This window comes from Cyclopterus lumpus, chromosome 16 (assembly GCF_009769545.1).
Source record: "Cyclopterus lumpus isolate fCycLum1 chromosome 16, fCycLum1.pri, whole genome shotgun sequence".
Lineage (NCBI taxonomy): Eukaryota > Metazoa > Chordata > Actinopteri > Perciformes > Cyclopteridae > Cyclopterus > Cyclopterus lumpus.
Genome location: NC_046981.1, coordinates 3189867 through 3332366, shown reverse-complemented (window position 1 = coordinate 3332366; position 142500 = coordinate 3189867). Strand labels below are relative to the sequence as shown.

Genomic DNA, 142500 nt, shown 5'->3' with positions numbered 1-142500 from the left:
TCCTGACCACCAGGGGGCGACTCCTCTGGTTGTATAGAAGTATATGCTTCATGTGTTAAAGCTGCATTCTCTCTCCTGACCACCAGGGGGGCGACTCCTCTGGTTGTATAGAAGTATATGCTTCATGTGTTAAAGCTGCATTCTCTCTCCTGACCACCAGGGGGGCGACTCCTCTGGTTGTATAGAAGTCTATGCTTCATGTGTTAAAGCTGCATTCTCTCTCCTGGCCACCAGGGGGGCGACTCCTCTGGTTGTATAGAAGTCTATGCTTCATGTGTTAAAGCTGCATTCTCTCTCCTGACCACCAGGGGGGCGACTCCTCTGGTTGTATAGAAGTCTATGCTTCATGTGTTAAAGCTGCATTCTCTCTCCTGACCACCAGGGGGCGACTCCTCTGGTTGTATAGAAGTCTATGCTTCATGTGTTAAAGCTGCATTCTCTCTCCTGACCACCAGGGGGCGACTCCTCTGGTTGTATAGAAGTATATGCTTCATGTGTTAAAGCTGTATTCTCTCTCCTGACCACCAGGGGGGCGACTCCTCTGGTTGTATAGAAGTATATGCTTCATGTGTTAAAGCTGCATTCTCTCTCCTGACCACCAGGGGGGCGACTCCTCTGGTTGTATAGAAGTCTATGCTTCATGTGTTAAAGCTGCATTCTCTCTCCTGACCACCAGGGGGCGACTCCTCTGGTTGTATAGAAGTATATGCTTCATGTGTTAAAGCTGCATTCTCTCTCCTGACCACCAGGGGGCGACTCCTCTGGTTGTATAGAAGTATATGCTTCATGTGTTAAAGCTGCATTCTCTCTCCTGACCACCAGGGGGGCGACTCCTCTGGTTGTATAGAAGTATATGCTTCATGTGTTAAAGCTGCATTCTCTCTCCTGACCACCAGGGGGGCGACTCCTCTGGTTGTATAGAAGTCTATGCTTCATGTGTTAAAGCTGCATTCTCTCTCCTGGCCACCAGGGGGGCGACTCCTCTGGTTGTATAGAAGTCTATGCTTCATGTGTTAAAGCTGCATTCTCTCTCCTGGCCACCAGGGGGGCGACTCCTCTGGTTGTATAGAAGTCTATGCTTCATGCACGAACACACGTCAGGACTGTACCTCTGATCCATGATGAAGCCCAGGGAGGTGAGAGTGAGCAGAACGTAGCCGGTCATCCCCAGAACGGTGAGCTGGGACAACATCTACAGGGATCCAGAAAATACATTAGAATGTAAACCGTGAATTAACATCACCCGGCTGGTTAAGGTTACGATCGCAGGAGACCTCACTGGCGAAGATGCAACGTGTCCTTTGTGTTCGTCCAAGAACCCGTAATCCATAAGAACCGTATCACCTGAGGACCTTTTTTATTCCGTGAATCGCAGCGGGTTTTCTGGCCTCCGTCCACCCCGTCGGGAGGGAAGGAACGCGGCTGTCGGAGAGCATTAGAGCCGAGGGATCATTCGCATGAAGGTTCAAGGGGCTACAGACACAGTTATTTTTAGTAAGAGGCTCAACGAGCGGAGAATCATTTGGGTATCTAAAAAAAAAAAAAAAAAAAGGTTACGTGAACTTATCCGCGTGTCAGGAAACGTCATGATCTATCATTTTTTTTCGGGATTATTTCATGGTCCAATCAAAAGTAAAAAAAGTCCACATAATACCTCAATGTAACGGTCTTTGATGTAAATATAAATATACTTAAAGGTCGACCCCATCTGCATTCGTTATAAAGGTTATAAATACTGGGAATGCTAGCTCCCATCAAAGCCACTAGACTCCATTGACAAATTATGTAATTTTACACAAGAGTTGCTGGTTTAACGCTGCGTCTATCGGCTAGTTAGTTTGTGGTATTGTCTGACTTTATATATATATTTATATTTATATATATATAAAATATATATATATATATATATATATATATATATATATATATATATATATATATATATACACTACTGGGAAGCTATAGAATTATTTATAAAATCCTAAACAAATGAACTCACCCAACAAACCAAAAGTAAAAGTGTTACAGTTTCAGAATAACTGTGTATGATATTACTGGATTATAAAAAGTGTTATAGTGTAAGCTTCACTTCAATGTTCAATGCAAAGTACTTATAGTTATTAAATGAATGTAGTAGGAGTTGAAGCAGCACAGCACATTCCTTTATGGTGAATGCTGACCCACTTGTTACAATACAAACTGCACATAATTAGCCCCTGATTGCACATCATTCAGCTAATCTAAGTATGTCGTGTCGTTGCAGGTTCTGAAGTCCAAATGGGGAGTTGTTTGGAGATAAGGAGCCCGGCGACGTCCACGCTCGGCCTCTCATAATAACCGTTTAGCAAACCCTATAATAAAAACGGACACGTTAGAATTAACGCAAAGCCCATGACCTCTTGCGTTCGGCGTGTCATCAATTGTGGGGCTAAATAAGCGCCTGGCGGACATGTGGGTATAAATACATAACAGTGGCATGATTTATCGTCGGGGGGCCGCGGCCGCTCACTTTGTTATTTTCCTGATTGCTGCATCCTGAAGGCTTTTGGGGGTTTTTTGGGGGGAAGAAACGGTTGACTCGACAATTTAAGGCGTTTTGTTTCGTTCGCTGCCCGGGGACCACCAGCTGGTGTTTCATTCGCCGAGAGGGAGAGGGGAGGTGTGTGTGTGTGTGTGTGTGTGTGTGTGTGTGGGTGTGTGTGAAAGGGGACCACAACTGAAGGAGCACCATGGGGGTAGCGATCAGAAGAAAAAGACAGGCCATTTTATTTGGGAGTTTGAAGGCGCATGGGCGTGACGGCACTTTTTTTTTTTCTTCTTCTTTTTTTTTGGGGGGGGGGCTTAACTAAAACTATGCCCGGGGGGAAAAGAGGCTTCCAAAGATAACTGCTGAGGAGACCTGTTTCTTTCTGACGGAGGAGGAAGGGGGTCTTCTTGGCTTCGTCGAGTGGAAAATAATAGACAAAGGTTGTGCTGGCGGGGAATGCCGATCAGTCATCCTGTCACGGTGTTAGACGGAGCCGGTCTTTTTCCTCCTGCACGGCTAAGTAGAGGACTCGGCTCCGCCACAACAAACTGCGTAATTGGGTGAAATAATGTTGTTGCGAAACACAAACACGCAGCCTTAAATTAAGAACCCTCCCCCCCCCCCCGGACCACCTCGTCATACTTTAAAAAGAGGGATTACGGTAGCGCGCGACCGGTGGAGGTCAACCGCTTTTAAAAAATGTTCTCCAGCGCCTCCTTCTGAAGGATCGACCGCGTGCTTTCGAGCAAGGCAGCGAATCAAGTTTGAAAGCATTTACAGTTTTCTCCATCTGTGACACACACACACACACACACACACACACACACACGCACCATCTTGTTTTCAAACAGATCGTGGTAAGTCCCCAGCGCCAGCAGGAAGTGGATGACCACATACGCTCGGAGAGGCAGCGGCCAGCTGGGCCCGTGAGGCACTTCCTGTCCGGTAACCTGCACATGGAAAATATATATATATTTTTTTTAAAACATGTTCAATTCCCCAATCCCTCATATTTTTGTTGAGATTTTTCTGGACGGACTCTCACACACCGGAACGAGCACTGCTTATATAACGAGATCGCTTCGAGTTCAACTGGAGTGTTTATGGCGACGCGTTCAGAGGTTTTACGGCGCGGTCGTAGCGTTCAACGCTCGGTACCCCCGACCGCTTATTAATAACCACCGTGAATACGTATCAAATAGGACGCGTTGTCAGAATTATTCCATTTACGGGCCGGACGGACCAATAAAAACATGTGTAACGTTACGTTGTTTCAACGTTAACTAGTTCTCACACACTTTCATTAGCGGCACGAGACCTGCAGGTCTTACAACTGACCCCGGTTTGGCAGGCTTTTGTTTTATTTGTATGCTTTCCTATTTTTTTTTATTTTCTCAAATTAGCCGTTTCCACGAACCCCCGGTAGGATCCCTCTGGTGCCATAAACAATGATTTCCCCTATCAAAGACATTTAAGTTGCACTCCTTAAAAAGGATCATTTGGGTCTGTTGAGGGGCTCTATGGGGTTCTCATGCATAGGACAGTAGATGGCGGTCTGCACCCCCCCCCCCGTTTGTAGAAGCATGCATTAGTACCAGGATGTACTGATGGGACGTCGGCTCAGTTTAGACAACAACAACAAATCAAGTGTCCTTTTGTTCTTCTAGGTGTCTAAAATACGTGTTATTGCTGCAGTACATGACTTTACACATACATCTTTATTGCTATTGCAAGACAAACATCAAAAATGGACTTTGCATTATAACTTAAGAGACACTGAAAACAAGAAAAAAATAGAGCGTTAGGGAAATGACAAAAACAACAGAAAACCAAAGTGAGTGAGAATGTTGTGTGTCTTTAAAAAAGGGGAAATACCAGAAATGGACTCATAAAAACTTCTCTCATGACCTTTTCTCTCTTTCTACTTCTTTATTTTCATTATAACATTTTTAAAAAAAGGAGCAGTGTGAATTTCCCCCCAAAAAATGTTGTTACAAAGTCGTCCAGTATTTATTGGACACAAAATAAAACAATTTAAAAAAACGTTCAATCACAGAGGCCTGTCTTCTAATTCAGGGGTTTTTCCCAAGATCCCGAGGACCCAAACCCACCACATGCATCCCCATCCCGGTCCTGTAGGTATTCCAGGTGCTCTGCTTATTCTCAAAGGGCCACGTTCCAACCCTCTTTTCCTCTCTCCTCCCTCCCTAAGCCCTTTCCTTTCTTTCCCTAGATATCGACGAGCAGCGTCAAGACATTCGGGTTCGATTCCAGCTCGGGGTCCGGGTTCTAGAATCGCCCCGCCGGGTCTGAGGGGCCAATTTAAGTTTATTTGTACTTTTTTTTTTAAAGTGTGAAAGCATGAGGGAAGTATATATATGTGACACCGTCAGCGTTATTTCAAAGCTAACCGCCGGGGCCTGTATTTCTTTCTGCACGCACACACACACGCACGCACGCACGCACGCACGCACACACACACACACACACACGCACGCACGCACGCACGCACGCACACACACACACACGCACGCACACGCACACGCACACACTGCATGCGGTTTTAATCCGCCCAGACGGCCTTTTTAAAAAAGAGGGTGAAAATGAACTTATTGTGGTTCCCCCGCTCTACAAAAGGCGGCGCAGCTTTTTATTTGATGTGGCAGTTCCTCGTAAAAAAACGCGGTAGAAGATGCGAATCCTTCGACGGAGGAAAAGCTCTCGAGTCGCGTACGTGTCGTGCGTCGTCGTGAAGCGACACCTCCTGCAGGAACGGTGCAAACAAGTGATTTTATAAACCCACCTCGGGGTTGTCGGCGTGGTCGCCGAGCCGCGTTTTACCAGGACTCCAACTCGGGCCTTTGAGGAAAGTCGACAGCTTGTCGCCGACGGTCTTGTAGGTCTTGGACCTTCTCCACAAGTTCAAATAGTAGTGCAACTATATATATGTATAAAAAGAAAAGAAAAAAGAGAAGAAACAACATGCAATAATTGATGATGATTGATTGACGGAGCCACGACTAATCCCAAGGATCATTGGGCTGGTCGTTGCCCAACATCCCACCTGCTGGCGTTCCACTCCATTGGCCTCCTTCACCTCCAGCTTGTTTGGAGTGGAGTTATAATGTTATGGTTTCCAAAATGGTCACTCAGCCGAGCAAATTGGGGGGAAACCGGAGCTCACGCCCCCCCCCCCCCCCCCCCCCCCCCCCCCCCACCCCCCCCCCCCAACCCCCTCGGCTAAAAAAGGACCTACCTGGACGTAGAGGATTTCAAAGGTGTTGATGGGGAACACCAGGCCGAACACCACTTTGTCTTTCTCTTCAGCGAAGGTACCTGAGAAGAACATGTGCAACAACATGAATGAATACCTGTATTGAATACATGGATACATATAACACGACTCACTTTTTTAGCTACGTTTTTTTGGTCTCCACCAACTAAAAAAAGCCCAAAGTTTGGTTTCATTTTCTTGTTATAACGAGGATAATGGTTCCATTATCCTCCATACCACCTCTAACATATGTTTAGGAGTTATTAATGTTACTGAACACTAATAACAATCAGCAGTTGGGTTTTTTTTTTTTTTTTGCATTTCTCCTAAAAATAATTAAATATTGCAGCTGCGAGTGCATTTTAGCATTTATTTTTATAGGTAAAAAATAATAATGATTTTATTAATTTTATATGTGAATAATCTCGGAGACTCTGGATCTTGAGGCCCAATAAAAAACAAAATACATTGCATATCTCTAAATTGAAAGAGTAAAAATACAAGAATGTAAAAATAAACACATTCAGTGTTATTTTACAAGTTAATGATGATGTATACAGCTCGTGAATACAATCCAATTACTATTGTTTCTGTATGTATTTATCATATACTCTTTATTAACAACTTATTCTGAAGAATGGGAACGTAAAAAGAAAAGCGAGGCAGCATTCTTTGCACTTATTGATCCTAGAATAATGGTGTTGCTCACCAAATAATCGGTCCCATATGATGAGTATTCCTCCGTAATTCTTGTCGATGCAGTATTCGTTCCTCCCTGGTGGGAAAATATGTTACGAGATGAAATTATGTTCAAACTGTTGTGGAAAAAAGGTAAATAAAATAAATAAAATAGAGCTGATCTCACCGTGATGAACTCTGTGGTGTTTCGGGGTGTTGAAGACCCACTCCAGAGGTCCGAGGTCTCTGATCAGCTGGAATGGAGTAATAACAATAAATATGTCATGCAATGTGTTCAGTGGGTTCATCTCAACATCGATATATATATATATATATATATATATGGTGTGAGTAATTGATTTAGTCCTTGTGGTGGTGCAGGATGAAAGGAAAAGGTTCATCCTCTGGGGATTCTGGGGAGAATGTATAACTAGCTATTTGAGTTATATATATTACACGTAATTGGAGATACATTTTTTTTTGGAGGGGGGGGGGGGGGATGCCTTTAGATGGACCCCTGATGTACAAAAAATAACCAAAGTCATAAAGATTCTTCTTCTGAGAATACTGAATGTTGACCCATCTTTAAAAGGAATCAATAGATAGTCTGAAGATAGTGATCGATGGATAGTCTGTTGATCCGACTAATCCTTAAGGATCCATTACGGAGACACTTTGTTCTGTGGGTCGAGTCATATAGTTAACTCATTACTTTCATATATATTCTGGGTTATTTCTCCCGATCGCAAGTCGTATTTATGGACTGGGGGAATGAGAAAAAAAGCCCCCAAAAAAAGCGAAACGTTAAACCCCGTTAACACTCAAAGAAAACAAGTCAAAAAGCATGAAAACCCATCAAACGTGAACCCCTCTTCTCTTCTTGGATATCAAATGCACTAAAGAGTCATTAAAGATGGCCGAAAGGGTTCGAGACTCAGCGTTATATATATATATATACACACGTGTATTTCTCACATTTCCGTGTTTCTGGATTATCGTGTGTGATGTTTTTTCGATATGTGGAGAAAACGTGCGCGGCTGGACCGAATTCCTCGGTGATTCATTATTTTACATGTAACGGCCGCGTCTGGCAGTCGAGCGTGAGAGTTTTTTTTTTTTTTATCTTGAATGGAAAAAAAGGGAGGGGGGGCTCTGAGGCTTGACATCAAAAAAAAAAAAAAAAAATATATATATATATATAAAAAAAGACCATAAAGGAGGCATAAATTACAACCCCTTCAGAAAATTGTGACTATTATGACTAATAGTGCACTAAAAGATGGAAGGAGTCCCAAATCCATTCATTCCCTCTCCAGATTGTGGGGATTGTAGAAGTGATACTCCTGGTCGCTTTAAAAAAAAATAAAAAATAAAAGAGAGAGAGAAGCGGTCGTGCTTCTGTTTGGAATATTTCATGAAATCTCATTATATTTTTTTACTGCAACTCTCTTTTGGAGTCTACAAAGGGTTTTGGGAAGGTAACTTTAGCCCCGCGGTCACAATGTGCTACATCTTGGCTGATTACGCAATCACGACGACGTTACAATGTGCACATGACAGAGTGGTCCTGAGTAAGCTCAACGTTTTAAAGTTTCTTTTATTCTAATCGATTGCTTTATTTTTTTTAATAAAGTTTAAAAAATTGCCTGTAAAAATAAAAAAATTAAGTGAATGTATTACATTTAAAAAGTATGAGAAATTGAGAGTAAACTGGGCGGTTTAATTCCCCGACAAGCTGCAGCACGTTCATGTCTGTCCTCAATGTCACCACTTCATCATTTTATCCTATATTTGAATTTTTGAAGGTAAAAACATATGTAAAAAAAGAGTCTCCAGAGGTCAAAGCGAACCTTTTGACCTCTGGACGGGTCTGGAAAAACCCCGAAAACATAATTAACTTTTGCAAAAAGCCAATTGATCATCTAATTCCCAGTTGCAGTAACACGCAGCGGCTATGACACATTTTATTTATTATCTTTTATCTTTTGGTGAAAGACATAAAACAGGAACTGTGCACCCTCAAGCCCCGCCCCCTTTTCATTGGCCAAATGGGTTAATTGATGACAGAATGAGACGTTTACCTCGGTGTGGATCCAGAACTGGTAGAGGAGGTTCAACTGGATGTGGACCGCGAAGACCGTGGGGGGTGCAACCAGAGCCACGGGCAGGTAGAAGATCTGCGGAGGAAGAATATAATAATACAAAATAATAAAAAAAATAGAATGATCTTCGAGTGAATATGATCTTACCCACGATGTGAACTGCTGGGTGAGGGACTGTCTGAGGGCGGTGGAGAGGTTGTAGTACTCTGAACTGTGGTGAACCTGGTGAGAAGCCCAGATGATGGCCACCTCTGGGGGGGGGGGGGGGGGGGGATTACACACACACACACACACACATAAATATGCAGCATTAAAAAAAACGCACACATTCAGCTGCTTTTGCATCCCCACCACCGAGGGATTCATCTCCACTAGCCGCCTCCCCAGATGAGGAACGAGACACTTTTCATCCCCAGAAGGAGCCACTTGGGTCTCGCTCCGGGCCGAGGCTCGAGTGGAGCCGGCCATTGGAGGAGAAAGAGGAGGAGGAGGAGGAGGGTTCTGCAGCTGGTTAGCGTCCAGCCTGATGTCCCAGTGCTCCAGTTGACATTCCTCTGCCGTGTTGTGATACGTGCTACATTAATATCTGTGTTACACTTCATTTTAACATCCAAAGGGAACGCGCTTGTTAAGTTTTCACTGGATCTCCGGGCCGGTTTCCGGACCACCCCGTCTAGCCCCCCCCCCCCTACAAGAGAGAACCGTAACCTTCACATATTTGCAGAACCACAAAGCCCCGTATGGACTATGTATGGCGGTGCATTTGTTATTAAAGTTATTAAATGAGGTTTTTTTAAGTTTTATGAAGCGGCTTCGATGTCGATGGGATTTGTCGTTTGTGCTAAGCTAAGCTAACTGTCGCCTGTATGTAGCTTCAAATGTACCGTCAGTTCTATCTCAGTAGATCTGGGGAATTAAGCCTCGACCTGCTTGGAATAAACAACGTTAACAATTGCAGATTCAATAAATGAAGGGAAATTAATTGAGTCGCGACACAGAAGTCAAAACTCAAGTTTTTTTTTGTTTTTTCGTCAAGTCGGGTTTAAGTCATCACCTCTGGTGTCCACAGGGTGGCAGTGTTCAAGCACAAACACACAAATAGCTCCGCTAAAAAAAATACAAAAGTTTGAGAATATCTTTCAAAAGCCACAAACTCAAACTCGTTCCTCTCTCAGCGTTTTAAAAAAAAACTTGTGAATCGCATCGGGGGGGGGGGGGGGGGGGGGGAGTCGAATATCCCAACGACGGCCTCGCAGCACCTGAACAAACACGCCGCCGAAGGTGTGCGGAGGAGCTCCTCGACCTGCCCGACACCTTTCCAATCAGCAGAAGCCCCCCGAGGAGCTAGACTACCGCTCCCGAGCAACGCTCCACACCTCCGGTATTCAACAGGGTTATTGCTGGGCTTTTAGCAGGTGTGAGAGAACGAGTGTCACGGGGGAATGTGTATGGACACACACACACACACACACACACACACAGTGTTTAAACGCTGTATTTTGCATTGAGTCTAAACTTTCTCCCCCCCCCCCCCACCCCCTCAACGTAACCGACGTAAAGCCTTCAGACGAGTCTGAAGGGGTTAGAAGGAATTAATAAGAGGAGAAGTCTGACTGCGTCTAAGACGATGACGTTCCTTCCGCTGCGCACCGCGGGGGATTCAGAGATGAACGGCCCCGCCATGAGAGGATAATCCAGCCTTTGTTTAATTTCCAGCAGCCCGAGTCTCTTTTTTTGTTTCTCTCTTGGCAGGGTCCAGGTCTAAGGGCGGGCTAAGATTGATGCTTCTTGTCATTGATAGGAAGTAGGAACCGCTCGGCTTCACTGCGAGCCCATGTCCTCATCTCTGGACTCGGCGGGACGCTGCATAGTTTGGCAGGGGCTATTCAGGAGGGGAAACCCCGTTAATGGTGAGAACCAATGCCACGGAGCCCGCATTTCCCAGGAAGAAGCAGAAAAATACTGCTGAGGAGGGCACTTCCATCTGGCCTCCGGCGAGCCTCGACTCGCCCTCTCTCAGGAATAGCAAGCATGAGTGCACGCTAATCAGGTGACGGACAGTTTGGACCCATTGCATGAGACTCTGCTCAAACTAATACAGCATAACGTTGTGTTTATGTTTACATCTGTGTGGCTGTGGGAATCATGACCGCCGTCTGTTTGGAAGAAACGAGTGGAAGTAGTGCAACGTTAAGCCTTTAGAGGAGGAGGTCAAAGGGCAAAGCCGATGACAGTCCAATCAACTGGAAAAGAAAAACAACTGTTGTTGGAATCGTTTCTTATATCAGTGTTTCTCAAAGTAGGGATGGGGGACCCTCAGGGGTCTGTGGCACTCTGCCAGAGGGTGCGTGAAATAATTTGCAATAAATTATAAGATTGTGCTGCATCATGAAAAAGTCAACTTTATAAAAAAGTCATATATATATATATATAAATGCATATTTATATATTTAAATGCATAATATATAAATATGCATTTAAATATATAAATAGGCATTTAAATATGCATTTATGAGCAGTGGGCTGCTGTAAAGCGCTCAACAACCCAACATTCTAGTCTTGAATCGGTCTTTTCAGGGTACAACAAACCTACTGCAGCTTAGCTTAGCTTAGCTTAGCTTATTAGCCATCTGACCATCTAACAAATGAGGTCTTGGAAAATGTTCCTTCGCGTCTAAATGTTTAGAATTCGTAGCGTCATCCATTACTGAGTTCGTGGTCTCCTGCAACCAAAACAAGCCTGAAAGAGCTCCGACAGCGCGTTGATGCGATTCTACGACAGTTCAGTTCTCACTGTTGAATTACACGGTGACGCATAGTCAAGGCCCAAAAGTCATCATCAGTCACGTTACGCCACCCGGTCTGTTTACGTCCACGTCGGCGCTTACATGACCGGAGGCCGCATGGACGCAAAATATATATATATATATATATATATATATATATATATATATATATAGGACAGCTTCAATCGAGGCCCCGCAGTCCTCATGATAATGATCAATGTGTTCCTCCGTGAAAAGAAAGTGTGACTCGTCAATAAGAAAACAAATCAGGAGGAGGAGGAGGAGGAGGAGGAAGAGGGCGAAATCCACTCTCTGTAACGAAACCTCATGTTGACGCTTGTTTACATGAATCAGCTGCCAGGTCATCAGCCTGTGGCGGAAAACAAAAAAACAGCTGGCACCGACAAAAAAAACCCGTCGTCCTCCATGTGCAGCCCTTCTCCTGAGTGGTGGGGCCGACCTGTCAATCACAGGGGTAATGGCCTGTGAACGGCCCTCCGGTGTTTTGGATCGGAGGGGCTCTCGGACGGGGGGGGGGGGGTGCCAACTCAAACAGCGGGACGGTCGGCCAACTCCACCCCCCCCACCCCCCCCCCCCCACCACCACCCTGCGTACTTCATGCTGTCCACACACTCAGTCACACACACTCAGCTGAACACTCAGCGGGGTCAGGCCCACTTACAGCTCCCACAAACAGGGTGAAAGGACTGAGTATACAAGTGAAGGGCCACGTAAAGCCAGTTTTATTCTTACTCTCTCTGTTGCAAGAACAACCAATCAAAATAAAAAGTTTAAAAGTGAAATATAACTCCAATTGTTATATGCTTTTCCCCTTTTTAAGTTTGCATTTATGTATGCATGTCATAATGAAACGATTAACAATTATATAGCTTTTTTTTGTATTTAACAACTGAGTTGCATGGAAACTTATTGAATCCTGTCTCACTGAAACATGGATGGGAGACCAGGCGAGTGATACATAGACATTTATTTAAATAATAAACACAAACAAGCTTAAACAAACAATAACAAATAAGCTGCAGTGTCAGCCAGCCGTTAAAGGGAGAGACCCCTCCATCTTCAGGTGTTGTGTCTTCATACTGGCCTCTGGAGGGGTCCAAAATGTTATTAGTATCCAAAATGTTATATATATATATATATATAAAAACATATGAATGCGTATGAAGCAGAGCTTTCAGTCGACCAATCGGTCGGTGTCTTTAGTCAATTAGTGATTTTCTCCCTGTTCTTCCACAGCATTCGGATGTCTTTCTCGATAATGAAAATAACTGAGAGTTACAGCATCAACGCGTTGCGTTTACCCTCCATCAGTAGGAATATCTCGGTTCTTTAAAAAATAAACATATATATACATATATATAAATATATATATATATATATATATATATATATATATATATATATATAAAATGGTGAATCAATTCAGAATCTTAGAAGATGAGAATCTTGAATCTTACTTCAATCTGAATATTACCTCTCATCGTCTTCGTCCTTCACGTTCACACTTCATCCCTCCAAACAGTCTCTCCGTGCGACGAGGGGAGCGCACGAGGGGGGCGCACGAGGGGGGCGCACGAGGGGGGCGCACGAGGGGGGGGGGAAAGAGGGGGGCGCACGAGGGGGGGGGGAAAGAGGGGGGCGCACGAGGGGGGCAGTCAGCCTCAACCGTCACAACACGCTCCTCTTTTCCACACTTTGTTTGAAAGCTCTCTCTCTCTGGTTGTTATCTCGGCCTCCCATGAGGCCTTTCACTTGGTCTCCCCTGCTGCCGAGAGCCAGACCCCCACATCCTGACCGCTCTGCACCGACAGAACCAGCAAACCAAGCGGGGAGGGGGCCCGGATACTTTTGTCTGACCCCCCCCCCCCCCCACCCCTCTGCAACCTGCACCCGGGCCAGGAACCCGCCGTCACCGTGAAGATTTATGGAGCCCTGGGCAGGTTATTCCCCCCCCCCCCCCCCCCCCCCCCCCAGTCCCCCTCCACCACCACCACCTCCGCCCTGCCACACCGCCCAGACGAAGCTCCTCTTTAAACAATAACATCCACATCGTCCGGGTCCCCCTCGGGGACGGAGGACAGCCGAGGAGTGCTGGGCACATCTGTTTGTCTTGACGACTGCTGCTGTCTGCAAGGCCAACGCAGTGTGTGTGTGTGTGTGTGTGTGTGTGGACACAGCAGCACACAGACACGGAGGATGTCGTAAGGGTGCACATCTTCCTGTCGGCGCACGTGTTGGTCTACGTGGCCTGAAACAACACGCTTCACCTCCGCCACAGTTAACTTTAACCTCATATCGATACGTCTCTGACGGGGGCGCCGGAGGACGTGGCTCGAGTCCATCCTGACTCGTTTTGTTGCATTTCAAACTGAACGTTCCCGACAACATCAAGTCGGGAGACGTCGCAGGCAACACAGGAAACAAATCAGGGATTCGAAAAGGCAAAAAAAAACAAAAAAAAAAACGGGCGTCACGGGAGACGATATCCGGAGTACAGGAACTTAAAGGAGCAAGAAATAATCAGCCAGACAAAAGACTTAGAAACTAACGAACGGCAGAGACGCACAGGAGGGCGGAGTATTTTTGTGGCTTCCGGCTGGGTTTTTTTTTTTTTTCACACCGACCGACAAAATGCAAACAATATGCTGCTGGAAGGGATTCACAGACTGTGGAACAACAAGTTAATTGCACGTCACTGTGAAAAGATATACGTCTAACAAGACCGTAGACCGTGTCCTCAACTAGCACCATGCGCTGCTCTCACAACACAGGTTGTGTTTCACTTCATTTCATAGAGTCAATATTTGCAGCGTTGACTCTCCTCTGCATGCCGTCAATTCACTTCTGGGCCACATTGACTGACGGCAGCCCGTTCTCGCATAATAAGGATTAAGGTCAGGGGAGTTTTCCTGGCCGTGGACCCCAAAATGTCAATGTGTCGTTCCCCCGAGCCACTTGGTTATCTTCTTCTTCTTCTTCTTCTTCTTCTTTCAACCATTTCAAGGTCTTTCAAGTTGCAAGGGTTGGGTAGCAGACAAGGCAACAACAGGGCTGAAAGGTTATTAAAAGTCAGTAAGTTCCCAATAAAAATGTTTTGACAAAAACAATAATAGAACATCTGCATCGACTCGTGTTTTAACAGCTATACGTATCTCAAATGTATTAAAAGAGGCCTCAAATACACCACGATTATCAATTTAAGGGCCTCCAATTTAACTTAGTTGTAGCGCATTAATCTGAGATTTAAGAAACGTCAATTGAACGCGTCGAGAGTCCGACTCTTTAAAGGAAACATCCGACTCTTTGGCCCAAACCCAACGTCCACGCTCACCTGCTCACTTTGAGGCACGCTGTTGCAACGTTGTCGAGGTAAAAGTGTTGTCCCGTTAGCATTTACACAATTTCTAGCCCATTTACCAGGTGACATCATGTAAGACCTTTCAGGGTTCAGGGATCCAAGCTCGGGTTCAGATATCAAGCATTTTAAAAAGTTGTTTGTTTTAATGTATGAATTCAGACTTTTTTACAAACCGCCATCAATATGTAGTTATGTCGACATTCTTTGTCATCCATTAAATCACAAATGGTTTACTTTGGGTTCATAGAGCTGTAGTCTACCAGCCAACGTGGGATGAGGCCAGATAGACAGTTCAAAACTCCATTTGGCTTGTATTTGGTACACTTCCCATGGGTGTAACAGAACAAAATGCATCACAAATGTATTTCTGCCTCGTCGAGTCGGATCAAAAGCTGGCTGGTTTACACTCGAGATCGCCATCACATTGCATTCCCTCACCGTCCATATAGAAGACATTAAACGTTGCACTTTTCAAGCGTTTCTCTGACGTTTTCGGAGCTATAAGCGTAAGAGCGGTGTGGCGAGACGCCGGCAGCGTAACTCCATTACCCTCACATATAATCAAGGGGCACGGACAGCTGACTGGCTGATTAATGGCCTCCGCCCCGCGCCTGCATATATAGACGCCGCCCCCCCGGGGAGCAGAGCTGCTATTAGTGGCGCTCAGATGCGAGGTTAGAATAAACAGAATCGACGGGGCCTGTCAACATCGTGGCCGCGTCCGCCCCCCCCCCCCCCCCCCCCCCCACCCCCCCACCCCCCCCGCCCCCCCGCCCGCTCACCCAGAAATCATCTGGTTCAGGATAGGAAAGTTTTGATCATATATAGTCCCGCCTGCAGACAAAAATGTGGGCGAAATCGGAATTTGTTTTTCTATTCTCGTCCGTCCCCGGGTTATTAACCCGATGTGTTTAGAGGGTCGTATTATTTCAGCGGTTACGGGGGTGAATATACTTTCTAGCAATCTGTCAGCAAACTGAACACTTCCAGCTTTTTTAAATTTTTTTTATTCCCAAAAACAAAAAAAAATGGATCATTTACGAAAGAAGGGCTCACTAAAAGCTGCAGCGTATTGATTCTGGGACGTGCGCCGATGAGTTTCGAGAGTTTAGATTACATTACATGTCATGTTAGATAAAACAACCTCTTCATTGGAGGTAGTGTGTGTGTGTGTGTGTGTGTGTGTGTGTGTGTGTGTGTGTGTGTGTGTGTGTGTGTGTGTGTGCGCACAAAAGGTCATTCAAGAGTTTGAGGATTGCCTCAACTTGAACCTGGACTCGTGTTAGTCAGGGGGGGGAGGGGGGGGGTATTATTTATTTATTTATTGACTTTATTTGATCTATTTTGGTATGTTTTCCTTTCTTAACTTATTATTATTTTTTTGTCATTTTAATGTACTGTGCATGCTCTGCACGTTCTCTTGCATTGGTAAAATATTTGTAAAAATACATATATATATATTCCACCAAAATAAAAGCAGGATCCTGTCACAAGTTTCTTTTCTTTTTTCTTTTTTATCTACGCTATAGGAGGATCATGCGACGTGTGTGAGTGAGTGAGTGTCTGTCTGTCTGTCTGTCTGTCTGTCTGTCTGCCTGCCTGTCTGCCTGTCTGTCTGTCTGCCTGCCTGTCTGTCTGCCTGTCTGTCTGTCCGGGGCTAAACTCTCCAGGGCCTCCCGTGGTTGCGGCTACTCACACTTTACTTGACACACCTTTCATCGGCTGGTTAAGAGGAGCAAGTCAGCGGGCAGTCAAAAGAATGGGGAGGAAGTGGTGACACATCCGAGTGGACGCTCTTATTGTCAGACACACACACACACACACACACACCTTTCCTAGTTGCTACATATTTCCGTCTGCAGAATCCTGAATTTCCTCAAGCCGGCGGCAGACAGAGGCAGCCTGTTGTTCTTCCAATCCGTCGTTATCTCCAAGATCGCGGCGTCTGGCAAGAGAGAGAGTGAAGCCGAGTGGGAACGTCTGCTCGGCAGAGATGGCATCAGCACCGGCCCGAAGGCCGTTCAGCAGGACTTTCCACTTAATTATCTTTGAGCCGTCCTTTCATGTGGAAGTCATGAGGGGGGAAAGTACGAAGGGGGAGGGGGGGGGGGGGACGGGAGAAGAAGAAAATAAGGGCCATAAAACTGAAAAATGATATTCTAGACGGAGGCTAATAAGGGCTTGTGTTTCCCAGCAGAGGATGTCACTTTCGCCTCATTTTGCAGTTTTTCTTCTGTAACCGCCAACTTATTACGCAACACCCAGATTGACAGCGTCCTCGACACAAATGGGAATAAAGATGCGGCGTTCCTGCTGTTGTTTGCCACGAGCGGCGATGAAATGAGACCCGGCGTTACGCGACAAGTTAAAACTGCTGAGAAAAAAAAAAATACTTTCTACCCCGCATTCCTGCAGCCATTCCTCGGCGCTCCGTTATAGGAAAACCATCCATCCCACAACGCCCGGAGGATTTGTTGTTGAAGCTCGCGGCTAGAGATGACCTCGGCCGACCGGGGTGACGAGTGAGGGCCGCGCTGAGCCCCGTAACCCGCGGTCGGCGGAGAGAGCCGGGCACGAGGATGAAAAGCTCAGATCCCGAAGCAGAGCGCTGCGGGCGCTCGGCACCAGACAAATTATCCGCGACCCCGCAATGTTCCACAATAACAACGCTATGGCAGAAGAGGAAATGAAAGTAGACCTTTCTTCTTCTTCTTCTTCTTCTTCTTCTTCTTCTTTTTTTAGATGTGCAAAATGATTCTGCAGTTCAAAAATAAAAACAATTCCGACCAAATAAAACGGAGCAGATATGTGATACTGTGAGCGTCATCCCTCTGCATTGTCAGACAATGAGGGCAACGACGGGAACACACACATTACAGCAGCAACCCTAGGAATATGGTCACACACACACACACACACACACATTAGCCTGGTTTCCTGAATCGGGAAAACATGTGCGCGGAGCTTTGTTTACATGATCAACGCTGACATTTAACAAACAAAATCTGATCCTCCCCAGTTTCCTTCATGAATCAAGTTAAATGATAAATGTTTATTATTATTTATATTATGCGTTAACGTCGGCCTTGACACAAACTGGGAACTGTCCGCTACCTCGTAAAACAATTGCGCGGGATCAAGTTTTCTGTTCGTATCCCGGCGACTACCGTTGCCGGGGTAACCAGCAAAAGTCACAACAATATGAAAAAGTCCTCCAAAACAAAACAAAAAAAGCGAGGCGCACGCGAGATGAAGAAAAGAAAAAAAGGATTCTGGTTTCGGGTTAAATAAACTCCGCAAGTGGCGTTGCTTAAATTACTTAAAGTTGTGTGACAAATAAGACACGAACCACGGCCTCCTGGGTGAAAGTCCGGTATTTTTAGACATACTATCTACGCCAAATTTGTCGGTTCGTTATACACGGATTGACCAATTGGTACATCAAATGTACTGGACTCAAGGGGGGTCCATGTGTACTCGGATCCAGGTCTGGGTCCCTGATGTGTTTCAAAAAAACCTCACACCTCTGCTGAAATGACCTCCAGTGCAACGGAGACCGACTCCACCGATGTTCTCGGTCATCACGTCGGGCGGTTCTTGGCGAGAAAAACATTTTTTTTTTTTTTTAAACGCAGCTTCTGTTGAGCCACATTCTGGACGTTAAGCCCAAACCACGTGGACGAGGCGGCCCCCGGGGGCAGCTCGAACGCGCCACCGACGCAAATAAACGTCGGTGCAGGCCGCGAATAAATACCTCTCTTCCGGTTGTGTGGCGGCCCGAGCATCTGGCACGCGCATCTGGCACGTCAATCTCCCGCTGCATGAACGCCGTATTTAGTATTTCTGCTCGCCGGTCGCCGCTTTAGCGCCTCGGACGCGTCCAGCTTGTTGCTGCGAGAGCTCCGGGGTTTAAGACCACAGCCCTCTGGAGGCTACGGCCTCTCACATCTGCACAGCTCTAAAAACCAGCTGCATGTAACTCAAAAATAATTGCTTCCTCCACAACGTCCAGGACAGCATGATGTGTGTACTATCTAGTGTGCTCCTCCCTGCAGGGATGGCAACTAAATCAATATTTTGCGAAACCATTTATCATCAGCTGGCTTTTTTTTTTTTTTTTTTTTTGGCATTATCTGAGTGACACAAAAAGGATGTGAAAACTCACAGAAGCTGTTTTTTGAAACATATTTTGAAGGAAATTAAGAGTATTCGTACGATCCGTGCAGGCATGGTTTCTACTAGCATTTGAATACTTTTCCACCAAGAAAAGTGGTCACTCTTCAAATCCATTGTAAACACCGTTAATTGACCTCAGCCGCAGGGATCCGAGAAGGAGTGTTTCTTAAGCTGTGATGAGTTTAAAACTAAAAGAAATGGATGCAAACCTGTTTCTGTGTAATGTGCAGTGCAGAAACCCCCAAAACCACAACCGGAATAATTTAAAAAGGGTCCTAATGAACTACACTCGTAAGCTGTGCGTTGCGAGTCGTGTGCATCGGTGTACCGTGAGCGCAGCGGTGGACCCAGTAGTAGCAGAAGTCCACGCCCACGAAGGTGAGCCACCAGGTCCAGGCAGAGTCCCACGGCAGCTCCAGCAGGCGGTACCGGTCCCACACGAGCACGTAGGCGGTCAGCTCGCAGCTCCTCATGAACAGCCTTGAGGGGAAAGGGGACGGTCAGTCCACGGCGTGCACGTGTTCAGGGACAATATCGCGTTACGGTTGCACCCGGGACACCGTTCAAGTCCCGGGTGCTCCCGCTTCACCAGACACCCTCTCAGGAAGGGTGTAGATATATAGGTCGGCCATTTCCTGCACGCCCGGCGTCGAAAATCAATCTAGCGAGTAACAAATTACGACGACATTGGTTGAAACGACATAATTTGAAATGCTTCGTTGGTTACACAGCACGAGGAGTGAGATATCAGGGGAAGCCAGTACAAAGACTTTATGAAACATGGACGTAGACTCTGTGATATCATGTGTAACTTCATCCCTAATTTTTATAGATAAAGTGGATAAAGATTCGCCCTCATGCAGTTGACATCAATGGGGGAAATTAGCGCCTAAATTTAAAAAAAAACGCTGTGTAATGCTATAAAGTGGCCATCTTGAATAATTGCTGTTTGCTGCATGAGCCAATCAGAGAGTAGAGGCGGGGTCAAGGCATAGAGGCGGGGCCAAGGCATAGAGGCGGGGCCAAGGCTTCGCTGTAGTCTGGTTTGTAATATTGCCGCCAGGAAAAACACCCAAAACAAAAACCTCTTCCACCTCTGCTGACCTTTGACCCTCGGCTCGGCGCTGTATTGCGCAACGTCCGTCAGGAAACATTAGGTTGTTTATACATACACGCAAACATAATATTATGTTAATTACTTCATATTTCACTCAAAACTAATGGACCACAAGTTGGATTAAGTGCCGTGCAGGCTACTTTTTGAATTTGCCAGACTTTGCTGGACATCGTCATGGTGACAGATGCCGGTTCAGTCAAGTTTAGACCAGTTTAACCCCCGACGTGCAGCACAACCACCCGATCACTTCCCACAGCTCAACACTCACAGGGGGATTCTGGAGATCATGCCACAAGATACGGAGGTGAGTCCGTCCTTGATGGTGGGCACTGTTGATCTCGTCTTCAGCAGGCCCACCACCAGCTCCAGCACCATCAGCCCTACAAAGAAAGGAGTGGCCTGCACACACACACACACACACACACACACACACACGGATAATCATGAGTCAGCACTGTTACAAACTGTGAAAACAAGACAGTTTCATGTCCACTGTTGCTTTTAGTGGGGTTGTGTTGAGCCTGAATATTTGTCTTGGCACGCGAGCTTAAAGGCCTGCAGCACTTTCATGATCCGTGACGCTTGTTTCACTCGACCGGTCTGCTGCAACCGGACGGAAAGCCGCAAACATTTCAGCCGCCGCTGGATTGGTTGCTTTTGAGTGCTGAATAAATCACACTGTGAAACTGGATTGTCACTGAAATTCAGATAACCTGTGGTAACTGACAGCTGCGGAAGCCATTATTTGTCTTCACTTTGTTGCTATAAGTACCTTAAATGTAAAAGGCATTCAGAACATTAATATAGAAAACAAACCCCCATCACAGTTATAGTTCGGTGAAGTCATCTTCCCTCTGTGTGTGAGTTGGAATCAGAGCTTCTACTTGCTTTGTTGACATAGCCGGACGCCCCTTTTAGTGCATGTCGGCGTTCAACACTGTTAACTCTGTCAGCACTGTTGCCCTTGTTTGCACTTTGAGCACTGTTAGCAACGTTAGCTGCGTTAGCAACGTTGGCACTGTTACCACTGTTAGCAACGGTAGTACTGTTAGGAACGTTAACTGCGTTAGCAACGTTAGCACTGTTGCCCTTGTTTGCACTTTGAGCACTGTTAGCAACGTTAGCTGCGTTAGCAACGTTGGCACTGTTACCACTGTTAGCAACGGTAGTACTGTTAGGAACGTTAACTGCGTTAGGAACGTTAACTGCGTTAGCAACGTTAGCACTGTTGCCTTTGTTTGCACTTTGAGCACTATTAGCAACGTTAGCTGCGTTAGCCGCCGTCTCAGCGGTCGCCATGTTAAGTGCGATGAGGAGGAAATTCCCCCCCCCCCCCCCACTCGTAGACGAGCTACGAATATTGAATTTAGAACCTTTTAAGTGACCCTTTATCAAAAATAAATCAAGTTTTTTTTTACTTTGAACACATTTAAAAAAAATTTAAACGAGCAACTTGTTACGTGCTTTTCTTTATTTTTTTTGAGGGTGGCAAAAACAAAAATGTAAAGAATATATTTTGTTTTTAAAGTTTTAAAAGGATGGACTACATTTAGTAACTAGTTGTGACGAATGACAGGCCAGTGACTGTGCTGGAAACATGTAATAACCCCTCGATGGGTCCGTCGAACATGGAACAAATTAGTGAGGGACGGGGTGACCAAACGGGTCACGGGTGCGGCTTCGGCGGCGTGTCGGACCTGCTGGTTAGCTTTCGCCTTGAAGGCGCTCATTGACCAAGTGACTCCGGTCGTAACCCGGGACACACATGGCCCCCGCCGAGAGCGAGCAATGAGGGACGTGACGGGACTGCGGAGGAGCACATCTGCAGGTGGGGAGGGAGGAAGTGTGTGTGTGTGTGTGTGTGTGTGAATGGAAGTGAGAGGGAGTGTACATGCATGTGTGTGCATAAGCCCCATGTGAATGCCTCCACTTTAACATGCAGGTGTGTGATGTGAGTGTGTGTGTGTGCGTGTGTGTATGTTAGGCGAGAGCACCACCGGGGACCTGCGATCACACGCAACGCTCCCAACATCTGGCAGCAGACTGCAGAGCCGCAGCCAACAAATGGGCTCGCGGCGCAGGCAGACCTCCTCCAGACCTCCTCCAGACCTCCTCCAGGCCTCGTCCAGACCCACTAAGAGACAGATTATCATTCTGGACGGCGGTCAGGAAAAAAAAAAAAGAAGAAACCCTTCGCCTCCTTTTATTTCTCCTCTCGCCTGTCTAGCGGATAGTTTTTACCTCTGCAGCGTTTCTCGACAGCTCGGGGCAGAATTAAGGCGAGGGGGAAAAAAGGCTCCTCTTTGTTTTCAACACCGTCTCCATTTTCTCTTCCATTTATTTTACATAATTTGTTCTCCATGTTTGTTTTTCCACTGTTTCGGGGGTGATATAGCTGCATCATATGTCAGGAAAACCCCAGAAAATGTACACTTGTGTCTCCTTTCTCTCCAAAGTTAATGGGTAAAGGTCATTTTTTATTGTTCTACAGCATAAAATGCATCAGTAAATACCCCTGCAATGTATTTTTAAGCTTTTCTGCGTCTTAAAAAAAAAAGTTAACTAGCATGTGGCTAAAAGAGACACCGAAACGTCATCACTGGAACACGAGTCCTCCTTTTAGCTGAGAAAAGAAATAAAAAATAAAAAGTGGTTTTCATCATAAACATTTGTTCGCCACATAATTTAAAAGCAACAATCCCATTGGCCGTTTGTCGTGGGAACCAGTGGGACGCCGACTTCCTGGTCGGCCTACACAATGACATCACCCCCTGCAGCGCTCCAGTTTACCCTCACAAGGCGCGTGTTTTTGGATGGTGCGTGCACTGAAAACGTCTCTTCTTGTGTTTTTTTTATCCTTTTGCAAATAAACCAGCGTGTTTTATACTGCAGCATACTTGCGTGCTGCCCCCCCGCCTTTGTTGTGGCATCTAATAATTGTATTTTTATTTTCTTCTTGAGTTCGAGAGACATTTGTGGACCAGATGTCTGCATTTTTTACAAGGCCACGGATGACTGACAGCATGCAGGCCGACGATACACTTTCATCACCGCCGGCCGCGTGACATTTGAAATCTACAAGACCCCACGGAGCAATCGTTCCAAAAACACAATAATTAATGACACAAAACAAACTGTAAACAGTGCCGAGTCACACACACACACACACACACACACATGCAGACTTTTATCGCCATCGAAGGGCCCGGCAGCAATAACAAATTTGTTTAATCAGGTTTTGGTAGTGGGTTATAAGGCCCTCCTGCTGTGGGGGTAATTGTTCGCCTCCCCCTGATGTGCCTCGTAAAAAAAATTTAAAAAAAACTCACAGCAAAACACGTGCTGCTAAACCTGCACCAGACGCTCGCCACAATAAACGGCAACTGAGACACTGTAAACTGTGACAGTGAGGAGCAGACTTTATTTTTTTTAATTGTGCATTAAGTAGACGTGGGAAATTATTCAGTGGCAGTTTACATATGAAGTCTGACTGTTGCATTACATCACTCAGACGCAGTAAAAGTCTCTAAATCACAGGAATATATATATATATATATATATATATATATATATATATATATATGATTTATATACCGATTTATGCAACCTTTATAGTTTAATCTACAGCAATGCGTCCCGTTCTATAATACCTTCATATGAAAAATAAATACTTTATTTAGCTTAGCTTAGCTTAGCTTTAGCTTCTCGTCACATACCGGTAACACATTTGGAGATGTGTGGTCAGGAAGGGGGAACGACATTTTAAATCTGATAAGTAACTTAAGTTGCGGGACAAATATAGTTCAGGAGGTAAATATTGTACTTTGTACTTAACATGCATGTGGAGCAGAGGTATAAAGAGCTCAAGTTCCCTAACACTGCAGCACAGTGGCCGCTTCAGGAAACGCACTTTCCACATTCCACGTGTGCAAAAGGTGACAAACAATCGCAGCTGGAACCGCTGGATGCTTTTGAACTTTGCTCGAAAAAGTCACTTAAAAACCATAAATCGATGACAAATCTCTGCAGCTGGAGTTGATAATTGAAAAGAAAACACACACAAAAAAAACGTATTTTTCTGTGACCCATTGAATGCAACACTTCTTTTGTTTTTCTTATGTGGGGTTTTAAACTTGTTGGGATACGTTCAGGCTTTGGGTTCGTCCTCGGCCCTTAAGCCCTTGAGTGACAGGAAAGGTCACCCTCTCACACACACACGCACACACACATGCACGCGCCGGACTCTCATTTGACTGTTACACAAAACAACATAACCCCGCATACGCGCGCGCCTCGAGACCTGAACCCACCTGCTGCACATACTGCGGCACGTCCTCCAGGTCCCGATAGGAGGACTCGTTCGGCGTGAGCATGAAAAACAGGGACCGGAATCCCGCGGACGCCGAGCCGGGATCCACAGCTTCAGCCATCTGTGCGTGTGCGCGTGCGCGCGCGCCGCTCCTGCAGGTGAGTTCCTGTTACCTGCGCAGATATTGAACTGCTCTCTAACGGGTGGGAGGTGAGGGGGGGTTGTTGTTTCCCCTCTGCGCTGCGAGTAAAGTAGGTCAGCGGGACAGCGGGTCAACCTCCTCGCATGCAGGAAACGGAGTCCCGGGACGGAGGGGGGAGGAGGGGGGGGGGGTGGCGACCGTTCACCGGAAGGTGCCGGCTTCTTTATACCACGGGAGGTCTTCTTCAGTCAGCCTGGCACTTCAACCGCTCCTTGTTGTTTTTTTTACGGTGATAAAAGTGTAATAAATCATTTCTCACATGGGTGCGTGACCCATTTTTTTTTGTTATTTCTACACTCACGATTCCATAAAAATGTGCCACTTTCTTTTTGTGTGCACTTTTTTTCAGGTTGTCTCTAAATGACTTTACTTATTTAGCTATTTATATCTATGATGGCCTTAATAGTGTTAGCTGTGACGCACACGAGTCACAAGACGCTTCCAGCTGCGTTATCCAAAAGTACCCAAATGTAGAGAACAACAAACACCAGGACATCGACTCACAGCTAGCGGCACGCACAAACACGAGCGTCCGAGTTGAACACACAAACATCACGTCCTCGCAGATCGATTTCAAACACACCCTCCGTCTGTGTTTGTTATCTACGCCCACGAGTTGAGAGTCACCAGTACGGAGACAAATCCAGGCCAATAGTTTTGGTGTGTTTTTATATTAAAAAAAATGTTAACCTGAAAATTTTACATTTTTGGTCTTGTGTATTCAAAATAAAAATATGTTTATGAAAAGTTTTGTTGGTAATTTTGATTCAGTTCAGTTCAGATTTTTTTAAACATTTTTTTAAATAAAATATATTTAATTTTTCAGTAGCAGATTTTATATTTTCAACTTTGAGATCGTTTTTTTTTTCAGTTTCAGACTTTTGGCCGGGATCTGGCGTGGTGTGGGGGGGCGTGGCTTCAACTACAGGGGCGTGGCATCATGAGTGACAGCGTAACAGAGAAGGCTGAGGACTACGTTGCCTTCAGGAAGCGTAGGTTTACCGCGATAACTATGACTCAATACTTTATATTCGCCAGACTCACGGGATTGGCAGTAGTGACTAAGTTATGTTTAGCGAGCTGTTTTAGACCATATATATATATATATATATATATATATATATATATATATATATATAAACATAACTGAATCAAAATTATATTTAACCAAACTAAACTTTTCATACACTTATTTTTATTACGAATACATTGTTGAATTAATTAGGTTTAGGAAATGAACGTGAAATAACTTAATTAGGTTTAGGAAAAGATCGTAAACTTCTTAGTTTGGTTTAGGAAATGATCGTAAACTTCTTAGTTTGGTTTAGGAAATGATCGTAAACTTCTTAGTTTGGTTTAGGAAATGATCGTAAACTTCTTATTTAGGTTTAGGAAATGATCGTGAAATAACTTAATTAGGTTTAGGAAATGATCATAAACTTCTTAGTTTGGTTTAGGAAATGATCGTAAACTTCTTAGTTAGGTTTAGGAAAAGATCGTAAACTTCTTATAGGTTTAAGAAAAGATCGTAAACTTCTTATTTAGGTTTAGGAAATGATCGTAAACTTCTTATAGGTTTAGGAAAAGATCGTAAACTTCTTAGTTTGGTTTAGGAAATGATCGTACACTTCTTAGTTAGGTTTAGGAAAAGATCGTAAACTTCTTATAGGTTTAGGAAATGATTGTGAAATAACCTAATGAGGTTAAGGGAAATATTTTAAAATACTTAGTCAGGTTTAGGAAAGTATCATGTTTTTTGGTATAAATAACTAATGGCCCAAAAAAAGAAAAAGTGTCTTTACTCTTTACGGACGTTACGTGACGAATAAATTAAAAAAAAGTTGTCCTTCCACCCAGGGAACAAACAACAGGTTTTTATACTTCCTGGTTAATGATTACATCTACTTCTTAAGGTCTTTACAATGCATTAATGACTGTGGTTATCAGAGAGATCATAAAGATAGAGACCCAGAGTTGTATTGCACACGTGGACCTGCAGGTCAACAGCTAAAAACAGCCGACTCTTAAAAATTAAATGCACATATTGAAGGTCGTGGGTTAAATTTGTGTACTTTTGTGTTTGTTGTTTGGCAGTCGGTGGTTGCAGGTGAAGTGAGAAGACCACATTTGGAGGTGACTCGTTCTTGTTTATGGTTCAGTTTATAGGCAGACGTGTCAGATTATTAAAGTTTATTTTAATAAAAAAGGTGAGTTGTCCTCCACATTTGGGAGAATTTTTACACAGAATTAAAGGAGGACTTTAACAAAAGATCACTTTCTTCCAGGGGTTTGCTTCGGGGAGGTGTGTGTGTGTGTGGGGGGGGGGGGTAAGAAAAGGAACAGGAGGTTGGCTCCTCCAAGAAGAAATTAGAATGCACAATCACAAGGTGGTGAAAGATGAGATCGAGTCCAGAAATTATTTTCAACTTAGATTTAGTAACAGAATCCGATCCTTCGCGGGTTTCCCTCTCTCTCTCTCTCTCTCTCTCTCTCTCTCTCTCTCCGTGCCTTGGCAGGAGTCCTAAACCATGCCCCGAGGCTAAGGTGAATTTCACATGCACCCCCTGCAACCCCCCCCACCCCCCCCATCATCACCGGCTTTCCACACTCTCTGCAATGTTTAATTCATTTCAGCTTCACTTCATGCAACACACACGTGGACGAGGAAAAGAAGAAGCTATTGAACCATGTTGCGTTCCATCTACCACTTGTTCAATTTTATTCGATCTGCAACTGTCCCTGAAGGGATTTTTAATAAAATGCATATTATTTTTTTTTTTCAGGTTTCAGATCCTGTTTTACAAAAAAAAAAAACGTCATCTCCAGGCAGAAAAGTGTTGACTAAAAAGAACCGTCAGTGTTTTTATTACTGACGGGAGCTGAAATAGCGTGGGTATAAAATTACTCGTTAAAAGGTAAGGCAATACAGAGAATTATTTACAGATCATTTATATTAGCGAGGCACATTTTGATTTCCTTTGGCACTTGATTTTTCGATCAATAACTCAATCACATTGCAATTTACATTTTGTACAGTGGGAAAACCGACCCGAGGTGCAGGCGATGGGGGGGGGGGGGGGGGGGGGGCTCGACAGTGCAACTCAAGGCCTGCTGCTCTCAAGGCACACGACGTGGAATGTTTACAACAGTTTGACTGAGTTACGCAATATTCAGTGTTTTGGGTGAACCACAAAAAAAATCACATTTCAATTTATTTATTTTTTGGGGGGGGGGGGGGGCTTTTTAAAAAAAAAAACAATGGCTGTTTTTAAAAAAAAAAAGTTAAATATGTCCACATCCCTACTTCATGTGCTCGGTTCTTGAAATCGTACATGTTGCCCGCATGCTGGCTGCATTACCTCACCACGCGTCACTCCTCTGTATATCTGTACACTTGTTTAGCATCGCTGTATGACGATGGGGGCGAATCAGCAAACAGCAGTCCTTCTAAGGACGGGTCCTGAGACGGGGCCCGTCCTCTGAGGGGGGGTGGGTGGGGGGTGTTGGGGGTCGTGCATCATAAGTGAGCGTGCTCGGAGCTCTGGTCGCTGTCGCTGTCCTCGTTGGCCAAAGAGTCCGTCGAGTGGTGGAGCGCCGCGATGCCGGAGAACTCCGAGGGCAGCAACGTCCCCTTTTTCACATTCACCAGTTCTTTCTCTCGAGCCGCCGCCCCCTGCTGGCCGCCCTTCACCCTCTTCCACTTCATCCTCCTGTTCTGGAACCACACCTTCACCTGCGAGGGAGAACGAGCAAACACACACACACACACACACAGAAAAAACCATCAAAGAAGCAATTAGAGAAGTGGTATTCTAGTTGAATGCAACTTGGCAGCTATTTCCACTGCGCTCCATCTGCCGCTCGCCGTCGACCCGCTCTCCGGATTGATGATTAAGCTGTTGCTTAAAACGGTTTGCACGTCAAGTAGCAGCAGAGCCCCCCCCCCCCCCCCCCCCCCCCGGAGTGTCGACCTGGGAGGGGCAGGGGGCTATTTTTAGGGGCGTGTCATTCTGCGGGGGGACGGATGGCGGTCACGTGGTCAGGAAGTTACAGTTGACAGCTCAAACGTTTTGCGTTTGACGTCAGGGGCGTACGCCGAGTATCACCTCGGATTCTTTACAAGCCTTTTCTGAGAGCGGGGCGGGGGGTGTAGGGGGGGGGGGGGGGGGGGGGGTCATTTATATATGCCAGGCTCTAATGTCGAAACTAAACATGTGATCCTCCTTCTGGCTTACGCACACACACACACACACACACTATTCAGACTCTACCTGCACTGCTTGACACCGATAGCGACACTCAATCCCAAAACATCACAAAGACTCAACGTCCATTTTATCCTCCGACCGGTTAGTCATAGCCATTAAAACAATAGTTAGATACATATTTTAGGTTAAAAACCACACACTTTGTATGCACGATTGCTGATCGGTTAATTCCCATTTTTTGGGGGGGATTGTAAACTCCAACCTTCCATCAAATTTCTCCATACAGCTTACGCAGCGAGTTGCCACGGTTAAATGCTTGTGTCGCCCACGTTCGCCTCGCCGTCTCCCTTTTCACACAACTAACGAGCTGAAGTCACTCGATGCGCATTTTCTTTTTACGCCTCGCGGCACAAAAAAGATTATTGCGCAACAGTCGAAGGCTGAAGTGGAATTACAAACTCTGAAGTCGGTTTGGCTAAATGTGTGTTTTCCCTGACGCGGCAGTATCCAGTAGCATTCCTCTAAGATTACTTTCACGAATTCTAACACTTCGCATGTCACAGTTTCCAGTGGAGTGAGAAACCGTAATGCGACGGGTGCAGGTTGACGACTCACGTTACCATCGAGGGGCCCCGAAAACACACTCGCGACATGTATACCCACTGGGAAGGAATCGTTAGAAGGACCCTTTTATCCACGGGACAGTCGGGCCCGAGTGGGAATTAAAAACAAAAGTCAGTTCCTGCGATATGACCGACATTCAAGGCCTGCAGACCGTCCTCATGCTCGACAATTTAATACGTGATATAGGCAGTGAAAAGCAGGTGCGACTAATAACATTATTGATTATAAGAACCAGCCTTTGCACGATACCAAACGCTGGGTGCTAAATGGAGCCATCGTTTACTTAGTTCCACGTGTTTTGTTGTGTCTTTTATACAAATTTAGTATTTTTGTTGCATTTTTGCTCATGCAACCTTTTAAGTTCAGCATGGTTCTTCACACACACGCGATCTATTGAGGCTCGGTTATGCTCCAGCGGAGAGACCGAAGTCTTCGTCGTCACAACAATGTCCGCCTCGTGGCCCATATAGGTGTCCAAACCCGAGTAGTAGCCTTCTTTATTCAAGGTGATGCACAGACTTTGAGTTCTCTCACTCGGTCACAGCTGAAAATCACATTCTCACATGCGGACAGTGGGTCCATCATTCTTCATATTTACTTTACACGAAGAACTTCGTGACATGCGGGGGTCGAAACCCGAGGATCATTTGCAAATAACTGTCTGCACCTCTGGTCGGGTCGGGTGTCCAGACTCCCGAACGTGGACCCTGGTGGACTTTCACGCTCTAGCGGGGAAAGTATAACTTCTGGCTCCGACGCTCTATCTTTGGCATCTGAAGTTGTGATTTGCATCCGAGACATCGGCTGAAACGCTCGGGTTTCCGTCTCCAGACTGGTTTTTTTATTTAATTTTTTGTACACTCAATCTGTACTGTATCACGCCGCGGAATATCACTGGCGAGGTGTCAACTAAGTGTGACCTACAGCTCCCACATGGGTGTCAGAGAGCCCCCTCTACCCCCCTTCAAACCATTTGTTTCACAGCAGCCGGCCCACGCTCGGAGACCAATTTGTGCATGCAGGGGTGGTGGGAGAGAGGAAGTGACTTTTCTAGACAGCATTTCCTTCAACCAGTCTCTCTCCCCCGCCTTCGACTCCGGCCCCGCTTGAAAAAGAATGGACCTGGAACATCTGGAATATGATAGTCGTCCGCCCTCCCCCACCCCCACCCACCCCCGTCTCACGGCCACATCTGGAGCACAATAGCCCCCTCGAAAACCCGAAAGTTAGGAAAACAACAGTAGCGAGCTGAGAAAGCGGCTCCTCGTCGTCCTGAGGCCGCCTCTGTTTTCACAACATGGCACTAATGTGCTAATGGGGGGCGTTGGATAATGTCTGAACCGGGGGGGGGGGGGGGGGGGGGGGGGGACGAGCTGCGGTGGGTGGGAACATACTTGTCTTTCGGTGAGGTCGAGGTTGACGGCGATCTCGTAGCGCCTTAGCCGGGTTAGGTAGTTGTGGTGGGCGAACTCGGCCTCCAGCTCTCGGATCTGCTCCTTGGTGAAGGCCGTCCTCTCCTTCCTGGGTTTGCTGCTCAGGTCGGACTTGTAATTCCCGTCCTGGGACTCTGAAAGCAAACACCACACGGGTTTCTGTTTCCACTCGAGATTTATATGCCGCAAAAAATATATATATATAAATAAATAAAGCGAAGGTCGTGTGGCAGGTGCAAGTCAGCAGAGGAGGGGGGGAGGGGGAGGGGGGGGGGGAACAATGGGAGCTGTCAATCACGCTTTATTGTTCAGGCATTGTTTATGAACACTTTAAGCGTCTGGAAGGACCCACGGGCGCAACACATGTGCGTCTGACTCTGGCTGGCCGCCAACGTGGGTTTAATTTGTCTTAGTTTGAAAGGAATCTTTTTTTTAAAATATGGAATACAGCAGCTCCGCGTGATACGTGAGATATATATGTTCCTTTTTTTCTTTCTTTTTGACGTAAGAACTGACAGCCTGCTCCTTGTTAAACGGGAAAAAATCTGCCAAATGTTACCTGATATATGGAATGCTAGAAGGGGAGGAGGGGGGGGGGGGGGGGGGGGGGGTTTAATGAATAAATCGTGTTTTACCCTTTTGATAAAGATAAAATATATATACGTGTGTGTGAGCGGCAAATGCAAGGCCACTCACAACATATTCTGTATTTCATTAAGCAAAATGTGGAAAATGACATAAATTGCCCAGCATGTGTCATCCTCCCCACAGTCGGGGTTGCCCTATTGTTACAGCCCTTGGTGGTTTCTCCAGATGGACCAGCTTCACTTGCACGTTGCCTTTTCGTGATTGCACGCTAATTCATCTGCGGTGCCGTTAATCCGGCGGGTGGGTGGGGGGGGGGCAGACTAGTCAGACTGTAAATAGTCCCGCAGCCCTCGTGAGCCAGACTCACAAATGTTTACGAAGCCTCGTGGCCTCGTGGCCTCGAAGCCTCGGAGCCACGGGGCCTCGGAGCTTCGAAGCCTCGGAGCTTCGAAGCCTCGGAGCCACGGGGCCTCGAAGCCTCGTGGCCTCGAAGCCTCGTGCCCTCGAAGCCTCGGAGCTTCGGAGCCTCGGAGCCACGGGGCCTCGAAGCCTCGGGGCCTCGAAGCCTCGTGGCCTCGAAGCCTCGGAGCTTCGGAGCCTCGAAGCCTCGGAGCCTCGGAGCCACGGGGCCTCGAAGCCTCGAAGCTTCGAAGCCTCGGAGCCACGGGGCCTCGGAGCCTCGGAGCTTCGAAGCCTCGGGGCCTCGAAGCCTTGAAGCTTCGAAGCCTCTGAGCCACGGGGCTTCGAAGCCTCGGAGCCACGGGGCCTCGGAGCTTCGAAGCCTCGGGGCCTCGGAGCCATGGAGCCATGACGTAGGACCGACTCCCTCTCCACCTCATATTTCCAGCCCGAGGGGACCCTCCCGGCGGTCCTGTGTGTTTTCTTCTATCAGAAAGAGGATCTTCCTTCTAATTAAGTGCGGCTTGTTGTCGTCGTGGTTTCTTCTGGGACAAAATAACTCCTGAGAGAGAAGACGAGGGGTTAAACTGCGACGGCTCCTTCAAAAGTTATATATTCGTGTGGGCGCGCTCGTCGTCGTCTCTGAGTTTTTTTGTATGAAATTAAACGGATCGTCGCTTGACCCGCAGCCTGTCCGGCTAACCCCCCCCCACCCCCCCGTGACCTTGCCTTTCCCTCTCTGTAATTTCAAACCGAGCGCTCCATACAGTGTGTGGCTGATTGAAGCGTCCCTTCAGACATAGTTATGCTCTCTCTCTCTCTCTCTCTCTCTCTCTCTGGTAAACACAGACATTGTGTAAAAGAGAAAATAAAAAGCACAACACAGCCAGCTGGTTTTCTCGGACCCGGCGAGGCCTGGGAGTTAAAACCAGCGGCGGGTTTTTTATGAGACAGCCACTACACCACAGCAATTAGGTCCCCGCTGTAACTTTCATCTCTCCACAAAAAAAAAGATGGGGGGGGAACTATAATAATATGAGAAAAAACGCGCCACCAGACAAGGGCACACGTCATCTATATAGGGACTCGAGACCGATGTCTTAAGAAATTAAGTTATTTCTTTCTCTGGAACTTTGCGTGAGTTAGTTGTCAAGTTGTTGTTTTTTTTCTTCTTTCCCTTTTGGTAAAATAATATTACGGCAGCGACGCGCACGAGAATAAAAGTCGTAACCGTGACACATCCGCAGTGTTTTTCTAAAGCTTCTTTTAGGAAAAAAGCGTCTGCCAGCGAGAGGCCTCCAGCACCTCACTCCTCCTTTCCTTTTTTTTTTTAACAACAACTGCCTCCACAAAATAAGACTTCAAGCACCTCTTTATTGTCCCACGCAGAAAATCCAGTAACTTCTTTTTTTTTTTTTCTAAAAAAAGGACGACCGCTCCCTCGACAGCACCAAACTCTGCAGCTGGACCACAAAGCGAGCAGGTTCCTGCAGAAACCAGAGACCCCCAAAAAATACCAGGGAGCTGGCTCATCTCATTAGCCCACCCTGAGGAGACACGGAGAGTGGAGACGCCTGACATCGGGGGGCTAAACCTAACATGGAAATGAGCTCTCTGGGTTTTGTTATCATTTCTTTATCTGAAATTGAGGTTTTTGTTTTCGCTGGTCCAGATGGTGAAACCGAAACCGCGGCTCTATCTCGTGCAAACTTGGGATATTTAGACAGCTGATTGAGTCTGCGAACCTAGTTAGCCCACGATAATCAGCGTGATTAGTGTTGAGGGGGAGGGAGGGGGGGGGGTGCAGGGCTAGTGTAATGAGTACGCAGTAACTATTGTTACAGGGGAAGAGAGATTTGGAGGAAGCGGCATCGGTTTCCAAAGGATTTGGAAAAAAAGGAGGAGAGGAAATAGGAGGTGGTGCGCCTGGATTTGCGGATTAAATATACTATTGCAATATTTTCGCATGTGAATAATGTCGTTATATTAGACATGTAGCACAGACTGAACTATTAAAAACTCAAAATGAGGCCGCCCGGGCCCTCGATGAGCCTCATGTGTTGCATGAATCTTTTCATTTAACTCAACATCTGGAGTTCACGCTGAATCAGAGAGTAACTGCTCCGTCTAGCATTCGGTGTTATATAACCTGAATTATCACAAATGCATATTTCCAAGTGCAGTCCCAAAGTCCGTTACCATATTTAGCTTCCCATGGCTGCGACCTGCAGCGGCGGAGGGAACCTCCAGCATCCGAGTCACATGCAGGAGCTCCGGGCTGGCGGTCCAGTGCAGGTGACACGCTGCCGTGGCCGCGGAGAGGCCTATAAAAAGGGTGCTGAGGGCCCCGCGATGCCTCAAATGGTCAGAGGGAGCGGCGAGCGCACTTTCCCTGGAAAACTAAGAACTCTCGCTAATATCACGTTCCCTCTGCGAGGACTCCGGCGACCCGACCCCGACAGTTTGTCACGCCGTGATTGATTATCGCGGGTTTGGAAACGTCCACCAGCGCGTCACCGTGGGAGGTGTCACCTATTTGAGTGCAGCCCTTAAAAAGAGGGATTTCTTTCATGAATGTGCAAAAGAGATGTTGTTGTTGTTTTTGGGTTTTTTTATGTTACATTATTATTAATACACAGGTTTAAGTAAATTCGAGGACAATGTGAAGCCTTAAATGTAGCTTCATAATTCGCGGTTGATCTTGAAAGAGACTTCGCACGGCCCTCAAATGACTAGTAAGTGATCAAGGTCAGAAGTCAAGTCACACTTTTTTTTCAAAGTCATAAATTTCCCCAAAACAATAAAAAGGAAAGTGGTCTTTGAGCTCACAGCGCCGGTTCACTTTACTGTTGAGTCAACAGTATATATATATATATATATATATATATATATATATATATATATATATATATATATATATATATATATATATATATATATATATATATATATACATATATATATATATATATATATATATATATATATACATATATATATATATATATATATATATATATATTTCTTTTATATATATGTATATAAATATAAATAATATATTTATTTATTTTTTCTTTTATATATATATATGTATATAAATAAACATATATTTATATACATATATATTTATTTTTTATATATATATATATGAATAAATCACTTTCATAAATCTGACTTCTGAATAAGGGTTTACTTCATAATCCTTCTTAAAAATGCATTTATTTGCAATCAGAAATAAATAAATAAACATCACATCCTACACAGATACTAGATTAATAGATTTCAGTAAAAGCCGCCTGCTATTAATTTATTCAACATTTAGAGAAGAAAAGGCTGAAAAGCCTCCGTGCGTGTGTGTGTGTGTGTGTGTGTGTGTGTGGGGGGGGGCAGTGGGTGCAGTGTGGCCGCGAGGCGCCGGTGAAGTCTTTTACAATCCGTGACATTAATTCTTTACTGTACGCCTCACTCTCTGCCCTCTTGAGGAGCTTCGCAACACACCAGATGTGATTTTTTCTTCTTTTTCTTTAAACAAAAAAAGCTGTCGTCAGATGTGCCCACGCTGGCTCCGAAGTGGCCTCTTTCCTCCGCGCCGCGCTCCGCATCGGCCGACACCTACAAACTGCTTCTCACGCCGCTTTTCTTTTTTTTGGGGGGGTTTTGTTTTTTCCTCTCGGAGCTGCAGAAGTCTCGACGTTAATGTGCTGCTGAGAGATCGAGCGTGTTATTCCCGAGCTCGGCCTCGGGGCTTTTCTCCAAATGACGATGTTTATGCGACGGTGTTTAGTCAACAATAAGACTGAACTAATGAGACGTGTAATGCGTCACGAGCTGCTTATTTAATGGGGAAATGTCTGGGAAACATATCTGAGGAACAAAACATCTCTGAGAAGTGGCGTAATAAAAGTAGAAAGTCTCGTCTCCTCTTACCTGAGCTGTCACTTTTCCTCTTGCCGTTCCTCTTCTCGGCCTCGGCAGGTGACAGAGTCTGTCTGCCAAAGTCCGCCGGCGCACAGGAGGCCCCCGTCGGGGTGCTGCCGATGCCCAGACTCGGGGTGCTGGCGCACATGCTGGGCCCCCCCGGGTGGCCCAGGTCCGGGGCGGCGGGCCCGCTGTCGTGGGTCGAGTGGGAGTGCGGGTGGCAGAGGTTGTGGCGCGTGTTCCCGGCGCCGGGTGACGGCATCTGCGGGATGTGCCATGACGCGTGGTGCTGAGGCGGGTGGTGATGCTGCTGCTGCTGCTGCTGCTGCTGCGAGGGCAGGTGGCCGCGGTGAGGGTGGTGGTGGTGGTGGTGGTGGTGGTGCTGCTGCCCGGGGAACAGGCCGTCGTCCACCGGGTAGCTGGAGATGATGCAGGGAGACGGCGAGGAGGTGGAGGAGGAGGAGGAGGAAGACGCCAGGTCCGGGTAGGAGACGTGGTCCGAGCGTCCGTGCAGGGTCAGGGGGGACTGGGTGAAGGCGGGGTGCAGGGCCTGCGCCGGGGCGTGGGGGCTCCGCAGGCACCCGAACAGCGTGTGATCCATGGCGCGCAAACACAAACACACACAAACACACACACGCGCTCGCGGGTGGCCCTCCAGGAAAGGTGAAGAAGGGGGTTAAAGATACTAAAAAAAAAAAAACAACCCCCCAGAAAAAAAAATGAAATCACAAGCACATATCCACGATCCTCTCACCTTCCCTCCCCCCCCCCCCAAAAAAAAAGATGAAAATGAGTCAAGAGCAGAAAAGTAAAAGTGCGTTTTTTGTTGTAATATGGTGTCCTGTGGTAATCCGGAGCGTGCAGGCCAGCTGCCCGGGGCCGTGCAGGGTAAACAGTTAGCCCGGGGGCAAGCTGCAGCCGAGCCTCTCGGATGTCAGGAGGAGCGGAGGGGGACTGGAGCTCGAGGCTGGGAGCAGGAGGCGCTTCCCACTAGGAACTGCAGAACGAGGGGAGCCGTGCGGAGGGGACGTTTATAAATAGGGTGTAACGTGAGAGGGAGGCTGGGTCACAGGCTGCATACGCGCTACTGACCACATGCATATGATCGCCCTCCAAAAAAAAAAAAAAAAAAAGCACAGCACAATAAATCTGTACTGTTAAAATGGCTGAGCCTCAGGAAAGAGGGGCAATTTATTTTGGACTTGGATCTGACCTCCGGTGGCCATTTTTTTTCTTTTTTCTTTTGTTTTTCCATAAAAAGAAAAACAGCCCTCGTTGGGTGAGGGTTGTGGGGGGGCAAGGTGTCAGGGGTTAACTCGGCGTGTCGCCCCGTCTTTGTCAGCTCTTGACCCTTTAAAATACTGTTGGTCTTGTGGAAGAAGGCTTCAAACGGCTTCCTGTGCACGTTGTTTCGTCTGCCTCGTCGTCTCTGTGTGTTTTACACCCCGCTAGTTTTATTTTATTCCAAAATAATAACCATTAAAAGTGTCCAGTCTGAAATGAAAGTTAACATTTTTATACCTACTACTCTTAAAATTTTTTTTTTTTTAAAAACCACAGTTCATTTTTAATTTAGTGCAGCCAATCATTTTATAGGAGCGGGTTCTTTTTTTTTTTTTTTTTCTTTTCTTTCGACGTATACTTTTTTAATCTTTGTTTTTTTAAATGAAACACCTCACATCGTCAAATGCAACCGGCAACACTGACCTTCGAAATAACAAGTTGTTGTTGGCTTTAAAAATGATTGTTGATCACTGCAGAATGTTTATTATTTATTTTATTTTTTTAAATAAAGTGCACGCGGACAGAAAAATAACATCGAGAGTGACCGGTTTATGATTTTGCATTAAGATGAAATATTTCAGCCGCCTACGCCTATTGTCAGCTCCTCACGTTCATCATTTTGACCATAAAAGTGTCATTTTTCCAGAAGTGAAGTAGGAATAAAAATTGAAAAAAGATGGTAAACACCCGGGAGTGAAAGAAGAAAGTCCTCTTATCCTCTCTTACTTTTATTATTATTATTATAATAAAGAGTTTGAATAAAACTACAGCAGATTTTCTCACTCTCATTTATATAACGTCTGATACAAAGACAGATTTAAAATATGAGATGTAATGCTGGTCTCTAATGGATTCGATTGGGCAGTCTGGTTCTAATCTTTGCAATTAAAAATATTTTGGTTGTAAGATGTATACAGATAACGCGATTAGAGCCTTGTAAATAAATATTAGTAATATTTTATTGAACATTACCTCACACCCTTCGCCTCCCCATCCTTCAAATCTCTGTAAATCCAAAGCAACATGTGTGACTTCTGCTGTTCATAAGGGACGAGATTTAAAGTGCACGCGGTTCAGATTTAAAGAAAAATAAAATAATACTTCAAACTAATTATAATTCTGTAGCCGTTTTTACAGATGGACCTGGCGGACGACACACGGGCTCTGTGGGCCGTCGGAGAAAGGAAATTAATTCCTCTCTGAGAGAAAATGACTTTAACAGATAGCACAGCGGAGGAAGGCTGTAACGTTGCTGCTGTTCCCCCCCCCCAACACACACACACACACACACACACACACAGTCCCTCCGAAGGCAGCAGAGGCAGCGCAGCAGAGGAAAGGCACCTTAGGTGAGTGAGTGTCAAACTCTTCTACTGTTTACCTTACAAATTAAGGCTATTAGCAGGTTAGCCCAGGCTGTATATTTAGGGCCCTGAGCAGGTATTAATATTACACACGTGTTTCCAATCGCTGGTCCTGCAGCAGCGATGGCCCCGTGGGGGTGTTTTCAGTCAATAGCCTTCACCCCTCGTGGGCTATTTGAGGCAAAATACCCCCACTGTGTGAATAAGCGTGGCTTACAGTCATACACGCCGGGCCAACGTGGGGCTTTTATTGTGAAAATGTTTTGCAGTCATTTTGAGGTTCCACTTAACGTCCCATCAATTAAAATGTATTTTCTCTACACATTTTATTCATTAAATTAGTGATTTCTAAATATATATATATATTATATATATATTTATATATTAAATATATATATATATATTTATATGTATATTAATATATAAATATATATATATATATATATATATAGGGCTTAAAAATATAATATATTTTTTTTTTAAAAGGGCTTAAATCAGATTTTCCAGTATTTTGTGGCCAAAAGAAGTGCCGATAATAATATTATCGCGATATTGATAGAGAATTTTAAAAAATGGGTTTCTTTTCTTCTTCGTGGAAATAAAAGCGACGTGCACGACTTCGAAATCCCCCGAAAGAGCAGCGACGCGCTTCAGCAGAGCTTCACCAAAAGATAGTCTGTAAAACCGACAGGAACACTTTAATGTGCACTAATATATGTAATAAATGGTTTATAACATGCTAGGATGTTCGTGAGCAGATGGGTTTTTAAATATATATATATAAAATAAGAATAGAATAATTGCTGACCAAATATAAAAACACAGTTGTAATTATAAACCTTGACAAAGACTGTTATTACACACTTATATTACAACTGTAGTGCATAATAAGCAATAAAATAATGCAAAATAGAAGGTGTTCAAATAATACGTTACTTAAACAAGACCATGAAGATTGTACGTTAAAAACCTGCACTTTTGATAATAAAAGAGAAGCATTAATGACGATAAGAATTAAAAGGAAATATATAACGGCACAAGTCCCGGATGAACTTCAGGAAACCCGTGTGATAACGTGTGTGTGTGTGTGTGTGTGTGCGTGTGTGTGATAACACTCAGTGAGCCTCTCTCGTGATGTATAAAGCAGAGTACAGTAAGATTGAATTTATGAACCCAATATATATATCCTAAATTAAACGATCAGCATGATAAAAAAATAAAACCTTTAAGAGGAGAGGTTTCTTTTCTCTCTCCACAGTTTGACTTTAATGGATTTTTTTTGGGGGGGGTGGGTGGGAGTCGGGGGGGGATTTCACTTCAGAAATATTTCCACCTTCTGAAAAAAAAATGTCTGCTCTCATGAAACGATTGTTCGCATTAAATTAAGCAGAACATCATCTAAAGATCACTGCCGACGAGTATATAGCGCTTCACTGACCGGAAATATATTTGGACTCTTTTAGATACATTTTATTGTGACGATACCGGAATATCTGAACTTCAGAACTACCGAATCCAACGACAACGTTTTTCTTCTAATGGAGAGGCGCATGGTGAACATCTGCAGGCCGCCGGCGTGGAAACTGCCGTCGCCGCTGGTTTCCTTTTCAGACTTCGGGCCGCAGATTTACAGACAGACAGTTGTTCAGGAACGTGGACGACACGCCGGGAGAGAGAGAGAGAGAGAGAGAGAGACAGGTGACGGAGGGGAGAGAGAGACGGGTGACGGAGGGGAGAGAGAGACGGGTGACGGTAAACGGCGTCTCCGTTTACAGCTCCATTACAGGAGGAGGACGGGAGGCCTTCCCCGGGAGTGACGCCGCGGAAGCACCGAGGAAGATGGGGACGGCTGCGAAGGCCATTTGTTATTTTTAAACTCACTTGAGATGGACAAAACCTTGTGTGTGTGTGTGTGTGTGTGTGTGTTTACTCTGCAAGTTGGACACATTTGAGAGGAGACTTTCAAATAAACACTCAAAAATGTCTTTTAATATGAGAATTCAAGTTCATCTTAATCACACTTTGTTCCATTTAGTTATTTGAGAGCTGACTTTTTGTCTGTGTATATTATGGACGGAGAAATATAGAGATGTTCATCGACATCCCGGCGAAAAATAAAAGCAGAGTTTCCCCTCTTAAAAAGTCGACATTTGAGAGCTTTAACGGCTCTCGTCGGACACGGATGAGATCTTCGTAAAAGTCGGTCTCTTCACAGTCCGATTTCTCGCTCTAATCGAGACACAGTGCAGCTCTTAGGTGGCCATTCTCTGTGTCTGTAATGGCCGCGGACGGCCAGGGTGAGATCATCGTCTATAATGGGGGGGTTGGGATGGGGGTTGGGGGGGGTGGGGCGGTTGGAGCTGCCTGGTGTGATGGTTCCCCTCCGCCTCCAGCTTGAAGGCATTGGAGCCCGAGCAGACGTGTGTTGATGCTTTGCAGGGCCTCCAACGAGTCAGACCACACCTCAAACAGCCCGGGGTCGCCACTTAAAAAAAATGAAGAAAAAAAAAAGAAAAGAAAGAAAACCAATTTAGAACTGGTCCCGGTGCAACCGCCAAAAATAAAATATAAAAAAAAACCAAAAGCAGCACCGGCTCCAGCTCCAGCCAGCCACAGTGCTAAGCCCGTTTCCTCCCAGACTAAATTTGTAAACGCCCTCCTTCACTTCGCCCCCTCGCCTTCACACTCCTCGCCATCTTTCAAGCGAGAGGGAATGGGTGCCAGGCGGGGGGGGGGGAACAACTCCAGACTTCTCAATTTGTTGAACGGGGGCCATTAGTGATTTTTATTTGTTCGATTGGAGTGGCCCGCCCGCCCGCAAGCCCGCCGCCCGTCCAACCAAACCCGCCCTGCACGCTAAACTTCCTGCTCCACAACGCCAAGCGCCGCAGACTCCGACCAATGGCTGCGCAGGAGAGCTCCGACCATATTGCATCACTCTGATGGTCCGGCCTCAACATGCTGTTCCAATAAGCCGAATCATTCAAAAGAGTGAAGTCAACCTTTTATGATTTTATGGCTTCCTTCGCTCTTTAGGTTCCTGGGAGTTTCTGGACGATTCCCAGAGCATTTATTCCACTGGGTTACTGTACAGAGGGACCAGCCTGCTTTCTGACTAATGTTAAGTCAATGTGTCTGGGCTGAATCTCATTAACACTTAATACAGACTCTGCGCCATCAGTTTGATTTCTGCCAAGCCTTGCCATTCAATAATATCACAGTGGGTCCCTGATAAGTGTTTGAATTTGCAGCCTCGTCTCCAAGAAATGATGTTTACCCACACAGAAGAACGGTCTCAGTCCAAAGGCGTCAACTACTGGCGGTTGGGCAGTGGCGTCTCGACGCTGACGCATAAGGCGCCCTTTATGGTCTGTACGAGGGGCACCGGGCTTTCAACTAGCTTCCCCGTGAGCCCATTCACGATATTATTAAACAGTCTGACGTAGTATAGACAGAGATAAAGTGTGTGAGGGAGGTGGTTATATCACTCGAAGGTACGTCTGTAGCTTAAACCAAACCGTGTTTTTGTTAACCCGAACTAAGGGTTTAGTGGCTCAGACCTAAAGTCCACCGTTTCACAACTGTAACCACATATTCCAAAGTTAAAATCCAACGTTTCTCAACGTAAACCACATAGTCCAACATTAAAGTCTACGTTTCACAACATTAGCCACATGTTCCTACGATAACCGTTACGTTTCACAACGTTAGCCACATGTTCCTACGATAACCGTTACGTTTCACAACGTTAGCCACATTTTCCTACGTTAACGTCCACCGTTTCACAACGTTAGCCACATGTTCCTACGATAACCGTTACATTTCACAACGTTAGCTACATGTTCCTACGTTAACGTCCACCATTTCACAACGTTAGCCACATGTTCCTACGATAACCGTTACATTTCACAACGTTAGCCACATGTTCCTACGTTAACGTCCACCATTTCACAACGTTAGCCACATGTTCCTACGATAACCGTTACGTTTCACAACGTTAGCCACATGTTTCTACGTTAACGTCCATAGTTTCTCAACGTTAGCCACATATTCCTACGTTAACCGTTACGTTTCACAACGTTAGCCACATGTTCCTACGTTAACGTCCATAGTTTCTCAACGTTAGCCACATGTTCCTACGTTAACGTCCATAGTTTCTCAATGTTAGACACATATTCCTACGTTAACCGTTACGCTTCACAACGTTAGCCACATGTTCCTACGTTAACGTCCATAGTTTCACAACGTTAGCCACATGTTCCTACGTTAACGTCCATAGTTTCTCAATGTTAGCCACATATTCCTACGTTAACCGTTACGCTTCACAACGTTAGCCACATGTTCCTACGTTAACGTCCATAGTTTCACAACGTTAGCCACATGTTCCTACATTAACGTCCATAGTTTCTCAACGTTAGCCACATGTTCCTACGTTAACGTCCATAGTTTCTCAATGTTAGACACATATTCCTACGTTAACATTACGTTTCACAACGTTAGCCACATGTTCCTACGTTAACGTCCATAGTTTCTCAACGTTAGCCACATGTTCCTACGTTAACGTCCATAGTTTCTCAACGTTAGCCACATGTTCCTACGTTAACGTCCATAGTTTCTCAATGTTAGACACATATTCCTACGTTAACCGTTACGCTTCACAACGTTAGCCACATGTTCCTACGTTAACGTCCATAGTTTCTCAACGTTAGCCACATGTTCCTACGTTAACGTCCATAGTTTCTAAACATTAGCCACATATTCCTACGTTAACCGTTACGTTTCACAACGTTAGCCACATATTCCTACCTTAACCGTTACGTTTCACAACGTTAGCCACATGTTCCTACGTTAACGTCCATAGTTTCTCAACGTTAGCCACATATTCCTACGTTAACCGTTACGTTTCACAACGTTAGCCACATATTCCTACGTTAACCGTTACGTTTCACAACGTTAGCCACATGTTCCTACGTTAACGTCCATAGTTTCTCAACGTTAGCCACATGTTCCTACGTTAACGTCCATAGTTTCACAACGTTAGCCACATATTCCTACGTTAACCGTTACGCTTCACAACGTTAGCCACATGTTCCTACGTTATACGTCCATAGTTTCTCAACGTTAGCCACATGTTCCTACGTTAACCGTCATCGTTTCACAATGTTACGACAGTTAACTTCCACCGTTTGTCAACGTAAACCACATATTCCAAAGTTAAAATCCACAGTTTCACAACATTAACCACAAGTTCCTTAACGTCCAGCGTTTCTCAACGTTAACTACATAGTCCAACATTAACGTCCACGTTTCACACCGTAAACCACATGTTCCTACTTTAAAAAACACAGCTTCACAACGTTAGCCACATATTCCTATGTTAACCGTCACGTTTCACAACGTAAACCAGGTCTTTCAACGTCCACCGTTTCTCAACATTAACCGCCATCGTTTCTCAACGATAAAACTGATTTTTCAACGTTAACTACGTGTTAATAAACTGCACATCTCTAAACGTTAGCCGTGGTGTTTCCTCACCAAACTGATTTCGTCACTGTTTACACGGAAAGAAAACGTCATCAAAGCTCTCCTTTTGGTCCTCCTTTCTTTTTTTTTCTCCAGGTGATTACAACATCTAAAAGTTTTGAATGGCCCACCGAGACGCATATTACGAGTGCGTCTGTATTATTTCGATGTCATCGTCTTTCATTTCCGGCGGACTGGTGCATTTGATCTTTTTCAAACTGAGATGACGTGTTTTATTGCACGGCGGGGGAAGAGAGATCTACTTTCAGCCGTCCATTTTTACGGCGGGCGTAAACAGGCCCTTTGTTGCCTAAACTGAACCTAAACTTAACCTAAACTTAACCACACGTGGGACTCGGGGATGCAAACATCTGGACCCTGGTGTCTGAGTTATATTAAATAAAAAATTTAGCGTTTCGTTGACTCCGAACATATTCCAGTCATTAATAAAATAGTCTCCTCACTTATTTACACATGTAAAAAATACCTTTTCTGATGTATAAACATCAGCTCGGGTTTGTTTCATGTTCAGAACCTTCACGGCCACGGTTCACTTGTTTTATTTTGTACCTGATTGAAGCCTCTTTGGAAGACGGCGTTGGCGTGACTCCGTTTGACGGACACCTACCTCACTCTCACGCCGCCACCTGTTTGTGTCTCGCCGCGGGTGAAAACTTTAACGCTCTTATTAGCGCGGCGGCCCTTGCGGCGGTTTCATCCTGACCAGATGTCCGACGTCGGACACGGTGAGTGAAAACACCTGCGTGGGTGTGCGGAGCGTTTCATTTAATGTGATCAAAGGTCTGCCAGACCGTTTTCTGACTTTAATTCTAATTATGTGAACTGATAATTGTTGTTTTTCACACTCAAATATGGGGATGATGAGGGTTATTTGAGCTTCAGTGCGGTTCAGGTTTGTGTCTTCTCCTTTTAGTTTTTTTATTTCCTCTCAAATTATTATAACAGCAGCTATTCTGCTGCCATTTATAATAATTATCCAGTACAGTAGAGAATTTTATAAACAAAGCTAAAGTTTTCCTCACAGAATATCAGCTAACAACATAGACATGAGCATTTAAATTTATTTTAGAAAGTAATTGTAGTAAAAGATTATGTAAATATCTGTTATTCAGTCGGTTTTAATAACGTACAACTGCCTTTTAAATATGTTTTATATTAAAGGATATTAAAAGACCTTATTGTCAATGAAATGTTCTAATTTTCTCATCAGAAAAGATATCGTGCATGTCAAATGAGGAGATGCTGCAGGTAATTAATACATATTATTTTTTATTATTAAAGATGATCCTTTATTCTGCGGGAACAATTGCAGTACAACAAAAATAAGTATTATTACGAAATAATAAATAAGTAAAGAGTAAAAAACTAAACGTATTAGGAGACAGTCTAAATGATTGATTTGACATTATTGCACATTGATAGACAATCAATCCATTAATCAAGCTCGAGGTGCCTTTTGGACTGCCGACATTTTTAGAGGTATTGATTGGCAGCTGGCCAGCATGTAGGCGGGCTTTCCTGCTTCGTCTTTTGATTCATGTCCTTGTGTTTTATCTTGTTGTGTTCTGGGTCATGTTGTTGTTGTTTTGGTGGGCTTGTTCTCTGTGATGCTCTTTGAGGAATTAGATCCAGCTGTCATATTACCTGTTGTTATTCTGCGTGCTCTGCTTTCGTGCTTTATTCAGGTGTTTCTTTTGTATGACGTCATCTCGAGGTGTTTCCTGAAGTTCCAGCAGACACACTGACCCTTCATCTCTGCTGCCGAAGCTCTCCACGCCTCCACCTGAGGACCTCAAAGGTGCTGCTGACACCCCGGAGGAGCAGTGTGCAGCAGGAGAACAGCGACCTCTACTGGTAGGTGACGAAAGGGACGCGTGTGTGAGTGTGTGCACAAGCCTGAAAGTACAGCCTCCCACGAACGCACCGCTAAACTAATGTTTTACTTGCTCATGATGGTTTAATGTTCAGACGTGGGGATGCAAACTAAAATACATATTTCCATCGGTGCTCCTGAGTTCGGAGATCTTTTAGCGAGTTTAAGAAGTTTTTAAATGGCCTCGTCTCCTTTAGGATGCAAGGGAAGATCTTCAGGTTATTTACTGACATACAATATCCAAATCTAAATATTTCTCCTTTACCTTTAACTTCCGTGCATAATCTGCAGTTTGTGTAATTTTGCCAGGATATCCGAGCCAATGGCTTAAATAAATATTAATTAAATAATCCTCACATGAGAGCATGCATTTTTACATTATTATTATTAAAATGTTTATTTAATGAGGAAAATTATATTTACATTTATTTAAGTATTAACATCTAAATGTGCTGGTAAAGTGCATCATTATATGTATCCTACTATAATATTATTACTGATGTGTAAGGAGCATTTTAATGTGACAGCTGGAGGAGGTGGAGCACATTTTAACCTTATATACTGTCGGATAGTTTTATCTATAGCACAGTGTCGTATTGTTTAAATTAATCATTTGTTTTGTGTGTAATGTGTTTACAAAGTAACTGGTAATTCCAGTTGTGAGCTAGTATAAAAAAGCAGTAAAAATACCAAATAAAAAGCCTAAATGCAACACTCGAGTAAATTCAGATTAATGTAAATCCAAAAAGTGGAGCTACGGCGACGGCGTACTGTAGTTATGTAAAGTCCCAACTCTGCAGATGGCTTTTGACGAGCCAATAAAAGAAAAGTGATTCTGCTGTTTGTTTTTACTCCTTTTCTGCTCGCCGCTCTGATTGAGCAGACATTCCTCTCCCCCGTCCGATTGTTTCCTTCTGAAAGGCGTGTTTGAAAGCCAGAACTGTTTTGCTTGACATTTATCTGCATGCAAATAAACAGCAGCGGCTCCGGAGTCGAGGGTTATTGCCGCTCGGTGTCAGTCACATTTAGCCCTCGCCCCAATAGGAATCCGGCGACCTCTGCATAGCGGGGGTCACCGGGCTGCGCCTCCGGGGGAAACCGCTCTGTGCTGTATCGTCTCCTCTCACGCTGGGAAGTGGAGTTCCCAAGCATTTCCCCTGACTGTGGTTGCAGGAACAATCCCACGTCGTCGCCCAATCAGAAGACGGCGTGACGCATGGCCCGGGACAATAGGAGGATACGGGGGCCGATGCCGTATGGGTGCATGCCGACAGGGTGAGATAGGTTGTTATATACTGGGGTTCGATACCCTGAGTTTGGGGACAGCCGGTATACACGGTGACCCCAAATAAAGGAGCTCTCGCCCTGATGACATGTCGAATGCGTTGCCGGTGGAGCCACGGAGAGCAATGAGCCGCCCTCGGAGCCGAGCGTCTCTCTCTCGGTTCCCTGCGTGCCGGGACATCTGTTGAAATCATAGCGGGACCCCTGTCCCCGCCCCTGTTTGCAGTTGCCGCGGCGACGGGTCAGTGTGCAGGAGGCCGAGCAGGGTTTGGTCCAAAGCTCGCCGGGGACTGAAGGAGGAGGCGGCGGTTTGGACGGGATGGACCGCGCTTTCGGTTCCAGGGCTTTCCAGAACCTCCCGGGGGGCTTCATTAAAACAAAAGGAGGAGGAGGAGGTGGAACTTCCTGTTGGAACGTTGCAGACCAACCGTGACCTCGAAGGAACTGCAGCTTTTTAATGTGGACATAAGGTCTACGGTCACAGGACAGTAATATCACGCGTATCTATTACGGAGGCTCTCCATCATGCAGCAGGGCCGCAACCGCCTGCCTCGTCTATTCTGAGCAATTTACCGCAACTCTTAACCCCGGCTGCCAGATTATCCTCCACTCAAATAACCCGCGACCGCAACAGACCTCTTCTGGTGGCCGACTGGAACTGCAGCGACATCCCAATTGGCCGTCCCGCTCCTCTCTCGTGCCGTCCGTCTGAACACACCTGTGTTCTGTCTGAAATGTGGACATACTGGATGTAAGAAGTGGAACTGATCATGGTGACGTCGCCCGTTGGTTTGTGGGCTGATGTTTCGAAGCCTTGAGTTTCGCAAATTTTGCCATCGCCAAGATATTTGTGTGTTTTTTTTTCTTCCAAAACCGATGAATAGAAGTGACCATATTTGGAATGCAAATAGAATACATCTCTAGCGACAGCAACCTGTCAATCACCTTGTAGCCCCGCCCTAAAACGCACCCTGCTTTATGGTCTGTTTGACTCTAAATTACCATAATTTACTAAATGAACATCACGCTGTATTGAAGAAGACTTGAAACTAGAGATTGAGACCAAAAACTAATGTTTACAATGTTTACTGAGGGAATAAATCAAGAGAAGTAGAGTCATTTATATAGACTTCTATACAACCAGAGGAGTCGCCCCCTGGTGGTCAGGAGAGAGAATGCAGCTTTAACACATGAAGCATAGACTTCTATACAACCAGAGGAGTCGCCCCCTGGTGGTCATTAGAGAGAGAATGCAGCTTCAACACATGAAGCATAGACTTCTATACAACCAGAGGAGTCGCCCCCTGGTGGTCAGGAGAGAGAATGCAGCTTTAACACATGAAGCATAGACTTCTATACAACCAGAGGAGTCGCCCCCTGGTGGTCATTAGAGAGAGAATGCAGCTTCAACACATGAAGCATAGACTTCTATACAACCAGAGGAGTCGCCCCCTGGTGGTCAGTAGAGAGAATGCAGCTTTAACACATGAAGCATAGACTTCTATACAACCAGAGGAGTCGCCCCCTGGTGGTCAGTAGAGAGAATGCAGCTTCAACACATGAAGCATAGACTTCTATACAACCAGAGGAGTCGCCCCCTGGTGGTCAGGAGAGAGAATGCAGCTTCAACACATGAAGCCTAGACTTCTATACAACCAGAGGAGTCGCCCCCTGGTGGTCAGTAGAGAGAATGCAGCTTTAACACATGAAGCATAGACTTCTATACAACCAGAGGAGTCGCCCCCTGGTGGTCAGGAGAGAGAATGCAGCTTTAACACATGAAGCATAGACTTCTATACAACCAGAGGATACATCCATGGATTTGATTTATTGATTGCTGTCAGGTTATAAAGACAATTCCAACAAATATTTGAAAGTAAATGTTTCATATTGACCTTAAGGGAGCCGGGAGGGAGACACCTTAACTTTGCACTTTTTCTAACAGTTCTCTTTACGACACACAAGTCGATAAAGTATCTCTGTAAAGGAAAAAAAAAGTGACACATGTGATATTTCACAATCAAATACATCTCTACCGAACAACTTGTCACGATGGTCGTGATGTTTACGGCGCACGCCAGATGTTTCGGATGATGATGATGATGATGATGATGCAAGAACACATTTTACAATAAAACCTTTTAAAAAACTTTTCTTTGTGTCGCTTTTGAAGATGCATTTGTCCCCGCACATGTTCTCTGGTTTTTTTACGAGGGACTTAGAATTTTTTGAAAAAGGGGATTTCATTTTTTTTTCCGAGGGGCTTTTGATTGCATTCTCCAACATGAGCTGCAGCGTGCAGACAGCCGGAGCTTCACAGACAGCAGTGGAGACCTTTTTTTTTTTCTTCTTTCTTTCTTGTCTTTTTACGAATCCGCCGGGAGCCCCGGTGTGTGCAACCTTTTTTTTTTATTTTTTACATATATCTTTTTTTTTCTTCTCCCAGTCGACATTTTGACTTATTAATATTGACAAGGGCTTAGTTTTATTTACGCGTCCCAGTATTGCCGTGACCATAAACCAGAGAAACCAATGCTTTTATTATGTACACCTGGGCTTTTTCTAAAAAAAAAAAGTCTTATGAGAGCAGGAAATATACCTAAATTATAACCTCGTACGGAAAAAACAGCTCTGCGTAAAAAAGAGGCCTGTGAGGTCGTAATAAAGATGTAATATCGAAAGATCTTTATGGGTGTGTGTAATGGAAGACAATCCATTTTGATTTGTTATGCCTAACATGTTGGTTTATGCATTATGGGATAGATGGCCCTATAGTCGGGGTTACTTATTTACTTTGGTTGTACGGCGAAATGTTATTTCTTTTCTTTAACTAATGCTTTGAGGAAACGTGTACATGCTTCTTGCTCGGGCCAAACCTGAGAAATGAGACCCGGTTTGTGGGAAAGAAGAACGCTCTTTAATTTACAACATTGGAGAGTATTCAAAAAAAAAGAAGTGCGGAGGTTGGTGTGAATAATGTGCCGATGCTCCTTCCTCGTGGAGTGTGTTACACTCGTGTGTTTATCTTCCACCTGATTGATACTCCATGAGGCGCTGATTACAAGAGGCTAATTACACACACACACACACACGCAGTTAAAAAACACACACATCAGGAGGAGGAGGAAGACACACAAGGACACGTGCAGTAGTGGAATTGTTACATGATGTACGTCCCGTTATTGGAGTATTTTATGGTTTTTAACTAGCACAGTATCCTGTTTTATAAATTCATCGTATCAACTAACTAAGTACTTAACCATCTATTTCTAAAGTTTATTTTGAAAAGGCCGTACGCGTGTAGCTAGCTAGCGGAAATGGACGCGTGTTGCAGGAAAACGCCCCCAAATAAGAGAATATATCATACGAACGTAGCAGAATGTTTGAGAAATAGAGTATAAAGAAACTAAAGCTGGGTAAAAAGCACAACATAAGTAAAAAGTACAACATTTCCTGCTGATATGAAGAGCAGTAGAATCTTAAAGTTAAGTTAAATAAAAGTGCAGCGAGTAAACGCACTTCCTACCATCACACATTTATGCACACGTGTACAACAATACCTGATATTTAAATGAACACACACATCCACATACTGTACACACACCCAAGACACACACACACACACACACACGCTGAGGCGTGGTTATAAATACAGAGATTCCCTGCCTCGTTCTCACACACACACACACAAACACACACATTCCTGGATTCCGGCTCGCGGCGGGCGTGTTTACACGCCGCCGTCACCCCCGCGGTCTGGCGCGAGGCATCGCAAGTGATCAGAAATCGTACCAACAAAAAAGCCCCGGCCAAGCCGGAGAGTAAATAAAGTAATAAATCTATCCCACATCAGCGGGACGTTTCTCTGTAAACACGCTCTTTAAAAAAACGCTGCGGCGTCCCGTGTGGACGGCAAGATGGCCGACATTCCTCGCCGCCCTTCCACAAGAAAGAGCCCGAGAGAGAGAAGAGAGAGTGTTTTCTTTTTTTTTTACGTGGCGTTCTCTTTGGCCGGTTTCTCTCGGAGCATCTGGAGGCTTTTGATCACAACAAAGAAACACAAATTAGTCGACGTGGAGGAGGAGGCGAGGAAGAGAGCGAGGGAGGAAGAAACGGCGTTTCCGTGGAAACGAGAGTCGGTGTGCTCCGTAAATGACGAGCGGGCGTGCGCGCGCGGGGGGGGGGGGGGGGGGGGCCTCCATTTTGAACGCGGGACTTTTTCTTCATGACTGCGGGGTCAACGGCTGTTTTCATGTTTCTCAAGAGTAATAAAAAAGTATTAAAAGATCTGAAACGTCGTGTTGAGAGGAACCGACAGGAGTCGCTTCAGTCGAAGACTCGTGGAATGTTTTTTAAATGGTTTATTTGTTTTTCCCCCCGTGGTGTTGAAATCAGCGAGAGGGCGAGCGGAAGCATGTTTTAGGGGAAACTAATGTTTTGGCAAAGCGAAAGACATTCGTTCCCTCGTTCATTTTCCCTTTTTTCTTCTTCCCCTCTTTTCTTCTTTGTTTCTTACAGATGCAACTGATTTAAAAGAACTTGTTATTGTTTCATCTGGATGCAGTTGATGAACGTACAGATAAATTTGCAATAAAAATACGTTTAAAGCGAATTATTGTCAAATATGACACTAACCTTTTGATACGCCGTCGCTAAAATTGCTTATATTGCTTATATATACAATACATTGACTTCAGATGCAACTTTACAGAACCAAAATCAACTAAAAGAGAAGGTTTGGGTTTTATCAAGTATTACCTTCATATGTAGTTCTGTGTATAGCTTGAATTCTGGGATGTGTACTTATTGTTATTTCATATTTCACACCAACTAGCTAGTCTGAACCCTGGCTGTTCTGAGGGTCCCGCCCACGAACTGTCTCAGCCAATCAGAGGAGTCCTTTCTCAGTGTGTGTGTGTGTGTGTGTGTGTTTGGCTGCAGCAGGTTTGTGTGTTTGTACTTTGAGGCCAATGGAAACTGATGACCGCATGTTGCTTTATCAAGCAATCTGACATTCACACACAGGCTACACGTTGCACCACCCCTCCACCAACACACACACACACACACACACACTTTACATAACACGCAATCACAAATCACACCACAAATACACAAATCCTCCGTGTTTATGTTGGCATCAAAGCCGACTCGCTGATTTTATAAACAGTTCCAGTGCAATTTAAAAAGGTGTTGTTGAAATGCAGCAACTGTGCCCTGAATTTTGTCTGAAAGGGGCGGAGGAGTTTTGATCTGTCGGGTCCACAGGGAGCGGAGAGAACGAGCTCGTTACCGAGAGTTAAGAATAGAAAACTGGGATGCTCTTTCATGTGCATTAAGTATGCAGATGAAGCTTTACGCGGGTTAGCGTAGCGTAGCTTAGCATAAAGACAAATAAGATTCAAACCGCTAGCGTGGCCCAGAGCTCAAACATCTCTAAAACTCACAGATTGATATCATCCAAGTTTAGGAATTGTGAACACAACATCAACATATTTTACATTTCTGCTTTTGTGTAGTTTAAAACCATCTTGTTTGCTTTATCCATACAAAATGTGTTGTGTTAAAAAGATTGTTATTATTGTGACGCAACTGGTGCCATCTGAGAACAAATATGGAACATAAACACCAGCAAAACAGTAAATTATAATTTGTACAGTTTTTTATGGATTAAATAAAGGAGGCATCTTTTGGACAAAGGTAAATGTCAATTTAGTGAAAAGACTGTATAATTATTGAGTATATGTCAACGTTTTTTTAGACTAAAAACAATTTGTTTTGTCACATAATAGAATGTCATTCAAATGTAATATGTCAGAGCAAATTATATTAAAAAAATAAAGTGACGTGTCACACGGCATGTTTTTCTGAAATTTTTTTATTGGTTTCCAATGAAAAAATAAAGTAATTTCCTCCAAAATAATTGCAATGTCGGAAGAAAACCGGACCGATTAAAACCGAGGGGGGGGGGGGGGGGGGGAAGTTCTACCACGGGACGTCCGGCCGGGTCGGTAGAACTATTATTAAATATACGAGCGAAGGGAAAAGACGGGAAGAAAAAAAGAGAGAGAGAAAAAAAAATTAGGAATCTTTAACCTTTAATTAAAGTTTTATTTATACGGCGGCTTTCAAACAAATCGAAATGCAATCCAAAAGTTCTTTTACGGGTTGATTGACAAGGAGAGGAGACGAAGAAGACGAAGAGGATGATGGAGAGGATGATGAAGAGGATGATGAAGAGTCCAACTGCCAAAGATTGTGAGTGGGATGAATTTTTTTATGAATTTATGCATATTTGTGGGTACGAAGCCTCCGCTCTGAACACCAGAAGAAGAAAAAAAGAGGAGAAGGAGAAATTAAAGACATGTTTATGTATTTGATGGGGACAGAACGCGTAAACAAGACGTACACATTTTTTTTTACGATTTCATTTTGAAAGAAAATTATTTCTCTGTAAAATTAAAATACTTTTTGTGAAAACGCGTAAAATAACAATACAAGCTGGATTTTAGTCGACGTAACTCTCGCCTCCGTGTCTTAGATTTCATTGTGAAAGTGAATCTGCTCCGGTTTAAATGAGGCAAAATTCCCCTCTTTGGTTATTTGGAAATAACCGAAGTGTATTTTCATGAGGGAACCCATCATTCACAATTTTATTACGTCTTCATTGGATTAAATTTTGCTGCCACAGCAGTTTTGTAAAAATTTTCTTGTGAAACCAGTTTATTCACTTAAGCAGAGCTGAAGGAAACTTTCCTCAAATCAGCTTAATTTCTGAATGTGAAGTTGCATTAGCAATAAATTGCTTATTCACACCAATCAGACACGGAGCAACATCATAATTTTATTCATTTATCTATTATACTGAGTACAACATGAGACATACGTGTTTGTCTTTCTTCTTTTTGCTCTATTTTTGGTCTCCACCGACTCCTTAAACGCATTAAAAAGCAATATAATTGAATGCTTTTATTTCGTGGTTTGCATGTTTTATAATTGTATAATATAATCTCTCTAATTTCTGTTTCTTTTACCTCCTTGTCTCTTGTTTGTTGCCTCCACGCGATGGGGGGAGAAGAAGCTGTGGGTCGGGGGAACCGATCCCTCGCCCCCCTTGTGTTGCTCGACCGGACGCATGCGATGAGGTGAAATCGATCGTGGCAGAGCGGGCGTGAAATATACGTTCGGCTTCTCGGCCACCTGCGGGTCCCACGCACCAAAGAGCGCCGGGAGGCAGTAACCCCCCCCCCCCCCCTAATAACTTCTACGGCTTAAATTAGCAGAGCTTTTTTTTTTTTTATTCTTTTCTTTCTTTCTCTCTTTTCTTTTATTTTAAAGAGGCCTCCCACGCGGCTATCGGCCTCGAAGAACCCTAATTATACGACTCCGAGGGTTCACTCCGAAGACTGGACCTCGTATGTCAGCCACGCCTCCGAGTGGGAACGCCGTCGTAAAAACAAAATAGGCCTCGGTGACATAAAACAAAGCGATTGGCTTTGACAAGGGAGGAGATTTTGAGCTCATTTGGGGGTTTTTTTTTCTTCAAAAAGAAAAAGGGGGGAACCGGTTCTGCATTGATCCGCGTGCTTTATGGCCCGCTTCACCCCCCCCCCCCCCCCCCCCCGCTGGAGTTATCCCCGCGACATAAATCATCTTCGGACTCTCTCTCTTTCTTCTGCTCCCCCTTTTCCTCCCTCTCCCTCTCCGTCTGAAGCGAGGGATGGCTAGTCCAGGCTCTCTCTCCACCTCCGGAAGAATTAGGCCCGCAGACATTACCACGTTTTATTTTGTGGCGCTCAGCTTTTTTTTTTTTTTTTAAAAGGGGGGAACCCTCTTTTTCCCCTCCACTCTCTAATTAGATTAGCCGGGTCCCCAATCTGGCAACATGGCTCCCCTTTTTGCGGCAGCGCAAAATATCTGTTCTCAAGAGGAGGAAATGACCTAAACGTCGGTCCGCTCGGCGGTAATGAAGACGTCGGAGGAGGAAGAGAGGAATTTTACAGCCGAGCTCTGTGAAAAGTGACGGACCGACCGGAGGCTTGTGGTCGAAGGGGGGGTGGGGGGGGGGGGAGGCTGTCGCAAGTCGGGTCAGTTCTCCAAAACAGCCAATTAGGCGCTGAGGGGCTGTCGTGCACGTCGATAAATATCACCCGAGCGTGTCGCTATACTCGGGAGGCCTATACGATTAATTTGCAATAAAAATAAAAAGTAAAAGTGGATCTTTCAGTCGGGGGGGGACGCTGAAGTCCGACCGCCGTGTTGTCAGCATCTCGGCAGAAAGGCTGTAAAATATCGACGGCTCGAAGGACAAAGTCGGTCTGTGCGTAAAGAAGAAGAAGAAGAAGAAGAAGAAGAAGAAGAAGAAGAAGAAGAAGGAGGAAACGGGCTCCGAGCGCCCCGCGGAGAAACACATGTGCAAGACGAGAGTCGTCCAGCCGTGCACTGAATTCCACACGTAGATGGGACGTGACAGCGTCTGGAGGTTTACCGGACAGGAAGTGAGTGCTGTGAAGGATTCGGCCTCATAAATCATTTTTTTGGGGGGGGGGGGGGGGGGGGGGGGAGATGCAGGGAGCTTTCCAGAGCCTTTTTATTTTTTTGGGGAGCGGGGGGGTTGTTGTTCATGCTCAAAGTGATGAGTTGATCCCTCCAGAGGGCGCCGCTGAGCTCCCACGCCGCCACACCAATCAAGACGGTTTGTGGCAGGTCGCCATGACGTACTTGTTGTTGTTGTTGTGTTTTTTTTCGGTCGTGGGTGAAAATGGTCAGAAAGCTTCACCGTGACCCCGGAGGGAGCTGGGGGGGTCGGGGGGGGTGGGGGGGGGGAGTCAGGGAGACATGTTCATGGGAAAGATCAACTGCGGATTTGTCTCTACGGTGTAGTTAGTCTGTGAGACTGTGTGTGTGTGTGTGTGTGTGTGTGTGTGTGTGTGTGTGTGTGTGTGTGTAGATTTGGCTTTTCATGATCACACAGCGCTTCTGTTTTGGTGTTTTCTTTATTGACATGATTGTCAAGTGGTTTGATGGTTTGATGGTTTGGGGGAGAAAACAGAGGAGAAAGAAGTCCACCCCCCCCCCTCAGGAGACGGCTGTAAAACATAACTTTTACTGCCTCAACATCACAGAGGAGGAACCTCCAGAGGAACCTCCAGTGGAACCTCCAGAGGAACCTCCAGAGGAACCTCCAGTGGAACCTCCAGTGGAACCTCCAGAGGAACCTGTGAGTGAGGATAATCAGACGTGGATTAATGTGTCCGCCTGTGTGGGCGGAGCTGTAAAGGTTGGACGTCCTGTCTCGCCCACTGGAGGCTTTGATTGATCGGCGCCAGGAGGAGAGGAGGAGGAGAGAGGAGGAGAGAGGAAGGAGGAGAGAGGAGAGACAAGCGGCTAGGATGGAGGAGCGAGGAGGAGAGAGGAGGGAGGAGAGGAGAGGAGGAGAGGAGAGGAGGCGAGAGGAGGAGAGGACAGGAGGCGAGAGGAGAGAGGAGAGGAGAGGAAGGAGGAGAGACAAGTGGCTAGGATGGAGGAGCGAGGAGGAAAGAGGAGGGAGGAGAGGAGGAGAGGAGAGGAGGAGAGGAGAGGAGGCGAGAGGAGGAGAGGACAGGAGGCGAGAGGAGAGAGGAGAGGAGAGGAAGGAGGAGAGACAAGCGGCTAGGATGGAGGAGCGAGGAGGAAAGAGGAGGGAGGAGAGGAGGAGAGGAGAGGAGGAGAGAGGAAGGAGGAGAGGAGAGGAGGAGAGGAGAGAGGAGAGGAGAGGAGAACGGAGGCGCTGAGCTCTAAAGAATGTTTCATCGTCTGAATCGCGAACAACCAAATCCACAGCTGCTTCCAACTAGCTCCCCTCCTCCCTCCCTCCTCCTCCTCCTCCCTCCATCCCTCCTCCTCCTCCCTCCTCCTTCCTTCGAGCTTTGTTCCGATCACTTTATTGATGACAAATTGAAAGAGAAATATTTCACAATTCAAGACGAGACATCAGTGTTTTTATCATCTCATCTCCTCCTCTGTCAGCGAGTGATTCAGAAGCTGAGCGGTGCTTCTTCCTTCCTTCTTTCCTTCCTTCCTCCTTTCTTCCTTCTTTCCTTTCTTCCTTCTTTCCTTTCTTCCTTCCTTCCTTGTTCCTTCCTTCCTTCCAGTTTTCTTCTTCCAAAATGTCCTTCTTCATTATTTATTCTTCATTTCTTCTGTTGTCCCCTTCCTTCTTTCCTTCCTTCCTTCTTCATTTCTTCTTCCTTCCTTCTGTTGTTCCCTTCCTTCTTTCTTCATTTCTTCTTCCTTCCTTCTGTTGTCCCCTTCCTTCTTTCCTTCCTTCCTTCTTCATTTCTTCTTCCTTCCTTCTGTTGTTCCCTTCCATCCTTCTTCCTTCCTTCTGTTGTTCCCTTCCATCCTTCTTCCTTCCTGCTGTTGTTCCCTTCCATCCTTCTTCCTTCCTTCTGTTGTCCCCTTCCTTCTTTCCTTCCTTCCTTCTGTTGTTCCCTTCCATCCTTCTCCCTTCCTGCTGTTGTTCCCTTCCTACTGTTTTGATGATCCATCCATTTAAATTGTTTTCCTTCCTTCCCTTCTTTCTCTCTTTCTTTCCATTCCTTGTTCTCTTCCTTTTTTTCTTCATTCTCTTCATATTTTTGCTTCATCCTCCCATCCTTCTTTCCTTGCCTCTGTATTTCCTTATATTCTTTGCTGTCTTGCTTCCTTATTTCTTTTCATTTGCTCCTTTCCTTGATTCCCTCCTTGCTTCTTTCCTTCCTTTCCGTTTCTTTCGTTATTTGCATCCTCATATCCTTCTTTCTTTCCTATCTTCTTTCATCCCTCACTTCCATCGTGTTGATCCCTCCTTCCTTTTCCTCACATCTCCCCTCTCTCAATTCCCATCCATTTAAATAAATGATAATTCATCCTCCATTTATGCAGATTTGCACAAACTGCTGCAGCAAAAAGCACAAAGAAGGAAAACTCAAACTCGCCCCTCCGGTTCTCCTGATGCCGGAGAACCCATGTTCTGATGACGGAGAACCCATTAACGCAGCGCCGGCCGACTCCAAACACAAATAATCAGCTCCGATGTGCCGTGGCGTCCTCCATCCGCTATAATTATAGATAATTGTTGGACCCAATTTGGACCAATTCACCCTATTACTAAAGTCTGTGTTACATCTAATCCAGGTCCCTGGTTTAATGTAGACCAGGTTTGGATCTCGGGGAGCGAACGAGTCCACAAAGATTACAACAGGATTATGAATGCCTTTTTAGACCCTTTTAGCTCATTATCTTGGTATCAGTTAATCAGCCAGCAGCAGGCCGCTGTGTTTCTTTCTTTTTTTACAACCAAACTTTGATAAAAAAATTAAAATGCAAAGCAGCGTCAAACAGCAGCCACTCGTTCGTGTTGAAATAACGGGGGCGTCAACGTAACTATGACGATGTGACCATCGACTTTCACGCCGGGGAGACCCGAACACCGGTCTCCTGGGTGAAAGTTTGACTCCTCCTCTCACACACGCCCCCTGGTGGACACTCTCGCTCGTTACACCGCGTAAACCTTTTCGATAAACTACGTCGAAGCTTCCCTTTGGGCTGCCTTCATCTGCAGAGAGCTGCTGGGGGGTCCACAGCCCCACATCGAGGCCCCCCCCCCCCCCCCCCACCGGGCTGACGAGGCTTCACACTCAACCGACTGGCTCGATCTCCATTTTTTTCCGGCAGGTTGTTTTCGGACGCAGCTGTCAGCGAGAGTCCTGCTGAGCCTCATTTATAAAGCCGAGCCTCACCAGTGACGGCTCAGGGGGGGAGAAATGTGGGATTCATCTGGGGGGGGGGGGGGGGGGGCAGGAAATATGTGGGAGTGGGTACGGGGGCCGGAGAAGACGGAACATTTAGAAAGATATATTTTCTACAGTTCGACCACGCAAGACGGAATAAAAAGTGATTCCCTCGGCAGCTCTTCCCAACATCTGTTTGTTTTCCAGTCACATGATCGAGTACATTGTGTTATCGTGTCACGAAATCCCCAAATTCCCCTCCGGCTTGCTTACTGGTAATTTGCTCCCCAAAACCACAATATTTTACATAATGACCAGCGGCAGGAAAGAGTTAGTTCGTTAGTTGAATTCTTTTTCATTCTGTTTCATGGTACAATTTTATTTTAATTACTTAACCACTCGAGCTGCTTTATTTCTAATAGCGTTCACATTCAAAATGAAACTCGGATGTGAAGTAAATTTCACCACAATCTCAAATTACTGCAGATGCATTATTTACCAAAATGCTCAATAAATGAATGGATTAATTAACAGATTTCATGAATAAAAAACAAATCAATACAAAAAAACGTGGATTATCGCTCTAATTGGTGATTTCTTGACTACTTTCTTGTCCCGATTTGTGTCACCTGTTGGTCCCAGTCAGCTGACACCTGTATTTTAACCCCGTGAAGGTTAAACACATAATGTTCCTAAACACCGGGATGTTACAGCGAGCACATCCCCCACACCGACTGGGCCTCCAAACCTCCTCCAGACCACCGAACCCTCCCGTCTCCGCACTGACATCATTTACTCCGACGTCCCTCTAAACCATATTAATCTGAACCCTCTAAACTCCAGTTATTGTGGCCGTGGGGTTTTGGACCGCCGAGTGTTTGTTATTCAACCCCCGCCACGAAAAAAGGCAGACGTGACCTCCACCTCGACGGCGCTGCCACCCACACGTTCATACGCTCGTGTTTTCATTGTTCACGTTACGGCAACGCAAACAGACTCCAAACCCCACCGATGTCCAACCCAATCAGAGCGGGTTCCAGACAATGTGGGCTGGCGATGACATCACAAGGTCAAATTCCTGAACACCCCCCCCCCCCCCCCCCCCCCACCCATGTGTTCATAGCTGCCTTATTGTACTTGGCATGCCACCTCAAGGGGCTTCCGGACCCGTCCAGAGTCCTCATATTCTCCGGTCTTGCTCTCGTTGACCTCCTTTTCGCCGCGTGTTTTTTGTTTTGTCGTCTCCACGACGACGAGCTTTCTTGCGGGCTTCTTCCCTCCGGCGCTGCTGGCATCGGACGTGGCCCCCGCTTTTTTTTTTATTGTGATCCAGATTTGGGAATCCTTTTTCATGATCTAAATTTAGGTGCCGTCGCACTGGTTTTAAAACCCCGGGGGGAGGACTGGAGCGAGCGCTCTTCCAAGGCCGTAATCAGAGCCGCGGTCGGCTGGTCGGTGGCGGCGGCGACGACGACGTGCCGTCTGAGAACCGACAGACCTGCAGACCGTCAAACTGTGGGATCTGGCTTTCGGGGTCCGCCTCCCCTGCAGCACCAGCTGCTGCTGCGGCGCTGTCTAAACAGGACCAGGTCCGAGGTATCGGCGCTAGGCCCCCGCGGCTCTGGTTTAGCATCGAGCTAGCGGACGGCAAGACGACCGCGGGGGTTCATCGCGGGTTCAGGAAATAAAAAATAAAAAAAAGGAGGATGCACGTGTGTTTCAAAGACAAATTTGAAATCAATCACGTGGGTCAAAAGGTCGTTTTTTGTGTGTCTTTTTTTTTATTTGACAGGAGGAAGATGAAGAGAGTGAGAGAGATGCATCAAAAACTTCTTCATCCAGACGTTGTGGTTCATGGTCAGGGTCTCAAAGCTCTAAATCACTGGTGGAGAACCTTTGTTTTCTCAGTTTACACTTAAATAACAGACTTGATCTGACGCATGTTTCCTGTTCACTTCAAAGGATGTCTAAAAAAGGTTTAGTGAGGATAACCTTTATTATTAAAGGACAGAAGTATCACAGAAGACCTGCAAGGGAAACACAATTTAAAACGGCTAAATTGAGATACCAGAAGTGTAAATATCAGTAAAAGTGCAGATAAATATATAGAATAAACAGTTATAAATAGAATAAACTGACTAAATGTTTCACTTAGCTATGGTTATATGTCCATGTGCTTGTATAGAGTACAGCCAATGTATATAAAACCTTTACTAATATTTTTTATTTAATTTGTGCCTGCTGTCTTCAATTACTTTTATTTTGGGACTATTAATCTGTAAAACACATTGGACTGCCTTAACAATACACAAGGGGTAGATATGAATACACTATAATTTATTTATAATTTAAGTAGGCAAAATATAAAGTGCAGATAAGTTAAATAATGGCAATAGTGAGAATAAACAAAATAAACAGCTGAAAATAGTCTAAATATTTAAATGTATGAGTGCATATATAAAAATAGAACTTGTTTGAACTATAATTTCTGCTGTTATGTTCACTTTACATCATTAATCTCTTTCTGTAATTGTAATATGTCTTTTATTATAAAGTCTATATAAACACTGACATGTTACACAATAGAATAAAGCAAGCTGAATTGGGCCCATTGTTGATAATCTCCATTCCTCCACAGAAGTATTTATATTACAGTAAATTATTTGTTTTTCAGCCCAATCTTCTGACATATACACTAATCAGTGTGTTTATACCACATCTCACCCCAAAGAAAGTTAGAAAAATGTTGTTTCAGCACCAATAAAAAGCTGCAGTCTCACCACAGCGGCCACAATGTGCCAAACGAGGAAAGAACACTCCAAGTCCAATGTGGCCCCCTGGTGGAGAGAGAGTGTCTCACACTCACTCCCTACCAAGTGCATTAATGTGCATGGCCACCAGGTGGCACTGTGCTCAAAGAAATACATCTTGCCTCTTATCTTCGGGCACGTGAGGAGCATCGATAATGCACTTTTTAGTCCTTTATTTTAGGAGATAATTCATCAGTCGACGTCACCACGGTCACCTGGAAGGAGTCTCTTCATGAGTTTATATCCCGGTCACCTGAATTACGAGGCCCTTCAAGGCCCGTCAAGGCCCTTCAAGGCCCTTCAAGGCTCTTCACGGCCCTTCAAGGTGTGTAGGATCTGGCGGCATCTGGTGGTGACCAACTGAAACTATTTGTTTATTTATATATATATATATATATAAAGATAGATATATTTTATATGTACACATATATTTATACACGTACACATATATATATATATATATACACACATATATATATACACACACATATATATATATATACACATATATATATATATATATATATATACACACACATATATATATATATACACACATATATATATATATATACACATATATATATATATATATACACACACATATATATATATATATATATACACATATATATGTATATATATATATATACACATATATATATACACACATATATATATATATACACATATATATATATACATATATATATATATATACACATATATATGTATATATATATATACACATATATATATACACATATATATATATATACACATATATATATATATATACATATATATATATACACATATATATATATACATATATATATATACACATATATATATATATATATACATATATATATATACACATATATATATACATATATATACACACTTTGCCCCAAACATGTATTAATCCGCCGCCGAGATGCTTAAAGCGACAGTAACCAGCTTTTTAAAGGAAACTACTGAGGCACACACACAGGGACAGTAAAGACAAATAAATAAATGAAAGTAGAGAAGTTAGTGAGTGAATTAATTAAAATAATACGCAGGTGCTCGCCTTCACTTTACGCCGTCAGCTGCTGGCGGCGCTCGTCTTCTTCTGCCGTGGGGGTCCCGATCTCCTGAGAAATCCCTGAAACATAAGCGTGTATTGTTTTGCGAAGGAGTTCATTACAGGAATCTGAAGATCGCCAACCTCCCCCCCTCCCCCCCGCCCCCCCGAGGCGGACGTCCATCATCGGTTGGAATTCGGGCCCGAGCTGCAGAGGACGCCGAGAAACGACAGGAAACTGGAGGAGCGCGAGAGGCGAGCGGGGCGACGGAGGCCTTTGTGGCCTTCTCAAGGAATGCTACTGCGTCAAGGCTCCACTGTGTACACACACACACACACACACACACACACACGGTTCACTGCGTCTTGATCATCACAGATATTTAGTTATGCTGCAGAGATGAGAACAAGTGCTTTTAACTCAAAATTAATTTACTTAAAGTTCAGTTTTGATGGAGGGATTGACTCCATATGGCTCTCAACATGGACGAGGAAATGCTTCTTCTCAATTCATATCTTGTAGGCCACCAAAAAAAATTATGTGAATCCTTAGTGACACATATATAATTAAAATAAGGTAAGGCAGGATAGTACGAGTCCTAATTTTGGGTTTCTGGAAACGGCAAAAAAAATATCTGAATTACAGATGATATATATATATATATATATGTATATATATATATATTTATATAAAAATCTTCAGTCCAAATGTTTGTGTGTGTAAAGCCAACTACTGAGGTCTGTGACTTTAGAGTCGATGATAAGATCTCAATAGTTTGTGATTTATGAATAAAAATCAAAAGAACATTTCCTGAAATGAGCATTCATGAAAAAAATAAATAATATAATGCCACATTTGTTTTAAATAAGCATATTTATTTTTAATGGAGTACAAAAATAGAAGCACCCAGTCATTAACATCTCCATCCAGTGGTTATGACACACTATAGGAGTTAATCAAATTAAAAAGGGGGAGGAGCTAATGAAATACACAAAAAGATGACGTGATAAAAAATGTCTTTCCACATCTTCAGAGGTCCGGACTGCAACTTGTCACAACGCTATGAAAAGGTCTGAAGAGCATATTCCTGTTGATTATCACGCTCCCATCGTGCAAAGGCCGTAAAATATGCAGCGATCTGTTGGTTGGTGCATATTTTAAATGGTCAATGAGCCGAGAGAGAGAATACGGAGCATCAGTGCTGTATATTAAAGCTTCTGAGTGGAGCATAAGGCGAGAACTTGTAGGTGTGGATACCTCACACAGCTCTCCATGTAGTGATCAATGCAGACACGTACAGGGTGTTAATAATCATTTATAGTGAAGACGAGCTTCACTTTGAATGTCTCAAAGACGCGGCGGGGAACTGTTGCATTATGGGAGCCGGGAACTGTTGCATTATGGGATCCGGAGCTGCTTCAAGAGATGGGTTAGTGTGCATGAGTTACTCTCTTCAGGCCTGCAGAAGCTGCCCCACCAGGGCGGGGCTCCTGTCCCGGATCAGGACCGACGTGAGCTCGGCGACCCTCGACACCGACCTCTCCCAACGCTCTGCGTCCTGAGAGAGAGAGAGAGAGAGAGAGAGAGAGAGAGAGAGAGAGAGAGAGGTCACGTAAAACCACAGACACTCCTTACGTGGAGAATCCTGCAATAACAAACCGAGACAACAGAGTCGAACGAACTAAATTACTGCAAGGAACAACTTTAAGAAGAAGAAGAAGAAGAAAAAAGAAAAGACGACATCCTGGACTCGGAAGTCCCCACAAGCATGCTTTATCATGAGGTCACACACACACACACACACACACACACACACACACACACACTGATTGAGGATTCCTCTCGTGACTCCCATGTTGTTCCACGTTCAAATCAACAGACGGGAACAATTTACCAAAAAGAGGTGGAGGGCAAAACTCAGTTGTGGTTGTTTTTTGCTTTCGTGAGTCTTCTCTTTCTTCTTCTTCTTTCTTTCCTTCTTCTTCCTTTCTTTCTTCCTTTCTTTCTTTCTTTCTTTCTTTCTTGTTCTCGGCACAATGCACTTTTAATACTTTCCCCTCTACTCCCTACTTTGATTTAGTCTCTTGATGAGGCCTAAAACGACCGGTTTTCCATCTTTGCAGTTCAAGGAGCTTTACTTTTATTATTTGTTTTACTTTTATTATTTATTTATTTTGTTACTTGTTCCTCACGTAGATTTATGCTTCATGCTCTACCTGGACCTTTTTTTAATAAATGGACGGTGGACTTTAATGCATGAGGGAGAACACAACATCATTTTTAAAAAGGGAATCTTTTAAAAGGATTTAAAAGCAAAAAGAAACGGGATATTTAAAGAAAGGCCTGGGATGGATTTTGGTTTCTGCAACGAGCAAATAGCTTCGCATGCGATAGTTCTGCGTTCATAAAACATTAAACTTGCATGATCTGTTAAATTGTCTGTTATTTTCCACAGTTTTTGACAGCTAGTTGTATGCTAAGCTTTTGGCTCTTGCGTGTATTCACAAGGAAAATTGTGCCAGATTTACATTAACTTTAAACAATGGGTCATTGTTTTCATGCTGACCAAAATGTTACCGTTAACTTCCATTAACTGAGAATACGCAGAGAAAGGGTTTAAAGTTCTCAGATAAAAACACGGATTAGCTCCGTCGTAGCGACCTGTCAATCACAAGTAAGCCCCGCCCTAAAGCATCCTCTGCTTTATGGTCTGTTTGACTCTAAATGACCATAATTTACTAAATGAACATCACGCTGTATTGAAGAAGACTTGAAACTAGAGATTGAGACCAAAAACTCATGTTTACAATGTTTACTGAGGGAATACATCAAGAGAAGTAGAGTCATTTATATAGACTTCTATACAACCAGAGGAGTCACCCCCTGGTGGTCAGGAGAGAGAATGCAGCTTTAACACATGAAGCATAGACTTCTATACAACCAGAGGAGTCGCCCCCTGGTGGTCAGGAGAGAGAATGCAGCTTTAAAACATGAAGCATAGACTTCTATACAACCAGAGGAGTCGCCCCCTGGTGGTCAGGAGAGAGAATGCAGCTTTAACACATGAAGCATAGACTTCTATACAACCAGGGGAGTCGCCCCCTGGTGGTCAGTAGAGAGAATGCAGCTTTAACACATGAAGCATAGACTTCTATACAACCAGACTTCAGCACTGGTTGTATAGAAGTACGGTAACTACAAAAGGTCAAAGTTAATGACTAAAGGGTGACAGTTTGGGTCGTTTCTCATTCTTTAAACCCGTTCTCGTCCCCGTTCGACTTACTTTTATCGACGTCGGCATCCATTCAGACTCTTTTAACAGCCGTCACTTTAGCAAAAAGTCGTGACAGTGAGCCGGCATGGACTCCACCAGAGGCCTTTATCACATGTGCCGCTAAGAGATGTCGAAGCATCCGCAGTGACAAACACCTTTTACTTTGTACGGCGTTCTAAAAACACACAACAAAAAAGAAAAGAGGCAGAACCTACGAAAACTGGATCCAAGTTGAAGTGAATTATTACCCAATAAAACGTGATTGGATTCGACTTCACCGACCAATGGGACACCTGAAGGCAGCAGGTTTGCTTAGGAGGGAAACAAAATAGTTTAAGAGGGATTTTCACAAAGCTTTTAATGTCCCAACATCCTCCGAGAGGCACATACGAACATATTATGGAATAAATCCTACTGAAGTGATTTGTGAACATCCCATTTCAACGTATCTTCTGGTCTGGCTTCCAACAGCTTTTTCTGATCACAACTATGTGTCAGATTTAACGTATTTGGAGGCGAAAACAATCTCTCACTCTCTTTCTCTCTCTCCATCTCTTATCCGAACTTCACCCGGCCAGCTCCGCTGTGCAGGAACGTGACGGGAACGAGACGAGGTGCGAGAGCGATGAGCGTGGAATCGGGCCTGAACCGTCGGTTGATGGAGAGCCGGAGAGAGACCCCTGGATCCTGAAGTACCCGGAGCACTCGTCCCCCTAATCAGAACCAGCGCAGGGGGGGAGTCGGATGACATGGACTTTCCACACACACACACACACACAGAAGGGGGAACTGGAGTACAGATCGGCTCCGGCCTCCTCGCTGATTAAAGCAACGAGGAGGAAGAAAAAAATGGAAGATGGAATCAAAATATGAATGCGTTTGAATGAGCGCCAGAGGCATTTCTCCGTCAGCTTCTACGGCCTTTTCTTAATCTGCCATTTAGATCTAAAACTGGCCCAAAATCTTTTAAAAAAGGGATCAAAAGGAAAACGGAGCAGCGAGGCTTTCCTGTTTTTCCTTGAGGGTGCTCGTACCCCCCCCCACAAAAAAAAAACTGCATTGTTCTGCGGGCTTTAAAAAAAAAAAAAAAATCACAAGTACGAGGAGCTCCAGCTCATCCTGCGAGGCCGGCGACCCACAGCCCCTCGGAAACGTGGGAAAGGTTTCATCATCGGCGAAATCGGCGATAAAAATAAATCAATCAAAGCGTCTAATTGCATCTTTTCATTGTTTGAACAGCGTCAGCAAAAAATGGGATCAAAAGCATTCCTCCGACCGTTATCTGAAATAAATGACGTCTTCCCACGGAAAAAGTATTTTGAGATGTTACATGTGGAGGAGCTAAAGCGCCATGTGGGGGGGTGGGGGGGATGATGAATGTGACCAGCACGATCGTCGCTCGACTACCACCCAAGTGCACTGACGAAAGTCCCGATAACCCCCCCCCCCCCCCATATTGAAGACAGCTACGGCGATCTAACCACAGTTAATGACTCCATTACAGGGGTCTGTTTTTCTTACGGAACAAAACAAAAACACACACTTTGGGGTTTTTTTTTTGCGCACGAGAAAAAGAAAAAGTCGAGATCACCAAGGAGGATCAAAAGTTATAAGCCCCCAACCCCCCCCCCCCCCCCCCCCCCCCCGTCTGAGCCTACCGCCGCTGAATTATTTCCACCCCCGAGATATGCGGCCTTTGAAATATGAATCATGCTTCATATAAAAAAATTTATTTTTAAAAAGAACGGCATTCTTAAATCAAGTGGTCGCCTGCACAGTGGAACGCAAATACGGCTTGAGCTCTTCATCGACTCGTGGCACAGCTTTAAGTCCTCACAGCCGCCACTCGGGCTTCAAATGTGGTCGAGGAGAAGAAGACGAAGACGTGGGTGGAATTACTGAAGCAACAAATTCCAAAAGGCTTCAGAGATATTTACATATCTGACCGCTTTCAGGCAGAAATCTATAATCCGGGCTCGTGAACCCGATTGATCAGCGTGCAAAAGGTCTGCAGAGCGTCGCATCTCCTTCTCTTGGACACGCCAGATTAAAAACCCCGGAGCGACGGCATCGCCGAGCCGTTGGAGATGAGAGCAGATTCACAATATTTTTCTTCACAGGGACGTTGGAGCTCCTCACCTGTTCACGGGGAGGAATTCATCCTCTCGTGTTCCAGAGACAGAAAAAAAAACAAAGTCTGCTCTAAAAAAAAGAGATTCGACGTATACACATCATCAGACATAATGTTCCACTTCATAATAATGAATAACTGCCCCCAAAAATCCCTGCTCGCAAGCCAAAAGTAACATAAATGTATTAGTGGAAGGGACCATCGGCGTGTTGAATGGGAAAGCGACACATTAACAGGGTTTTTTCCTCCTCTGCTCCATCCATTCCCGACACGTTCCACCACATTTATAGAAGGATATATGAACTGGTATCGGGAGGGGGGGGGGGGGGGGGGGATACCACTGGGTACGAGTCATCGTTGGGTGTTTATGCTCTTCGTGCACCCAGAACCTGGACCGCAGTCCAAAAGACTATAAGTCGTATTATGAAAAGTAAGTGGCGGCGTTGTTTTAATGCGTAAAACAAAAAAGTATAAATCGTTCGACCCGGGCAGTGACTACGACGCTCTCGATCACTCCCATGTGTGTGTGTGTGTGTGCGCGTGTGCGTGTGTGTGTGTGTGTGTGTGTGTGCGCGAACACATGCGAAGGCCTCGTTATTCCCAAAACTGACGACCGCAACTTTATGGAATGGAACTTCAATCATTAGCTTCTATTTTTGCTTACCGTTTTTAAAAAAAAAAAAGAAAAGAAAAAGGAGGATTTTGACAAGAGGCGACAGGTCTTTGAAACGCAGAAAAGTGGGGGTGGGGGGGAGGGGGGGGGGGGGGGGCAGGAAAAGCTTCAGCGGACCACACACACCAAACTCTCCCTTTAATGCCACAGTAAGAATCCCCCTCTTTCTGCCACACAAGAAGAACCTGCTTTTGAAGAGCGTTGAGGTTTCAGGCCATTAAGGCCCCGTTAACGGTGACGATGCGTACGCCTCTCTCTCTCCCTCTCCCTCTCTCTCTCTCTCCCTCTCTCTCTCTCTCTCCCTCTCTCTCTCCCTCTTTCTCTCTTGAAACGCCAAGAGGGCCGCTGGGTCCTAATTGTGAAGAAAAGAAGAAAAAAAACAGCTCATGGAAAAGCTTGAGCCGAGAGAACTGGAAACGGTCGTTAAGAGCCACACCAGCTACCATCACCGAGGTGGCCAACGGCATTTAGTGCTTTTTACGGCCTCTTTTTGTTCCTTCTTTTCTTTTCTTTTTTTCTCCTGTTTTTCACAGCCCTCATGTTGCATCCTCCACTTGAGGGCAGCAGCATTACTAGCAATGAGGGCCGACTGCATTGTCTTTTAACGCTAAATCTACGTGAACTGAGCGTCACCCCAACTTCTTCCCTTTTTTTAATAGATGAGGTAATGAGGAAACAAAACTCTCCCGAAATGACCCCTGGTGTTGAATCCCGAGTGATACAATACTGCTTAAAGTCGGGAGAGGGGATAGTGTTTCAGAGCTTCTGACAGCTCGTCCCCCCCCCCCCAAGACTGGGGTATTGTGGTGCCGCTGCCCTCCGTGTATCACCGGAGACAGGAAGTAGCTCGGGGGGCCACAGGTCCAATTACTGGCCCGGTCCAAAAAGTCTGTTTAGAGCACATTAATCTAACACCGCTAAAAAAAAAAAAAGGTGGTGCAGAGACTCATTTAGTGCGATGGAGAACGGAGCGAAAAAATGCACCGTTTAACATCCACGTCCCCCCTTTTTTAAAATATATATATATATTTTTCCCTGCATTGACCCTTCAGCCGCTTGTTCCAGGTATATTATACGTGGGAACCATTAAAAAAAGGCAAAAAACCAGAGAGTCCACGGCACGCTGGAGCCATTCTAGATGCCTTCTGCATCGTTTCACACGCAAATTCAGTCTGACATGTTGTTTGGAGACATCCTCCATCCAAATAAAAAAGAAATGTGGGGTTTGGATAACGTTTGGCTTCGGCGGCGATACATCCAGCAATGAATCCTCAAATGCAACAAGTGAAAGAAGTTATTTTGAAGAATATATTTAGTATTGCAGCTTTTCCTCTAGCTTCCATCCCGAGGGGACAGCGACGGGAGCATTAGTTCGTACTTCTGGGAATGTGTTTTATTGGAGGTGTTTAGTGTCCCCGGCTGCATGTCTGTGCCTCACGTCATCTGAAAAGGGGGTCAAAATGGAGGAAAAACAAAGAAGTCTGCACCCCCCCCACCCCACTTTAGTGAACTCCCTCAAGACTCAAAACTCTTTTGCATTGATGAACTGCTTTTCAGACCCCATTGAGAGAACGACCGCGTCCACACAACACTTTCACGGTACGCTGGCAAAGCGCTGTCAACGCGGGTTTCCAAAATATCCTGCGTAGGAGGGGGGGGGGGGGGGACTCGTTCCGCTCTCCAGAGAAGTCAAACCCCTGAATGGGACATCGAGGGGGGGTTGTATTTCCGCTCACATTGAGAACTTGTATATATATATATTTTTTAAACGTGGTCTGGTGAGTGACGGCTTTGTTTGAATTCAACTTGCCGAAAGACGCACGCCTCAAAACAGTGAGCGGAACAATGGCTCTTTGGTGGGGGAGGTATGAAAGCATGAAGGCATGGGTGGGATTTATGAACTGGGACAGACCAAATCCCACATGCGGTGAGAAAAAGAGACACAAAAATGCACACACACACACACACACACACACACACGGATGCCTCATTTACTTATCACACTGTATCCCTTACACACCGACCAAGGGAAGCCAAATACGGTCTGCGTCCCGGGCCTTCGGAGGTCAGGTGCACGAGTATTTCAAGCAATGTGCGCGTCGCGGCCGAGGCTTAGTGCCCCCACCTCCACGCTTAACGCAAGCACGAGATCGTAATCGCGAGTCGTCCGGGAGCCAAACACACAAGGGTAGGTGCAACACTGTGTTGTTTTTTTTGTACTGCTGTCAAAATATCGGTGTACCGCAGACTAAACATCGGGAGGGGGAGGGGGGGGAGAAACCAGACGGAGTGTGAGAACCAGAAAGGGGTCCGCTACGAGAAAAAAAAACTTTTTCACACGACACTTCGTGAACCTGGAGATTCATTTCGAAGACGTTTAAATACCAGGTTTACGTTCTTTAATCCCACCTTCTGTGGAAGAGCGCGCGATCGAAGACGCGCGATCGAAGAGCGCGAGATCGAAGACGCGAGATTGAAGACGCGAGATCGAAGACGCGAGATCGAAGAGCGCGAGATCGAAGACGCGAGATCGAAGACGCGAGATCGAAGAGCGCGAGATCGAAGAGCGCGAGATCGAAGACGCGAGATCGAAGAGCGCGAGATCGAAGAACGCGAGATCGAAGAGCGCGAGATCGAAGAGCGCGAGATCGAAGACGCGAGATCGAAGACGCGAGATCGAAGAGCGCGAGATCGAAGAGCGCGAGATCGAAGAGCGCGAGATCGAAGAGCGCGAGATCGAAGAGCGCGAGATCGAAGACGCGAGATCGAAGACGCGAGATCAAAGACGCGAGATCGAAGAGCGCGAGATCGAAGAGCGCGAGATCGAAGAGCGCGAGATCGAAGAGCGCTAGATCAAAGACGCGAGATCGAAGACGCGAGATCGAAGAGCGCGAGATCGAAGAGCGCTAGATCAAAGACGCAAGATCGAAGACGCGAGATCGAAGACGCGAGATCGAAGAGCGCGAGATCGAAGAGCGCGAGATCGAAGAGCGCGAGATCGAAGACACGCGATGGACGCAGCGAGTCGACCGGCCATTCGCCGTATCCGAAGGATCACGAATCGGCCTCCACTTTATGAAGATGAGGGTCCGTGAATCTCAACAAAAAAAAAAAGGCATCACACGGATCAAATATGAATCAAGACCGGCCTCGAATGTTTTATTCTTTTCCCCCGAAACATATTTTGGGGTTTGTTGGGAGACGAGGATTTCAGATCAAATACAAACTCATTCCAATAGTTCGGCTTGTTGAGCCGTGACGGAGGCGTACGGGTCCTCCCGAGCGGATACGTTCACCAGCCTTTCGCTAAACGCTTTGTGCCATCTGGTGCCGTTTCCCCTGGTCCGAATCCACCGTGATCTATTTTCCAAACCGCACCCAGTCAGGCAAGCATGTGTACCCCCTCCCTCCCCCTTCGCAAACAACAAGCACAGGCAGAGCAGGAAGGTGAGCGCAGCAGAAAAAACAAATCTCTGGTGAGAGCCTGTTGACTTAAAGCGTAATCCCCACAGAGCCGGGTTCACCCGCAACAGGACCCGGAGAGATGGAAGATAAACTGGAACCAGGACTCCTGTGGGTGGTCAGAAACAGCTCAAAAGTGGCAAAACAAACACCAAACACACACACACACACACACGTGTGTGTTTTTGCCCCGTTCGCTTGAGTGATTGAATGTTTACCAACCGAATGTGAAGCGCCGGCTCACATTAATCCTCCGTAGAGAACTCTATAAACACCGATTCTCTCTCGTCATTTTCCAAAGAGTCGAGTCGAGTCCCGACCGGCTGCGCTCGCCGGTCTATTGTTTTTTCTTCTCTTTAATCTAAGAAATCAAAAAAGCTGAGTAAACACCGCTTCGGTATGTCGAATTCCTCGAGCCAAACTCCGGCGGTCAAGTTTCGCGCATACCGACATCTGGAGCGCCATCGGTGCTGGAAGATCAAGCTTGATACCCTGCACATGTTGAGGCAGCCTCAAATACATCACTACTGGGGGGGGGGGGGGGGGGATCCCCAGGCTTCTGTCTGTATGGAGATGTCAGGGTTCCTCCAAGGAAGCCAATTGCTCTCGTCCACATTTCCAGGGGAGGGGGGGGGATCTTCGATAAAAGTTAAAGATCAGAAAAAGGACAAGTGTGGGGGGGGTTTTCTAAAAATGTTTCGATTACCTCATCGGACACATTTCATACCGTTAAGTTTTCCTTAAGTTCGTCCCTGAAAATACGTCGTTTTGGAGGCGGCAGAGACGGCCGCCATCCCTCGCCATCCCTCGACCTCCCTCCTCCTCTCTCGACCTCTCTCGACCTCCCTCGACCTCTCTCGACCTCCCTCCTCCTCTCTCGACCTCTCTCGACCTCCCTCGACCTCTCTCGACCTCTCTCCTCGACCTCCCTCGACCTCTCTCCTCGACCTCCCTCGACCTCTCTCCTCGACCTCTCTCCTCGACCTCCCTCGACATCCCTCGACCTCTCTCCTCGACCTCCCTCGACATCCCTCGACCTCTCTCGACCTCCCCCCTCCTCTCTCGACCTCTCTCCTCGACCTCCCTCGACATCCCTCGACATCCCTCGACCTCTCTCCTCGACCTCCCTCGACCTCCCTCGACCTCTCCAAGGTACGAATGCATCGGCGTCACAGCAAGAGACGCGGCCGGCTGCTGGTCGGGTTTCGCCCGTCAGCCACGCTGGAGCTGCGTATGTCGCCCCGATAGAAATTAAATAAATTAAAATAAAGTGTGGACAAAGACCTCTGGAGAAATCTTTTTTTTGCCCCTTGGCGCTTTCATTTAGAAAATTCCCCAGGAGTGTGCAATTCATTATTTACAGTAAATTAACTAGAAAGGGGCCAGATTTCAGTTTATAAACTCACTTAAACACTCTTTCTAGCCCATAATAGCTCTACGGTCAGGACGGAAATGTCTACTCGGTCCAACACATTTTCATGGCTTCGGTGTAAAAATGTTCTATATATATATATATATATATATATATATATATATATATATATATATATATATGTTCTATATATATATATATATATATATATATATATATATATATATATATATATATATATATATATATTCATGTTCCCCAAAATGATGAATTCCACGGACATTGGTGCTCGTCTAGCGCCACCAGCAGGACAAAAATAAAAAACATTTAAATTTGTCCATTCATTTGGTTCATGAACCAAATATCAGCCTCAACATAACTGGGCGCCAATTAGCAAATATTAGCATGCTAACAACACGCTACGCTACGCTGGTCATTAAAATATCCGAGTCAGAGTTTAGCTCCAGTTGGCGCGTTGCCAAAATGGCGGAACACCAAAACCATAACCAAATTAAAAAAAGGACAACGTGAGATCGCCCCGCGGCTGTTATAAGATGGTAATGTAGCCGATATGCTAACGCGTGTTAGCCTCAACAGCTGCAGCGGTCGCATCCATATTCAGGTTAAATAACGATCTTTTACGCGGCCTGACCTCCCTTGACCCCCCCAGCCGAGGGTGCAACTCCACGAGTGTCACCGCGAGAGCTCCTCGTGTTCGGTTTCACCCGTCTGCCTTTCAGACCTCTGAACAGGTAGAGGAGAATAGAGCTATAGAGTCCTCTCCTTTTCTTCCCCCCTCCTCCTTTCTCTCTCTCTCTCTTTTCTTCCGGCTAATCTCTTCTCAGGTTTAGGATTCCCGGGTCCGGGCTCTTTGAGGAGGAGGAAATATGGGGTTGGGTAAACATCAGGGCTCTCTCTCCACTGCGGGGATTACAACGGCCATATATCACCGTGACAACTCCCCTTTCAGCGGATGACAAGTCGCCAGGACCCTGCGCGAGGAGGGATCCGATGACGCCGATGGCGTGCACCGTCACCGTTATTCACAACACGGAGGAGTCGGTTCACGAGGATCCGGTGCCGATGTTTGGCTCGTGGGCATCTTCCCCCGAGGGAACAAACACGAATAAACGGAAAGAGGCGCTACAAAAGTGCTTTGATCGCCACGTCCTTTTCTTCTTCTTCTTCTTCTTCTTCTTTTCCAGAGTCTCCTCTTCCTCCTCCAAGGAGGACGCATTGTGCCTTCAGCATTCCTCATTTGAGAGGATGCACTTCTTTTTTTCTTCTTTTTCTTATATCCAAAAAGACACATCAGTAAAAAGGTCAATGAGGTGGATCGTTTTCCCAACTTCTCTAGTTCCATGCACTCATGCGTTCTCTCTCTCTCTCTCTCCGTCAGAGGTTAAAATTAGATTGGCCGAATGGCCGTACTTTTTCCGAAGAGGTGTGTGTGTGTGTGTGTGTGTGTGTGTGTGTGTGTGTGTGTGTGTGTGTGTGTGTGTGTGATGCTTAACGAGAGGCGAGGGACGCGTGAACGAAGGTCGTTCTTCTCACTGGTGTCACGTCGGAGCAGAGAATGAAATCGTTTAGGGAGGAACACTCAAGAGTTCACGTGGAACTTTAACGAGGTAACAGACAAAGTCTGCGTGTCATACTCAGTTTTTGGTGGTAGTGTTTAAGCACCAGAGTCTGTTTAGAAGACCTGGTCCTGGTTCCCTCCAGGGGGTCTAGCCGGATCTGGGTCCGTCCACGACGGGCCGGTTGCTTCCACGCTGGAGTCTTAAGAGTTAATAATAATAATAATAATAATAATAATCTCAGCGATGCTCTGGTAGTTCCTATCGAGGCCGTTTTCATAACCAGTTCAAAGCTCCTCTTAGTAAAAGAACCACCATGTTCTAATTGCATTAAAAAACATCTAAATCACCTTGAAAACATAAACAAAGAGACACAAGAACCGCTATTTTGGGACTTGTAAAAACATCGGAAAATGTTTTGCTGGATTCGAAATATTTCCAGTAGCATGCAGCTCTGACTGTAATATTAAAGTATTAAAACCAGGCAGCCGCATGTGTTGGTAATGATACTCTAAACATTGTTCATTCATAAAGACAGAACACCTAAAAACACAAGCCAGCTTAAAACCAGAGCACATTCCTCATAATATTCAGCATTTCTACAATGAAGTTCAACAACTAACTTGTTCTTTCAGTATTCTGAAGCATTGCGGGTGGCGACGCTTCGTTCACCCTTCAAACCTCATCGCAGAAAGTGCTTTTAAATTATATAAAAATCAAGATCATTGCCGATATCTTTACTTCTATTCCTACAAAAATGCACTTCCCTTCCCAGTTAGTCAGAACACAGTTTTGTTCTGTGGCAACGTCCTTTTTGGGGAAAGTTTTTTACATTTTTTCTTTTTTTAAAGTGTTGATTTTGACATGAACACTTTCAAAAGTTTCATTTTGAGCTAACTTTATTATTTTTTTCGACCTTAAAACAAAAACAAAAAGGCAGATCCACTCATTCCTTTCACAATAAAAGCACCCTGGACGTGTAGTATTTCACAGGAGTCGGTGCATGAGTACACACACACACACACACACACACACACACACACACACACACACACACAAATTAACTGAGTTTATTGATACAAAGTGACCCGTCAAATGTCAAAAGGAAGAACACATAAATAAAAGGACTTCCAAACATGTGATCCCGGCTGTTTCGTCTTCATGTGCCCAATCTGAAAAATTAACAACATCAGGATGTGGGAAAAAAAAAAAAAAAAAATTGTTTTACGGTTCACGTCGGGTCCGTTTTAACTAAAGCAACAAACACCGTGGACAAGAAACAAAAAAGCAACACTTTGTGTGCAGGATTATTTCCTGCCGTCAGATCTTTTTTAACATTTTTTTTTCTTGTTAAATGAAAAGCCAAAGAAATAAAACCAACTTTGCGAAGGCGCTATTCATACGTAGTGTAACAGACAAGAGGAAGTGTTGGCAGCCGTCTCCGCATGTATGAACAAAGCCATCTGGGAGGAATTATCCTCATTATAACAAATAACTAAACAGTGATTTACACAAGTAACAAGAAGCATCTTATCTCGGTGCTTCTACGATTGATGTGACATTTTAAAAAAAAGGCCGACGGCGCCGTGAATATTCAGCATCCCGTCTTTGGTTTGCACCCCAGGGCGTCCGGCCCAAATGTTGAGATTTGACGCGACGGCTTTGGTAGCGAGAATCCCGAAACTTGGATGAATTATTCCATTTTATATAATCCGATAATTACTGGAGCAGTCGGTTTGTGGATTTCAAGTCAACCGCATCCAACCCCCGATGACCCCCCCCGATGTTCCCTCAGCAGCCGATTCCCATGACACACGGCATAACTGAGGAGGCACGACCGCAGACTGCGACGAGGGAGTGGACGTCGCCATTTGTCGTATACGACTCTGCGAGCGACCTGTCAATCACAGTAAGCCCCGCCCTAAAGCATCCCCTGCTTTATGGTCTGTGTGACTCTAAATGACCATAATTTACTAAATGAACATCAGGCTGTATTGAAGAAGACTTGAAACTAGAGATTGAGACCAAAAACTAATGTTTACAATGTTTACTGAGGGAATACATCAAGAGAAGTAGAGTCATTTATATAGACTTCTATACAACCAGAGGAGTCGCCCCCTGGTGGTCAGGAGAGAGAATGCAGCTTTAACACATGAAGCATAGACTTCTATACAACCAGAGGAATCGCCCCCTGGTGGTCAGGAGAGAGAATGCCGCTTTAACACATGAAGCATAGACTTCTATACAACCAGAGGAGTCGCCCCCTGGTGGTCAGGAGAGAGAATGCAGCTTTAACAGATGAAGCATAGACTTCTATACAACCAGAGGAGTCGCCCCCTGGTGGTCAGTAGAGAGAATGCAGCGTTAACACATGAAGCATGGACTTCTATACAACCAGAGGAGTCACCCCCTGGTGGTCAGGAGAGAGAATGCAGCGTTAACACATGAAGCATAGACTTCTATACAACCAGAGGAGTTTAGACTTAAAAGCGCCTCCTTTTCATCCCTCTGGCGTTCAGTTGGAACAACACCACGCAACGCATACGTCGGAAGGTGAAAAGTTTACACCCTGCCCTCTTAAACAAACTTGCGGGCACACATTTATTCCCGCTACTACATGTACTGTTCTCAAGCCCCCCCCCCCCCCCCCCCCCCACACACACACACACGTGTGATAAAAGACGGCAACCTTGCCTGCAGCATAAAAAGCATGACCAAAGTCGCTGGAACGAGACGCTTGAAAGACATCCCCCTTTGTTTAGTTTGGCCTCTCTTCAGGAAGAGAGCTTACCTTTGACGGATGGAGCTGGATGCCGTAGAGGAGAATATTTCGGAGCTTAGCGGCCGAGGACAGGTCCATGACCGCCGCCGCTCTCCCGCTGACGGACAGCTCATCGGAGTCGCTCATATGCACCTATGAAAACAAAAAGCCACGGCGCCCGATCAAACGCTCGCCAATAAAAAGGATCTCTTACAAGAGCGTCAATTATACCTTTCAGCTTATTGTTCACGCAGGCGTTTTAAACATGTTGCAACTCAACAGGCCCGTTTGTCTAAGAGAAGCTCTGCAGCAGGAGGTTGATGCACGGTCGCGTCTGGAGGATGATCCTCTAATTCAGCCGTAAATCTGAAGGGTCTCCTGTGGTTTGTTTCCCCCTCATTAGAGCAGCGTGATCCAGACGCATCCGGGTTCGCGTTACCGCGTCATCCCGATTTCCACAACCCGCCGTCAGAAACTTTAACCCGGGATTTATTCACCGCTATTATTTTGGAGATGTATTCTTTTGCAGCAGAGAGACGCACTGGTCTGGAGAATCGTTTAAAAATGTGTCTGAACGTGCAATTATTATTATTAAGTGTGCCGTCAACGGGTGATGTTCAGTTTGAAGATGCTACGAGTCGTCTGAAATACTGAATGACTGCTCCAAAATACAAACTGACACATCAGTTAACCAAAAACGTTGCGACTTTAAGAGTTAAAATAAAGGATAAAACTATCTAAGGAACTTTCCAGGATATTTGTGTCACCGTGGGTTAATGTATACAAAAAGATCTTAAGGTATTTAAGAAGGGGACGTCACCCATCGGTATGTGGACTGCGTTTTTGAAGCCTCGAGTTCGGCATTTTGGCCGTCGCCATCTTGCTTTTTTTTTTTTTTGCAACCAGAAGTGACACAAGAGGGCGGAGCTACACACGACTGAAACAAGACTTTTTTTTTTTGCTTCAACTAAAATGTTGGTTGCGAAATGTAAATGGCAAAAGAACACCGACGCCATCTCTGCGTTTTTTAAACTTTAAACTTTAAATTGTTTAAACTTTAAATTGTCCCCGGTTGCCAATGTAAGTCCTTTGCAGTCATTATGAAGTAACTCTAGACAGACAAAATGTAAAAACAAATGGAGACTTTTAGTACTTTCTACAGTGCATGTTTGGCTATTTACAACAAGAAAATACATTATGATATTTATACAGCGACTACTACAGAGTATAATAACAGAAGATGTTACGCGTCATCTAAAACATGAGATTTCTCTGGAGGCAGTTCCTCATTATGAGAGCATGATGGCTTTTTAAATAGCCTCACGGGACATCCACCATAGAAGAAGATAAATAATAATTAGGAGCCTCTAAAGACCAGAATGAAATCCGTCCACGAGACAACGGCAACACTCAATGTAACCATTGATGCACGACACGGTGTCCCAATATAAAAGACAACAATAAACAAGGTAGAGTTCACCATTGCACATTTACAATGAGCACTTAACAACAAAAAGGAAAGGATTCATTTAGTTTCTTTTGTATATTAAGAGTGTTCGTAACCTCTCAAACTCAGTTTCACCCTTAAAATAAATGCTAACGCTGTATAAAAACCCGATAATTGTTGCTCGGTGGTTAAACTGTCATCCAGAAATGTGTTTGATGGGTCCCGACATGTTGTTTTAACCCGCCAATTACCAAGAAAAGTTAAAAAAACTCCTGGAACAGATTTAGGCCCAACAATTCGAGACATAAGGTGCCAATATCAACAACATCTTTTGGTTGACTCCGTTGCTCAAGGCCATAGCGTTGTTTGTTTAATCTTAAATGTTTGTTTGTTTTCCTTGTTATTGGGACACGTGTGTGTGAATGTGTGTGTTCGCTATATTATCACACACACACACAGTGTTTACAGCCTTTCTAGCTCGTGTGCGTGTATGCAAGCTGACGATATAGCGAACACACACATTCACAAGCTAGAAAGGATGTAAACACTGTGTGTGTGTGTGTGTGTGTGTGTGACATTTCCAGTGATCAAGGGATCACTAGGGACTCGATCCCACTAAAACCCAGCTTCAGTCTGTGTGATTACGTGTGTGTGACATTTACAGTGATTGAGACTTGTTTCCCTCTGTCGGGAATTATTATTATTATTATTATTATTATTATTATAGGTTTTTGGAACTTGTACAGAAAATTAAAACCTGTAGAAAGTGCAGATTCTTGACTTTTAGAACTTTGTCTTCATTAAATAGAAACAGAGCTATTAATCTCTCAGCTGTTTAGTACATATTGTGTTTGCATGTATACAGACATACTAATTTTATATTCTAGATAGACGTAAAAGTATGTCTGATAGTCATAAAATAACTCCCAGGAAGTGTTTTCTTCACTTCTGTGTTAAATAAGTACGATTTACACAGACGCTCATTTAGAGTCGTGTACTAATGAGACCTGCTGCTGCATGACTAACGTCTTCATTGGGAGGCCAGCGTACCAAACACAAATCAAGGCAGTGGTTTAAAATCGTGTCGTTTGCCTTTTATTAAATTAAATTAGATTAGTTTCACAGACTTTCCAGTTTTCTGTTGGCCTCGTTACAGTTTTATCTGGGCGCCGGTCCAAAATAAAAAGAGAACTTGAGATCGTCTTTTACTCTTTTCTTCCCGTATGTATTCATTCTCCTTCACTGGTTTACAGGACCTCAAAGACAACAACAAGGAGTCCGGGTGACCCCCTTTTGGGTCCAGACGCCCACAATAATTCAACAACTACAGGTTGAATGGCCATGAAATTGACGGCCTTCTACGGACTTTGACCTTTCACCTGGGAGCCGCCACGGAGGTTCATTTTTTGTGGTTTTTGGAGTGAAAAATTAGGTACAAGTATTCATGAGGTTTAGTTGGGCAGTATGAACTCACCCAAATGACAACCAGCGGGTGGAGAAGAGCCCGATTCGCTGCCTCCAACTCCGTCAGCAACGCTTCCACTTCAGACGGGCGAGAAGGACCCACCTGGAGGAAACCAAAAAACGAGATAAGAACCAGTGAAGCCTCTAGAGAGAGTCTGCACCCTCCTTTAGCCAGAACAGATGGACATTCACATGTTTTAATTACAACTCACAGAAACCAGGATGAAGTTCCCCTCCTTCGCCAGACACCTGGCGTTTTCTCCCCTCAGATCTGGGACGACTTCCAGCTCCTGCGAGACAAGAGACGGCCCGATGTTAAATACGCAGATGACATTCCGCTTGTTGCGGGGATCTTGACGGATGACGCTTGAAGCGAGAGCGGCGGCCGTAACGCCGCCCTGGCGCTCCCGAGGTCGAGTGACGGATTGGACTTCAGGGTCGAGAGGCTTCTGGCTTTTCTTTCAGCCACTTCTTCAATCATTCGGCGCGAGAGCAGAACCACCTGCTTCTCCTGCCACGGCAGAGTTTTTGTAAGGGATTATAAATCGATCCGAATACAAAAAAAAATAAAACTTCCATCCACCGTAATCAGAGGCTTGTTAGAGCCAAATGGAGGAGATTAAAACTTTTCTGGGCTACTTCTGAACTCCGTACGCGGCGACCGGACACGAGCCAACTTAAAATGTCATTACGCTGATGTCATTAAATTGAGCCAAAAAGGCCGACGTAAATATGGCCAAGATCTGCAAAATCCTTCTTCTTTTTTTTTTTTTAAATGCACCGGGACATTTCGGTCCATCCACGTTGCCGTGCCTCTTAATTACAGCCCGATCCGAACACTTTCACACACGCAGGAAATAAACATGTACAGTTAAAACAACAGGAGCGCCGTGAATCTGGAAACGCTGACGGGGAACACATGTCGGGAGGGTTAATTGGTCCTGAAAGATAACTGGCTTCGAATCATTTCAGTCCGAAATGCAGGGTATAAAAGATTTTTTTTTTGTTTTTACATGATCTAAACCAGGCTGGGCATGAAATCTCAGAATGGGAATGTTTATTTAAATGTCGGCGTTCGCCTGGAGAGCCAAAAGGAGCCCCGACGACCTCAGAGCTCGGCACAGCAGCGACACGTGGAAATCCATTTTAAAACGTGTTTTAAAAACACTAAAATATCGCATTAAAAAAAAACAAAGAACTGACATATCTATAAAATTGGTAGGGTTCATCTTCTGGAGACCATGAATGTCTTTTATGGCAAAGCATCCGGAGTTGTCATCCTGGGAGCTGCGCTGCCAGACAAAAAGATTAAATATTTAAGCTTGCAGGCGGCGTCCCGATGGGGGAAAAAAAAAAAAAAAAAACAGACATTGTATTTACCACATTTAAAAAACCAAAAAAAAGGTCACGTCTACACACGATTAAACTTTTTTTTGGGTAATTGCTAGCTTTAATTCTGAACCCGTTACTCATCTTTATCCGTGGCTTTATATTGTGATTTATACCCCTATTTTTGGCAAAGATTACCATCCCTTGCCTCTAGACCAGCAATATAATATAATATAACCATAATAATAATAAACGTCTTCTGCGATCAAACGGTTATTTCTGGCCACAACGCAAGAATTCATACGTTTAATTATGACAATTTCACACAAATATCTTAATAGGATAAACTGATGAAGTGATGACAGGAAGATAAAAGGGTTGAAAAGAAGTTCACGTGTGTCAAAGTGAAGGAAAAGTTCATTTTTGTATATTTTTTTCATCAACTGACAACGTTTTTCCTCTTGTTATTTCCTCCTGTAAGCCTGGTCTTAAAACCCCTCTTCCACTCTTCTTTCATCTCTCCATCTATTCTTCCTCCCTCCCTCCCCAAGTCTCTGAGGGAGGATGTATCTGATTCCCGAACGCACGCACACACACACACACACACACACACACACACACACACACGCACACACACACCTGAGCGCAGACTGGAAACGCTCCAAAGAGAGACACCGACTCCAATCCGTCTCCCCAGTCCACCGCTCGACACCGGCTGATGAAGGACTTGGAGCGAGTTTAAAAGGAGGACGGCCTGTTTGGATCATGGAGACGTGTAAACCCCCCCCCCCCCACACACCCCCCCACACACACACTGTCAACACCAACACGGGGGGGATTGATATCTACATCAGGACGATCCGGGGGAACACGTTTCTATACGTGAAGCCATGTGTGGGCGATTTGTCTGCTCTGGAGATGAGGAACAGGTGATGAAATACGAGGACAGCATGTCACACACACCTGGACGACCTGATCCAGGACAAAGGACAGTTCTGGAACCGTGAAATAAACTAGTTGTTTTCCTTTGGCAAACTGTTGCAGTCTTTACGTGAATGTCTGAAATGTTCATAATTAGCTAATTATGTTAGGGCCAAAAAAAAAAACACGTGTTCAGTGAGGTCAGATTTAAACCGGTTCAATCCTCGGACGCGGGTGGACGTTTGTGCCGAATTTGACGATATTCGCTGAAGGCAGTCGTGAGATATCAGGAGAACGGGACATCCCGGACTTCTAGAAGAACGCTTTAACACCTTTTAGCCCATTTTACAGTCCGTCCGTCACTCGTACTGGTTTCCATCGTCTATTAGGGAACATTTGACATTAAACGGAGGATGTTTGCAACACGGGGGACTTTGAGGAGCCCCCCTCCCTCAGAATAAATGAAATGAAAAGTAGATTAAAAGTGAAAAAGGGGGATGGATGTGAACCCTGGGAGCGTGTCGAGACTGAGCAGAGGTGGAAGGAGGATGAGGAGGAGGAGGAGGCGGCGAGAGCTCATCGCCAAACACTCAATTAATCAGGCAAACTCCCGCAGTGCGGAGAACACGACCATCTGCTCTCCTGTGAGAGGTGGAGGTCGGGGGCGGAGGGCGAAAACAAGGGGTGGGGGGGAGGGGGTACGTTGATGCCACAGACAGGCGCCATTAGAGGGTCTGACCGCGGATGGCAAGTCTCACCGCCCGGGGGGGGAGGGGGGCTTAGGAACTCACGTTGGAGGAGTTTGTCGTGGGAAAAACCGTCATCGGTTAAACATCCGAGCGGACGCACTCTTACCGTGCCGAGGGCGCCGACAGCCTCCCGGAGGGCGCCGGCCAGCGCGGCGCCGCTCGCGGAGCCACCGGTGATGACGCAGGCCGACCGCGACAGAGCGTCTGCAGGAGAAAGACACGTTAAAAATAATAAAGAAAAAGGTCCTTTTAATTCAACTTTACACACATAGTTAGCTGTGAACAAACATTGTCCAGAAAAACTGAATTGTGGGGAAATAATAAGTAAAAAGGTGAATACTGCGATGCAGTAAACTACCTGTATTTAAAATATATCATTCAGAACATATGAAAGGGGGATGAAGCAATGCATTGATCTGCTTCTCCTATTCCCCTTTGGTTGACTATTCACAGCAACAGAGGGCTGCAGGGATCACATTTTTTTTTTTTCACATTGGATTTTGGATAAAAGCAAAATGTGGCGAAACACAAGTTTGTGATAATGACGTGTTTTGTTCAGCTCGATAATCTTCACAAATCAACGCCACCACTGAGCTGCATGACGTCTCATCGTTTACAACAACCGCCCCCTGAAGACGCTACTTCATGTGGTAGAAATAAAACATTAAAAAAAATTCTCTCTAGCTCGTGTTAACCACAGAAGTATTCTCATGCACGTAACCATAAACATAAAAGAAATAAAGAAGAAACAAGGTCGTTGACAAGGTCGTTTCCGGGCTTTAAAAAAGGACTCCTTCGTGTGGAGAAGAGATTAGAGGAAAGCGTTCGCTAGAAATAACCGTTTAAATGTTTGAAGAACCCGACAGCGCTTCGGGCTTTCGGCTTCGGGGGCGTGAAGAAAGTGGAACAAAACACGTTGCCATAGCAATTCATCCTAAAATTGATTTAAAAAAGATGCGCATTGTGTTTTTATGGGCTTTTTTACGCGATTTGGATCCGAATTAACCAAATGTTTCGTCACACAGTTGACAAAACAAAAACATAAAAAAGGTTTAAGAACGTCGAGTTCAGACGTCGACCCGTCGGAGCAACAGCTGCACGGAACTGAGGACCTCCAGGACGGCCGCCTCACTTAAAAAGTCATCTATTGTTCACACACACACACACACACACACTGAAACACACAACAGTTCCTCTAACTGACAGATGTGAGAACTTTTCTTCCACGTCGCCTCTCTTTAAAAAAAAAAAAAAACACACACACACACACAATGAATTCCTTCACATCAGCGGCTCTGGATGATAATCACCGTGCCGCTTACGTCAGCGTCAAACAGGTAACTGTTGGTCCAGGTGCCGGTCGGGGGTGAAATACCGGAGCCGTGTTTAATCCCACGTCTGATTGTGACGCCGTCGTTTTGTCCCGACTTGCTGAACAAAGAATTCCCCTCCCTTCTCAGTGGAGACAGACGCTCCTCGTTTCTGACCATTTAACCGGCCTGAGAAGACCTGCCGCCTCCAACCTTTCACGTGTACATGGAGCCATCGTGTGTGTGTGTGTGTGTGTGTGTGTGTGTGTGTGTGTGTGTGTGTGTGTGGAACATAAAGAAGGTAGAATTCACCTTTGATGATGGACTCCGCGGCAGCTAAATCCCGTTTGTAGGTCACCTGGAGGACAAAATGAGTTTTTTTTTAAAAAAGGATCAAATTCATCTATCGAGGTGTCTGGCCATGCAGGTAGTTTTGATTACAGGTGCCAAGGTTTTGAGACGTCTGAGGATAACTTACCTGAGCAAATACGCCGAAAGACGGACGGAATTTTATTTGGGTTCTTCAAAGCGTTGGAAAAGGCTAAATTAATTAAAGGTTTGGTGTGACGAGAAAAAAGGAAAATACCCTTTTCCTTGACAAACACGGGAAAGTGTTTTGTCTCTTCAAACCTTTTGAAGAGACAAAACAATAATAAATAACAAATAATCCAACAACATGATTCCACTGCAAGACCTTTTATCAGGTGGACCGGGAACCATTTCAGAAACTCTGGAACAGTTTTGTCTAAAAAGGGCTCTGGAAAGGGCTCTAAAAGGGCTCTAAAAAGGGGGTCTAAAAAGGGCTCTGGAAAGGGCTTAAAAGGGCTCTGGAAAGGGCTTAAAAGGGCTCTAAAAAGGGCTCTGGAAAGGGCTTCAAAAAGGGCTCTAAAAGGGCTCTGGAAAGGGCTCTAAAAAGGGGCTCTAAAAAGGGCTCTAAAAGGGCTCTGAAAAGGGCTCTAAAAGGGCTCTAAAAGGGCTCTGAAAAGGGCTCTAAAAAGGGGCTCTAAAAAGGGGCTCTAAAAAGGGCTCTAAAAGGGCTTCGGAAAGGGCTTCGGAAAGGGCTCTGGAAAGGGCTCTGGAAAGGGCTCTAAAAAGGGGCTCTGGAAAGGGCTCTAAAAAGGGCTCTGGAAAGGGCTTAAAAAGGGCTCTGGAAAGGGCTCTAAAAAGGGCTCTGGAAAGGGCTCTAAAAGGGCTCTAAAAAGGGCTCTGGAAGGGCTCTAAAAAGGGCTCTGGAAGGGCTCTGGAAAGGGCTCTGGAAAGGGCTTAACAAGGGCTCTGGAAAGGGCTCTAAAAGGGCTCTGGAAAGGGCTTAAAAAGGGCTCTGGAAAGGGCTCTAAAAGGGCTCTAAAAAGGGCTCTGGAAGGGCTCTAAAAAGGGCTCTGGGAGGGCTCTGGAAAGGGCTCTAAAAGGGCTCTAAAAAGGGCTCTAAAAAGACTTAAAACATCTCCGACGCTTTGAGAACCACAAACAAAATTGCCGTCCATTTCACCGCCGTGAAGAGCCCCGGCACACAAAACCGCCCCCCAAAAAAAACTATTTTCACGGCTTGATAACAACGAGTCTAACGAGAAAAATATGCCTTTTGTGTAATTTTGGGGCGAAGTGACCTGTTGGAAGCCAAAAAGCTACGTGATCTGACAAGAGGGTTTAAACTCACATTTAAACTAACTTCTACACGCTAATCCTGGATGTCACATTCAATCTCTTGGCACTTCCTCTTGCCTTCAAGTCCTGAGCTTTTGTTTGTGCCCATATGATAAATCAGCAGCCCCCCCCCCCCCCCCCCCTCCCCCCGGGCCCCCGGCGAGCTCACCTTCCACAGTGTTGGCGGCCCCTGGATGAGCTTGGCATTGGTGCCACAATACTGCAGAGCCAGATGGAGACACTCGGTGCCAAACTCAAAGTCTGACTCACTGCACTGCAGAGGGGGGGTGGGGGGGGCACAACAGAGAGGAGAGGCTGTTGACAACTGTTTATATGGAGGTACATCGTGTCGTTCACACACACAATCCAGGAACTTCGTTTAAAAATGGAGCTAAATGGAGCTAAATGGAGCCAAATGGAGCTAAATGGAGCCATTTTGCATGGCAATCATGCCGATTGGATCAGGAATATATCCAAACCCAATAAGCCTCCCGTGGACCAACCGACGTCATGCAAGTGGCCACGATGATTAAAATATATATAGAACTCTGGATTTTTAGGCCTTTATCTCTCTGGCGTTGCTTCTTTGTTTACTCGAGTCTCGCTCTAAATGCCTTCACAGCGTTACCCACAGGCACTCACGTACAGTGTGGCGCTTTAATTTTGATCGTAAAAAAAATAAAAAAGCAGTAAAACTCGTAAAACTTTTTGTTCCAGCGCTTTTATTTCCCCTCGTTTTTCAAGCCACGCTTCCACGGCTCGTTAGGAGGTGAGAACGTCTTCTGGTAGATGGAGAAGCAGCTGCAATAAATGCTGTTGTATAAACTTGAATTATTCCCTGGTTAACACTTTCCTACTTTCAAATCAGGGTACTAATGAATTCACTTAAAAGCTGAATTAATAGATGTTTTTTTTTCGAGGTGGAAGCGGCTAAATAAATAAAAAAAAGGTTGTGCCGCACGGCGTTATTAATGTCTGCCGAGTCTTAAGCTTCCAGGGACGAATCAACACATTTACGACTGTTAATCCGACTCCACCTAAATGTGGCATGTCATTTCAGTGCCCTCTCGCTCTCTCTCTCTATTTTCCAGCGGCGCCCTTGTTCACATTTGTTCCACAGACTAATGGGAATATATTAACGTGGCGTTTTTCCTTTCCCCCCCCCCCCCCCCCCAGACGCAGTGAAGACGATGGCGCCCACGCCGCCAGCTCCAACACAGAGGAACCCCTGCAGGTTCTGGCACATCAGCTGAACAATGAAACCGTCGTGACGTACGAGTCCTTTGTTATCTAAGTGGTGTAATTTATAGAGCGTAAATCTCATTTTATCAGATTTTGCGAGACACTTTTTTGGTGCAATTCCAAGAGTGATCTGCACATCCACTTTGGATCTGTCTGTCCTCCGCTTGTTATGCAGAGTTTCCACAAATATAGCCGTAAAAAAAAAAATATATATATATATATTTTTTTATCCAAGGTGAAAAGGTTAAAAAGGCCGCAGAAGTTTAGCGCGTCGAAAACAAAAGATAAAACGGATTCCCAGCACCGTAAATTCTCTCACGGCGGCTTCAACGCTCCATTTGTCTCTCGTCGGTTCTGCTGACCTTTGACCCGGATGTTGGGGAGCGGTCAGCGGGACAGATTGTAAAGCTCTGGGTCGACCCGCGCTGAAACCCAGAGAAATACGTACTTTTAATAACGGTCAGTTCTATTTGGCCGCCTGTCGTACATTAACTTTTTTTTCCCAGTTTCAAGACACATTTTATATACATTTTCTACATTGTTAGCTATACATTTTAACCAGATGAAGAATTTTGGACCCTCGGGACACCTTTCCATCTTATGGTATCAGAAACACCACTAAAAAAAACACAAATCTCCTTAAAATTGAAGACAAATTATAATTTTTTTTAAACGTCAGTATCGTAGCCGATCATTTATTATGGAGGCCATAATCATCGTCACGCCCCTCTTTTAGTGTTTCAGGTAAGTAAACAGACTCTTACCCGCTGATAGGCTCGGGAGATGACGTCGTAGGTGAACCCCTGAGGCATCTCGCTGGCTCGGTACTTGGCTCGCTCCAGAGAATGATCCAGGTAGCCCTCTGATGTGGTGGCTATCACCGTGGAAACGAGAGGTCGGATAGCTCCGGCTGCCTGGCCGGAAAAAAAATTAATGAAAAAAAGAGTCGTTATTTTGATTAAATTCTTAATAAAGTTTGACAGGTGAGAGAAAGAAGAGGGAATTTCTTAGTCGACTAACATCTGTAAAACTGATTTTATCCTCAAAGAATCACACAAAAGACCCTTTTTCAATTCGAGTGTCCGTTGTAGATTAAAAATAATAAGATTTAAATCACGATTAACAACTTTCCATCCCAATGGAGTATGACATAATCCTGAAACACAAAAGCATGACATGTTGAGGAAATCTGGAAAAAGCAAACTTAACTAAGTGGACTTTGAGTTAAGCTTTTTCTTTTTCCCCCGTTCTCATTTAATCTTGATATCTTTGCACAACTGCACATTTCAAAAGGAGAGAACATTTCCACCCGATCGCACGTCACGACCGCAGAACCATAAATCCACCTTAACTGGAGCACGCACTGCTGGTACTTCTTGGAAATCCCCAAAAATAACCAAAACTTCTGGGATAATAATTGACTATAGCGTGAGTGGAGGCAGTTTTTTTTTTTTCTCCCCCAGGAGCGAGGGAAAGAAAAGCAAACAACGTTTTTTTTTTTTTCCCACGTGTTTTACAGCATGCTGACGACATAATTTTTTAAAAAAGGAATCTGCTGCTTTTTGTTTTTTCGGTGGGAGGCGAAGGCTCTCCGGCACGAGCGTGGACGCACCGGCAAGATTAACGAAGACCAGACCGCCCGCTGGGAAGGTTTATAGTCGCGCTATTGCGCAACCCGAGCGCCCCCCCCCCCCGTGTTGTGTAGCGGCCTCCCGAGACTTCAGCCCAAATGTTTCCCCTCCATCCCACCGTCGGTCTGAAATAACAAACCTTATGAAAAAAAAAAAGGTGTGATCACAAGACCCCGTTGGTCCTCTCTCTCATCCCGCCAAGGATTTTGTTTACGTGTAAAAAATAAAAAAAATAAATGAAGCATGAGCTGCAGCGGAGATTTAATTACTTGCAAGAGGAACTCCTGGCATTCAGGGGGGGGTCTGTTTCCTCTCTTCGGGGGGGAGGAGTTACGATCTGGGTCTGAATCCGCCCGAATCTCTTGGAAATAAGACGCATCCTGCCTTCATGTGCGCGACTGGAAAACACCGACGGTCCACAGGAGGTCACGCAGCTTCACGTCGTCTTCACGTCGTCTTCACGTCGTCTTCACGTCGTCTTCACGTCATCTTCACGTCGTCTTCACGTCGTCTTCACGTCGTCTTCAAGTCGTCTTCACGTCGTCTTCACGTCGTCTTCACGCAGCTTCACGTCGTCTTCACGTCGTCTTCACGTCGTCTTCACGTCGTCTTCACGTCGTCTTCACGTCGTCTTCACGTCGTCTTCACGTCGTCTTCACGCAGCTTCACGTCGTCTTCACGTCGTCTTCACGTCGTCTTCACGTCGTCTTCACGCAGCTTCACGTCGTCTTCACGTCGTCTTCACGCAGCTTCACGTCGTCTTCACGCAGCTTCACGTCGTCTTCACGTCGTCTTCACGCAGCTTCACGTCGTCTTCACGTCGTCTTCACGTCGTCTTCACGTCGTCTTCACGTCATCTTCACGCAGCTTCACGTCGTCTTCACGTCGTCTTCACGTCATCTTCACGCAGCTTCACGTCGTCTTCACGTCGTCTTCACGTCATCTTCTCGTCATCTTCACGCAGCTTCACGTCGTCTTCACGCAGCTTCACGTCGTCTTCACGTCGTCTTCACGTCGTCTTCACGTCGTCTTCACGCAGCTTCACGTCGTCTTCACGTCGTCTTCACGTCGTCTTCAAGTCGTCTTCACGTCGTCTTCACGTCGTCTTCAAGTCGTCTTCACGTCGTCTTCACGTCGTCTTCACGTCGTCTTCACGTCGTCTTCACGCAGCTTCACGTCATCTTCACGTCGTCTTCACGTCGTCTTCACGTCGTCTTCACGTCGTCTTCACGTCGTCTTCACGTCGTCTTCACGTCATCTTCACGTCATCTTCACGTCATCTTCACGCAGCTTCACGTCGTCTTCACGTCGTCTTCACGTCGTCTTCACGTCGTCTTCACGTCATCTTCACGTCGTCTTCACGTCGTCTTCACGTCGTCTTCACGTCGTCTTCACGTCGTCTTCACGTCGTCTTCACGTCATCTTCACTTCATCTTCACGTCAGCTTCACGTCATCTTCACGTCATCTTCACGTCATCTTCACAAGCGAGCTTTTGGGAGATACGTTGCATTTCACCCGTGTTTCTGATTAGTCTCGATGGGGTACGTGAGGCGACGAGGTCACGGCAGGCACATCGCTGAGGAAGACGAGGAGGCGCATCAATTGCCTCAACTTTTGAGAAGCTGGAACCAGAGACGTTTTTTTTTTACTTTAAAATGATTATAAAAACTATTCTGATACTACGATTGACTAATAAATTGTTTTATCTCTCGTGTATTTGGTGGTAAAGTTGTCGCGTGACCTAATAAACCAACAAAGAAGGAGCAAACGCCCTTGATATGCATGAGAAAAAGCAGCAGGTGTTACAAGTTGGACGGTTATCGTACTGACCCCGTGCTCCTTGGCAGCCGTGGCGATCTTGTACAGAAGGTCCTCGTCCACGAAAGGCCGCACGGCGTCGTGGACGATGACCACCGCGCCCTCGCCCTCGCCCTCGCCCAGGGCCAGGACCCCGTTCCATATCGACCGGTGGCGAGTCGAGCCGCCCGGCACCGCTCGAACCTTCGTGTGCCGGAAGCGCTGGACGACGTCCGTCATCAGGTCCATGTTCTCTTCGGCCACGACGACCACGACGCTCTGGATCCACGACACCCTGCGAGAGACGCACATATTAGGCTCAGGCGACGGACGGAAACGCAGCACCCACCCAGAGTGTCGAGTATTCAGGCATCGGGGCTGCGGCTAATCTGTTAATCGTTTCCTGTGGATTTAATCTGGAGAATGTTAAAAAAAAAAAACACATATGCTTGTTTAAAGTTCCCAAAGCCCAAAAAACAGGCCAAACCAAACTAATCGGAATTGAGAGACGTAAAACAGATGCAATTCAAAATCGGGTGAAAATGAGCAGCTGGGGTTTTGCAGTCTTTATGCTACGCTAAGCTAACTGATTAATGAGTAATAGCCTGCTAATTTATTCAGTATTGGGAATTAATTTGTGTTTTTTTACGGAAATCAAAACTGTGCAAAATAAGTCCCGCCAACATGACCATGCATCTGGAAGACCTGCTCATGGGGGACCAGACTCGGAATTGTGGCTCCGAGTCCGACACCCTTTCAAGTTCAGGAACCGACAACCGACGACCTTCGACCTCTCTGCAAATCACCGGGGGGCCACACAGGCAGCTCATCGTAAACATCCTCCTTCTCTTCACTGTCATGGAGCCTGAAATCTGTCTGTCCTCCGGTGGTGGAAGAAAGACTGGAAATAGGATGACGTACGGTCAAAATTTAGGTAAGTTGGTATTTGATTTTCATGGAACTTTACCAAAACCAGACTTTTAGAGGTACACCGAGCAGTACACAGGTATTAGTACGTATTAAAAGGGCCGGTTCACCTGTATAACAATAATGTACCTCTAGTCACGTTTAGCCATGAAGATAGTTTGGTTAAATGTTGCCTTGATTTTTCTGTGATATGACTGCAGGGTAAAAAAACGGTTTACACATTTATATATTGATATTTGTTATGTTTTTTTTTTACTTCTCCTCACAGTTACTACGTCTGATGAGCAGATATAAATGTTCAAGAAATAATTAAAGTGAACAATATTATTGTAATTCAGATGTTTTGAAATTCGCTGTTGTCGGCAACTCCTGTGACTTTTTAAAAAAACTATGAACCCCAAAATTATTATTTTTTTAAATAAAACATTATGAATATATTTAAAAGTATTTAAAAAGCTAAAAAGTTCCCACATTTTAGAAGGGCAACCATGACTTAACAAGATTATAATTGCCAAATTATTTTCTGCCAATTAACTCATCTATTCTAAGACCAGCTAATTGAATTGTTTTAGCCATACTGGTTTTATAGTGTTGGTTTAATTCATAACTAAACATCATATTTAATAAGCTCTTCATAGTTGTTGCTTCATCCGCAATCTTAATATTTAAAGAAACTGTGCTTTAAATACAAAATGTTTATATGAGTAGAAAGAGGTGTAGTAGAAGTATCTCTAATTAGTAGTTAATTACAGCCTTCCCCTGCGAGCCATCGTGAGAAGAAGTCACGTGACGGCCCACGTGAACCTGGAGACGTAGCGCACAATAAGACTTTATGACGTTTTTGGTCTTATATATATTGATATTATTCTCCCACCTCTCGAAAGCCTGGACGGTGTAACTTATGAGCGGCCGACCCAGCAACGAGCAGAACTGCTTCGGCGTCCGCAGTCCGGTTCTCTCGCCGGTGCCGCCGGCAGGAAGAACCACGGACACCGGGAAGTCCACGCTAAGTCCCGCCGGCTGGTGGTCGCTCTTCCCGGCCTCGCGGGTCAGGAAAACCCCCGGATGAGCGGGCCTGTCCGGATCGCAACGCTCGCGTCGCACGTCGGTGTCGTTAACCTCCATCAGGTGGCAGGTGTGAGGGGGGGTGGGGGGTCACGGCAGGTAGTTCCCCAAACTGTCCATCCCCAGCTGGTGGGCGGGGTGGGAATGTCGCCTCAACGTGGATGGAGAGTTGTGGAAAACAGCGTCTTCAAGCTAGAGCTGTTGAATGGCGTGTTTCCGGTTGATGCCTTCAAAATAAAAGAGCCAGAGTCTAGATTGCTCGTCTTTCGCCACCAAGCGCCTAAAGTGTTAAGGGGGTTAATAAACTTACGGGAACTAATATAAAATTATATATATATATATATATATATATATAAATACTGAAGATATGTACCAGACATGGTGGACCATCTATTCTCTTGAAAATGGCAACAGAAGTGGAACCGGTTGATTTAAATAACGTGTTACAATAATTGTAGGAGCTAATTAAATTAAACATATTTTACAAATGTTAATTTAGAACCAACTTTTATTTTATTTTTTATTTTTATTTTTAAAAAAAGGTAAGATTTCATTTCCGGTCGAATTCAATTGAAGGCTTGACGCCTCTTTGGAGAGGCATGCTGCTACAGGTCGCCACAGGTCAAAGTTCTCGCGTGACTTCAGGTTCTCAAAAGTAGGTTGTGTTAGCATGTCTCGCGAGAACACACAACTAAATATGCCTTTACATTGGAAAACTATTCCTGCAGTAAATAAATGCTACCAAAATGTTGTTTTTTTAAATGTATGTAGTGCACAATTCAGATTACAGTCTGCAAGAAGAACTTATACACATTAGGACTTCAATATTGCCTGTTTTAAGTCTTAATATCTGCCCTGCTGTCTATAAATCACTATTATTGAGTTTATGGCAAACTGACATCTTGAACCCAGTAAAGTCTCCACCGACAACAATACATGCGATAAAAAAAGTGTGATATTTATTTCATATAAAGTTATTACAAGACTCATTGATGACAAAGCTTTGTTCCGGATTTCACCCACATGCTGACGCCACTTTTACCAACCAACATATACACCATATTATATGTTGCCACGGGAAAATATATTACATCATAAATCTTACATAGTAAAATTTTATACACATGGCCATAGTTTAAAAAAAAAGGGAAGTAATAATTTTGATTATATGTACAAAGTATTTACAAAAAAAAAGAAGATTGTTTGGCGTTTACTGGTGTTGGTTTCTAGACTGCGGATCTCCATCAGCGTATAAAATGAATATATAGGAGCGTATACGGAGGGGACAACGCGTGTTGGTTCCAGGAGGCTCTGCACCCCGGCTCTGTTCACATTATCTTTGAACCACAAAAGGTCCTCGGCGTGCCCTTCTGGAGTTCTCCACCGTAGCGAGGAACCAGCGCCACCTAAATCAAGTCCCAGTCACTTTGAGAAGATAATCCACGTCCTCTGGACTCTCTCCGTGTCACCGAGACGGAACCCCTGCAGGTGCATGTGGGGTTTTCTTCCAGAGTGCGAGTCTTTTAGGGCTCGGCGTCGGGCCAGTTCTCACTGAGCCGGTTCTTCCCCGGCCTCCTCTTGCTCTTGGACTTGTGCAGGAGCTGCGGCGGCGACAGAGCCGGCTCCCCGAACTTGTTGCCCGACTCGTTGTGCTGCCTCGAGTACCTCTTGCACTTGCACGAGGTGACCACGGTGATTTTGTACGTTCTCGCGCTGCCGTCCTGGCACTGCAGCTGGATGCGCTGGGTGCGGGTCTTGTCGTTGACGCACCGCCAGTCCTGGCCGCCGCCCCGGCGACCCCACAGCTTCCGGCCGTAGGCGCCGCCGATCCAGTTTTGGAGCATCTGAGCCGGGAGGCACTCGCCGGCGCACACCAGCTCCTTGATGGGGTTGATGCTGGTGCAGTGGCCGTCGGAGATGTACTTCGTGGACCTCAGCTCTCTGCATCCGATTTGGCTTCGCTCTGTGGAAAAAAAGACCCAATCAGAATTTGTGAGAATCTGGCAGCATGCACAGGATGGAAAACACATCAAACATTCTTACAATCATACGGGGCTTGCAGCTTACGGTTATTTTCTGACTATAAAATGTCTGAATAGTGAAGAAAAATCACGCCCTGTAAAAACATTAACACGTAGCGTCTTCCAAACTCTCGTTTTGGACGACCGACACTCTCGAGACGCCAACAAATATCCATCTGACGATCGTGTAAGAAAAAGAAAAAGCAGCTGAAACAAGCGAATGTTGACTTAAAAACAAAAAAATCGGTATTTCCTCATAAACAAAAGTTGCACTTTAATTCCAATTAGTCGACTAATTGGTTGATTTAGTTTTGTGGCAGGGATTTACCTCTGTGCAGCAGCTACAGCTGTCTGTTATTCTACTGCAGGCTCTCCCCCCATACCCCGATCCCACCACCACTGTAACCCAAGCTCGGGCCCATTCATAGGACTCCATACAGCTCAGTGTTTGATTAATACCTCCCCCTCCCCCCTCTTCCTCCCTTCCTTCACAGCCGGCTGCAGGCGTGGAGCTCAGCGCCAACAATCGGAGGCTTCCTGTTCACCTTCTTTCAGCTGCAGCTACTCTACCTGCAGCCAGGTGTGTGTGTGTGTGTGTGTGTGTGTGATACACCGAGTGCTGCCTCACTGTGGCGAGTCCTAACATATGACACATCCCTCCCAACTTCAGTGATGTTCCTTTATTTTAAAAAATAATAATTAAATTCCACAACTGCAGGGTTATTGATAGATATTTCTTTCTTTTTTTGCCAATAGCATGATATTTATTTTAATGTTGGGGCACGTCGTCTGCAATCTCTTTTAAAGAATGTGTAAATGATGATGATGATGATTATGATGATTTGGCTCTTTGAGATGTAAAAGTCAAGGAAATCAAATAAAGTAAAAGGTTTTAAAAAAAGCTTGCATGTTCTAGTTATGTTTTCTGTTACTAATTATCCTATTTTACTAATAAAAGTAAGAGATTGGATCAGAATAATCCGCTGCCAAACCCTAGAAACAGTATTCAGATATCATATCTGTTTAATCTCGTGCAAATAACGGATAAATAAATACAAATAAAAATAAAAAAGTATCTTAAAACACACACGTTCTGGTACTAATCTCTATAGGAGCGTAAGGATAAAGCGGAGCATCCTCCGGTCCTCACCTCCTCGGTCGTGCGCCCCGCCGGCCGCTCCTCGCCCCCCGGTCCGCGCGCGGTTCAGGGTCACGTTGCTCTGAACCTCCGGGGGCACCGGCGCGGTCACGCGCGTGAACAGCAGCTCCGTGGCGTCGTTCCTGAAGGCCTGGCAACTCCTCAGGAGGATGCAGAGCACCACCAGCGAGTGGCACGACTCGCACGCGCTCAGGTGCATGGCTCGGACGGATGAGTGTACGGGTCCGGACGGGAGGACGACTGACGCTGGGTGGAGAACGCGCGAGACACCCGGGGCTTTATACGGACCGGCCGCCTCGCGCTCTGGCAGCGACTCAGGTGCGCCTCTGTTGGGAGGCTGTGATTGGTCGCTCGTAAGATAACCCCGCCCCCCTTGTGGAGGGTTCAGAACTTGATCCTGGATGCTGCAAAGCAAAGAAGGCCTATGATGATGATGATGATGATGGTGATGATGATGGGATTACGTGCCTGAGTAATTAACACGTGTTTTTTGTGTTTTATTCCTGATATATTTGATAAAATATCAGATATTGTCCGGAAGAAACCGATAAAAAATATCTGACATTAAGAAAAACTGAAAAAAAACACTTTTTGAATGTGTTTATTATTTAATAGCTGCATCTTTTTGAGTGAAATGCTGGAATAATAAGACATTTAAAGGCAGGAATGATATCTAAATGAATGAAACGGGGACTGTGTTTTTGCATTTATTGGGTCAGAGAAATATAATCTGAAACATTCAGATTCACAAACAGTTTTTAAATACCAGCCGTCCTAAAGCCGATTTGTTTAAGCTTTACTTTGGTGAACTTTGAAGTGATATGTGTTGTTCTCGATAAACAGACTCTCATATTTTTGCGTTTAGTGACTCCTGCTGTTCCCGGATTGTAATTTCTGGATGTTCTTTCTTTTCTTTCTCTACACTTCAAAGCAGAGTTTGGTTTTGTCGTGTGTCTGAAGCTTCTTCTCACGCTTTCAAATGGAAATCTTAAGAAGTCCTTTAATTCACCTTGTTTGACTCTTCATTAGTTTCATTACACGTTCCCTTCGCCACTGAACTCCCAATCAAAAGTGTTTGTTCCTTTTAACACTGAAGCACTTTGGAAAAGCAGTGAGAATGCTGCTCAACTTTATATATATATATATATATATATATATATATATATATATATATATATATATATATATCAGGTGAAAGCTCTGCACCTCCAGATGTGTTTTTCAGACACGTTCACATCAGCTGCAGAAGGAAAGAAGGGAATGATGGAAATAAAACTTAAGATTTGTCCCATATTTCTAGATGAAATTGCTGAATTTGAAGGCGCTCTGTCGTAAACATAATCGCCCCTGATGCTCATTAATCGTGTATTGATGGAGCATTTCTTTTTCTTTCTCTCTCTCTGCTGTACAAAAACAAGGAGAGAGGTGCATCACTTTGGTGCCATGCGGCTTGTCTTAATTATTTGAGGAGAGGTGTCATGCAGAGACACTAATTGTTGTTTATGTGAGACTTTGGTTTTATTATTAGGAGCACCTTTCTTTCTTTCTTTTTGTGGTCTTGTTTTGTGGTCTTGTTTCAGAAGGAAGACATATAAGAAATGTTTCAAGTCAGTTAAACTGGCAAATGAAAGTTAAAATGCGAGTTAAGTCCACTTGAAGAGTTCCTTTGATTCAACTGAGAAACTAAAGTTCATTAAGTTCATTTAACAACAATGTTCTAGTCGTTTTTAAAGTGGAGTCGATTTAACTTTTTTTGTCCCTCGCGGTTAAAACATAGCGAGTTAAAACCAATAATTATCAGTTCAAGAAAACTTTCCTCTCCTCGTGGAACAAACACACATTTCTGCTTCATTGCAACTCAAGTTTCAAGTTAAAATAACAACTTGCCATTTCCAGTTAAGAGGATTTAAAATCCAAATGAGTTTCAGCTTGCATAATAAAAGTTAACTTGACTGATATTTGCAAGTTTGCTTGCTTTATCAAAAAAATAACCAGATTTCTTACTTAAAAAAGTTAATATTTCTGTATTTGTGTCCAGAAATATTTAATTAAGTCATCGTGAAGAAAAGCAGAGTTTAGTTTTGCAGTCAATTGAAACGGTCACAACTCTAATTTTGGTTATTTCAGGATTTCATATCTGGAATAAAGGAAATAAATCATTTAGGAAACAAGGAAAGAAACATAGGAGACATGAAAGCAGGAGAAGAAGGAAGGATTTACCTGAGGAGGGGACCAGAGGGAGGGGGGGGGGGGGGGGGACGTTATCAGCTGTTACCTGCGTGTAAGCACGGTGAAGAGCAGCGGCCGCGAGGTAGCCAGTCGTGCACACTCACGTGCACGCTCACATGCACTAAAAAGCATGAACCGCCGGCCCTCCTCAATGTCAACAAAGCACACAGATGGAGACTTTATTCCCTGCTCAGGTCAACGTGACCCCACTTTATACATCATTACATAATAAACACTTGTTTGCTGCTATATTAATGCTCTGAATGCCACGTGGAGGACATTTTAATAAAGGTGATTCCTGACTCGGGGGCTGTTTGAATCTCCCCGGCAGGTGAAGCCAGTCTGTCATTAAACGTCCCGGCTCTGTTATTGTTTCCTCTCTTTTGTTTGTCCTCAAACAGCAGCACCAGAGGCTCCTTCACTCCACTTCCGACAGAAAATAAAAGGGCTCTTCTCAGACCCCCCCGAGCTGCTCGTGGGCCCGGGTTGAATGGACGCGGGGAGGTGAATACGATAGGGCTCCCTCCTTTTGTGCCCTCGGCAGCAGCAGAAACTCAGCACAGGGGACTCGGTGTGTAGCCCCCCTCGAAACCCTCATGGGAAAGGAAAAGGTGGCCGGGTTAAGAGACATATTGACAGGCAGCGGGACCAGGAAGCGCCCACATGCACCACCGGGAGGTGTGTGGCGGGGGTCGACCGGAGGGGCAACGCCAGGAATGCACAACACCTGGAACAAAGAAAGAGGGAAAGGTCTGCAAAACATCCCACTTATAAGTTAGCAGCGTGTTGCAGACGCTCCCGTGGTGGAAGGTACCAGAGAACTGCACTTAACATCAATGTTGAGGTACTTTACTTTGAGTATTTGACGTTTCTCCGCTGCTTTATACTCCTATACTTTTAAAGATGGTACTTTGAGGATCAGATTGATAATATGATATATGATTGTGGATAAAAATAAGATTGTATTGATCCCTTTTGTGAAATTACCCGGCAGAAGGCCTGTATAAAAAAAACAGTCTATGCATCAATAATAATAATAATTCAATAATATAATATATCGTATATTGAATTGGGCCATCCTGCTCAATGTTTACTTTTAATTTCAATACCTTCAGTACTAAAACGTACGTTGTTAGGAACCACAATGTGAATAAATAAAGCTAAGTAAACTAAATTGACTTTGTTAATTTTGGTAAAACACTGCCCTCTGCTGGAGATTTGCCTTCCCCGCAGATGAAGGATGCAGGCATTTAATCACTAATCTGCTACACATTTAGACAAGAACAAAATATGTAAATCAACCACAATAAATGTATTGAGGAAAACAAATAAAATAAACTGATATATTCTTGAAATAACTCATTTTGTTTGTGTGACAGAAAATGGTCAAAGTAAAGATAGGCGGCTTTATCTCAAACATCTTTTAAACCCCCACATTTAAAACTATTCTGGTTTTATTCAATATACAATATGATTAGATTCATCTTTAGGGATTGTAGCAATGTACATACAGTAAAGTATACGTCATTGAAATGAAATATATTTCATGAACACGTGTTTATATTTTCTTTCTCCCATTTTCTTTAAAACATACAGGATATCAAAGAGCATATACGTCATCAACAAGGAGGGTGGAGAAACGGGACGTTATAAGATGACCTTGGATTTTGTGTTGAAGGACTAATCGTTCTATGGATCTGTGGTCTTTCAGTTACGTCTTGATGTATTCGCCGAGTCTGTTTGTCCCCCCGTGTTTCTACCTTCTGGTCTCCTTAAAGTTAAGGACTTTAAGCTTAAAGCGACTCAAAACCGCTGCAAATTTATGAGGCAGATGTTTGCCCGAGGGAGTTCACGTTGGCCATTATTGTCGCCGAGGAAGCAGTGGACACCGTCCTGGATGAAGCCCTGCCGACCTTTCACCAGACTGCTCCACACAGGAGATCCAGAGTCGTATTGTTTCTGTGAAATCACCTGCTTCTGAACGTGGCCAAGACCGGAGAGATGGCGGTGGACTTCAGGAGGAAGACGACGGCTCCACGACCGCTGGGAGTTCTGGGAGAGGATGTGGATACAGGTTCCTGGGTGTCTCCATCGACAACAGACTGAACTGGAAGGCCAACGTCAACGCTGTGTACAAGAAGGGGAGGAGTCAACTCTTTTACTTGAGGAAACTTGGAGCCTTCGAGGTGTGCAGCAAGATGTTGGAGATGTTCTACCAGTCTGTTGGACCAGTGCTCTGAGATGTTCTACCAGTCTGTTGGACCAGTGCTCTGAGATGTTCTACCAGTCTGTTGTGACCAGTGCTCTGAGATGTTCTACCAGTCTGTTGTGACCAGTGCTCTGAGATGTTCTACCAGTCTGTTATGACCAGTGCTCTGAGATGTTCTACCAGTCTGTTGTGACCAGTGCTCTGAGATGTTCTACCAGTCTGTTGTGACCAGTGCTCTGAGATGTTCTACCAGTCTGTTGGACCAGTGCTCTGGAGAACATTCAGCTTTTTCAGCAACATTCAACATTCCTGATACAGGAGAACATTCCTGACCACAGCAATTAAATGCAATATGTCCTGCTCTGCTATTGTATTGTATTGTGTATATATTGTAATCATACTTGCTGCTGCTCCAAAAAAATCCCCCCCTGGGGATAAATAAAGTAAATATCTATCTATCTATCTATCTATCTATTTTTCTTTTTCCTCAAGACACCCAAAAAGCAGTAAAATGTATTTTACAGACGGATAATTTACACACTAAAAATCACATTAGTCATAAATACAAATGAAATATAAAAAATGTAATATAATACAAGTTGAAAAATATTAATAAAAATAAATATATATAATAGTTAAACATTTTCAGTGGAAGAAAAAAACAACAGGGAATACGCATTCCTTGTAAGATACGTGCATATATACCATTAACTAATATGAAGACAAATACATGTATTATCTTCCTCACATCTTGCACCACGTGCTAAAATAAGAAATACATAAAACAGCAAAATGCTGAGATTTATGAAAAATGTGTCGCTTTCATCTCTTTCTTGTGAAAAAACACACATTATTAATCTGGATAATAAATATGCATGAAGACTAGACAATAAGGAAATGACACCTTCTCACCTGTTGTCCACATTGAAGCTCACATTTCTGAATGAACTCTAGACTTCTGTGGAACTGATTATGTCCGCGACAGAACAAAGGGGTACACATTTCTATCTCATTTATAATGTGTGCGTCTTTGTTGTAAGTAAATATGATTTCCCCCTTCATATAAATATATTCTAAATTAATTATTTAGAAAACATCTGCTTAAAAGATACCAGGGCTAAAAATAGAAGTGTGTCGTTCCCCTGTAACCCTAGAACACCCCTGCTCACATGTACGCAGTGGTACGATCCAAATGACAGCTAGCTCCATGCCCGAGCGCGAGCGGACTTCACGGAAAAACCTCCTTTTAACCCGGAACTCCGCTCCTTACTTGAGCTTTTAGCACCCTACTTTCTACCTATTAACCTCCGACATGTCCACACCGAAGAAGGGGAACTTGTCTCCAAGCGAGGATGAGTTGTTTGTGGTTATCACTGCAGGTAAGCCTCCTCGGCTAAAGCTAATCCCCCCCGAGAACCCACTGAACCCACGTGAGCTAGTTTATTACGCGATAGCTTGAAAGCCCACCGCTGTGAACTTAACTGGTATTCACGTGCCTGTTGTTGTTGTTGTTGTTGTTGTTTTTCTTGCTGTAGTGTGTATTTTTTAAGCGATAATACTGAATTGTATGCACTTAGGAAACGTTCAAGAGGCCTCGAGGCTGCTGGGCTGCAAGGATGTCCGAGTCAACTGCTTGGATGAGGTGACGAGAGCACGTCTTGGCACATTGGATGATAAACCATCATTTAACTTAATGCCATTTATGTTTAAAGTATTTGTCACGTGCACAATTGCAGAGAAACAGTCTCCAGGCTTCCTCCATCAATGCTCGTTCAATGTTGCCAAGAAATAACTCATATTTATATAATTTGAATACAAGTATATGTATTTGTGGTAGTAATTAACTAAATGAAGGGGATACAAATAATCATAATGTCACTATTTTCAGATGTTTTTTTGGTTTATTTATTTATTTTGCACCAGGTAACAAAACACCACACACCGAATAGAAGGAAACATGTCTGAGATTAATCACACTGTCTAAACCTTATGGAATTATAATTGATGATGATTATTTATGAGTCAGATGAATCAAGCCTTGAATTTGACAGGAATTAAACTGCTGCAACATTTTGACAGTGCTAAAAAAAAAACCCTCCTTTTTATACCGCTCGTATCTAAAGGTAGATTTATTTTTAATCCTTTTACAACGTTGGACTGTGCTACTTAAACCAAATAAAGATGGACGCATCTCCTGGTTCCTCCGACGACGACGCAGCACAACTTTTTACTCTCGCATTAATTTAACTGCCAGCTTTCGCAAAGAGAGTCAAACGTAGGCGAGAGAGCGCTCTTAAGATCCTCGAGCCAAGCGCTCCCTTTGTTGGGTGACATGTGTGTGGGACAAGAGGACTCCCGAGTCAGCACACTGGAGGGCTTTGGAGGACGTCCTTCACGTCCTCCAAAGCCCTCCTGTCACTCCCTTTGTGTCCGCCTGTCACCATCAGGTGTCTTGAAGCAGATGTTCTGCTCGGCAACCGAAGGAATACGACGTCGTGCCTAAACATCTTTGGAAAGATTTGAAAGAAAAGCGACGACTCGATGACAGAATGCAAAAAAAAAAGATATATAATAATGATGCAGGAGGAAACAAATGTTGATGTTCATTGATGTATCAAAAGCTGAATTAACCCGTAACTTTAGTTTTTTGAGCACAGATTTAAATCTCGGGTATCTTGCTGCGTCTTTCTATATTATACAATTTATATAATATCTTCAACATGTAAGTTGATTATCTTTATTTTATTTTTTTTGCCAGATGCCACCACCCATTAAAATGGGAGATTTTCTTTTATCATCTCTAATTTAGTTGACGATGCGTAATCCATTACTTGAGAAATGAAAATCAGCAGATTGATGACAAATGAAAATCAATTGTGAGACTTAATGCGCTTAATTAATCCTTTTTAAGCTTAATGGCCGACTGAATATTTAAACCGTACAGTTTTACAACACAGACGGAGACAACACAAATAAAAATGTAATATTAAGTTTTTCCATTATTATTTTTGATAGAAAAGAGAGTATTAAATGTTTTTCTCTTTTTTTTTAAAACAAGTTTTTAGGAACTTTTTCATGTAACTAGCCTCTCTTGTTTTTGGTCCGCAGTACGGGATGACTCCTCTCATGCACGCCGCTTACAAAGGAAAGGCCGACATGTGCAAGTTGCTGCTGCAACACGGAGCGGACGTGAACTGCAACGAGCACGAGCACCGATACACGGCGCTGATGTTCGCCGGCCTGTCAGGTCGGAGCTGATCACCAGCGGGCAATATGATAACGAATTATAAATCTCATCTCTCTATTTTTAATGCGTGTGTTGTGACTCCTCTTCCCTCCGCAGGTAAGACCGACATCACGTGGATGATGTTGGACGCGGGGGCAGAAACGGACGTGGTCAACTCCGTGGGAAGGACCGCCGCGCAGATGGCCGCCTTTGTCGGTACGTCCGCTAGCGACGCCGTCGCTGAGCCTCGCGTCGCCATGCAAGAGGACAAACTTCCAGTATCATGGTCCTCTTAAAAAAAAAAAAAAAAAAAAAACGTGTGACTAACTTCCATCCGGTCATGTTGTCTCTTCTTTTCTCGCCGCAGGGCAACACGACTGCGTCACGGTGATCAACAACTTCTTCTCCCGGGCGCGACTGGATTACTACACCAAGCCCCAGGGTTTGGAGAAGGAGCCCAAGCTGCCATCCAAACTGGCTGGGCCCCTCCACAAGGTCATCATGAGCACCAACCTGAACCCCGTCAAGGTAGCGTTGGTTTTATCGGAATTGTGGCATGAATATAATAACAATATTAATAACTTTAATCATATATATATATATATATATATTGTTTTTTTTAGTTAAAAAAAAATATATATATATATCTTTAAATATATATATTTATGTTTTAATATATATATATATATATATATATATATATATATATATATATATATATATATATTAGTACCTTTTTACATTGCACTAAACAAATCAAGGCAATAAAACAACAGAAAGCCCAACAGACAGGCAAAGGTCAAATGTAAACACTGATAAAACTGTACATTCAATAAAAATTGATACAATAAGAATACAAAACAAATGGATACAATAAAATACAATATTTATGGCTCCAAAAGGAGCTGCAGAAAAAAGAAAAAAAAGCTGATAAATTGCCTCGAGTGATGTCACCTGAGTCGGCATCAGTTGGGTCTGAACTAGCCCGCTGCTGGTCTGCAGGCTACTAGCGTGACACACCAGAGTATGACGGTGGTTGAGTTGCATTGTGGGTAAATTAGGCACCAGGTTTTGGTAAAGAAGAAAATGCATGTTTTTTTTAAAACCCACGATGTTGATCCATTTGTTGAAACTGTTGCTCAAGAGTTTAATAATGTTAGAGGAGCACGATGCTAAATTTATGGAGTACTCCCTTTTTTTATTTATTTTTTTAATGGCACCGTGGTGCAAAAATCATGTTCACGTTGATGAAACGGCCCCGATTCAGAATTTTACAACGAACCATTTTTTTTCTATGTAAACAAAGCGCCCCCTCGTGTTTTTTTCTCCAGATGGTGATGCTGGTGAAGGAGAACCCGCTGGTGGCCGAGGTGGAGGCCCTGGAGAAATGCCGCCGCGTGATGGAGCTCATCTGCGAGAAGTGCATCAAGCAGCAGGACATGAACGAGGTGCTGGCCATGAAGATGCACTACATCAGCTGCGTGCTGGGGAAGTGCGCGTCCTTCCTCAAGGACCGCGAGGACAAGCTGGACGGCCTCGTCAAGAGGTGAGGCCGACGTTCAGGACACGTTGGGTGTTGTTGTTATTTACCAAAGGAGGGTTGTTGTTTTTTGTAACGCAAATAGCTGCCGCAGCTGATTCGTCACAGCAGCAAGACGGAGGTTTGTGTGATATTTAACGTCTGGACTCATGAATACGTGTTAAAAGTTCCCAAAATAGCTTTTATTTATATCATAAACTTCTCCTGATAAATATAGCAAAAATCTTTAAATACGAGGAGGAAGATGTTGAGTTTCACTTCTCCTAGATTTGCATTGAGAGGGGAGGAGAGATGCTGCTTTGCATCATTTTACTGTGTTTTTAAGCAACTTTTAAGGGATCTTCTTCAGGGTTTCGTCTCTTGAGTGTTTGTTTTTTGTCTCCATTTAAAACTGTGAGGAGCCTATGTCTCTTTCCAACAGGGCTTCTTACTTCTGATCATCAACACTTTTTAAAGTCGCTCTAAAATCCTGATCATGGTTGTGAAGTGATTTGCATTTCCACTACGAAAAGCTGACCTCCTCGATTCCCCCACCCCCACCCCCGCCCTGCAGCTTGCTGAAGGGTCGGGACCGAGACGGCTTCCCCGTCTACCAGGAGAAGTTTCTCCGAGAGTGCATCCGCAAGTTCCCTTACTGCGACGCCACGCTGCTGCAGCAGCTGGTGCGGAGCATCGCCCCCGTGGAGATCGTGAGTCCGGACGAGAGTTCATTCATAGCGTCGACCCCCGGCGTGCGTCGCATCTCGGTGTAAACGTTCCGTTCCCCCTGCAGGGCAACGACCCCACGGCCCTGTCGGTGCTGACTCAGGCCATCACGGGTCAGGTCGGCTTCATGGACGCGGAGTTCTGCACCTCGTGTGGCGAGAAGGGAGCCGAGAAGAGATGCTCCCTCTGCAAAATGGTGAGCGGCAGTTTACATCGTTGTTGTTGTTTTAATCAATGAACAATAAAGATGAGGTTTTATGGGGCTGTTTTTTTTCTTTTGTTAGACAGCGAGAGTGGAGAGACGCTACAAGGACATGTTTGAGCCCCATTTTTATTGAAGCCGTTTATAATTTTCTTTACATTTTGGCAAATTGGTGCCATTTTAAAAATGTTCCGGCTCTAGGTGATCTACTGCGACCAGGCCTGTCAGAAGATGCACTGGTTCACCCACAAGAAGGTCTGCAAGACGCTCCAAGAGCAGAGGGAGGAGCAGGAGGCCGAGTCGGCCGAGATGAGGCTGCAGCAGAGCAGAGGTACTTTCACCTGTGGGGATTACTTTTTTAACCAGCATGCATCTGAACATTCACTTTAGTGACAGTGATGGATTAAACCATCCTTCAGATGATGGATAATGAATAACTCAAGTAGTATTTTATTTTTTATTTTAATATTAATTTTGATCGTATATAATAATTTCTTTTATTGTACAAGAAATTCAGGAAATTATCATTATTTTTTTTCATGAAGTCGGCAAATAAAGATAAATTCAAAAACTCTATTTAAAAAAATAAATAATAATATTAAATACTACTAATATTATTTGTCATTGTATTTTTATTGGTGAAAATATTTAAAAACTGATGATGGATCTGTGTTTCAAAGGACACGAAAGCTTCATCACACAAATGTATTTAATGTTATTTAATGTAACTATAAAACATATCGCCATGAAACTTGATCACTCCCGTTAAGACAATTATTTATTTATTTATTTACAAGTTACACAAAATTATCCGATGGCGACCTTTAGTGACATTCAGGAGACACTTGGACCAAGTAGTAAAATAAACACGGACATGTTTTATTTCCACTAGTCTGAAAGTAGTTGTTGAGTGTTATGGAAGCAGAAATAGCCCCAAAAAAGTGACATGACATGACTGAACATGAGAACATGTTGATGGTCGTCTTCATATCACAGACGTGCCCCGGTCGGACTAAACTGTGCCGCCTGTGTGTCTTCAGAGGAGAGCGAAGCCGTGAAGGAGGCCACCGGCTCCATGCGGGAGCTCTCGGTGGAGGCCAACGGCGACGCCCCCCCCTCGGACGCCTCGGACCCCTCGGACGCCTCTTCCATCCCGGCTGCGGACAACTGAGCGAGTCAGAGTCCATCCAATCAAGAGACCGGACGGAGAGAGCGCCGACCGAGACCCGAGAGCCGGACGAAGACGGACCCGGAGACGAGAACCCATATTTATTATCCGCCGGAAGACCGCGTCGAAGGCCGGGAGATCCCGACGAGGAAGACTCGTGGCTGCGGCGGGCGGCCATCTTTTTAAAAAAATATATATGTAAAAAAAAAAAAAAAAATCTTACTGACGATTTTATCGTATGTGATTGTGAAAATTGATTTGTGGTAGAGGGCTGTGTGAGGGGGGGGGGGGGGGGGGCACCATGCAAAGAGCTAACGGTTCACATCGATGATGGAACGATATTTTTGCCTTAAGACATTGTAGCAACTTGAGCAGGAAAGTCGTGACTTTGTAGCCAATCAGCGGTTTGTTTGCTACGTGCTTGATTTGTTATTGGGACTATTTTTGTGTTTTTTTTGTTGTTTTTTTTGTCCCGATAACTTCATAGCAGATCGTGAGCGGGATGGCAGCAACAATATTGACCAAAAAAAATTATATTTTTTAACATAAAAACAACGTAAACATGATTTAAAATCACCACGGACATTCATGCTCGTAATGTTTTCCAAAACTGAACCAAAAGGAAAGTGGTTTTTTTTTTTCTTGTTGTTTTTCCCCCTAAAATGCGACCTCGTTTGTTGATGGGAGCGTCGTTGTTTACAGCACAACAACAGCATTGTAGTCATGTGGCTTTTGGTAGTCTGTCATTTGTTGTGCAGCCTGAACGGACCGAGAGGTTTCACTGATGTCAAAACAACTTAATCACAAATTAATAAAGACCAACGTCATCAAAGTGATCATATTGATGTGTTTGTTTGTTTGCTGTAAAGTCTTTGATGTGGCTCTGAAAGCGTCATGTTTGCTTGTGTTTTGTTTACACTGACAGTAAAATGAAGTAGCCGTTAGCAGGTCGTGTTTCTAATGTACCCAAAAGATGTCCAGCTGTTAGTTTGGTGCTGAGGAAACATTAAAGGTTCTGTGTTGGGGAGATTTACGGACGATATGCAGACGGATATTATGACGTTCTATACACCATAACGTCTGCGTGAATACTGCTTTCATCATCATCACACCGTGTCTTTGCCTCGAGCACCTCGGTGTGTTTCTAATCGAAGGAAATCCGGTTTAAAGGGTCAGTTTGTCCCCAAAATGTACTAATTTACGAAGGTTTCTTTTTTTTCACCAACGTACCAGGGACTTTAAAGGAATAATCCACCAATATCCTGATTAGCACTCAAATAACAACCTGTAGACTCACCAATGTTGTTTTGTTTCTTTAAGCCGGTTTTGTGCAGCTCCATAATAAACAATAAACAACTTTTACACAATGTTTTCTTATATATTTAATAACCGATCGTATGAAGTTCTTCACGCACTGGAAACGCATGAATCTTAATTATGTTGGTGATATCCGGTCTTTGTCTCCATCGCACCACCAGCAGAGGACCGCTCTCATTTATTCAGCCACGTATTGCATCATCTACTAAATGCATTTTTCCACAACATCTTGTACAGACAGCGATGATCTCCTCACTTTCCTCCACTAAGTGTCCGTCTACCGCTTCAAAGTCAAAACCACTCGACCGACCCCTTGAACAACTTTCCCTGGCTGAGGGTCTTATGTGGATTCAACCAGTAAAACCACTTCTAAAACCCCTTTTTTTCATTTTAATGTGATGACACCTGCCACACTCTTCCTCAGCTCCTTTTCAATCTGAGCAACAGGAGAGAAGAAAAAAAACAGATCAAAAGCAAAGATTACTATAAGTAAGAAAACAAGTCTGATTTAATAAAACCCAAACAACTCTCCTGCTAAACGAGTGTGTCCCTATTCTATAATTGAAGCCACTCACACACAAGGTGACCTCAGTAAGTCCCTGAGGGTTCAGGGTCTGAGGCCTCAGGGGGGGACACTGGGATCGGGCCAGCATGTTTTTGTTCTGGCTATTCTGACCCACAATCCTTTGCGAGAGGGTCAATGTCCCAAGGTGCCATGTAACGAGGAAGTAGTCGTGTCATGGAACAGTGCGCACTTCGTCAGGGCAGCTGCCGTGGGAACTAGAAGCATCCAACCACATGTGTCCAAGCCCTGGACCACGTGGTGCGGCGGAGGCCCTCCGGATCAGCAGGTGGCAGCACTGAGCTCTCTTTACGCCACGTCTGTGGCTTCACGCGTCACACCGTGGGGAACACTTCCGGTTACCTGACGTAAAACAGGAAGTAAAGAGTTAAGGCATTTTTGAGACACAGTTATTGTTACATAGTTACAATATATATATATATACATATACACTTCACAGTAGCATCTACTGTGTGAGAAGGAAACCTGAATTAAGCCTGTTTCTCCTCTCTGGATGATAACAGCTGATCACCAGTGAGTTAGGTAAGTGATGCACAATAACAACAACAATAACAGGATGATCTCTGTCAGCTGTGTGCTGATCCCAGATCGGTTACTTTACAACACACCAGTAGTATTTGTTATTGTTGTACTCTTCTTATACGTGATGTCTCTGTGTATGTTGCATTTTACTATTCTACATGTTGTAACTTCTTTATACACTTTTTGGGTAGTATAATATGCAGCAAGGCATAATATAATATTATCATTTATTTGTTTGTAGCGTCACTGTCCTGTGAGGAAAAAGTACATTTTTCGGAAGATCTAAGAACTAATCTAGTAAAAATATTGACACATCTGGAGATATTTGGAGGGGGTTAAAAGTCTATTCTGAAAAGTAACTAAAGCTATCGGACAAAGGAAGTGAAGTACAGCACTTCTACTCTTGAGGTAGAAGTTTTAAAGTTGCATAAAATGGAAAAATATTATTAAAAGTATTTTTAATTTGTACTTGATGTACTTAACACACACTCCTCCTCCTCCTCGTCATTCAGCTCCGACTGGAAAATGAAACCTGAGCACCGGGATCTTGTCCTGCGGGCGTGCGGCGCGTCGTCCCTGCGCGTCGGCGCGAAGATCCAGACGCTGTGGAGCGGTTACGGGGAGATCGTCCGGCTGCACCTGGAGGGCTGCGACCGGCCGTCCGTGGTCGTCAAGCACGTCAAGTTCCCGGAGGAGGCCGAGCACCCCGGCGGCTGGAACACGGATCGCTCCCACGCCCGTAAAGTGAGATCCTACCAGGTGGAGACGCACTGGTACCGGAGCTACTCCACCGATGGGAGCTGTCGGACCCCCGTCTGCCTGGCGGCTTGTTCCCAAGGAGACGAGATGCTGATCGTGCTGGAGGACCTGGACGTGGCGGGTTACGATCAGAGAAGGTATACAAGCACGGATTGTGCATCAATTGAGTGGACAGCTTCTGCATTTCTGTACATTTTATTCTTCTGGCGTGGAGAAGTGGAAGACATTTCATGCTGGACAGATAACTGTTGTTGTTTGTCTTTTATTAGGACCAGCGTGAAGGACGGAGAGATAAAGGCTTGTCTCCGCTGGCTGGCCCACTTCCACGCCCTCTTCCTGGGTGCCACACCAGAGGGCCTGTGGCCCGTCGGCACCTACTGGCACCTGGAGACCCGCCCGGACGAGCTGGAGGCCATGAGGGGCGACGCCGAGCTCAAGGCGGCGGCCGGCGACATCGACGGGAAGCTCGACGCCTGTCTCTTCAAGACCGTCGTCCACGGGGACGCCAAGTTAGCCAACTTCTGTTTCTCGCGGAGCGGAGGGGACGTGGCCGCCGTGGACTTCCAGTACGTCGGAGGGGGCTGCGGGATGAAAGACGTTGTGTATTTTTTAGGAAGCTGCATGGAGGAGAGGGAGTGCGAGGAGAGGGTACCGGCACTGCTGGACTACTATTTCGCCGAGTTAAAGCAATCGGTGAAGAATGACGTGGACTTCCTCGCCCTGGAGAAAGAGTGGAGGGAGATGTTTGCGTTTGCGTGGACGGATTTTCATCGCTTCCTGTTGGGATGGATGCCGGGACACTGGAAGATCAACCGGTACAGTAAACGGTTGACCAAGGAGGTCCTCCGCAAGCTGAAACTGTGAAGAAAGAAACTTTCCCCTTGAGACAACCAGAGGACTGAGCGTGTGGCTGAGAGGTGAAACTGAAAATCTGTATATGTAAAAATTACATATACAGCCACAAAACACCTGTGTGCAGAGAAGTATGCAAAATAAAAGTTTTTAAAAAATTGTTAACACTCATTTCTTCCACAAGCTGCAGCGTTTGAAAGGGAGAAAAAAATATATTTTCTGTATTTCCACAAACTTAAAATTATAAGGATTTAACAGAAGAATAAATCATAAATAAAGATTTTAAAAAAGGATTTACCAAACGATTGTTAGTTGTAAAGACATTCCATTGGTGACATCATTTTATAGTAATATATCTATAGAGAGAGATCTTTGAATATTAATAGCCTAATATTAATTACTAGGGGGTTTCCTTACACATTTTGCCTTAATAAATAATTTGTTTGATTATTATTTAACCCACCTGTGTAAAAATGCCGTGAACACACGAACATTTGTAGAGAAATGTCAAACTATTTTGATTTTTTTCAAGGGTGATAGAATATGTATTTTGTTTGAAAATGTCTATACAGTATTGATTATTTTTGTATTTACTGCTCATAACACGCTACAAAGACTATGAGGAATACAATTAGTAACACAATGAACGTTAAGAGGAAAACAGGCGCATCCATATTTACCTTAAAAAGAGTGTTTTTTTAATAGATAACAATAGTGTTTCACTACACAGTTTCAATTCATGCTTCCGCTAGTACATATTGGGTTTCCTTTCAGACTGTTTGCATTTGTAAATAAAAAAGAAAAGCAGATAATTTCCCTCATAATAAACAATGACATCTCTTTTCTTGGTCTCACATAACATATACAATATATATTCTACATTAAGAAAATAATATATATCATAAATGCATTCATAGAATAAATGTAGAATTGTTTCTCTGCCAATATTACAGAATACAAAGAATTCAGAGGGATCATATATATATATATATGTACATTTTATTCTTCTGGCGTGGAGAAGAGGAAGACATTTCATGCTGGACAATTAACTGTTGTTGTTTGTCTTTTATTAGGACCAGCGTGAAGGACGGAGAGATAAAGGCTTGTCTCCGCTGGCTGGCCCACTTGATTCTCTGCCAATATGTTTCTCTGCCAATATTGCAGAATACAAAGAATTCAGAGGGATCATATATACATCATATATATATATATATATATATATATATATATATATATATATATAAAGTGGCTTATGTGTATTGTTAGATCAAATGCAGAATTATAAAAATACAATTAACTCTTTATTGTTGACAAAATATATATTAAATCCAAATCTAATTCCAATGTATCATGTCATTTAATGTGTTATTCCTTCCATACTGTATTAATCAATAGGCATGGATAACAAAAAACAAGGGACATGAATAAAAATAATAATAATAATATATTTTTAAATATATATATATTTTTTTTTAAGTGACGAAGAAAATCACTTAAAGTGATTTAAAAAAAGGTATCTGACTCCTTCCTCGACTGGCCTTTCCGGTTTCGTACCGGATGTGTTGGCCCAGATCAGCTGTTGTGAGGAGGAAGGATGACGTGGCATCCGGTCTCTCTCACACACCCGACATTACAACAACAAGGCAGGCGAGCCGAGCTAGGACGAAGCGACGACGGCGCCTGCGGAGTAAACAGGTACCGGGGGGTCGTTGATCACAAGGCCGATGGAGATAACGTCGCGGCAGTTGGTTACGTTATCGGGCCGTTAACCGCGTTGTCACCGTGGCAACGGTTGTAAAACTCCAATCGATTTTCTTTTCCTTCTTCTTCTTCCTCGCGAGCAACGGCCGAGCTAACGTTAGCCGTTTTTTTTTTTTTCCCTGTTGCCTTGGCTTCAATATATATATATATATATATGTATATATTTGAGCCGTTAGAAGTCACGTGACGATACGTTCACGTCTGTTTTTAACTGCGCGTTTAGGTGTCTACACGCCTCGGGGGGGTTAGCTCGACTAGCCGACCGTTAGCGAGCTAACGCTAACTCTTTGACAGTTTACTGTAAAGATGACGCAACGTAGCAGGTGTCAGAAAGTCTGAAGTGAAACTCGTGACCTCCGCGGCGGTTAGCTTTGCATGCTTGAATGGTTTTTATTCTTTTATTTAGCCCTCTAAAATACAGAAGTACATTGTTTTTAAAATCAGTAGCTTCTCGGAGGAAAAAAAAAAAAAAAAAAAAAGTACGGGGTGTACCCGGGGGTTTGAGCAAGGCAGCGAACCCTCGACCTGCGCGCGCACGCGTGAAGATAGTTCAATACTTTTATTTCAGGCTCAATCAATTGCCAAGCATTAACAAATACATCAAACAATCAATAAGTAATTGAATGTATGTATTTAATGTATATTGTTTTATTTTATTATATATTTTTTAATTATTTTGTTGTGTCTTTTTTCCCCGTTTGTGTCCTTATCTCCACTTGTTCTGTAACACAGTTTATTAATAAACACAATATGAAATGAGTTAAAGCCACGGGTCAAAAGTTAACAGGCGTTATGTAAAATGGGGAAGATGAGCAACACTTTAACGCATTAAATATGGTGTTTACTAGAGACTTATCCATATATTTCTTTAAAGGTAAAGCATAACAAAGGCCTAATGGTTTAAATAGATCTTAGTTGACTAACACAACAACGTGCCATTAGTCAACTAACCGGCTGAGAGGCGGCAGCCCCAATGTTATACTGAGAAGTCTTCATATTAATCTACATAATATAATACACATTTCATTATAACTTAGTACAATACTACTACTACCAAACACTTTAAAAAAAAAAAAAATCAGCTTTCACAAATACGGCTGAAATTTTTTTACAAATATAAAAACTTGATTGTAGTAAAAAATAATAGTTAAAGCTACACAACCAGATATAATGTGTGAAAAAAAACCTCCTTCTCCTCTAAAGAGACTTTTTCTTTTTTCTTTTTTTCTTTCACCAGATATCCAAGAACTATCACCACAGAATAATTCCCATCAATAAAGTCGGAAAAACTTCCCAAATCGGATGAGGCCGATGCTGTAGAGGGGGAACCCCACCAACGCCACCACCCACAGCTAACTGAGCCCCAGAATGGAGAGGGTTTGAGGCGGCTTCCCCCTCAGCTGAGTCCTGGGTTGTGACGCAGTACGCTCAGGTTCTTCAGAGCCCGCCCTGCTAGTAATATGAGCCATGGACTCCTGGGCAGTTGATAGTCCTGTAACCCTGATCATCAAGGCCCCCAACCAGAAGTATGAAGACCACACCATCAGCTGCTTCCTCAACTGGACCGTGGAGCGGCTGAAGAGCCACATCTCCAACGTGTACCCCAGCAAGCCGGTAAGTCGCTCTCGTGTTTGATGTTTTTTTTTCTTTCTTTCTTGTTCACGAATTTTCCTCCAGATGACCAGAAGTCTTAACTTTTAGAGTTTTCTGTAATTTGATTAACCGCTCGGTTTACAAAACATACGCAACACAATTCCCGAGAGCCAAAGTGCTTTAAAAATGTATTTCCTTCGTCCTAAAGTCCCCAAAGATATTAAGATAAATCACGAATATTTGTTCCTATTTCTTTGAAAATGTTAGCGTGAAATAAACGTTTCCTACGAATGACGAATTAATTCATCGCTCTGGTTTTGGCTCTAATTAGTTACATTCATAGTTTAATTGCTAAACAGAGATTTTGTATAAATGAGTATTTACATATTCATTAATTATAATATGGAAATTACACACATGAACAGCCGGTCAGGCACCATCTTAGGCGTTCGTGACACGACATCATAACAAAGGGAGACAGCGCGCACACATTTGGTCTCTAGCTTAAAACGCTCCCTGTTTGTTTGTTTTGTTTGTTTGTTTTGTTTGTTTGTTTGTTTTTATTCTTCACGGAGCACAAAAACCTGAATTCATGTCAGTGACACACATTTTATTATATATATATTTTTTTTTACAGTGTGGAGGAGAAGGGGAAACAAATATCATTTTTCAAACTACTCCCTTCAATTGTTTGCCGAGAGGGTTCCACGCGATCATATTTCTAAAAGCGACGCTCCTGAGAAACGACTGTTGAGGTCAACAGGTGCATTGTGTAGCTTTGGGGGAAAAATGAGCCTCCTGCTGGCACATTTAGTGAAAAATATGAATTATTTAACAAACGGACTGCTGGGTTTTCATGTTTTCAAACCTTTTTGACCGCTTTGAACCCCAAAAAAACACCTTTTTACAAATGTTTCTGTTTCATTTTGTCGTGACTTAAAAAAAAAAAAAAACAGACCACAAATATGAAGAGCAAAGCGTAGCTGCGTAGCCATAGCAACAAGCAATATGTGTTAATCAGATCGTGCAGCAAAAAGAAGATGATTACACATTTTATGTAATGCAAGTGTACTTAATACAAGTCCCAGAGCCTCTGGAAGCTCAGAGAATATGTACTGTGTGTACTTTTACTAAGCTTCCAAATCTAATCTGTAGCCCGGCAATGTAATCTAATCACTCACCTGGTGTTCCAACACTCGACAACAACAACAACAACACGGTCTTCCCCCTCTCGCTGTTGAGAGTTCACGTTTGACCTTCCAAACAGCAGGTGAGAAACAATTCTCACAGGGGTCCATTTTGACGCGGTTCTGATGGTTGTGATCCTATCGCATGACCTCCATCAGACCTGAGACCTCCGTCAGCCATGACCTCTGATGGAGGTCATGGCTGACGCCGTCTGTTCTATTAAGTGAAAGAAAGAAAAAAACACATTTTCACCATACGATGCCGTTTGTGTCGCAGCTGTCCAAAGACCAGCGGCTGGTCTACTCGGGGAAACTCCTCCAAGACCACCTGCAGCTCGGAGACGTGCTCAGAAAGGTGAGGCTTTGTGTGTGTGTGTGTGTGTGTGTGGCCAATGTTCTGCATGGATCATATCTCAAAAAAGCCTTTTTTAAATGCCTGTATATTCACTTTTTTTTTTATTCAACTGCTGCAACTCAGGGTTAATTTTCCTCATTTAATCGTTTTGTTTATAAAATGTCATAAAATAGTGAAAAATGTCTGTTTTATAAATTTCTGCAGTCAAAGTTGACGTCTTCAGATGTATTAATTTGTCATCTCAACAGTCTATAAAAAAATAAAACAAATATTACACTTGACATCATGTTTGACAGCGAAAAGCATCAAACCTACTCATTTGAGAAGCTTACACACACACACACACACACACACACACACACACACACACACACACACGGCTGCCTGGGAAACAATGGCTGATCTGATGCGTTTTAGCAGCAACGGGTGAGCGTTGTCTGAATTCTGGTCATTTCCTCACTAAACCCCCCTCTCTATCTCTGTCTCTCTCTCTCTCTCTCTCTCTCTCTCTCTCTCTCTCTCTCTCTCTCTCTCTGTTGCTGCCCTCACCTCCTCCTCTTCCTCCCTCATCCTTGACTTGTGGACCCGCAGCAGGATGAATACCACATGATGCATCTGGTGTGTACCTCTCACAGCCCCCCGGCGTCGCCCATGCCTCGGAGCCCCGCCGCGGCCAGCTCTCCTGCTGCCGACTCCAGCGTGAGTAGACCGACTCAGTGTGTGTGTGTGTGTGTGTGTGTGTGTGCTTTGTCAAGTTAAACCGTGTTGACTTCCACTTTGATTTAGAGCTTTAGGTTTCGTGCTAGTGACTACATTCTAGAGTCGAGATGCTGTTGAGCTGGATAAAAAGTTGATGTAGTCGCGGTGACGTCGCCCACTGGTGTGTAGACCTCCTCTTTAGAGGCCTGGAGTTTGGCATTTTGGCCGTCGCCATCTTGTTTTGTTTTTGCAACCAGATGTGACGCGCGAACGCTGATTAAAGGCATTTTTTTTTAATCGACCAAAAATGTTACAGTCAACTTTTAATGAAGTGAAAACGCACGGTGAAAGAGTTAAAGGCGTGAGACAGAAACACCGACACTTCCCAGACAACGCCGCCGTAGCAATCTCAAGGTAGCCCCGCCCCTAAAGCATAACCTGCTTCGTGGTCTAATGATTAAACTCATGACGGCTTGTCTGCCTGACAAGAAGTTTGAAATAATAAAAATCATTCAAAACCAAGAGGCCTGTGTGTGCCGTTGGCTAAACACTGCCATCAAAGTTCTGACACTCAATTGTCAGAGCCCTGCCCCCAGAATGCACCTGTGAGAACACCTGTAACCAATAACATCACTTAGAAATCAGAGCTTGAACGCTATGAATACAACAATAGGGGGAAAAAGAGGGCACGTGGTATTGGATACTCTATTGGCGGATGGCTCAGTCCCAAAAACGCACCTTTTTATAAAATATCCTCACTTTTCTTTGTATTGATCTTGTATTTCTTTTAAATGCTCATCTCAGCTTCTAAATGGTGTTCATATCTCCTCCCTCAGAGTTCAGACGTGGCCAGCCAGCCAGCCTCCTCCTCCTCTTCCTCCTCCACCTCCTCCTCCTCCTCTTCTGTCCCAGGAAGTTATGACGGGCTGAGGTATCGCGGCGGCGTCCCCCAGTACAACCCCCAGAGTCCTGCTGCTGTCCCTCAGTGGTAAGCAAGTCTTTCACATACGATATATATATATATATACACAGTAAACGATTTGTATTACACTGAAAGCAGGACCAGAAGATTGTAAAATATATATATTTCCAAGAGTGAAAAGAGTCAGACAGGATGTGTTGTTATTGTTGTTGTGTGTGTGTGTGTGTGTTTGTGCACGGTGTAAATACATGTAATAACAAACACAGGCCAGATGGAGCCCAGGTCCCTCTGCAAGGCGACCTCCCGGCCAACATGCCCCCCCACTCCATGTACATGCCCATGCAGATGCTGTGGTGGCAGCAGATGTACGCGCGCCACTACTACATGCAATAGTAAGTCTGGTGTCTTGTTCTGTCGCGATTATTAAAGCTCGGGATGACGGGGAGGGTTTAAAGAGACCGTGTTTGTCTTCCTCCTCCTCAGTCAAGCGGCGGTGGCGGCCTCTCAGCCTCCCAGCACCCCGCCGCCCCCCTCCCCCTCCCCATCGCCCCTTCAGCCCGCCCAGCCCAACGAGGCCGTGCAGCCCCCACCGCTGGGGCCCAACCCGGCCCCCAACCCTCTGCCCGAGAACCAGCCGGCCAACCCCAACATCCAGATGAACGCGCAGGGCGGGGCGGTGCTGAACGACGACGAGCTGAACCGCGATTGGCTGGACTGGTTGTACACGGTGTCCCGCGCGGGCGTCCTGCTCAGCATCGTGTACTTCTACTCCTCCTTCAGCCGCTTCGTCATGGTGATCGGTGCCATGCTGCTGGTCTACCTGTGAGCCACTCGAATATATTCACACGCACATTTTTACATTTTCTCACATAAGTAAGTGGGGAAAAGAGCGCGTTTTGTTTTTTTCTCCCCCAGGCATCAGGCGGGTTGGTTTCCCTTCCGGCCGGAGCAGCAGAACCTCGGAGAAGGAGAACAGGTCAGGCCTCCACAGGAGGCGGAGAGACACCAGAACATACAGGAAATGGTGAGCCGTCCTAAACTCTGCAAGATGACGCACCAGGACCGGGTCCTGCTGGTGTTGTAATCGGATTGCATTCATGTGGCGTCGCGTCACCCAATATCTTTCCGTATCGTCCCGTCTGTGTCTCAGGAGCGCCTGATGGATGAGGGGTTGGAGGACGAGGACGACAGGGGTGAGGAAGGAGCTGTAGCCCCTGAGCCCCAGGACCAGGATCAGGATCAGGACCAGGACCAGGACCAGCCCCCCGCTGCTGCTGCCGCCGCCGTCGTCCCCGAGCCCCACTTCCTCACCACCGCGTGGTCCTTCATCAGCACCTTCATCACCTCGCTCGTCCCAGAAGGACGCCGCCAACCGGCCAACTAGCCAGAACCCCCCCACCCCCACCGCCCCCCTTTTGCCCGACCTCTCGAACACCCCTCTTCCTCCTGCCAGCAGGTACCGCTCAACAGAAGTATCACAATACCCACCTTTACTGCCCTAAATACCCCCCCACACCATCTTCAGTCACCCCGATACGTTCAAACCCCCTTTTTTAAGCCCCCGGTTCCACCCCAGCCGGGCGGCTTCAGGCCTCGTGCATAGTAACCGGGCTCCTCCTGAAGTGTAAGAGCAGGTGCAGTGTTCTGCTGGAGGTTGAGAATAAAGGAAATGTAAAGAAAGTGAATCTCACGTTGTGTTAATGGATGAAGAGCTTCAGCAATGATAGTTTTTCCTTTTCTTTTCTTCACGTTGGTCGTTAATTCATTGAGACGTGGTGGTGGTGGTGGTGTTGGTGGTGGTGGTGAGAACCTGGAGGGAGCCGTCTTCCATTTTAAAACCGTGATGCGGTCATGCTTTCTGAAACTTTTAAATGAGGGGTGTGACCCCAAAAAAAACAAAACGGGAAGAACGGGAAGCTGTTTCCTTTTTTTTTTAAACCGTGAAAAAACAACAACAACAAAAAACACGACCCTGAAGACATTTTCATGTGTGCACCCGATGTGCATAAAGACATTGCAGCTACTGGAGCACATTGTTTTCCCACTTTGTATTTGAACATTTACACATGTAAGTATATGCATCTTTAATTCCTAAATATATGCATTTTTTTTTTTTTTTTTCTAAATAAAAGTCTTGCTGCGGTTTCGACTCGTCTTCTGTTTCACTTCCTGTTGTTTTACTTGTAGTTCCTCTGATGTCCTGCAGGTGGCGATATTCACACACGGATGATTGAACTTTAGATCATAAACTGCTGCTTTTACATAAACACCAAATTATGTGCAATATTTTGTTTGTTATGCTTCATAATCTTTCATATTCTAAATGTTACGATGCACACAATTATAATAACGATGAGATACAAACATCTTTATGTAATTTACAAACAGTTACAGAATGACATGAAGCGACACACAAACAAAAATAAGCGCAAAAGGGGAAAATTCTAAAAGTAAGAAAAAGCAAACTGGACAAAAATACGAGATAACAAGAAAAAAACCGAATTAAATTTAAATAAAAGTATGATACAGGCGGATATGAGAGATTTCTGTACATATTCATGGTCCACCGAGGATGAATCTTACTGACACGTGTCAAACACTTTGGTTTTTTACCAAATACCTGCCACGCTAATGATATTCCCATCAATCAATACTAATTGTTAAGTAATGTCATATTAGCGTGTTTAACATCCAAACTACGCCATAATCCCGACGTCCCCACTAAACCATTAAAGTCTGAACCTTCAGTAAATACTCCAGATTTAAAGGCGATTGTCAAATAATCTATTTACTTGTTTTATTTCTTCAAAATGACCACATTTAAATAAATAAACGAGAAGAATAAGTCGTTTCAGTCCAAGTGTGAACCTGAAAAACAGTACCCTCGCTTTAACACTCGGCACATCCGTACACTGTTTTGAAAACTGGTGTTTTTGTCATAAATACTTTCACACAGAACTCGGACATTACAAATATTTTTTTTTTAAAGCGGCGGCGTTCTTTATTATCGAGTCATTTAGCACGTTAGCGTTGTCATTGTGAGCGTGTTAGCATGCTAATTTTAGGATTTTTGCTAATTGTTTTTTATTGTCTGTCACTGTTTTATGTTGTACGTCTGAAACTTTGTTTAATGTGCTTTTGCTGTCTTGGCCAGGACACTCTTGGAAAGGAGATTTTTATAAAAAATAAATAAAAATTCATGTTTTTCTGAGAACTGAAATACCGCGTCACGACAGTGCCTTGCTCAAAGGGCGGCAAAGGGGTGGATGGGGAAGTGTCATGTCGCATGTCTTCTGTATCTCTGGGCTGTCGTGACATTCAGCAGAACACATGTCGCCCTCGACTCTGAAGTACAGACGCATTGAGGCTTAAAAAGAGAGTTTAAATGTCGATGTGGAAAGTTGGACCTGCAGCGGCTCTGACACGACGCGCCTCACTGATGGAGAGGTGAGCGGCTCAGACGGCGATGCACTTCAGAGAGTCCTCCGAAAAAACCCTAATCAAATGAGCATGGATTTTTGTGTAGTTGGTCGTAGAAGGCCCAATTAATTATGCATGACAGCGGCTTGACGGCCGTTTGATTTCGTTACGCGCGGCCCCTCCGAAGCCGCCGATCCAATCAGGTTAGGACCCCCCCCACACACACACACACACACACACACACTCCCTCAATCCCTCTCTCCGTGGGGTTAGACTCCCCTTATCAGAGGGAGAGATTTCTTTAAGAGGGTGTTTGGGGCCTTGTAGGACATTTCATCATCATAATAAAGTCCTCGTTATGCAGACGACTCCCTCCTGTTTCCCCGCTATCGGGCATCGTCGTCTTTCGGCATTGGACCCGCGCCCACGGAGATACGCTGACTTTATTAAGGAGACGCGGGGAGTGTGAGGACACCTGCGAGGACGGGACGGCGATGCAGGCTTTCAGTAAAAGTGCTGAGCGGGCAGCACCTTTAATGTCCAGACGAGATGTTGTTGGTTGAGCACACAACATATTCCCCTATAATATGATCTGTGATTCTCCAGATGACGTAAATTTAAAAAACACCAGATATTTGCTGATCATGTTATGTATTTCTTTAAATATCTTTGGGATTTGGACTGATGGTCAGATTAAACAACATGTTTTAATATGTCACCACACAGGGCCTTTTTTCTTATTATTTCCTGACATCTTATAGACGAAAGACGCTGACGACATTTGAGCAAGTCTTGTTACGCAGACATGAATAGAGCTACAGAGCGCACCTTTCTAGTGTTTCCACAGGCATCCAATGGAGGCGTGTCTTAAAGCTGCATTCTCTCTACCGATCACCAGGGAGCGACTCCTCTGGTTGTATAGAAGTCTATGCTTCATGTCTTAAAGCTGCATTCTCTCTACCGACCACCAGGGAGCGACTCCTCTGGTTGTATAGAAGTCTATGCTTCATGTCTTAAAGCTGCATTCTCTCTACCGACCACCAGGGAGCGACTCCTCTGGTTGTATAGAAGTCTATGCTTCATGTGTTAAAGCTGCATTATCTCTCCTGACCACCAGGGGCGACTCCTCTGGTTGTATAGAAGTCTATGCTTCATGTGTTAAAGCTGCATTCTCTCTCCTGACCACCAGGGGGCGACTCCTCTGGTTGTATAGAAGTCTATATAAATGACTCTACTTCTCTTGATGTATTCCCTCAGTAAACATTGTAAACATTAGTTTATGGTCTCAATCTCTAGTTTCATGTCTTCTTCGATACAGCGTGATGTTCATTTAGTAAATTATGGTCATTTAGTGTCAAACAGACCATAAAGCAGGGTTGGCTATAGGGCGGGTCTTACTGTGATTGACAGGTCGACGCCAAAAATAGTTTTGTTCATTTCCTTTTGTATTTCAAACCTGCAAAAGTTTTTTTTTTTTTTTTTTCAGCCCCGAGTCGTCTTCCTCATTTTATAATCCGGGGATGCATTTTGGCAGCTTGACAGTCAGAGGACACTTTAGGGGCTTTGTATCCCAGGTGGAATTCAGGCCCCTGGGTCATTATTCCAGAGGTAAACAAATCATCATAATGTAGCACAGACTCGCGTGTCAGAGGTAATTTTATATAACATGTAAAGTGGATTTTCTGGTCCGTGTCTGACAGTGAAAGGAACACTTTTACAGCGTCTCGTAGCCGACGTAATCCTCCGACTCACGACTGTCGGAAACACGTACGAGACATGTTTGGGATTGACTTGGTGATTCAATTGATCCGCTAACGGAAAAAAAACTGCAGCCACAACAAACCAAGCTTGTTGCGTTAGCCGGAGAGCTCCAATTGTTTGACGTTGTTTTATTTTAATGATCCATACATTAATCAATCGAGTGGTGGAAAAGTAAAAGTACCACATACTTGTCGTGACTATTTTTCTCCACTACTGCTACGATTAGTAATGAAGGGTGCTTCCAATTAATGCCCAGTTTAACCAACACGTTCAGGTTCGTGACCTCCGGTCTTTACGGCTTGTTTCCTGTTCCAGTTGTAAAATAAAACCTTAAAGAGGACAAAAATAAAAGTGTGAGGGTCAAAAACAGGTTCAAAGCAGCCTGGGGCTGATTGCATTGACCTCGTTAAGTCCACCTGCATCAATTATCTTAAAAACAAGGATGTTCCGCTTTGACTTGAATGAATAAATACATAAAAATGCTTCGTATGAACGGACTGAACTACACACGTGTTGGTCCGACAACAAGTTGTTTTTCTGCTCTTTGTGTTGCTATAAGATGCAGTGGAGTATAATATCTAAAAGAAGCATAACATGGGAATACTCTAAAGTACCTTGATGTAGTGCACTTTGTTTCGTCGTCCTCTTTCGTCCTCGTCGTCCTCGTCCTCTTTCGTCCTCCGTCGTCCTCGTCCTCCGTCGTCCTCCGTCGTCCTCGTCCTCCGTCGTCCTCCGTCGTCCTCCGTCGTCCTCGTCGTCCTCGTCGTCCTCGTCCTCTTTCGTCCTCCGTCGTCTTCTTCGTCCTCCGTCGTCTTCGTCCTCGTCCTCCGTCGTCCTCCGTCGTCCTCGTCCTCCGTCGTCCTCGTCCTCTTTCGTCCTCCGTCGTCCTCGTCCTCTTTCGTCCTCGTCGTCCTCGTCGTCCTCGTCGTCCTCGTCGTCCTCGTCCTCTTTCGTCCTCCGTCGTCCTCGTCGTCCTCGTCCTCGTCGTCCTCGTCGTCCTCGTCCTCCGTCGTCCTCGTCCTCGTTGTCCTCGTCCTCCGTCGTCTTCGTCCTCCGTCTCCGTCGTCCTCGTCCTCCGTTGTCCTCGTCCTCCGTCTCCGTCGTCCTCGTCCTCCGTTGTCCTCGTCCTCCGTCGTCTTCGTCCTCCGTCGTCTTCGTCCTCCGTCTCCGTCGTCCTCGTCCTCCGTCGTCTTCGTCCTCCGTCTCCGTCGTCCTCGTCCTCCGTTGTCCTCGTCCTCCGTCGTCTTCGTCCTCCGTCGTCTTCGTCCTCGTCGTCCGTCGTCCTCATCCTCGTCCTCCGTCGTCTTCGTCCTCGTCCTCCGTCGTCGTCGTCCTCGTCCTCGTCCTCCGTCGTCCTCCGTCGTCCTCCGTCGTCCTCATTGTCCACGTCCTCCGTCGTCTTCGTCCTCCGTCGTCCTCGTCGTCGTCCTCGTCCTCCGTCGTCCTCCGTCGTCCTCATTGTCCACGTCCTCCGTCGTCCTCGTCCTCCGTCGTCTTCGTCCTCCGTCGTCTTCGTCCTCCGTCGTCTTCGTCCTCCGTCGTCTTCGTCTCCGTCGTCTTCGTCCTCCGTCTCCGTCGTCCTCGTCCTCCGTCGTCGTCGTCTTCGTCCTCGTCCTCCGTCGTCTTTGTCCTCGTCCTCCGTCGTCTTCGTCCGCGTCCTCCGTCGTCCTCCTCCTCCGTCGTCTTCGTCCTCGTCCTCCGTCGTCCTCGTCCTCCGTCGTCCTCGTCATCCTCGTCCTCCGTTGTCCTCGTCCTCCGTCGTCTTCGTCCTCCGTCGTCTTCGTCCTCGTCCTCCTCGTCCTCCGTCGTCCTCGTCCTCCTCGTCCTCCGTCCTCCTCGTCCTCCGTCGTCCTCGTCATCCTCGTCCTCCGTCGTCTTCGTCCTCCGTCGTCTTCGTCCTCGTCCTCCTCGTCCTCCGTCGTCCTCCGTCCTCCTCGTCCTCCGTCGTCCTCGTCATCCTCGTCCTCCGTCGTCCTCGTCATCCTCGTCCTCCGTCGTCTTCGTCCTCCGTCGTCTTCGTCCTCGTCCTCCTCGTCCTCTGTCGTCCTCCGTCCTCCTCGTCCTCCGTCCTCCTCCGTCCTCCGTCGTCTTCGTCCTCCGTCGTCGTCGTCCTCGTCCTCGTCCTCCGTCGTCCTCGTCCTCCGTCGTCCTCGTCCTCCGTCGTCCTCGTCCTCCGTCGTCTTCGTCCTCGTCCTCGTCGTCCTCGTCCTCCGTCGTCCTCGTCCTCCGTCGTCCTCGTCCTCCGTCGTCCTCGTCCTCCGTTGTCCTGCAGCACTTTCTTCAAAAAGCGCCTTATCGCTAAATGCGACTTGGCACGTCTCGTCGGGACAGACTGCGGCTGATGAGACTCCCGAACCTGCAGATAAAACATCCATTAAGTGGCTCTTCCTGGGCCCCCCCTACCCCCCCCCCCCCCCCCTGTTCTCTACTGCGGCCCCTCATTAGCATATTGTTGGCCATTTTGCTGCATGCCGCGCATCCGGCCAGTCACCACGCCATAAAGACGCACCTCTCTCGCGCTAAACGACGTCTCCGACATTGTAATGCTAGCCGGCTGTCCTCCGCCAGACGAGTCAAACGACCGCTAAAAGCCCGGGGGAGGGGAGGGAGGGGGGAAGGGCCAAAATGCAAAATTGATGGAAATGACATTAGATTCAGCTCATGCTCCTCACTGTGTAAATTATGCCCCAAAATGGACTCTCTGGCCCGACTGTTGGCTCCAATTTGTTAGGCCATACCTCAACGGGGGCTCGTCTCGCCCTTCCCCTCTCCCCTTTAATCCAATCAGAGCCACACTGGACGTTATTTATTTGTTTATTTATTTATTTTTCCAAGGATGTAACCGATTCTTATCGGGGCAGAAGTGGGGCCTTCTTCCTGGTGAAACGGTGACTAACGTCCCGGCCATCGATCCGTCAGTTCGTCTGCGGTGGCGGGTGATGGTTCTGGTGATAGACGACAGTGTGTGTGTGTGTGTGTGTGTGTGTGTGTGTGTGTATGAGTGTGTACACTTTGCATGGAGTCAATAGTGCAGATACAGGTATTTTTTTTTTCCAGTCCTTGGATTGTGATTGAACATTGCACGCGTGAACATTAAAACATGGAATATTATTTTGAGCAGTTTTCTCCTCTTTATTTTATTTTTTTGACCCCTAATGAACATTTTTGGATCCGTTGAAACATCGACATCAAAGTGCAGCTGCCTGTGACGTTCCTGCTCATGAGAGCGTCGGCAAAATGCCTAAAATGTAAATATATACGACATCTTCCTGCTTCGCACGATATTTAGGCTCCAGATCTATTAGCTTTTACAGAACATTAGGATTTATGATCTCAGCGCTGGGCTTTAATAATTCAGTCTCATTAGCATCGTCATTCACTTTGTCATTTTTTGGCAGAATTGCAGAATCTTTGCTTATAACTGAGGATGTGTCCTGCCAAAAAAGGAAAAAGCTTGTGTTATTCTATATATTTACCAGCAGCTGTGTGTGCGTGTGTGTGTGTGTGTGTATGCATGTGTGTGTCTGTGTGTCTGTGTGTCTGTGGGTCTGTGTGGCTGTTTGTGAGTCTGTGTGTGTGTGCAGGAGCTGTCCCAGTAATAGAGGTTTGGAGTTTATATTTTTGTCTGTTCTCAACCCAGAGAATCTATTCTTAAAACAGGTTTCACAATTTTCTAAAACAACATAAAGATGTAAAGGAAACAAGGGGCCTATTATTGTACCTTGTGGCACACCATTTTCTTTAAAAAATCTTATAACCTCTTAATTCAACCCTGCAGCCTTTAAGCACTTGAATCAGATCACTTGTCCTGACGCCAAAGGACGCTTCATCATCACCTAGTGAGGCCAATTTATTTATAAGTTCAGAACAACAGCCCTGTTTTGAGCTTTGAGGCAATGCGTGTTCCAGCTGATGCTAGAGGCTTTTTAAATTTTATATTTAGCTTTATATATTTTACTCATAAAAGGAGCACTTCATCCTTCATGTTTTAAGAAAACATTGAATAAAAAAACCCACCAAATGTACAGAAGCAAGTTCTCTAGACAGGAAATTTGAAAAGTTACTAAAGCTGCTGGACGAATAGTGGAGTAGAAGTATAACGACGCATGCAATGGAAATACTAGTGCAAGTACCTTGAATGTGTACTTGTACTTGAGTTCCATTCCACCACAAACCCCAAACCCCAATTGCATGTAAAAGATGTCCTCCATGGGAATGGGGGAGTGAGTGTGATGTTCTGCTGCAGTAGAGGACTCTTTCTTTTTTGTTTTTTGTTTAGAGGTTATTCTTCTTACCTTATTAGTGATGTTTTGTTTCAAAGGACAAACACGGAAACTTTCCCACAGTTTATATTTCTCCTGCAGATAAAAAACAAAAGGTTAGAAAATCTCAATCGTATAATAAATCAATCATTTATTGGTTTAGGAATATTGGTATGAAGCGCAATGTTCTGTTTTGAGAGTCTCTGGTTCCAAATCTGACCGATGAGCCTTGTGACCTTCAATGGCAGTGACACATTGTGTGGCTTTTCATTTCAATATTTAAAGAAGAAAATAATTACTGTAAATATTTACTAAAAGACATAACTTTTTGGTAAGGGGTAGATTTTGGCTGATTTATATATATTTATTTATCTATATATATATATTTTTGTTTATTTATATTTATATTACAGTCATGTTGCATGATGGGTGGATTATGGATGATTTATATATTTATTTTAAAATATATAAATTTATATATATATTCATATTACAATCATGTTGCATGACGGGTAGATTATGGCTAATTTATATATATTTTTTAAATATATATATATATTTATTTTTTTATATATATATATATATTCATATTACAATCATGATGCATGACGGGTAGATTATGGCTAACTTATATATATTTTTAAAATATATATATATATATATATATATATATATATATATATATCTGACCAATCAGAGTAGACACTCAGCCATGAGGTCAAACACAGTTTTTAAGAATAATCTGTTAATTCTCTGTTAAGTCTGTAAGTATTCAGACTCCGACTGCATCTTATGGCTCACTTTCACATACACATACATACATATTCTAGCTCATGTGATCGGTTCGAAACCCAGAGCTTTAACTTGTGTAGGAACTATGGACATACTTTGGGTACCGGCCAATGCAACCACTGACCACTAGGTGGTGCTGTAGGATGCGTTTTATGATTAAAACTTAGAATAGAATCATTCTGCTTGTGTTTGAGTTTACTTTCTCAGTGACACTGAGTTCATTTGCATTTGATTTACTGTTCCTACTGTTTAACAACATAAACAACAATATGTCATCCCATAAACTCCAAAACGAGGAGATACAGAAGTCTTTTATGGCAAAAGAAAATACAGATATAATACTCAGCTAGAAATATAAATAGTCTGAAAGTGGAACAGAAATCTTAATAAATACCTGTGTCAGTTATGAATTAAATTTATTTCTGACAACCTGTGATTCATGGAGAGAAGAAAAAAGTGGAAAAAAAGTAACTCCAAGAGTTTTGGGTGGTGATATATATTTCTCAAGGTTTACAAATAACAATTTTTTTTTTTTTTTTAAATGTGGCATAGTACATTACACATTATTTCCAGAGAGCAAAATAAATATATTGCACTTAAAAATCATCAAAACAACAATCTCGTTCGGTGTCGTATTCGCATACAAAAGAAAAAAAACGTCTCGTTAAAAAAGTGATTTCTTTTTTTTCTTTTTCTGTGCGTACGGTTCAAAAGACGGAAACAAAAGTGTGTTTTTTACATTTACACTGATGATGGAAATCAACATTCAGCTCACGTGCACACACCTGACAAACAAAGCTCAGGGCGGCACAGCAGGAACATCACAGAGATCTGATTTACATAAGAATACAAAATAAAAAGGTCAAAGTTCAAAGATGTTTCTGACTTTCTTGAATAAACAGATGAGATAAAAAAAAAATGAACTGCTCGCACATAAATCACATGCAAGGGGTCAGATGGTAACACGCAAGGTCATATTTCACTTTAATAAGTCATATTGTTGTTTTTTAGTCGAGCCTGATAAATACTGGATTACAAATGTTTTTAAAGTAAAAAATAAATACATTTAAATAATAAGCCAATTAATGTATTAACATGAACCAACATATTTCATAAGGATCCAATGTTCATTCAAACATTTACCGCTTCTCTTATTATACATTTCTTTGTGATTTTATGATAGTGAACTGAATATTTTGGGGGTTCTTGGACTGCTGGTTGAAATTTAAATTTGTCACGTTTAGCAAACTAATATTTCTATCTTTTTTTCCTGACATTTTAAAGACACAACCATTTTCATCGATAGCAATAGTTGTTAAGTTTTTGCCCCCCCCAAAAAAAGACTTTTACAGATACAAATTAACAACATAACCTCAAACATATATTAGAACTGGGTTCTTTTGGGGATGTGGAGCTCCTGGATTTAAAGTATATCTTCACAATAAAACGTTTTTCCAATAATAAATGTAAATGTTCCAAATGTTCCAATAAATAATTGTCCCCCCGGGCAGAAACCACATCGTGTGAAGCTTGAACTTCTTCATATTGTTTCAATAAATTACTCCAACTGTGAGTGTGAGCTGCTGTTTGGATGCAACAGATACTGAGTCGACTCCAGCAGCCTCCTCTTCCTCCTCCTCCTCCTCCTCCTCCTCCTCCTCCTCCTCTTCCCTGCATGTTTCAGTGAAGCCATTATTTCCAGGTGTCGACGCGCTCCATAAATCAGCCCGGTAACGCCCGGTAACGCCCGGTAACGCCCGGTAACTAAAAAAACTAAACGAGTGGAAATAGATCGATGATATCACGTTTCACACAGTGAATAAAAAAAATAAAAGAATGACAATTTGTAAATTATTTGTGATTTTTGTGAATGAATCCCTCTCAGTTAAAGGGCCGGTCACACCAGGAAGTGGCTAACAATGACCCTCTGAGTCCCATGTGTTGTTTCCTCTTCAGGGATGCATTTAAAAAGGAGAGGAACCACGAGCGATCGCTGGTTGTCCAGCTCATTGGCAACGATTCCTAAACATTCTCCAGCGCAGGTGGTTCAATAAAACACACGTAAAGAGAGTTCTGGCCCGTTTGGATTTCTTTAAACCGATCGTCCTTTCCTTGAGCTCACGATGCATCAAAAATAATTGCGGAAGGAGAAGAAATAAGCGTCTGAAATGAGGAGCCGACTTCTTATCCAGTGAGTCAGAATTACCAAAGTGCAGCTTCTGGAAAAGCGTTTGTTCAGATGTTTACAAAATAATAGATTTGATTTATCTCGGTTTTACATGCTGGTGTGACCGGGCCTTTAAAGTACGTCTCAGAGCTCATCCATCCCATATTATTCCATATAAAGTTTACCCAGCGTGTTTGTCTACTGCTGTCAGCATGCGTCCTATGATTTCTTTTTTCTTTTGCACTCTACAGTGAGAAAACGTGAGTAAATGTTGCATTTTCATCTTTTGTACAACGCATTTTTTTTAACGTGTTTCTTAACCTTATTTTCAACGGGGAAGTGAAGTTTGAACTGTACACATGGCTTTCTAGAAAACAGAGGAACGCCGAGACTCTGATGCCGAAAACGTTCACAGACTCGAGACGCACAGACGAAGCCTCGGTGGAAACAAAAAAAAAAAACCACGCCGAAGGATCCCGAAGCAACCCGGCATCGTTAAAGCCTCGGCGGAGACCTCGGAGGGACTGTTTTCTAAATATGGTTTGAAATAAGTTGTAAATGGAGGCTCCCACTTTCCCTCAAAAAGGTCAAGACCCGACATGCTCCTTGCCTGGTCTCGCATCAGGTCTTAAGAGTTTGTACAATGTCACTGAAGTGTTCGTGGAAACCTGCCCATCCTTTTTTTCCATTTCTTTTTCGCCGGATCAGTACGCAACACATCCTCTATTTACACGGACCAGGGGGGGGAGATACAAACAGGATGGGTCGTGACGAGCCGTCTCCTCCCCAGGACGGAGTCATACGAAGGGCGTCATGACCGTGGAGGAGTGGCGGAGTCCCTGGATGGCGGCGTAGGGCCCCTGCTGGAAGTAGTGGTGGTAGCGGGGCATGTGGAAGGAAGGGAAGGACGGCCCGCTGCCCTGCATGGTTCCGGCCAGGGCGGTGGGCGTCAGCGGCATGCCCAGCCGGCTGTAGGGGGGCAGGGAGCCCTGGATGGGGTGAGGCAGGGCCTGTGGGTGCTGGAAGCCCGGGAACCCCGAAGCGGTGACCCAGGAGCTCAGGGAGAGGTTGTCCGAGGCGGTGAACGCGGAGGCTGCGGGGAGGATGCAAGTTTTAGGGTGAGACGTACTTATTTTAGTTTTTTTTTAAAAATCTAAAAACAATGAAAAAGAACGTCCGACGTTAAATTCTTATTTTGCTCTTTTCTCCCAGGATGCAACTCACCTCTGGCGTGGGCGCCGTGCCCGTCCTCGCTCATGTTGTCCTCGTCGCCGGCGTAGGTTCGGATCGGCGACCGGGCGTACGAGTGCTTGTGGATCAGATTCTCAACACTTTCCCTGCAGCAAAAGTCGAAGAGAGAGCCCCAAAATAAATCTCTTTTTTTTCCACATTAGGTTTTTTATTTTTTATAGACTGTAACGCACAAAATATCTCCATTTTACAAGATAAGAAATAAACAAACACAATTCAAATGAATTAATAAAATAAAGAAATTGTAATTAATTTTTTTTTTCTTCTTATAGTTACAAGTAGCTGGCAGAAATAGCGATCAATAATCAATAATTTGCCTAAAATGTTCACACGGTCTCATATTTTGATAGCTGTTATGACAGTTCTGTTGACTCGTCAATAATTAGTCAATACTTCAATCTCTTTTTCTCAGTTAACACTTTTTTTATTGTATGCCTCTGTGTCCACTCTGTGTGTAGTTGTTCTCATGTTTGTGCAGACGGTGCATATAGATTTGGGCTTGTGTGTGTGTGTGTGTGTGTGCGTGTGTGTGCGTGTGTGTGTGTGTGTGCGTGTGTGTGCGTGTGTGTGTGTGTGTGTGTGTCCACAAAGTGCATTAGCTCATTTGAGTCTGGTCAGATCGCACTTCTCAAACACAGTGACACAAATTGTTAGGGAGGTAGTGAGCATGAGTGTGTGTGTGTGTGTGTGTGTGTGGGGGGGGGGGGGGGGAGACATGCAAGTGGTCTGAATCATGCGAGCCATGCGTCCACATTAGCAGCCCCCCCCCCCCCCCTTCCAATTAGGTTAGGAAAGTGCAATATCTGTCAGCAGAGGAGTACAAATGTGTGTGTTTTTATCAGCGTCGGGCCTCTCTGGCTCAGAGGCCACAGCAATCTCCCACAATGCACGGCAAGGCCGGGGGAGGCTAGGGGAAGGGGGGTGGGGGGGGCCATGCTGGTTTCAATCAGTCACTGCAGCCAATTGAATTACAGTGTGTTTTAGTGCAGTGGCCGACTCCAGACTAATGTGATTTCTGCAGCCCCCCGAAGATCAATTGATCAGGTCTAATTCACAGCCCTCAAAAAGAGAGAGACGGAGGAGGAGGAGGAGGGGGGGGGGGCTCAGATTCGGTGGTCTCTGGTTTTGAGGGAAATGGGCAGACAGTCTGATTTTGTCAGCTGATTTTGGCCGTAGTGCTGGAATCAGGAATTACGAGAAGTGTGTTTTGGCAGCATCCATAAAAATCCTTTGGATGGGGATTTGTAACTGTGTGTGTGTGTGTGTGTGTGTGTGTGTGTGTGTGTGTGTGTGTGTGTGTGTGTGTGTGTGTGTGTGTGTGTGTGTGTGTGTGTGTGTGTCATCTGTCTGGTATAAAATATAGTACCATACATAAAGCAGCGTTAATACACACGCACTGAAATGAAAGAAAGAAAGGACGAAGGAAAGTATGAAAGAAAAGTGCAGACAACAATAAGGGAAAAAGAGATGTAAAAAAGAAAAAGGATGATCGAATGAAAGAAAAGAGATGGAGCAATACAAAGAGAGCTGGAGAAAAAGAAAGAATTCAAGTAGGAAAAAAAAGAAGAAAGACAACAAGATAAGAATAGAAGACCGGAAAAGAGAAGGCAGAACGATAGAAAGACTGCATATGAAGGAGTGGAAGAAAGACAACAGGAATGACTGAAAGAAGAAAAGGATGATGAAAGAAAGAAAGAAAGACAGCGGTAAGAAAAGAGAGACGAAGAAAGGAGGGAGGGCAGCAAGAAAAAACAGACGAAAAGGAAACAAATTAAAGATGTAATGAAGAATAAAAGGAAGAATGAAAGAGAAAAGGAAGGACAACAAGGGAAGAAGGAAAGATAAGAATGAAAGAGAAAAGGAAGGACAACAAGGGAAGAAGGAAAGATAAGAATGAAAGAGAAAAGGAAGGACAACAAGGGAAGAAGGAAAGATAAGAATGAAAGAGAAAAGGAAGGACAACAAGGGAAGAAGGAAAGATAAGAATGAAAGAGAAAAGGAAGGACAACAAGGGAAGAAGGAAAGATAAGAATGAAAGAGAAAAGGAAGGACAACAAGGGAAGAAGGAAAGATAAGAATGAAAGAGAAAAGGAAGGACAACAAGGGAAGAAGGAAAGATAAGAATGAAAGAGAAAAGGAAGGACAACAAGGGAAGAAGGAAAGATAAGAATGAAAGAGAAAAGGAAGGACAACAAGGGAAGAAGGAAAGAAGAATAAGAAATGGGTCAGGGGGAAGACAAGGAAAGATGAGAAAGAAGGAAAGAGAGAGGAAAGGAAACAAGGAAGGAAAGCAGAAGAGAGAAAGAGAGAGAGAAATGAACAAAGTCAGGAAAGGGAAGACGATAAATAAAAAAAAGAGCAAGGAGAGGTGATGAAGCCTGTAATGTGGAATTATATCTACAGGGAGAAATAAACGCACGCACACACACACACACACACACACACACACACACACACACACACACACACACACACACACACACACACACACACACACACACACACACACACACACACACACACACACACACACACACACACACACACACACACACACACACACACACACACACACACACACACACACACACACACACACACACACACACACGGGGCCCAGAATCCCCTGTACCTCTCCATGTCCGTGAGCCGTGACGAGTCCCGGAAGCCTTTGGCGAACGGGTTGCTGTCGATCTTCAGTTTGGTGATCTGGAAACATGTGTCAACTTATATTATTATTATTATTATTATTATTCACCCAGACGAGTTTAGGTTGACGGTCGGTTTCTGTCTTTTATCAGCATTAATAAGGACGTATATAGGCTTTAATAAGGACGTATATAGGCTTTAATAAGGACGTATATAGGCATTAATAAGGATGTATATAGGCATTAATAAGGATGTATATAGTCATTAATAAGGACGTATATAGGCTTTAATAAGGACGTATATAGGCATCAATAAGGACGTATATAGGCATTAATAAGGATGTATATAGTCATTAATAAGGACGTCTATAGGCACTAATAAGGACGTATATAGTCATTAATAAGGACGTATATAGGCTTTAATAAGGACGTATATAGGCATCAATAAGGACGTATATAGGCATTAATAAGGATGTATATAGTCATTAATAAGGACGTATATAGTCATCAATAAGGACGTATATAGGCATCAATAAGGGCGTATATAGGCATTAATAAGGACGTATATAGTCATTAATAAGGACGTCTATAGGCACTAATAAGGACGTATATAGGCATTAATAAGGACGTATATAGGCTTTAATAAGGACGTATATAGGCATTAATAAGGACGTATATAGGCATTAATAAGGACGTATATAGTCATTAATAAGGACGTCTATAGGCACTAATAAGGACGTATATAGGCATTAATAAGGACGTATATAGGCATTAATAAAGGACGTATAGTCATTATTAGGACATATATATAGGCATTAATATAGACATATAGTCATTATAAGGACATATATAGATATTATTAAGGACGTAGTTATTATAAGGACATATATAGACATTAAAAAAGGACGTATATAGGCATTAATAAATACCTGTAGTCATTATAAGGACGTATATAGGCATTAATACAGGACGTATATAGTCATTATAAAGACGTTTATAGGCATTATTAAGGACGTATAATCATTATTAAGGACGTCCTGATCTCCTTGTTTTGTTTTTTAAAATGATCTGGTGCTTGTCAGTTTTAAGGCTGATTTTATTGTGCCGCCAATCACTCACCAGCTGGTTCTGGTAGGCCGTGACGGCGGTGAAGACGGTCTCGACGAAGACGAAGGTGCGGAACTCCTCGGACTTGAGGTTGAGCAGGGAGGCGGTGTGGTCCTTCTTCTTGATGATGTGGACCCGCGGCTGGTACTTGTGCATGGAGTTGAGGATGATCTGCAGACGACGGGCGGAGCCAGGATCAATGGGGGTCGACGGGGAACGTATACGGGTTCAACCGTCGCACCATTCAGGGGCGGCTGACATTCAGATACGTGTGTTGTATGGGACATTCGGTCATTTAATGGTGGGAAGACATTACCTCGTTGTGGAGGACATGATTATCTATTGTCTGGCATTTTATAGACTAAATGATCGAAAAGATATTGAAGAAAATAAATCAACATTTCATCCCGTTTTCCTGAAGTCTACCAACAATAATTTAAGGTAAAATCAAGTGATGAAGACCGTGCGATATGATTGACAGCTCCAAAACCTTTTTGATTATAGAATCTTAAAAATAAATCATGGTCCATGTTTATCATTCTATTCCTGATATTTTGTTTTTTATACATTTGTTGGTATATTGTCAATAAACAGAACAAAATATAACAAAACAATAAAAAGTAAGACATATATAAATAAATACTTAAATAAAACGGCAACAGTAACAAGAATGTAACACACACATATATATATATATATATATATATATATATATATATATATATATATATATATATGTATGTATAATGATAGTAATGCACCATTACATCATTATTACCATACGTTCCTTACCTTTTTGCCAATTGGGATGATTATTTCATTTGATAAACTAAAGAAAGTCCTGCTCTTATAATTATAAAAGGAATACTATTTTTAATATTGATATAGTTTTTGTTGGATAGCATAATATCTTATTTTGTATTACATTCAGGTTTATTTAATTTCAATTAATTGATTTATTATGGTACATATCTCTGTAAAGTCAACAAAATAAAGATGTCAATATGTCAGTATTATTATTTTGCCACTAGATTAAATTATATTTTTTCCAAATGGCTTCAGCAGCACTTATAACACAAAAAGAAAAGAAATACAACTAATATTTCTCAGGTTATCAATTTATGGGAAATAAAGTATCTGTATTTTAATTAATATTAGAGTAATTGAAAAGTTTTTTCTAATCATAAAAAACTATTCTTGCTATAAATAAAATACCCCATGACCATTTTTTGGGAGGTATAAATATATGAATTAATATTACAATCAGTAAGAAAATAAAAGAATATGTATCTGACAAAAGTCAAAAATTAAAAAATTAAAGAAATGTACATTTGTTTTCTTTACTTTTGTGTAAATGTCAGGAGCTATTTTTACACACACGCACACACACACACGCACACACACACGCACACACGCACGCACACCTATAATTATTGGATACCCGCTGGATGTTGTTTTTGGGTCTGTCACGTGGGTTCTGCGCTTGGCTCGCGGCCTCTAGTGAAAGGAGGATTAAAGGAGCAATTTGCTCACTTGTCGGGTGGGTAATTATGACGTCACGCCCAGTATTTAAACAGAGCTTCCTTATGGAAAATGACACGTGACTCACTTACTGCAGAATCAACTTCGTGCACGTTTCAACGTGGTCGATATATCAGACTGCGGCGTGTTACAATGGAATAAATCGCAAATCAAGACCGTGAAGACCTTTTTTTTTTTTTTTAACCATATGATTAAAATATGATCGATGTGCACATTTTGAGGAATACATGAACGCGCGCTCACGTGTCCGTGCTGGTCCAGCTCGTTGTTTGTCAGTTTCACTTTCTCGAAGGAAACCATTTGCTTCACGAGCTGCTCTCCCGTGAACGGCGAGTCCGGGTGCACGTACAACCTGCAGGAAGAGGAAGAGGAAGAGGAAGAGGAGGGGCAAGAGGAAGAGGAAGGGGAAGAGGAAGAGGAAGAAGGAAAAGAAGAGTGGGTCAAATCCTCTTCTGTGATTGGCTGAGAGGCCTTAGAAACGTGTTTTTTTCGTGTTTTTGAGGGTGTTTCAACATCGGAGAGCAAGACGGGAACAGAATGAAATCGAAACACATTTATTTAATAGAAAATAAGTATATTGCTAACAAAACAAAAATATCCTACACGTTGTGGTGATTTGTGTAAAACATTTTAAAACCAAAATAGGCATATGAACTATAACCGCAGTCACGCGAGCTTTTAACCACGGAGAGCATTTTAAATGCTGAGCTCGCGGGTCCAAGTCTATTAATATATAGTCTATTAATATAATCCCACGCAAGAGGCTTCATTTGTGTTTGTTTGTGTAGTTTATTTCACAACACAAAGTCAGGAATAACATAAATATAAAGACTGAGCTGCATGTGGTCACATGTGAGTTCTGATATCAGCACGTCGACTTTTTTTTTTTATGTAAACGCAATTACCAAAATGCCCAAATTGTCAGAACATAAATAAGGTTGTTGACATAAAGTGACTAACGCTGAATATTTTTTAGGAATATAGAAAATGGAAACTCACATATTCACAACAGTTATTTGTTTCAAACACCGACACCCGGTGCAAAGTAACCCGATGAATACCATGTTGAGTGGGACTAACTAATATAATAAATCACACATATATTTAAATATATATATATAAAGGTTCTGTCCCTGAAGGTGTGCAGGGTGAGTGTGCGTACCTGGCGGGCAGCGGAGGGTCGGCCTTGCCGGCCACCAGCCAGGAGGAGCGGTGGTAGGCGTACCGGTACCGCTTGTTGTCCACCGGGACGATGTCCATCAACACGATGTACTTGGAGTCCTGGTCCACCCCGGAGAAAGAGACCCGGATGGTGGGGAACATCCTCCTGATGGACAACAAGGTGTTATTAGTATCAATATTAATATTGTTAATGTTATTAGTATCATAATTGTTGTTATCCATTCATTCTTTTTTGTTTCTATTCTTCTTCTTCTTCTTCTATAATAATTATTAGTAATATTTGGACTTGTGTGTGTTGCTTTTTAAATCATAGTCATCCCATCTCTAGAATCTCACCCGACACCAATAGAATAATCTATAATTTTACATACGAGTTCCTTGGATTTTCACATTTTTCTTTTAACACTTATTTGTACATTTATTTCCTGGAGCCTATATTCTTTAATCAAAATACTAAAAATCTAAAAATGACATCGAATGAACCAAAACACCTTTCATGTTTCTTTATTTCTTGCTTACGACCTCATTGTCCTTGGAAGCTGCGACTCGACATGAATGTCCTCCATATTGAATCACCGGCCACGCGCATGTCATATAGTCATCTTTGCTTTTATTTCAGGATATGATCAAATAGTTATTTTTCTTTATTATTATTATTTATTACAAGTGGACCCGTGCGCGTGCGCTACATGGTCTTAATGCGCTCTTTTATTCCACAGGACTGTATAAGGTCAGAGGAACGTCACATTAAGGTGTGCAGCTTTCAACCGACGGCACGTTTACGTGAACTCTTCCGGTCACGTGCGTCTGAGGAACAACTCGCACTTAAAAAGTGACGGTGACCCTGAACGCCACATCAGCACAATAGAGGTCATTGTTTTCGTTTATTTGAGATCACAGCATCCAAGAAAATATATACACACACGTGTCAGTTATAAAAACAGCAACTATTATTGTTATTATTATTATTATTATAGTAATAAAAGAAGAAGAAGTGCGAGGATAATTAGAATAATTCGGATAAAATAACGACAGTCCGTCTGCTTACCTTCCAGACTTGGTGATGATCATCTCGGTGCCGAGGTCGTGGAACTTGTCCCACAGCTCTTTGGTCTCCAAGGTGCACGAGATCTTCGCCATCTCCTCGCTAGGGATGCCGGGAGTGGTGGGGATGAGCGGCTCCGTGCACACGGCGGGCGCGCTCCCGCTGAAGTCCCCGTGCCCGTCCAGGGAGGAGAGGTCAGCCAGAGACTGCTGGTTGCAGGAGGACTTCTCCACGAACTGCTCTGTTTGTCGAGGCACAACAGAGAAATAAACAAGATATGTCAACAAGATGCTTTTTAATCTTATTTACATTTGTTGTGAGCAGCTCTGCGTCACCGAGGAATACCAATAAATAAATAATAATAAATATGCGTGTTGGTGAAGACAGTGAGCCTGAATGGTCTGTAGTCTAATAAATTTTACTTTATTATTATCATCAGTGTTGTTATCCAAACTGTTTCATCATTTTTCATCTGGGGTATAAATCTAAAATAAACTTGTTTTACAATTTCACTCAAATTATAAATGTGAACATACAAATAAATATACTGACTGTTCTACCAGTGTTTTATATTTAAAACAAATATATAATTAGATTTGGTGCAGCGACCCACGCTGATTTCTGTAACTAAATGAAAGCTTCAAATGACACGTTTCTTCTCATAAATACATGAAATAACACTCAGATTGATCTTTACTGTTTTGCAGAGCGACGTGTTGACATTTATTTTATTTTAGCACATGAATTTAGATTAAAAAAACTCTCATCAATGTCAACCGAGCACTTCACTCACAAATAGACATAGTTTCATTTTTAAACAATGATAACAGGATATTCTTTTTATATTATATTGTTGTAAAAATATGGGGATACATATTTATTTATTTGTAGGCCTCGCTCATAAGACTAATTTATTTGCCTATATTTTTTAATTTTCTCAGTGTGTTGTAATACTACTAATGGATTAGTATACATATAATAAACGTTTATCTATTTTCTTCTCTGTTTCCTCACTTTAATCATTCAGGTTTCTTTTGCGTAAAACCACATTAACAGATGTAGTCTTTGGCACCACTTCACCTGAATTCAGTTTGTATTATTGCTGTTATTGTTATTAATTATTAATAATATATATTTCCCCGGTCCATCCTTACCGAGAGGCTTGATGGTGTTCTCCTCCGTCTCTTTGTCCTTATTGGGCTTCCCACTGGACATCAGGGCGGCTATGGAGAAAGCATTTGCCCGTGATGAGAGCTGCGGTTTCGGGGATGAAGTGTACTCCATGTCGGTGAAAAAGGCTTGGAACCCCCCCCCAAAAAAAATTATAATATCCCCCTTTTTAAATAAAAAAAAATTAATAAAATAAAAATCCAACACCGCCTGTTTTTGACTCCAAGAAGAAGAAGAAGAAGAAGTAGAAGAAGAAAAAGAAAAAGAAAGGGGAAAAAGCGAAAAGCAAATGTTCTGCAAAGTTCGTCCTCGCGCTCTGCGCCGCAGTCTGCTCGAGGGAGCGGACACACGCACACACGCACACACACACACACACACTCTTCGGGAACACTTGTCACTGCCGAGCTGCGCGTCTCGCTGGCTGCATGGCGGAGGACGACGGAGGCGGACTGACTCCACTGACTAGTGCGCGTCCTGCGGTGCCAGATCTGCGTCCGCCTGCTCTTTGGGAAGCTTCGGTCCGATCCACCCTCCCCTTATAGTCCCCCCCCCCTCCTCCCCAGTCCGCCCTCCAATCACCGCCTCTGCCTCCACGTCACACTCCCACTGTCCCACAGCAGCTCTGATAGCGAGCAGCCAATTAAAAAACAACCAAAAAAAACAACTGGAGCTGTCAGGGGCCAAAGAGAGAGGTTGAAGATATGACGTCATGCCGTCTCCAGTGTGGTGACGACAGAAGGAAACGACAAACATGTGGCGAGGAAACTTTGCACCCATAAAGGAGGGCAATAAAAAGAGAACTTTAATGTTGTGTGTCCCTCTCGCGGACCCCTGGAGGGGCCCCCGGACCACATGTTGGGACCCAGAGACGTTTTTGCCCGAGATGGTGCTGCTTGATAATTAATGGCATGCAGTAAGGTGTCGACGACAGCTTCACACACGCTTACAGTTTTTATATTTATATGACATCATAGATCTCAAAGTCGCCAAATAAAAAATGATATATAAATAAAAAATGTTTTTATTTATATATCTCACAGTCTGAAAGATATTAATTGCTAACCAAACACTTTCTGCATCACAATATTTCTGTCCTAAAATATAAAATACTAGCTGCTGCCCGGGTTTGAACACGTATACATTACAATGCAATCCAATATTTTCTTTAATAAATACGTGAATCTTATATTCTTATACATGTGCAACTTGGTTTTTTTATTTCCCAACATGCATCAGGAGCAATATAGGTGTCAGTGTCTTGTTCAAGGGCCCTTGAGCCAAACATGCAGCACATTTATGTTAAAGGAAGCGATGTCATTGATCTATACGTTGTGTTTCCTTACGTCGACACATTTAAGAAGAATATGCTGATAATAACGTGAGATCGAATGAATCAATAAGGCTCCTCTGATTGTCATTCATGTTAAATCTGCATGACGACAGAAATGTCGTTAATGAAGTGAGGTTGTGTGATGGGAGATGTGCAGTAGAATCCAACCCAACGCACAAACAAGCAACAATAAAGAGGTCATTTTAGGGTGAAGTGTACTGCATGTGTGAAAGATACACCGGAGGAACCTTTGATTCTTCTTTGCCCTCGTTATGTGGCGTGAGGTGTGAGAGACCCTGAGAAATGCCTTTACAACACACACACACACACACAC

General features: G+C 44.3%; 8 protein-coding genes across 12 annotated transcripts in view; 3 read left to right on the top strand and 5 right to left on the bottom strand.

Annotated features, from left to right (window-relative positions):
- The window catches only part of agmo (alkylglycerol monooxygenase), a 36620-nt gene extending 12150 nt beyond the window's left edge, over positions 1 to 24470 (bottom strand). The window contains exons 1-11 of the mRNA XM_034554283.1: positions 24351 to 24470; positions 20309 to 20439; positions 19252 to 19403; positions 8729 to 8832; positions 8561 to 8656; positions 6667 to 6733; positions 6511 to 6576; positions 5784 to 5863; positions 5331 to 5465; positions 3361 to 3477; positions 1110 to 1192 (exon numbers count right to left, since the gene is read on the bottom strand). Of these exons, the coding sequence (XP_034410174.1) occupies positions 1110 to 1192; positions 3361 to 3477; positions 5331 to 5465; positions 5784 to 5863; positions 6511 to 6576; positions 6667 to 6733; positions 8561 to 8656; positions 8729 to 8832; positions 19252 to 19403; positions 20309 to 20439; positions 24351 to 24470 (1151 nt within the window). The remainder of the gene's footprint in view (positions 1 to 1109; positions 1193 to 3360; positions 3478 to 5330; positions 5466 to 5783; positions 5864 to 6510; positions 6577 to 6666; positions 6734 to 8560; positions 8657 to 8728; positions 8833 to 19251; positions 19404 to 20308; positions 20440 to 24350) is intronic.
- A 3598-nt stretch (positions 24471 to 28068) lies between these two features.
- Positions 28069 to 36322, bottom strand: meox2a (mesenchyme homeobox 2a). Its single transcript, XM_034553677.1, has 3 exons — positions 35731 to 36322; positions 30778 to 30950; positions 28069 to 28284 (listed from the first exon to the last, which is right to left on the bottom strand). Exons 1-3 carry the CDS (start codon positions 36320 to 36322, stop codon positions 28069 to 28071), a joined length of 981 nt encoding a protein of 326 aa, XP_034409568.1.
- Positions 36323 to 63563: 27241 nt separating this feature from the next.
- Positions 63564 to 93685, bottom strand: crppa (CDP-L-ribitol pyrophosphorylase A). 4 transcript variants are annotated; one of them, XM_034553674.1, is made up of 11 exons: positions 93290 to 93685; positions 91522 to 91783; positions 88824 to 88973; positions 88422 to 88484; positions 86987 to 87091; positions 85486 to 85531; positions 83970 to 84067; positions 81077 to 81154; positions 80875 to 80967; positions 77984 to 78106; positions 63564 to 64261 (listed from the first exon to the last, which is right to left on the bottom strand). In XM_034553674.1, exons 1-11 carry the CDS (start codon positions 93538 to 93540, stop codon positions 64157 to 64159), a joined length of 1374 nt encoding a protein of 457 aa, XP_034409565.1. In that variant the 5' UTR covers positions 93541 to 93685; the 3' UTR covers positions 63564 to 64156. The 4 variants fall into 4 exon arrangements, 3 of the variants coding, with proteins under 3 accessions (XP_034409565.1, XP_034409567.1, XP_034409566.1); XR_004611231.1 differs by lacking the exon at positions 88422 to 88484 and adding an exon at positions 66226 to 66690 and having other exon boundaries at positions 64151 to 64261; XM_034553675.1 differs by lacking the exon at positions 63564 to 64261 and adding an exon at positions 73901 to 76364.
- A 930-nt stretch (positions 93686 to 94615) lies between these two features.
- Positions 94616 to 96895, bottom strand: sostdc1a (sclerostin domain containing 1a). The gene is made up of 2 exons (XM_034554230.1): positions 96652 to 96895; positions 94616 to 95443 (listed from the first exon to the last, which is right to left on the bottom strand). The coding sequence occupies exons 1-2, from the start codon at positions 96857 to 96859 to the stop codon at positions 95004 to 95006; spliced, it is 648 nt and encodes a 215-aa protein (XP_034410121.1). The 5' UTR covers positions 96860 to 96895; the 3' UTR covers positions 94616 to 95003.
- A 5370-nt stretch (positions 96896 to 102265) lies between these two features.
- On the top strand, positions 102266 to 108775 carry ankmy2a (ankyrin repeat and MYND domain containing 2a). The gene is made up of 10 exons (XM_034554228.1): positions 102266 to 102477; positions 102676 to 102740; positions 104207 to 104345; positions 104442 to 104540; positions 104692 to 104852; positions 105656 to 105870; positions 106418 to 106553; positions 106637 to 106765; positions 106973 to 107102; positions 107812 to 108775. Exons 1-10 carry the CDS (start codon positions 102411 to 102413, stop codon positions 107940 to 107942), a joined length of 1272 nt encoding a protein of 423 aa, XP_034410119.1. The 5' UTR covers positions 102266 to 102410; the 3' UTR covers positions 107943 to 108775.
- Positions 108776 to 110170: 1395 nt separating this feature from the next.
- pkdc (protein kinase-like domain containing) lies at positions 110171 to 112123 on the top strand. The gene is made up of 3 exons (XM_034553581.1): positions 110171 to 110361; positions 110874 to 111257; positions 111390 to 112123. The coding sequence occupies exons 2-3, from the start codon at positions 110887 to 110889 to the stop codon at positions 111982 to 111984; spliced, it is 966 nt and encodes a 321-aa protein (XP_034409472.1). The 5' UTR covers positions 110171 to 110361; positions 110874 to 110886; the 3' UTR covers positions 111985 to 112123.
- Positions 112124 to 113536: 1413 nt separating this feature from the next.
- On the top strand, positions 113537 to 120638 carry herpud2 (HERPUD family member 2). Of its 2 annotated transcripts, none has more exons than XM_034553681.1 (9): positions 113537 to 113667; positions 114971 to 115347; positions 116791 to 116868; positions 117463 to 117567; positions 118404 to 118555; positions 118756 to 118881; positions 118973 to 119311; positions 119405 to 119513; positions 119640 to 120638. In XM_034553681.1, exons 2-9 carry the CDS (start codon positions 115201 to 115203, stop codon positions 119871 to 119873), a joined length of 1290 nt encoding a protein of 429 aa, XP_034409572.1. In that variant the 5' UTR covers positions 113537 to 113667; positions 114971 to 115200; the 3' UTR covers positions 119874 to 120638. The 2 variants fall into 2 exon arrangements, with proteins under 2 accessions (XP_034409572.1, XP_034409571.1); XM_034553680.1 differs by having other exon boundaries at positions 117460 to 117567.
- An 11050-nt stretch (positions 120639 to 131688) lies between these two features.
- Positions 131689 to 140950, bottom strand: tbx20 (T-box transcription factor 20). The gene is made up of 8 exons (XM_034553956.1): positions 140821 to 140950; positions 139670 to 139907; positions 138602 to 138766; positions 137683 to 137791; positions 135910 to 136068; positions 134775 to 134851; positions 132116 to 132228; positions 131689 to 131984 (listed from the first exon to the last, which is right to left on the bottom strand). Exons 1-8 carry the CDS (start codon positions 140948 to 140950, stop codon positions 131689 to 131691), a joined length of 1287 nt encoding a protein of 428 aa, XP_034409847.1.
- Positions 140951 to 142500: the final 1550 nt, after the last annotated feature.

What these genes read in the sequence shown, in the direction of transcription:
- meox2a (XM_034553677.1), bottom strand. Translation starts at nt 36,322, where the DNA reads ATGGATCACACGCTGTTCGGGTGCCTGCGGAGCCCCCACGCCCCGGCG. An exon ending in GAGGAAAAGTGACAGCTCAG is followed by an intron (nt 30,951 to 35,730) that starts GTAAGAGGAGAC and finishes GTTTGCTTTCAG; the next exon opens with AGTCCCAGGACGGGAATTAC. An exon ending in TCGACCTCACCGAAAGACAA is followed by an intron (nt 28,285 to 30,777) that starts GTATGTTCCCAC and finishes TCTCCCTCGCAG; the next exon opens with GTGAAGGTGTGGTTCCAGAA.
- crppa (XM_034553674.1), bottom strand. Translation starts at nt 93,540, where the DNA reads ATGGAGGTTAACGACACCGACGTGCGACGCGAGCGTTGCGATCCGGAC. An exon ending in ACCGTCCAGGCTTTCGAGAG is followed by an intron (nt 91,784 to 93,289) that starts GTGGGAGAATAA and finishes CGTCTCTCGCAG; the next exon opens with GGTGTCGTGGATCCAGAGCG. An exon ending in ACCCGCTGGTTGTCATTTGG is followed by an intron (nt 78,107 to 80,874) that starts GTGAGTTCATAC and finishes TTGTTTTCATAG; the next exon opens with GTGCATATGAGCGACTCCGA.
- sostdc1a (XM_034554230.1), bottom strand. Translation starts at nt 96,859, where the DNA reads ATGCACCTGAGCGCGTGCGAGTCGTGCCACTCGCTGGTGGTGCTCTGC. An exon ending in CGGGGCGCACGACCGAGGAG is followed by an intron (nt 95,444 to 96,651) that starts GTGAGGACCGGA and finishes TTTTTTCCACAG; the next exon opens with AGCGAAGCCAAATCGGATGC.
- ankmy2a (XM_034554228.1), top strand. Translation starts at nt 102,411, where the DNA reads ATGTCCACACCGAAGAAGGGGAACTTGTCTCCAAGCGAGGATGAGTTG. An exon ending in GAGTCAACTGCTTGGATGAG is followed by an intron (nt 102,741 to 104,206) that starts GTGACGAGAGCA and finishes TTTGGTCCGCAG; the next exon opens with TACGGGATGACTCCTCTCAT. An exon ending in GAGGCTGCAGCAGAGCAGAG is followed by an intron (nt 107,103 to 107,811) that starts GTACTTTCACCT and finishes GTGTGTCTTCAG; the next exon opens with AGGAGAGCGAAGCCGTGAAG.
- pkdc (XM_034553581.1), top strand. Translation starts at nt 110,887, where the DNA reads ATGAAACCTGAGCACCGGGATCTTGTCCTGCGGGCGTGCGGCGCGTCG. An exon ending in GCGGGTTACGATCAGAGAAG is followed by an intron (nt 111,258 to 111,389) that starts GTATACAAGCAC and finishes GTCTTTTATTAG; the next exon opens with GACCAGCGTGAAGGACGGAG.
- herpud2 (XM_034553680.1), top strand. Translation starts at nt 115,201, where the DNA reads ATGGACTCCTGGGCAGTTGATAGTCCTGTAACCCTGATCATCAAGGCC. An exon ending in CGCCACTACTACATGCAATA is followed by an intron (nt 118,882 to 118,972) that starts GTAAGTCTGGTG and finishes CCTCCTCCTCAG; the next exon opens with TCAAGCGGCGGTGGCGGCCT. An exon ending in GCCATGCTGCTGGTCTACCT is followed by an intron (nt 119,312 to 119,404) that starts GTGAGCCACTCG and finishes TTTCTCCCCCAG; the next exon opens with GCATCAGGCGGGTTGGTTTC.
- tbx20 (XM_034553956.1), bottom strand. Translation starts at nt 140,950, where the DNA reads ATGGAGTACACTTCATCCCCGAAACCGCAGCTCTCATCACGGGCAAAT. An exon ending in ATCATCACCAAGTCTGGAAG is followed by an intron (nt 138,767 to 139,669) that starts GTAAGCAGACGG and finishes GTTGTCCATCAG; the next exon opens with GAGGATGTTCCCCACCATCC. An exon ending in AGCTGGACCAGCACGGACAC is followed by an intron (nt 136,069 to 137,682) that starts GTGAGCGCGCGT and finishes CGTCGTCTGCAG; the next exon opens with ATCATCCTCAACTCCATGCA.